The sequence below is a fragment of the Elephas maximus genome, chromosome 5 (genome assembly GCF_024166365.1).
Source record: "Elephas maximus indicus isolate mEleMax1 chromosome 5, mEleMax1 primary haplotype, whole genome shotgun sequence".
NCBI classification, from domain to species: Eukaryota; Metazoa; Chordata; class Mammalia; order Proboscidea; family Elephantidae; genus Elephas; species Elephas maximus.
The window spans coordinates 67,867,872-68,012,050 of record NC_064823.1 but is presented as its reverse complement, the minus strand read 5'-3'; the positions used below and the strand labels follow the sequence as shown (position 1 = coordinate 68,012,050).

At 39.1% G+C, this 144,179-nt stretch overlaps 2 protein-coding genes across 6 annotated transcripts in view; one reads left to right on the top strand and one right to left on the bottom strand.

Annotated features, from left to right (window-relative positions):
• NUDT9 (nudix hydrolase 9) overlaps positions 1–46,294 on the top strand; it is a 49,836-nt gene extending 3,542 nt beyond the window's left edge. The window contains exons 1-8 of one of the 4 annotated variants that reach the window (XM_049885764.1): positions 23,001–23,144; positions 28,645–28,884; positions 31,230–31,325; positions 34,529–34,615; positions 39,730–39,841; positions 41,912–42,058; positions 43,116–43,200; positions 45,790–46,294. In XM_049885764.1, the coding sequence (XP_049741721.1) occupies positions 28,688–28,884; positions 31,230–31,325; positions 34,529–34,615; positions 39,730–39,841; positions 41,912–42,058; positions 43,116–43,200; positions 45,790–45,968 (903 nt within the window). In that variant the 5' untranslated portion in view covers positions 23,001–23,144; positions 28,645–28,687 and the 3' untranslated portion in view covers positions 45,969–46,294. Of the gene's footprint in view, positions 1–22,999; positions 23,420–28,644; positions 28,885–31,229; positions 31,326–34,528; positions 34,616–39,729; positions 39,842–41,911; positions 42,059–43,115; positions 43,201–45,789 lie in introns of those variants that run through there. The other 3 variants (XM_049885762.1, XM_049885765.1, XM_049885763.1) reach the window with 3 other exon arrangements.
• Positions 46,295–64,660: 18,366 nt separating this feature from the next.
• On the bottom strand, positions 64,661–129,057 carry SPARCL1 (SPARC like 1). Of its 2 annotated transcripts, XM_049885761.1 has the most exons (12): positions 128,642–129,057; positions 109,735–109,877; positions 88,785–88,849; positions 81,930–82,106; positions 80,593–81,555; positions 79,069–79,141; positions 78,068–78,186; positions 76,162–76,282; positions 74,245–74,381; positions 71,301–71,449; positions 70,562–70,710; positions 64,661–65,123 (listed from the first exon to the last, which is right to left on the bottom strand). In XM_049885761.1, the coding sequence occupies exons 3-12, from the start codon at positions 88,836–88,838 to the stop codon at positions 65,095–65,097; spliced, it is 1,971 nt and encodes a 656-aa protein (XP_049741718.1). In that variant the 5' UTR covers positions 88,839–88,849; positions 109,735–109,877; positions 128,642–129,057; the 3' UTR covers positions 64,661–65,094. The 2 variants fall into 2 exon arrangements, with proteins under 2 accessions (XP_049741718.1, XP_049741717.1); XM_049885760.1 differs by lacking the exon at positions 109,735–109,877 and having other exon boundaries at positions 128,642–129,056.
• Between the last annotated feature and the right edge of the window lie 15,122 nt (positions 129,058–144,179).

The window sequence follows — 144,179 nt, the reverse complement described above, 5'->3', positions numbered from 1 at the left end:
GTCCTTCCACTTCACCCAAATTTAAAAAATTCAGTGTATTCCAATTTCGCTTTGTTGGCCATGACTGAGCCAGTTAGAACCTGTTTGAAGCCCTGGTTCAAACCACCAACCTTTCAGTTAGCAGCCCCGAGTGCTTAACCACTGCACCACCAGGGCTCCTAGCCAGTACATACGTATCTGCAAATGCGAAGACTCTGAGGCAGTATGTGCCTTGTACATTTGAGTGAAACACGTATAGCATTTAGAATCAGACTGACCTGCACTTGCCAGACATTAGGCCGAGGACAAAAACCAAATTACATGTCTAGGTTTTTTAAGTTTTTTTTAGACTCATGGACAATGTGATGAAAAAAAAACTTTTTTAACCTTAAGCTTTTCTTTAATATTATCAAAAATGCCTGAACAAAAATTAATTACCATTAATTAATGTCAAAATATGTTTGATAATAATATTAATAATAATTAAGCATATTGATGTTTAATATGTTTTTATTCAAATTACACTCCTGGAGTTCCTGGTTATCCCTCCTTAAGGAGGCTTCTGTTTTGCCTTCTGGTCCATTCTGACCCTCAATTAAGAATCATCCATCCAAGCTTTCTCGTGTCCTCTAAGTTTTCTCATTTGTCTATGAGCAAGGTAACTGTAATGTGTACAGTGCCTTCCCTGCCAAGGAAACTGCTTTGAAAGAAGCATGTATTTTCTAATAAGTTTGTTTAAAACCACTCCCTTTCTTTTTAAATTGTGTTAAGTATATTTATAAGGAAGGAGCCATGGTGGTGCAGTGGTTAAGTGCTCAGCTGGTAACAGAAAGGTTCGCGGTTCAAACCCACCAGTGGCTCTGTGGGAGAAAGATAGGGCAGCCTGCTTCCGTAAAGACTGCAGCCTTGGAACCCTATGGGGCAATTCTACTCTGTCCTATAGTGTAGCCTGTGAGTCAAAATCAACTCAATGGCAATGGGTGTATATATAAGGAGCCCTGATGGTGCAGTGGTTAAACCCTGGCTGCTAATCTTTTTTTTAATTCCAAAAGTAAATCTTCTTCTGACATAGATTATGAGAATCCAAAGATAGTATCGGAAAGCTAATATAATACAGGTGGTTATTGCAGTTGAGATCTAACTTTTTTTAAAGTTATTTTTTATTGTGCTTTATACATATATATAAATTTATTATATATTTACTATTATATAATAAATATATATATTTTATTGTGCTTTAAATGAAGGTTTACAGAACAAATTAGTTTCTCATTAAACGATTAATATACAATTGTTTTGTGACATTGGTTGCCAACTTCGCAACTTGCCCACACTCTCCCTTTCTCCACCTTGGGTTTCCCCATTTCCATTCATCCAGCTTTCCTGTCCCCTCCTGCTTTCTCGCAGTTGAGACTAAATGGGCTGGTGTGCCCGTTTAGTCTCATATGTGCATGGTTGAGCTACATGTATATTTGTTTGTTTTATGGGTCTGTCTAATCTTTGGCCGAAGGGTGAACTTCGGGAGCGACTTCAGGACCGAGTTAAAAGGGGATCCGGGGCCATACTCTCAGGGTTTCTCCAGTCTCTGTCAGGCCAGTAAGTCTGGTCTTCTTGTGAGTTAGAATTTTATTCTACATTTTTCTCCAGCTCTGTCCAGGACCATCTGTTGTGATCCCTGTCAGTGATGGTAGTCGAGCACCAGCTAGTTGTGCTAGACTCAGTCTGGTGGAGGCTGTGGTAGCTGTGGTCCATTAGAGCTTTGGACTAATCTTTCCCTTTTGTTTTTAGTTTTCTTCATTCTTCCTTGCTCCCCAAGGGGTGAGACCAGTGGAGTATCCTAGATGGCTATTCACAGGCTTTTAAGACCCCAGACACTACTCACCAAAGTAGAATGTAGAACATTTTCTTTATAAACTCTGTTATGCCAATTGAGCTAGATGTTCCTGTAGACCATGGTCCCCACAGCCCTCAGTTCAGTCATTTTGTCCCTCAGGGAGTTTGGATGTGTGTATGAAGCTTCTATGACTCTGCCTTGGTCAGATTGTGCTGACTTTTCCAGTATTGTGGACTGTCTTACCCTTCACCAAAGTTACTTACCACTTACCTATTGTCTAGTCAGTCTTTTTCCCTCTCCACCCCTCCCCTCCCTCTTAACCATCAAAGATGATTTCTTTCTGTGTGTAAACTTTTTCATGAGTTTTAATGATAGTGGTCTTATATAGTATTTGTCCTTTTGTGATTGACTTATTTCACTCAGCAAATGCACTCCAGATTCATCCATGTTGTGAAATGTTTCATGGATTCATCATAGTTCTGTATCATTGCATAGTATTCCATTTTGTGTATGTACCACAGTTTGTTTAGCCATTCATCTGTTGATGGGCACTTAGGTTGTTTCTATCTTTTTGCTGTCATGAACAAGGCTGCAGTGAACATGGTGTGCATATGTCTATTCACGTGATGGCTCTTATTTCTCTAGGATATATTCTTAGGAGTGGTATTGCTGGATCATATGATATTTCTATTTCTTGCTTTTTAAGGAAGCACCATATCATTTTACAAAGTGGTTGTACAATTTTATATTCCCACCACAGTGCATAAGGGTTCCAGTCTCCCCAGAACCTCTCCAACATTTGTTATTTTCTGGTTTTTTTTTTTTTTTGATTCTTGCTGGTAAGGTTGGGGTGAGACGGTATTTCATTGTAATTTTGATTTGCATTTCTAATGGCTAATGATCATGAACATTTCCTTATGTGTCTGTTAACCTCCTGAATGTCTTATTTGGTAAAGTGTCTGTTCATATTCATTTTTAAATTGGATTATTTATCTTTTTGTTGTAGAAGTGTTGGATTTTCCTATAGATTTTAGAGATTAGACTTTCGTTATATATGTCATAGCCAAAAAATTTTTCCCAGTCTGTAGGTTCTCTTTTTCCTCTTTTGGTGAAGTCTTTTGATTTGTATAAGTGTTCAATTTTTAGAAGATTGCAGTTATCTAGATTATCTTCTGGTGTTTGTGTGTTTTTGGTTATGGTTTGCATCCTATTTATGCCATGTACTAGGGCCTCTAGCGTTGACCTTATTTTTTCTTCTATGATCTTTACAGTTTTTGGTTTTATAATTATATCTTTGATCTATTTTGAATTGGCTTTTGTGTATGGTGTGAGGTATGGGTCCTGTTTCATTTTTTACAGATGGACATCCAGCTTTGCCAATACCATTTGTTAAAAAGACTGTCCTTTCCCCATTTAATGGATTTGGTCCTTTGTAGAAGATCAGGTGACTGCAGGTGGATGGGTTTACATCTCAGCTCTCAATTCTGTTCCATTTGCCAATGTGCCTAGATTCTTTTAAAGTACAGTAGATTTTCATTAACTAGAATATTAAACCTAATTCAGTGCCCTGTGTTTTAAAGGCAATATGAGACTGGTGATTCAATCAAAGAAAACAGGATCGAGGAAAAGTAGACACAAAATGTAATAATTCTGAAGAATGATTTAGCTACAGTAGTTGGATGTTTTAGAAAACTGTATCTATAAGTTCGGTGATCAGTAAGAAGACATTCTATGAGGAAATTACCTGTATTTGTGCTCTGAGAAAAGTATATCAATAAATTCATGAAAGGAATCATAAAATTGTTACACCAGAATTGGACTAGATGTATAAAGGTAAGTTCTTTTCTGGTTCGTAAACAAGACTAGAATTTGAACCTGGATATCTTATCTAAAAACTCGATGTAGAATTGCTGACACGAAACCATTTTTAATCTAGGTCTGAAAGAGATTGGCCTTTACACTCTGCACCAGAATGTTCACCTCACTTGTCTACAGATAAGTGCTATTCCGTGAATCAGGGTTCATTGGAACAGAGGTTCAGAACCTTCCCGATAATCTTCACCTATGTTTTTCCCTGCAAGGCTATTGTGGATATTCATTATAATTTGATTTATTTCATATGTAAATATTACCTTATGGGAAGACAAGGCAGTAAATAAAAGGGCATGTGGGGTATTTGTTCCTGGTTTATAACCCTAGGAGTTTGAGTGAATTTGCTTAAACCAATTCCTCTTTCATACTATTGAGCAGTTTACCTCAGCATAAGCATAAATTTTCACCATCTGTATTATCTGTAGCGTTCCTAGATACAAAGGGGTTTATCCGTTAATTTCCTCTGATGCTTTATAAAGCTGCTAGAGCCCTTTGTCTTGTGATCCCATGTGAATTATAGGTTTATCTACCACAACTTAACTGTCTGAGAACAACTTTTGAGCATTCATTGCTCTTTCATAAACCTTGGAAGCAGAAGTCAAGTCCTCTGAGAACTGCCAAATCTACTGCTATTGTGCAATGGTAAGAACAGTTATGTATTGAAGACCAACGTGCAAAGAAGAGGCTGGACTAAGGCCAAGAAATGATCTTTCTTTTACTTAGTTCTCTACCACCCACTTCTAGGGTTGTTTTGTATTCATGACCTCAATATCCCCAGTTACTGCACCACATCCAAATTTCAACATGAAACCTCTCACTCTTACTTCCTAGCCTTCCAGCTCACCCATTCTGATGCTCTTACTAGAGCAATTGCTTGACTGGTGTCCTCCAAGTCACTGAATCTTCCACTTGTAACCATCAATTACCTGCCTCATTTCCTCCCTCCTTGCATCCAGGTCCCCGGTGGCACAAATGATTTGAGGGCTGTCTTCCACAGTAACAGAAAGGTTGGCAGTTCAAACCCACCTGGCAGCACTATGGAAGAAAACACCTGGTGATCTGCTTTGGTAAAGATTACAGCCAAGAAAACCCTATAAAGCAGTCCTACTCCATAAAACATGAGGTTACCATGAGTCGGAATTTACTCAATGGCACAAGACAACAATTTCTTACTTGGTTTAGATCCCCTGGCCCCTCACTATAATCACCGTCTTGCTGTTTGGAAATCCTGGTGGCATAGTGGTTAAGTGCTACAACTGCTGAGGGAAGGGTCAGTGGTTCAAATCCACCAGGTGCTCCCTGAAAACTCTATGGAGCAGTCCTACTCTGTCCTATAGGGTCACTATGAGTCGGAATCAACTCAATGGCAACAGGTTTGGTTTGTTTGGTTTCTTGCTGTTTACATCTGTTAAAATAATCAAAAGGCAAAGGAATTGAAACTTAAGGTTTATTCTGAGAAGTTACTAGGAAGACAATTTTGATTAAAAAAAAAGCAAATGGCTGAAGTAAGCTAGTTACAATGAGGCTTATAAAGAGAAAAGGAGGGAGAAGAATAGAAGATCAACTATTGGCTAATCTTAACATGATTTATTAAACCCTGCCCTTCTGCTTTTACTAAAATCAAGTGATATCAGGTTACGAGGTGGTCTTTGGCCTGGATGCTAGAAATTTTGTTTCATGGGTAAGAAAAACCCTTAAAATCAAAGTAAGGTGTCTGTTATTAATTTTTATGTTTGACACTCCTCATTGGACTTACCCGGCAAAGATTCAGTCCTAGTTAAACCCCACTATCTTCTGCTCTGTGCCTGCACAAAGAAGCTGAGCATTCTTCAAGAAAAACACTCCACCGACTGACAGACTTTATGTTCACAAATCTCAAATGAGTGGAAATTTCCTGTAACAGTTGCTTTCTCACTTTCCAAAAGAGGCTATGTTACATGCTGTCCTCTCTCCTCAAACTTCCTATACTCTCTTTCCTACTATAAGCTGGTGGCCTTGTCTCCACTGACAAAAACAGAAGCAATCACAACCACCAAATTGATCAAATTCTTTGCACCTGATCCCAGGCTGTCTGCCTTCACTCCTGTTTCCATGGATGAAGTGTTCCTGCTACTAACTTGGGCCAGCATCTCCACTTGGTCACTGAATCTTATCCTTTCCTGTTCCTCCTGTCCTCTGAAGAACTTCACTTTTGAAAGTATTCTCTCTTCCTTCCTCCTGTTGGAGCTTATTTTTAAACAGTCCTCTCCCTGAAAGGCAAGTCCTCCTTCAGAACCCCAAGGGTTTGCTCTGTGACACTTCTTGAATCATTTTTAGCATTCTTCTGATTCATTTCATCGCCATGCAAATATACTCTATCTCCTATCTTAACAACAAACCCTGTTTTAACCACACCTCTCTCTACTTAGGAGCCCTGGTGATGGATTGGTGAAGTAGTCCACTGCTAACCAAAAGGTTCGCTGTTCAAATCAACCAGTGGCTCCTTGAAAACCCTCTGGGGAGTTCTATGACTTCAGTTCTCAGCTCCTTGTCACAGTAGCCAGCAAGGTATTTTTTAAATGAAATCAGATTAAGTCAGTCTCCTGCTTCAATTGGTCCAGGCTTTTTATTACAGGTAAAATAAAACCCAAACTCCTTGCTTTCTTTTGCAAAGTTCCATATGATTTGATCTCTGCCTGCCTCTCTGATCAGATTTAATCCCCCTTTCATCAGAACCAAGTCCCTGGATTGTACAAATGGTTAAGCACTTGACTACTAGCTGAAAGGTTGGTGGTTCAAACTCACCCAGAAGCACCTCAGAAGACAGGCCTGGCAGTCTGCTTCCAAAAGGTCACAGCCTTGAAAACCGTACCAAGCAGTTTTACCGTGCACACGTGGGGTAGCCATGAATCAGAAATGTCTTGACGGCAACTAGCAACAACACTCAACAGAACCACTATGTTTTCCATAAAAACTGAGCACAGAACCCAGTCCTTTTGAGATTTGTGAACAGTAGACATAAACAATTATCTCTTAAGACAAATGTATAAGAAGAAACTGGGCAGAAACCCAAGAAAATTTACTAATCCTATAGAAATTGGAAGACCATTTGAAAGTTGCTCCTTGAATGTATTAAATGCTATTTTAATGACATGATAGAATTAATGAAGCCTCCTTGGGTCAAATACTCACTTGATTTTCCATGGTCCAGTATTTGGTTTTTACTAGGGCCAAGTAACTTTCTAGGGGTTGATTTTCAAACAGCAAGTAGTTCTCTGCCACGGAAGGCACAGCCCTGCTCCAGAGCCCTAGAGGTCTGCTCTGTAGCTCTCTTAGGGGGACCTGCCAGAGATGCTACATAGCCTCCTTATCCACCATAGATAACTCTAGCACCAACAGATCTGTGGGGTCGTATGGGTCAAGAAGCAGGCTGGCTTGTAGCACAGCCTGATGTAGAAACCACTGTTTCTTTACTCAAAGCTGGAGTATTCTAAGTTACTAAATAAATGTGTCAGAATAGTATTCCCAAAAGTAGTACTTAGGTATGTGTTATCTCCAAAAGCCTAAGAGGCCATGATGCATTGTCCCTCTTTCTTAGTGGTGGACAGTATAAGGTGCAACAATTTGTCCTTTAAGTAGAAGGGATGTCTCAGACCATTGGACCACTAACAACTTCACAGATGTGGCAGATTCCTGAATTTTCATGGGGTTTACTTCCCACCGCTGACACTCATATGTCTTACTAGAGTTTACAGTACTCGTCACTTCCTGCCCACTGGGTCCATTTAGTGTGATGTCAACAATGCAATGGACCAGGATAATGTCCTGCAGAATATCAAGAAAATTAAGGTCTCTTTGGACTATATTGTGAAGCCCTGGTGGTGTAGTGGTTAAAAGCTCAGCTGCTGACCAAAAGGTGGGCAGGTTAGCAGTTCAAATCCACAAGCTGCTCCTTGGAAACCCTATGGGGGCAGTTCTACTCTGTCTTATAGTTTTGTTAGGAGTTGGAATCCACTCAACGGCAATTCAGTGGACTGTATTTGTAAAAAAGAGCTAAAGGGTTAATGTAGGGCTTACAATTAACTTTACCCAAAAAATTTGGTCATTTTCTTTGGTTCCTGAGAGATAACCCTAAAACCTTGGAATTCCCACAGTGACTGGAGCCTTCGTTATCTAAGAGAGTTCCAGACCTGAAGGTTTATGCTAAATTGTTCGGTGGGAGAACCACCATGTAATAACCAGCCCACAATCAGGGAAGGGAGGTAGGAGGCTGAGTTCACTCAAGTGGGCAATGATTCAATCAATCAGGCCTATATAATACGACCCCAATATAAAAGCTCTGGACACTGAATCTCCATGAACTTCCTGGTTGGTAAAAGAGATGGGTGCTTGGTACTCTTTCGAGATGGAGATGAACTGTGTTGGGGACCCTCCAAGACCTCACTCTATATGTCTCTTCATTTGTATCCTTTTTTCTATAATAAAACTGTAAGTATAATAGTTTCCAAGGAGCCCTGGTGGTACGGTGGTTAAGCTCTTGGCTGCTAACTGAAAGGTCAGCAGTTCAAACCCACTAGCTGCTCTGTGGGAGAAAGATGTGGCAGTCTACTTCCATAAAGATTGCAGCCTTGGAAACTCTATAGTTCAGTTCTACTCTGTTTTATAGGGTTGCTATTCGGACTCGATGGCACTGGGTTTTTTTGTTTTTTTAATAGTTCTTTCCTGAGTTCTGTGAGTTGTTCTAACAAATTATCTAGCCTGAGGGAGTAGTGGGAGCTAGCAGGTCAGAAGTGAGAGGGGGGACTACTGCGAACCCCTGAGGTTACAGCTGGCATCCTGAAGGGGTAGTGGGAAACCCTAAATTTGAAGCCAGCAAGCCAGAAGTGAGCGAGACCTGAGGGCTCCCAAGCTTGTGGCTGATACATGAAGTCCTGGCAGATGTGGCAGTCTGGAGAATTGTGCCCTTTAATTTGTGAGATGACTTAGCTCTGATGGTTAAGGTCAGAGGAAGAAGGATTGCTTTTGCAGTTGGTGTTAGAATAGAACAGAATTGAGTTGGATTGATTTTCCCTCAGTTAACAAAACCCTGGGGCATAACTGTGTCTGCCCTTTCTGAAAGGTACCTCCTTTTGATCCTCCTTAATGATGGAGATTGAAAACATTCCCCTGCTCAACAGTTACATATCAAGTGTCAGAGGCTGTGTTTTAGGTAAAGATAGCACATTGGTGGAAATCCAGGTGGTGTTACCGAATGCAGTGGGTTCACTGCTTGTACTCTTGTTAAGAATAACTGAGAATCAAGCAGACTGAAAGACAAGTTTATTGCAGCAAGTAAGGAGACAAGGAGATCCATCTCAAAGCACTGTCTCCTCGAACACAAGGCTGGAGAAGGTTTTTATACTATGTGGGAAAGGGGAATTCATACATATTAATTAAATTCCTGGTCAGTGGTATGTTTATTTATTGTGGGGCCGGGCTAGAAATTATCACGGGAGTAGCAGATGGACCCCTGCTTCTGAAGTCTGGTGATTTTTAGTTTCTTGTCATGAGACTCAGAGCTCGGGCTTAACTTCAGATCGCTGATTATCTCACAGCACATACACGGGGGTGTGGTTTCAGTTGGTTTGTCTGAAAGACATTGGTAAGCAGGGAGATTAGAAGGAAATAGGATGATTAGAAGGAAACAGGATGGGGGCGGGGGGAGCATCTCAATCTCACCTACAATCTGCTGTCCAAAGTTGCACTGCAAAATCCTTCAAGGGCACAGCCCCCAGCTCAGAGCCTATTTCCTAACTGGTCTCAGTTGTTAGTAGTTAAGAGCTACTGCTGCTAACAAAAAGGTTCAAACCCACGAGACACTCCTTAGAAACCCTATGGGGCAGTTCTACTCTGTCCTGTAGGGTTGCTGTGAGTCAGGATCAACTCGATGGCAATGGGTTTTTGGTTTAGCACATTGGTAGAGCCCCTAAGATTATAGCTACCACTTAATTACTTCTATGAGAATCTACCAGCATCTACCACAATCCGTCTGGTTTTTGCAGGAGTGATAGGAGTAAATTGAAGGAGACTGGTGAGGATTGGAGCCCTGGTGGTGCAGTGGTTAAGAGCTACAGCTGCTAACCAAAAGGTCGGCAGTTCAAATCCACCAGCTGCTCCTTGGAAACTCTGTGGGGGCAGTTCTGCTCTGTCCTACAGGGTCTCTATGAGTTGGAATTGACTTGACAACAACGGGTATGATGAAGACCACGACCCCTGAATTTTAAAATCTTTGGTAATTGTGCTAATCTTTACAGTTCCACCAAGGATGAGCTATTGCTTCTGATTTACTTGGCTCTTGCTTTCATAATGCCTGTCTACAGTTTACGGAACCAATGACAGCATTCTACCAGCTGCTAAGTATATCTATTCCCATTACTCATCAGGGACCAAGAAAATACAGGCAGTTCCCAGGTTACAAACATCTGACTTATGGACAACTTAAGAACGGGCTACCATAAAGACTATTGTATTAAAAATTTGAGTTAAATACACACAATGGCTTATAATGACGGATGTACATACTACTTTTATGAAGAAAATAGTGTGTAGTTTGGGAGTGTTTTGTAAGTGTTTTACATGCATAAAACCAAAAAAGCCAAACTTATTGCCTTTGAGTAGATTCTGACTCACACGGACCCTATAAGACAGAGTAGAACTGTCCCAGAGGGTTTCTAAGGAGCGGCTGGTGGATACGAACTGCTGATCTTTTGGTTAGCAGCTGTAGCTCTTAACTACCGTGCCTCCAGGGCTCCTTTATACTATGCCTAGAAAGGTAAAATACATACTATATACTAAGACAAACATTTGACTGACACTAAATAAGAACCATATGCACCTGTTATGACTTACAAATTTGACTTAAAGACAGACTTAGGAACGGATCTTGTCCATAACCTGGGGACTTCCTACAGCCACAGGGTAGATTTGGAGACCCAATGGACCCACTGTGAGTTGAACTTGGGCCAAGATTCCATTTATCACCTGGTCCTAATGAGCGTCTAACTGAGGGCCCTGATAGCCTTTCAGGTTCCCTGGTATTTGTGTCATTTCAATTACTGTCTCCAACAGCCCTCAAAAAGTCTGGGTATTACTCTTTATCTGTTGTACAATTACTCTGTTAAATGGTCTCAGGTCTCTTTGGGAAAGAATTGGAGGAACATGAATCCTGTATAGTTGGCGATGGTATTGTAGCGTGCTCCCCTTAATCAATGATCCTGGAGTCTAAGAACTAGCTCAGGAAGACAACTCCCCATGAATAGCTTTTCCTGGCACCTTAGAGGTTACATTTCCTACAAGTTCCAGAAGGTGAATTTCCAGCAAGTTCTGCCTGTGGATACCACAGTGACTTCTCTGCCATCCAGTGAACCATGGCCATACCCTCTTCAACACCTCTAGGGGTAGTAGCTTCTCCATACATCTGCTATTTCTATATTCTTTAGGGTTCTTTTTACTTCTTACTAGCCAATCATTTGTTACTCCAATCACCTGTTATAGTTAATAATTATTTATATTAAACTTTCCCTGTTCAAATTACTGCGTAGTATTCATCTCCTGATTGTAGCAGACTGACACAACTCTCAAGATTCACTCCTCACTTGTTTCCTCTGGTTCCCCCCAGACAAGGAAGCTAAAAGCAGGACTTGTAATTTTTTGGTTATGCTACTTCTTCCTGAGGAGGGACTACATTTCCCTGCCCTGCTCTTGTAATGATGCAATCTGATGATATTTATTGGTTTGGAGGCAATGAGAAGAGGTGGGGGCACTTCTTAAAGGAACAAGCATCATTTTGTGAAGCACTTGCCTCAGGTGAGGTCTTTTCAGAAGTCATAACCATCTAATGGCTTATGACATCCTCATTCACTTTTGCTATGGAAGCAGCCAGTGAAAAGAAACAATTTAAAACTGGGAAATTAGTATATTGTTTTTACTTGTACCTAAGTATACAATAACAATATTGTCTGCTTTTGATTTCTATTAAAAAAATCAAACCAAACCCGTTGCATCAATTCAATTAAAGCAGTATGAAACTTCATCAAACAGAGCTTTTACTTAATTTTCAGCACCTATGAACAGCCGATATTTGACAAAGGCCCAAAGTCCATTAAATGGGGGAAAAGATAGTTTCTTTATCAAATGGGGCTGGCATGACTGGATATCCATCTGTAAAAAAATGAAACAGGACCCATACCTCACACCATACACAAAAACTAACTTAAAATGGATCAAAGATCTAAATATAAAATCTAAAACAATAAAGATCATGGAAGAAAAAACCAGGACAATGATAGGGGCCCTAATACATGGCATAAATAGTATACAAACCATAACCAACAGTGCAAAAACACCAAAAGAGAAACTAGATAACTGGGAGCCTCTAAAAATCAAACATGCTCATTAAAAGACTTCACCGAAAGAGTAAAAAGAGAACCCATAGACTGGGAAGAAATTTTTGGTTACAACGTATCAGATAAGGATCTGATCTCTAAAATCTACAAGATACTGCAAGACCTCAACAACAAAAGGACAAATAATTCAATTAAAAAATGGGCAAACGATATGAGCAGACACTTCACCAAAGAAGACATTCAAGCTGCTAACAGACACATGAGGAAATGCTCAGGATCACTAGCTATTAGAGAAATGCAAATTAAAACCACATTGAGATACCATCTCACCTGACAATACTGGCACTAATCCAAAAACCACAAAATAACAAATGTTGGAGAGGTTCTGGGGAGATTGGAACTCTTATGCACTGCTGGTGGGAATGTAAAACAGTATAGCCAATTTGGAAAACAATACAGGGCTTCCTTAAAAAGCTAGAAATAGAAATACCACACGATCCAGCAATCCCACTCCTTGGAATATATCCTAGAGAAATAAGAGCCATCACATGAATAGACATATGCACAACCACATTCATTGCAGCTCTATTCAGAATAGCAAAAAGACGGAAACAACCAAAATACCCATCAATAGATGAATGGATAAACAAATTATGGTACATACACACAATGGAATACTATGCAACAATAAAGAACAATGAGGAATCTGTGAAACATCTCACAATATGGATGAATCTGGAGGGCATTATGCTGAGTGAAATAAGTCAGTCACTAAAGGGCAAATATTGTATGAGACCACTGTTATAAGAACTCAAGAAAAGGTTTATACACAGCAAAAAGCATTCTTTGGTTACGAGGGTGGAGGGGGAAGGGAAATTACTAGCTAAATAGATAAGTGTCAACTTCAGTGAAGGGAAGGACAACAGACAATACAGGGGAGGTCAGCACAACTGAACCAAAGGAAAACCATAGATGTTTCCTAAATACATCCAAACACTTTGAGGGACCGAGTAGCTGGAACTGGGGCCTGGGGACCATAGTCTTGGGGGACATCTAGGTCAATTGGCATAACGCAGTTTATAATGAAAATGTTCTACATTCCACTTTGGTGAGTAGCATCTGGGGTCTTCAAAACTTGCGAGTAGCCATCTAATATACATCTATTGGTCCCATCCCACCCGGAGCAAATGAGAACAAAGAAAATCAGAGACACCAGGAAAATACTAGCCCAAAGGACTAAAGGACCACATGAATCAGAGACTCCACCAGCCTGAGACCAGAAGAACTAGATGGTGCCCCCCCAAAAAACACCCAGCTACCACCAATGACCACCCTGACAGGTAATATGACAGCCCCAGACAGGGAAAGAGAAAAGCTTAGAACAGAATTCAAATTCACATAAAAAGACGAGGCTTTATGGTTTGACAGAGTCGGGAGGAACCCCCGAAACTATGATCCCCGGACACTCTGCTAACCCAGCACTGAAACCATTCCTGAAGCCCACTTTTCAGACAAAGATTAGACAGGCCTATGACACAAAAAATTATCACATATGAGGAACTTTCAATCAAATACATGAGACCAAATGGGCATTCCTATCCAAAGGCAGGACGAGAAGCCAGGAAGGGACAGCAACTAGAGGAAAGGATACAGGGAACCTGGGATGGAAAAGGGGAGAGTACTGTCACATTGTGGGTATTGCAACCAATGTCGCAAAACAATGTGTGTATAAACTTTTGAATGAGAAATTAACTTGAACTGTAAACTTTCACCTAAAGCACAATTAAAAAAAAAAAAGTTTTTGCAAGGTCTTTCAGTGAGAGGATGCTCTTCCCTATAAAGTGAAGGCTGCTTCTGCCTGTCTGGAGAATTTTGCAGAATCTAGAAATTGAAGATTCTCAGGCTCTTCTGCCCAAATAGCCCCATCCCGGCTCTCAGGGTTCTACTCATTTCCTATCAGGGCATAACTTTGACCTAGGAGACCTGCTGAGGCTGTGCAGTCAGTCTTCTTTGAAGCCCTTCTAACCCATTCAGTTAAATCCTAGGCCTGACTTTTAGCATAATCTGCCCTATGGTGGTGGGACATAATCTTCTCCTTAAATAGTGCCACGGAAGACTTCTGAATATCTATCATGCTCTCAGTAGATAATCGATACAACTTAACCTGTAGTTTTCTTCTTCAAGGCATTTTAAGCCATTAACAACAACCAGCCAACTCCATTCCTTATAATTACATGGCTACCATACTGTTCGAGAGCCTCCGCTACATACATAAGCCAATGCCTTACCTGATATCTGCACGTCATCCACCACTAGTGAGGTCTTAGAATTGTATTACTTCTGCATTCCAGGAGTTACTCAATTTAAGCCCTAGCCAAAACAAAACAAACCAAACAAACAAAAAAACCAAACCCTTTGCTGTCGAGTCAATTTCTACTCATAGCTATGAGGTCCTTATTGCCGTCCAATCGACATGATCCAATCACAGAATCCTATCCTGAATGTCTCATTCCATGGAGCGGCTGGTAGATTTGAACCGCCAACATTTTGGGGAGCAGTCATAGCTCTTACACACTGTGCCACCAGGGCCCCGAAGGATGGAAGAGAATAGCATTTTTCTAAAGGTATCGGTTCCCCATTGTTCACTGGTTGTCCCACGGAGTACTAATGCCCACGCACTTCCAGGTGGGCGGGAGTACAGCCAGAGTAGGTTCCTACAGGTGTGCATTGAAGCCTTGGTTTCAGAGAAGCCTTTGCCTTAGAGAAGGGCAAACGGTGAGGTATATAGTGCCACTGAGTTAAGGTATTTCAAATTTACACTTGGGTGAAGCCGATTATGGCAGCCACAGTTGAAGTAAAAAGATGGGTTGAGAGAAGTTGGGGCGGGCACAACAGATATGTGATACCGTGAACTAGGAGGAGGAAAGTGTTTTAAAATGGAGTTCTGGAGGTCGACAGGAGTCAGAGTATATAGAACCTTGTAAAAAAAAATTTGTAAGCTATGGTAAATCATTTGGATTTTATTCTAAGTACAAAAAACCATTGAAAAGGTTTTAAACAATGGTCTAAAGAGATCTCATTCAGATTTTTGAAAGATCACTCAATCAGCTGTGTAGAAAATGGATGGCTATGTGGTGCAGTGATTAAAGCAATCGACTGCTAACCAAAAGGTTGGTGGTTCGAAACCACCAGCGGCTCTGCGGGAGAAAGATGTGGCAGTCTGCTCACGTAGAGACTCACAGCCTATGAAGCCCTATGAGGTTGCTATGTGTCAAAATCGACCTTTCGACAGTGTGTTTTTATGGGACGGGAGAGGAAGGAAGAGACCAATTAGAAAGCTACAAATCGGCATGGGATGTGGTAGTGGATGGAGGAAAAGCATTTGAGATGGAAAGAGATTTTGAATTTAAATCAGATTTGCTGATGAAGATTAGAGAAAGGGAGGGTTCAGAGATGATTCTTGGATTGTTGACTTAAGAGATACAGTTGCATTCAACGTAGAAAATGTCATACTCAAACTGCATATGAATGAAAAGCACATATACCCTAATGGACAGAATAAATGGGATGGGAACTCCTGACTGTGGTGGTACGTCCAGATAGCTCTTGTAGTACTCTCTGCACCTCTGTTGGTACGCACAGTAGTTGCTGGTTTGATGTAAACCCTTGTTGCCTTAGTTCTCACACTGGCTGTAAATATTATGGGAAGACCCTGTGGAGACTTACAGAACTCATCAAAGGAAAAAAAAAATTACTGACTTAAAATACAGAAACTACTCTGGTGTTTTGTTTTGCAACTGTTAAACAAGCTAACGTTGTTTCTTTTACGTAACAGCACTAAAGGCATGTCAATGAAAATATTTTTAACTGCAAAAGTGCATTCCCTGAAATTTCTTTCATGCAGCACATAATAACGTTTGCAAAGACTGTCCTTGAATAACTTTCTCTTGCCTAATTAAATATCTTAGGTAGAGTCAATAAGACTTTTTTTTTTTTTTTAAATAAATGCTCTATTAGGGCATGGTTTGTTAGACTTTCTGAATGCCCTGGATCATGTCCCAGTCTCATCCCACACTGAGAAAACGCTTGGCTCTTTGCATAAACGAGAAAGTTTAATTCTTGCTTCCTGCCCTGCTGGTGCAAGCTATATTATAAATATATTAAAATTTACACTGACCTGTGAAGACAAATGTTGCAAGGTATATTGTATATATCTAGAGTGTGGTCCGTAGGTTCTTACAAAAACCTGAGCGAGGGCCCCGCTGTAGTAGTTCTACATTTCTCAGGGTAACACTGTACCTGCACTAGTAGATTCTCCATGGAAAGGAGGAGAGTGGAAAGAGGGGGCTTGATTTCCTGAGCACTTACATATGCCAGACTTCCTGCTGGCAGGACTGCATAAAGGTTTTTGCTTTTTGTCCCTTTTATGCCTAGTTTGGAGCCCTGGAGGCACGGTGGTTAAGCGTTTGGCTGCTAACCAAAAGATCAGCACTTCAAATCCACCAGCTGCTCCTTAGAAACCACAAGGGCCAGTTCTACCCTGTCCTACGGGGTCGCTACGAATTTACTCCTATTCTTCCTTCAGATATCAATCATCTCATAGTGAACCTGTAGGACCTAGTAGAACTGCCCCAGAGGGTTTCCAAGACTGTAAATCTTTATGGAAGCAGACTGCCACATCTTTCTCCCACGGAGCAGTTGGTGGGCTCAAACCACCAACCTTTCAGTTAGCAGCTGAGCATTTAACCACTGTGCCATCAGGGTTCCTAGGGTCAGCCCACTACACAGGATTAAAACTTAGATCTGTATGACCATAAACTGAAATTCTTAACCAAGCATTTGTTCAATATTTACTAAGCATCTGTTATGTGCAAGCGCTGTGCCAAATACTGTGGAGACAGTGGTGAGCAAAGCTGGTCGGCGACCTGCCCTCATGAGAAGGTGGGTTAGTTGGGGAGGTAGACATCAGTAGAATAATCACACAAAGACGTTTCAAATTGCAAGCATGATACATGCTATGAAGAGAGGTTCGTGGTGCTCTGAGAGTTTATGAGGGGAGATAGGGTCTTCAGACTGTGGCCTTTCAGAAGCAGATCACCAGGTCTCACTTCCGAGCCACCTCTGAATGGGTTTGAACCACCAAACTCTCCTTTAGACCAGCGCTTCACCGTTTTGTGCCACCCAGGGACTCCATATTGTAAATGTCTGGAAAGAATAACTGTTAGAATTTTTGTTAGACATTTAACAGAAATTATCTTCTTTAATTCTAACTCTGTGATGTTGAGTACTGTATATCCTTATTTTACAGGCGAGGAAGCAGACACAAGGAGGTTAAAAAATTTGCCCAAATTATATGGTCAAAGTAAAAAATATCATAGGGATAATATTTTTGAAATGTTTTTAGATGTGTTTTCATATTCTGAATCTCTTATTGTCCCGGGACACCTCATCCACTGAAACAATAGTTTCAGTGTTTCAGGAGGAAGGACAGATACAAATTAAAACAACGAAGCAACTGTCAAATAGGATTGTTGAGTCTCTAGCATCGGATTAATCTTGAAAACTTGGTTTTGTCAAGGGAGGAAGAGTTTTAAAAAATTCTTTCAGCATGTCCTAACTTATCAAGAAGCAGGCCTGGTGGTTGTCAAGGTTTTCCTAATAGAAAGAACACAGAAGATATGAAAATAGATCCTTGCCATAATGGAAGACGGAGGGGAAAGCAGGCAACTTCTTGCCCGTCAATTATGGGAAAGAGGAAATAGATGACAGTAATGAAAGCAAGTATTAAGAATCTACTAACCTGAGGTCAGGGGCCCCGGTGGCACAGTGGCTAAGCACTTTGCTCTCAATCAAAAGGTTGGTCGTTAGAGCCCACCGGCCACTCTGTGGGAGAAAGATGTGGCAGTCTGCTTCTGTAAAGGTTTGCGGCCTTGGAAACCCTATGGGGCAGTTCTACTCTGTCCTACAGGGTTGCTGTGAGTTGGAACCGACTTGACGTCGATGGGTGGGTAACCTGAGCTCTTGCCTCAACTCGTACCCTATCTATTTTCAGCTTTTACAAAACCTACCTCTGTGTTGTGAGGAATAACATTTGATGGAGTTTTAATGGCTTCCCACTAACTTGGGATAAAATCTTAACTCCTTATCATAGCCTATAAAGCCTTTCATGATTTTGCTCCTGTGTGTATTTTTACATAAAATAAACCCAGTCGTAGTGGCTTATTTTTTCCCATTAGTCCAAAGGCAAGCTGTCCAGGGCTGATGCAACAACTTGAGGAAATTATAAAAGACTTCTCGCACCCTACTTTGTGGGTACACAGTGTAGCCTTGGCGTCAGAGAAGCCTTTGCCATAGAGAAGGGCAAGAAGTGACGTATGCTGTACCACTGCCTTGAGGTATTTTAGGTTTACACCTGGGTGAAGGTGATTGTTGTAGCATTGGCTTCCATCAATAGTGTATGGCTTTTGTCTTACGTTGCCAGTGGCTGCTCCTTCTCTAGGGATTGTGTCCTCTTTTCAAAGAGGAATAAAGAAGGGAGAGAAATGGCAAACGGAAAATAACCATTTGCCATCAAATCAGTTTTGACTCATGACGACCCTACGTGTAAGAGTAAAACTGCTCCATAGGGCTTTCGATGGCTGAATTTTTGGAAGTAGATACCTCATCAGGCGTTACTTCTGAGGCACCTCTGGGTGGACTTCAACCTCCAAACTTTTGGTTAGCAGCCAAGTGCATTAACCATCTTCACCACTCAGAGACAGCAAAAGGTAAACGGTGCCTGCCAAATGGGTCAGTGACTTTTCACCAGGAAAACAACAATGTCCTTCCCAAAAGATCCACATGGTAGACTTCCACTTTCATCTCATTTCCCAGGAAGGGAGACATGGCCCCTTTAGCTGCAGGGAGCATAGGGTGGTAAATTTTTGAACTGTACACATTTCTTCATGTACCATGGAAAAGAAGGGAGAATGTATATTGGGAAGCAGCATCCACCATACCCACCACCTTCCAGCCTCATTGGAGATCATCCTTCCTCTGGCTTATTTACCAGGATTTAGCACATTGGCCTTTCTGTTTCTTGATTATGGCCAAGCTCTTTTCTACCTCAAGGTTTTTGCACTTACAGTCCTCTCTGTCTTGAATGTTTTCTCTAGCTTTTCCAGTGGCTGGCAGCATCATGTCCTTAGGTCTCTGCTCAAATGTCCCCTCTACACAAAAATCATTTTTGACATCTCCTTCCCCCAATCTAAAGTAGTTACTCTTACCTACTCTCTTGCACAGTAAGTTTCCATTTCCTTCATCACACTTTTCATAATCTGGAATTTCTAGTTAGTTTACTTAATTGGCTTCTCTCCTTTAGAAATTAAGCTTCATGAGAGCAGGACCTTGTCCATCTTGTTCACAACATACCCCTGGCACCTAGTACAGTGCCTGGTAAATAGTAAGTACTCGAGAAATATTTGTTGGATAATTAAATGAATGGAAAAAGAAGGAAAGTTGGGATTCTTAATTATTTTTAATGGAAACCCTGGTGACATAGTGGTTAAGTGCTATGGCTGCTAACCAAAAGGTCAGCAGTTCAAATTCACCAGGCACTCCTTGGAAATTCTATGGAGGCAGTTCTATTCTGTTCTATAAGGTCAATATGAGTCTGAATGGACTCAACAGCAAAGGGGTTGGTTTTTTGGACCTGTTCCAATAAACACTTACATCCCTTTCCCATTTAAAAATATTCATTTCTTAGTATCTTTAAAGTTAGTTACGTGCTTACTTTAAAAAAAAAAAAGCTCGCTTCTCTTAAGTTATGATGTGTCACATTCACCTAATTTGGGATGTGGGTAAATTGAGTTTAAGATCTTCCAGATAGTGTTTCAGTTCTGCCCAGGAGCTGGTTGCAGCATAGAAACTTACTACACTCTAGAGGACTTGGGAGTACACGTCCCTTGAAGGGAGGAAACTAGAGAACTGAGCCAAGCGTGATACAGTCCTGGTGCCATGGAGTTGCCAGTTTAAACTAAGTCCACTCTAGCCTCCCCTTAAGGAATGTGTAGTTAGAAGGCGAGGGCCTGAGGAGCTGCCTATGAGAGCTTCTGTTGCTCTCTTTCTTTGATCAGATGCTTTGTGACTAACTGCTTTACTTTTTTGTCTCTAATCACTGACTTGTCCTGCCTTGAGGCTCTGGTCCATCTGAATTCAACCTTGCAACAGAGCCTGCTTAATATATTTCCGGTTTAAGTAGAGATTAAGAGCTGTCAGCCACAGTGAGAGTAAAGTTTATCAAACCAGAAGAACTGAGTTCAGTTATTTATTTTTAAAAAGCAAGCAGATATGTATATATCTTTATCGTGCTTTAAGTGAAAGTTTACAACTCTAGTTTCTCATACAAACATACACACACTGTTATGTCACCCTGGTTGCTCTCTCTGTAATGTGACAGCACACTCCTCCTTTCTACCCTGGATTTCCTGAGTCCATTCAACCAGCTCCTGTCCCTTTCTGCCTTCTCATCTTGCCTCCGGATAGGAGCTGCCCATGTATCTAATTGAATTAAGAAGCATACTCTTCACGAGTATCATTTTATATCTTATAGTCCAGTCTAATTTTTGTTTGAAGAGTTGGCTTCGGGAATGGTTTTAGTTCTGGGTTAACAGAGAGTGCAGGGGCCACATCTTCCAGTGTTCCTCCAGGCTCAGTAAGAGCGTTAAGTCTGGTCTTTTTACTATACTTTGAGTTCTGCACCCCACTTTTCTCCTGGTCTGTCAGGGACTCTCTGTTGTGTTCCCTGTCAGGGTGGTCATTGGTGGTAGCTGAGCACCATCTAGTTCTTCCGGTCTCAGGCTGATGGAGTCTCTGATTTATGTGGACCTTGCTGTCTCTTGGGCTAATATTTTCCTTGAGTCTTTGGTGTTCTTCATTCTCTTTTGTTCCAGGTGGGTTCAGACCAACTGATGCATCTTAAGATGGTCACTTGCTGGCTTTTAAAACCCTAGACACTACTAACCAAAGTAGAATGCAGGACATTTTCTTAATAAACTTTGCTATGCCAATTGACCTAGATGTCCCCTGAAAACATGGTCTCTAGACCCCTGTTCCTCAAAGTCTTTGGTTGTATTCAGGAAACTTCTTAGCTTTTGGTTTAGTCCAGTTGTACTGACTTCCCCTGTATTGTGTGTTTTCCTTCCCTTAACCTAAGATAATTCTTATCCACTACCTAGTTTTTACCTAGTTAGTGAATACCCCTCTCCCTCCCTTCCCACCCCATAACCATCAAAGAATATTTTCTTCTGTGTTTAAACCTTTTCTTGAGTTCTTACAACGGTGGTCTCATACAGTATTTGTCCTTTTGCAACTGATTTCACTCAGGATAATGCCTTCCAGATTCCTCCATGTTTCTCAGAGTCATCATTGTTCTTTATTGTTGTGTAGTAGCTCATTGTGCCAAAGTACCATACTTTGTTTATCCATTCGTCCATTGATGGGCACCTGTGTTGTTTCCATCGTTTTAAAACCAAAACCAAAGCCAAACTCACTGCTGTAAAGTTGATTCCGACTCATAGCAACCCTGCCGCACAGGGTTTCCAAAGAGCGCCTGGTGGATTTAAACTGCCGATCTTTTGATTATCAGCTGTGGCTCCTAACCGCTATGCCACCAGGGTTTTGTTTTAAAAGCAAGCAGTTTATAATTCAGGGTGTGGCCCCCCATTGCAGCTTCAGGCTCTATGACTAGCTCACAGATTATTTTACTCCATGTTTTTTTTTTTAATTTTTTATTGTGATACAGGTGAAAGTTTACAGAGCAAATGAGTTTCCCATTGAACAGTTAATACACAAATCGTTCTGTGACATTGGTTGCCAACTCCAACACTCTCCCCGTCTCCCTCCCAGATTCCCTGTTTCCATTCTTCCGGTTTTCCTGTCTCTTCATGCCTTCTCATCATTGCTTTTGGGCTGGTGTGCCCACCACTCTAGTATACATGACTGAACTATGATGCATGGCCCTCATGTTGGCTGTATAGACCTATCTAATCTTTGGCTAAAGGGTGAACTGCAGGAGTGACTTCAGTACTCAGTTAAAAGGGGGTCTGTGCCATACTCTCGAGGTTTCTCCAATCTCTTTCAGACCAGCAAGCCCTGCCTTTTTTTTGTGAGTTTAAATTTTGTTCTACATTTTTCTCCAGCTCTGACTGGGAGCCTGGTGATCCCTGCCAGAGTAGTTGGTGGTGGTAACCAGGTACCATCTAGTTGTTCTGGGCTGTCTGGTGGAGGCTGTGGTAGTTGTGATCCATTAGCCCTTTGGACTAATCTTTTTCTTGTGTCTAGGGTCTTCGGCATTCTCCTTTGCTCCAGCTGGGATGGGACCAGTAATCTATCTTAGACTGCCACACACAGGTTTTTAAAACCCTAGTGGCTACTCACCACAGTGGGATGTGGAATATTTTCTTTATAAACTATATTATGACAATTGAGTTAGATGTCCCCTGAGACCTTGGTCCCCAGCCCAATACCTCAGTCTCTCAGGGAGGTTCACAGGTTTTCAATGGCCACACCCCAGGAAGTCTTGTGCTTTAGCAATTGCAGCGAACAGTTTGGTAACGCAGAGAAAGAAAAAACTCAGGTACTCCGATTACAAGTCTCTTTTCCTCGTCCCATAACCGCGATTTATTCAAGTATGACTAGGAAGCGCCTGATTCTACTACATCATCCGCCTGTATTTTTCTGTAGAAAAAAAGAAATGGCAACGAATTTCCCTCCATTCCCCTTTCTTTCTTTCTTTCTTTCTCCCTGTTTTCTGTTTGAGTTCCCGGTCTTCCATCATTTCTTCTTTTTTTTTAAGCTTTCCTGCTATCACCCTCTGCCTAGCTGCCCCCCATAGCCTGCGCAGCGGGAGAGGTCGGAGAAGGAGGGCGCGGAGGAGCCCGCTCAGCCTTTGCTTTGCGGCGCCGCCGTAAAGTGTCGTCACGCACTGGTGACATTACGGAGGCCTGGGTTCTCGCTCCGCCGGCTGCTGGTGTTGGGTCAGCCGGCGTCCGTCGGTGCCCTGGTTCCCCTTGTCGCACTGGAAGAGGAGCTGTACTGTTGTTTTGGAAGGGCTCCTGGTCTGTGTTTTTTTAATAAGCTAGACGTTACAACTCACTCTCAGGAGCGGGAGGGCGGCTGGGTCCTACTGCCCGCTGGATGCTCGGGGCTCGGGACTGTAGGGCGGGCCCAGGCTGCAGCTCACTCTAAGGGCGACGGAGCCCCGCGAAGCCGCCCGCGGGGCGGTGATGGCCGGACGCGTCCTGGGAAAAGCTTTAGTCACCGTGTCTCTCTCTGTGGCTTTGGCTTCTGTGAGTGTCAGGTCCCTGGGCTGCCGCAGCATTCCAGCTTACAGGTATTCCCCCTCCTAGCGTCGGCTCCTCCTCCGAGGTCTTGGAGTTGGGGGTGGGAACCAGCTTCCTTTTGGCCTGGTGGGTTCCTTGGATTTTGCTTGCGTCCAGATTTTTATGGCTGTACACAAATTTGTGGGAAGAGTCCCAAATGTTTTATATGCCTTTTGAGGGAAATTAGTGGCGGGGACCTTTCTCGATTTGTGATACTGAAATTTGTCCTCGACCAGCATTCTGTTTAAATAGCACCTGTTTGGGTGTGGTGTCCCGTGCCATTTTTTCTTTCTGGTTAATAGTTAAACCATTTTTATTAAAACTTATACATGAAAATAGTTAAATTTGAGCAGTATAAATGGTGTAAAATGCCTCTATTTTCCAGAGTAGTTAATATGTTTATACCTATTTTTCTCGACTTGCCACCTCTGTAAATTGAGGGATTTATAGGGTCGCTATGAGTCGAAATCGACTCGACGGCACTGCGTTTTTTTTTTTTTTTTTTTTTATGGTTTATCACACTACCTCTTACTTTCATTTTCTTTAAGTTTTTATTCTTTAAGTGCATTGTTTAGTAAAGCCAGACAATGTGCTAGGTTTTAGGAGGCTGCTTGTAAGAACCGTTTCGTTTTTACTTTTTCTTGGCCCCTCATGTTTGATTTTGGTTCACTGAATTTTCTTCTGTTTTTTCCAGTCCCCCTTTTCTGGAACTCCTGTTAGCTGTTGGACCTTCGTGTAGAGCCTCTGTTTCTCTCTTTCTCTTTTTCCATTGGTTTGTCTTTTTTTCACTATGCTCTAGAGAGTTTCCTCAACTTTATCTTCCAAGATTTCTAATTCAGACTTCAGTCCTGTGCATTCTGTTGGTCAGTCTCTTTTATTGAATTTCAAATTTTGGCAAAATTTTTTTCACTGATTCCTCTTTTTAATAGCAACTTTGCCTTATATCGTGGCTATAAAAAGCCTCTGAATCTTTACAGATAGTAGTGCAAGTAAAATTTATCTCTTCTATTTCCGGGATCATCTGTTTGTTTTGAGTCAGTGGTTCTATTACTTTTGGTCCTTCTTTTTCTTTCTGTTGCTTTTTCTCAAACATCTGGTGGTGGCTGCGTGTCCATTTAAATTCTGATTAATGTAGGCGTAGGCATTCTTTTTTTACATGGGAAGGCTGGTTATTGGTTCTGTGTAAGAGGTCTGTAGACTGAAAGTTTTCAATTGAAGGTGTGTGAGCAGGTGGTTCCAGTTTTACACTAGGGTTGAACAATTTCTCAGGTGAGCAAAGCTGCCTTAACGTTATTTCCTCAGTGTGAGTTGTAGAGTTATTAAGCCTGAATTTCTGCTATTTTCTGAACACCAATATTTCCAGTAGAGTTCCTAGCCCTTCAGTTTCTTTAAGAATAAACTTTTGGCTTTGTCCTGGGGGTAAACATAAGTATTGCCTTTTGTGTTTGAAGGGTGGGAGGAAGAAGGACAGAGTAATTTCCATGGTTATTGTCCTACTGGCCCCCACTTAATGACCTTGGGCTGACTGACTTCAAGCTTGAAATCTCTCAGTGCTTCTCTTGTGGGAATGTCATGGCGCCCTCATCCCTTTGGGTGTGTTTTCAAATACATTTTTTCCTGCTTTGGTTTGTAGGTCAACATGATTTTATCCACTTTCTATCTCCCTAAATTTGTTTAAAATATCTCATTAACTGGTGGTGTCCTATCCTCTCTTTTCTGCTGTGAATTTATTTCCTTTTGTACATCTTTATCTCTTTTCAGTGGGATATGAGGAGGGAAAGAAGAAACACATGCTTTCTGGAAGTCACTAATGCTGTTTTTGATACAGGCCACCAGAACAATATAAAACAGCTTGACAGTTATTTTTTATTTTTATAATGCTGAGACGTGTAGGTGAAGTGAGGTATATTCCAAAACCAGGGACTGTTACTGGCTTGGAAGAAAAAGCCAAAAGTTAAGTCAGCAGCTATGTGTTGAGTACCTGGTATCTTGTATTTCAAGGCCTCCTCAGAGAGACAAATGAAATATATCATAAAAAAGTTACCATTCTATAATAATATAGGCAAATCCAGAAAGTGATACTTATGCAATTTTTTTTTTGAGTAGAAAATTGCAAATGTCTTTTCTAGAAAAAATGGTAGCATGTAAATATGTAGTGAGTACTTCAAGTTTTCCAACAGGATTTTTCAGTGGCATGTGTACAACATTGTATATTTTATTGCCGTGAATATGTGTAAACATCTGAGTGAGCTTAAAATGAAGTAGAGGTAGTATAGCATGTACCAGGAGCCTGGACTTTAGCGCCAGCTTGCATGTGTTTGAATCCTCATTCTGCTGTTATGAGTTGTGTGATCTTTGTAAAAGTTATTTGCCTCTCTGGGTCTTAGGAGCCGTGGTGTTGCAGTGGTTAAGTGCTTGGCTGCTAACCAGAAGGTTAGCAGTTTGAATCCACCAGCCACTCTGTAGGAGAAAGATGTGGCAGTTTGCTTCCATAAAGAGTTACAATCTTGGACACCCTATGGGGCGGTTCTGCTCTGTTCTGTAGATTGCTATGAGTCAAAATCCACTCGATGGCAGTGGGTTTAGTGTTTGGTTTTGGACCTTAGTGTTCCCATTTCTAAAATAAGTATAGTAGCACCTAGCTTAGTACTATAACAAAAGCTACCGCTAGTGGGTGGCTTTAAAGAACAGGAATTTATTGTTTCACAGTTCAGGGGTCTAGGGGCATGAATTCAGGGTGTAGCTCTAGGGGGAGATCTTTCTTTGTCTTTTTCAGCTTTTAGTAGCCTGGCAGTCTTTGGAGTTGCTGGGTTTGTAGTCTTTGTATGGTGTCTTCACCCTTTGCATGTGTCTGTGTGTCTATTCTGCTCTTATTATAACTCAGAAGTGATTAGGTTTAGGACCTACCCTACTCTGGTATGACTTATTAACATTGCAAAAGAAAACTGTTTCCCAAAGAATCACATCCACAGGTACAGGGATGAGGACTTTAATACATATTTTGGGGGTACACAGTTCAATCCATAACTACCTAATCTCAGAGTTGTTGCAAGGCTCCGATGAGTTAATATATTAAAGCTCTTAGAACAGTGTTTTGTACATAGCAAGTACTATATACATTTAACTATTATTATGGAACCCTGGTGGTGCAGTGGTTAAAAGCTCGGCTGCTAACCAAAAAGTCGGCAGTTCGAATCCACCAGCTGCTCCTTGGAAACCCTATGGGGCAGTTCTACTCTGGCTATGGTGATTATTGTATTTTCTTTAGTTCAGAGCATTATATCAGTATTGCATTTTGCCAGTCTTTGAAACTGGCTTTTGCTTTGTAAAATGAACTTTATCAGCTATTTAATTCGCACTTATCAGGCCAAATATATTTCTCGCATCTATTACATAATAGAAAAGCCTAGGCTGTGTATATATATATGATAAATACCATCGCTTTCATTCGTCTCACGTGTAAACAGTAGACAGATGGTAACATTAGTACTTCTTGATGTGGTAAGGTGCATAGTTTTTGAATTTTTGTTTTTTTCCTTCCAAAGTTAAGTTTGTTTTGGAAAAGTAAGTAGGTAATCAGGTGTGTAAGTTTCTCTGTCAGAGTAGGTAGCAGATTTGTGGAATTCCACATGCTTATTGATGTAATTTATTGATGTATCAGGGAACAAAGAGCCTCAAGTTAGTACTTAAGAAACATTTTGGTACCTGCTTGGGATAGAGTAGAACTGGATCAGTGTTCCTGTTGGGCATCTCGCAAACCACTAAACTTTACTCTCATTTTGTAATAGAATTCAGTCTGAGACTTGGGCGCCATATATAAAATTTTCATTCTTTTGGTACAGTGTTTATCATAAATTGTTATTAAAGTTATGCTGATCATAATATATGGTGCTTTCCACCTTTTCCTATGACTGAAATAGTCTATTAAGTAATGTTGGAATTAATTGTTTTTTGAAAGTTAGGCAAAACTCAGCTGGAATTCAGCTGGTGTAACTTTTCCAAATGTTTATGTCTCTCCAAGCTTTCTATTTTGGGGGGCAATTTTGGTAACTTTGGTAATTTATTTATATTTTGTTAGATAATCATTATCTCTTAAATTTTCAAATTTGTCATAGAGTTGCATTTGTTGTCTTTTATTACTTTGTTAATTCACTTGTGACAGTTAATATAGCTTTTTTTTCTTTTTTTTTTATGACTTGTTTTTAAGCTCCGTTAAGTTGGGTCTTGAGTAGCCTTTTCTCTAGTGCTAGATTAGCCCTACTCGTAGCCTTTCGAGTGTTGAATGAGGCCTGTCCAGTCAGAAATGCAGCATCTCTTGGTACCAAGTAAGCTCCAGTAATTGTTTAGCTCTGTGGCTGGCCTGGTAGCTGTTCTTTCCTTGATAATTGTTCTTTCCCAAGTAATTGTTTTTCTGCCATGGTTAGTCTTTGCTCAGCGTCTTGGAATCTGGTGTGTGTCTGCAACTTAGTATTTGTCCAAAAGTTCAAAAATACTAGAAAACAAATTTATGCATGTTTATGGAGTCCCTTCTCTTCATGGTTTCCTTCTCTTAGGTGTGCACAAATTGCAGTTGTGTCTGTAGTCCTGACCTCTGATATCTGACTCCTCAGCTTGCCACGATCAGTAGGTCCGTCTGTGCTGCCCTTTCCTTGCTACTTTCCAGAAAGTGCTTCTAGGAAAAAAGTCAGATAATCCTGTACTCATCTCATCAGTGTCCTTTCTCTCAGGGATCACACAGTGCTGTGCTGCCTGTTGTCCAGTATCTGAAAACAATTATTTTATATATTTTGTTCAGTTTTATAGTTGTTTATGTGGAAGGACTAGTCTGGTACTAGTTAGTCTTTAATGGTCAGAAGTGGAAGCCATTGGAACTGTATTCCTGCACATAGGCTTAAACGATCTGCTTTTACATTTCTTGTTGTAGTTGAATTCCATAGTAAAGTTCCATAACAAACTTTCCTATCCCAACAGGTAACACAAAAGTAAGGGTCTGTTCCCTTTCCCAACTAAAATAAATTCAGTAAGTAGGTTCCGATGAGATTTAACTATATTTAGAACATTTTTATGTTTGAAAATAATTTCTCACAGATTTTGGAGCTTTATGCAAATATGCATCAAATTTAAATTTTCTGATTTTTGAAAGTCTTTGAAATTGAAAAGTATGCTTTTGAGTCCTTGAACTAAATAGTAGTTTTTTTGTATTTATGTAACACATTTTTCCTTTTTTTCTTCCCAGAAACTCATTTTCATCCTGTTGGTTTCATCTTAATCCCATCATCATGTCAGATTCTAATGGTGCCAAAGGAAAGTCCCACTACAAGGCTCGGACATCTCCTTACCCAGGTTCAAAAGTTGAACGAAGCCAGGTTCCTAATGAGAAGGTGGACTGGCTTGTTGAGTGGCAAGAGTATAACCCTGTGGAATACACTGCAGTCTCTGTCTTGGCTGGACCCACATGGGCAGATCCTCAGATCAGGTGAGCAAATTAGTAGGCATTAGCTGTATGTAACAGAGCTGTATGTGTCTTACAGAGATATGTACATATAGTTGTTACGTATCTTACAGAGAAGATAGTGATTGTATTTGTAAGTTATCATTTTGACAACTGAAAAATTATTTTTATTTAGTGCTTGGCTTTGTTATAATTCAGTTTCCACATTTTAGTTAAATTCTTGCCAAAGCTAGAAGCTAGGCAGCCAATGTTTATGTATTCTTTTGGGGGTTTTATGATAATCCTTTCAAACAGATAAATTTCTTTGGCTATAGAGTTTTTTGTTTTATGAAATAACAGGTAGTGGTATCTCTTTTCATTTGTTCGGTGGTGGTTATCAATAGAAAATCTTTTTGTAGTTATTTTCCAACATAGTTAGACTTGTGTTTGAAGCAGTGAAAATATTTTTCAAAACTTTTTTTCCTATTAACCAAGAATGATAGAAAATTAATGCAGTGTGAAAAGGAATAGAGAGCAAGCGGGGAAAAAGAAAAGCAAGCAAAAATGTTTTGATTAAAGTCATAGAAGTGCTATGTTGATTCACATTTTATATTTGTGTTCCTTTTAATAATAAATGTAATAATTGGGGTTTTTTGTGTGTGTACTAACAATGAGTTAGGCTGCGTATTATGTGCTTTATAAGCGTTATTTATTCTTACAACCATTCTGGAAGGTGGACACTATTGTTATTTCTACAAGGGGAAAAAAAAAGAAGGTACAGAAGTTTGTCACAGAGTTCGTCACTGGGATAGCTTGGACCTGAGTTGAGGCTGACATCAGAGTTCATGCTCTTAAGCATTCTGTTAAAGTGCCGCCCTAATTTTAGAACACTTTGACAAGTTTGATTTAATTGGCAGGTTGATTGTAAACCATAGTCCTCTGAAGGCATTATTTAGTAAGTTAAATAATAAAAAAAACTGGTGGTTGAATCGATCCAGACTTAGTCAGTAGGCTGTTGAACATCGTTAACTTACTGCTGTGCCATGATTTTGACCCAGAGTTTTTAATTCTATCCAAAGATGTGTTTGTAACTTTACTTGGATTATTAATCATGAAAATAACATTTGAAGAAATTATTTTAACTTTAAATGAGCTCCATTTCACCCTATTTATATATCTGTATACATATTTACACACACCTTAAGTTCAGTTAAAATTCATGATGTTTGCAGGACTGCTAGATAGCTTAAAGGAAGATTGAATATATTTTCTTTTTTTTCATTCAGCTTATTTTTCAAAAGTTGAAATTATATTACCATCTAAATCAAATCTTCTTACTAATATTAATGTTTCAATTACAGCGTGGTTCATGCTTTTTAAATGGTAAATTTTTAGAGTCTCAAGAGCATTGTAACTCTGATTTTATAGTTTTGTGGTCTTTTACTGTTTAATTCTTTTTTATTTATATTAGATAGGTGGCAGATTGGCTAGAAGTCTTGAGAAAAGATTATCCAAATTGGGAATTATTCTCAAAACAGACCACAAATATTTTTATGTTCACATACTGGAATTAGAGCAAGAAAAAAAAGTGAAACCCATGTCAGAAAACTTCCCAGGCCATGAACTATTTAGTGCTGCACAACTCTTTATGCACTGTCAGTGTGGTTATGTCGATGATGTCAGAGTGGTGAGGAAAGTAGCTCATTTATATTATATCCATTTACTTTTTTTTTTTTAAGTTGAGGTAATACATAAATGTGGTAAAGTGGACATTTCTTAAGCATGCAGGTATAACTTAGTAAATTTTCACTTTGATCCAACTCTGTAAGTACTCCTCACACCAAGATCTAGTCTATTTCCAATGTGTCTATATCATATTTATTATGCTGTTTGTAGGGTAAATTCACTGCTTTGATAAAATATTTTTGATAAAAATATTAATCAGTGCACATTTGAAGAAATTAAAATTACTTTGACTTGGTAGAAGCATCGAAAGGAATCTTATTTTTGGAACCACATAAGAACCAGTAGTTACCATTTTGTGCACACAGCCAATTCCTCTTTGCGAATACTAATGTAGGCTTTTTTTGTAGTGTGTAAGAGGAGCTCCGCTTTTTCCAGTACTCATTCCTAGAGGGGTATTGAGTCCAATGATAATGCACATCCTTGGAAATTTTAAGATGGAAATTGTAAAAAAAAATAAAATTTTTTTTTCTTAGATGCTGTTTTGAAGGAGTAAGACGGGTTTGTAAATAAATACTAGCCTTTATATTAATTACTATTATAGGAATATATATTCTATCATTTTAAATAGCAGATTGACTGGCATTATTATGCTATTGGCAGTATTGAATCATTATTTTTTATTTGTATTGGTATTCTCCTTACAGTGAAAGTAACTTTTCTCCCAAGTTTAATGAGAAAGATGGGCATGTTCAGAGAAAGAGCCAGAATGGCCTGTATGAGATTGAAAATGGAAGACCTAGGTAGGTACTGTGGATGGAGCATCTTACAACAATGGGTCTTAATAAAATAGAAAAGATAATCAACATTTACCGAGTGCTTGTATGTGCCAGGCATTGTACAAAATAATTTATATATGTGATCCAGTTAAATCTTGACAATAATTCTGTGAGTGGATATTTTTAGTTTCATTTTACAGGTAAAGAGAACGACTGTAATCTGTTTGTATACAACTTATAAGTGGCGGAGGATCTTTTTGTAACTTCATCTTGAAGGGAGAGATAAATTAACAAGAGAGACTTGAAAATTATATCTCCGTAGTTCATTTGTTAAATGAAATAATACCTTAAAGTACCACCACCTATCTGTCAGTTTGTTGTAGTGTTATGGTTTGTGTGTTGCTATGATGCTGGAAGCTATGCCACTGGTATTTCACATGCCAGCAGGGTTACTGATGGTGGGCAGATTTCAGTGGAACTTTCAGACTAAAACAAAGAGGAAGAGACTGGCAATCCATTTCTGAAAATTAGCCATGAATAACTTATGGATAGTAGCAGAACATTGTAAGATTGGTAGAGGGTCAGTGAAAATGAGGGAAACCCTTTACGAGATGGATTGGGACATAGCTGCAACAATGGGTTCAAACATACCAACAATCGTGAAGGTGATGCAGGACTGGGCAGCGTTTTGTCCTGTTATACATGAGGTCGCCATGTGTCAGAGCTTCTTCCCGTGGCAGCTAACAACAGTCTTAAAGTAAAAATTTATCTAAACACATAAGGATAAACCAAACCAAACCAAACAATAATTGAACATCAAAGTTCTTTCTATACTTTTAAAAATGAACTTTTGTAAAATTCCAGAATTATCCATTTTCCTTAAGAAGACATTTTAAAAGTTAGGAAGATATATAAAAGTTAAGTCTTTGCTGTCAGGTTGATTCTGAGCCATAGTGATCCTGTAGGACAGAGTAGAACTGCCCCATAGGGTAGTGGCAGACTGCCACATCTTTCTCCCTTGGAGAGGCAGGTGGGTTTGAATCGCCAGCCTTTCAGTTAGCAGCCGAGCACTTAACCACTGTGCCACCAGGACTCCTCATATAAAAGTTAGCATGCCTCAAATAAAACAAAAGAAGGACCATAAATTTGTCATCATGGTAATCATCTTATAAAAATGTTGCAGTTTATGTTCTTAGTTCCCCTAGAACATTAGAATCATAGTGCTCCTGATCCCAATCTTGTCCTCCAGTTTTGCTTAAGTCTTCCTTTGGTCACAACTTACCTTTTTATGTTCTTTGCTGTTGAGCCTTCTAAAGTCAGATTCTCCTGGCATTTGACTTATTTCTTAGGTTATTTTCTGGGTAAAAGATATTTAAAAGATACTTACACATGTAAAAGAACAGACAACAAAGCCAAGATAACATGGTGTTTTAGTTAAGAGTATTTGACTAATAGAAACCAACTCTTAAATTTGCCCGAGCAAAATATGAAAATTATTCAAGGGCTGTAGGATTGTCTAAAGGAGCCCAAAGCACCAATGCAGCTAACTTTAGAAAAGAGTGGAATTGGAAATCCATCAGGACTATCTTTCTGTCTCATCCTGCTTTTCTCTGTATTTTGGCTTCATTTCTGTCTCTGCAAACAGCCTTATTTGCTTCTCAGGCTAAAGGATAGTCAATATGTCTATTCCACAGCTTTTAGCTTAGAAGTTACAGGTTTGGTTATCTATAAATCTGACAACACTCTCTTAGTATTGGCTTTGATCATTCATTTTCAGGGGTGTGTGGTTTTATGAAATAGCATAGTTGCTGCCCCTCCTCCTGTGGATTTGAAAAATAGTATCGTCAGCTGGACAGGTGTTTTGTCTTTCTGTCTTTATTTGCAAGTCTTAATAAAACATTTCTGAATGTACTGGCAAGTAATATAAAAATTTATTCCTTCAATTTTAATAAGTCACAGGAACAGAATAAAAAGATGTTTCAGAAAGAAATTTTGACACATTTTCTTTCATATAGTGGGAGAATAAAAGATACAGTATTACTGTAAGGTTACAGTTTAGAACATTTAACTGGTATGTGATAAAAATTGAACATTTGAAGACTTAACTGGAAGAAAATTACTTAGGGATGAGTGGCGATATATTTAGCTAACAAACTTTTTAGTATTGGGTTATGACATTAAATTAAATACTAAGTTAATATTTTTATAAAATTGCTTTTTCTTAAAATTCATGTTTTAATATACTTGAACTCTATGAAATGGTAAATAATACACCTACTTGTCACTTATTAGGAAGCCCTGGTGGCATAGTGGTTAAGAGCTACAGCTGCTAACCAACAGGTCAGCAGTTCAAATCTGCCAGGCGCTCCTTGGAAACTCTATGGGGCAGTTCTACTCTGTCCTATAGGGTCACTATGAGTCGGAATCGACTCAACGGCAGCGGGCTTGGGCTCATCACTTATTGACTATCTCGTTATCTGACATTTCGCATTTACAACAATAAAAGAATTTTATTATCTGACTGTTTTGTGCATTAATAACATGTGTCTGGCAGTAATGAACACTGAGGTACAAGATGAGAGTACCACTGGCTGTGATGGTAAGGTTATGTGCCAGCTTGGCCAGACCATGATTCTCAGTGTTTGGCAGTTATGTAATAACATAGTCATCCTCCATTTTGTGATCTGATGTGGTCATCCTACATTTTTGTATAACACCAGTTTTCACTTAATGACCTGGTCTTCGAAACCTATCTATGTCAATAAGTGAGGAATGAGCATATTAATATTTTATGATATATTACTGATAATAAAAATCCAATACCCTGTGGGGAAAAATAGACTTAAAAATGTAACAGAAAGATTTTTAATGGGGAGAATTGGAGAGTAGAATAGGGAAAGACAATGAGAAAGTGAAGAGAATTGTGGGTATCCTGAAAAATAGTCACTGTTGCAGAGACAGATGATGAGGCACAAAGCATTTCATCCTCCAAATATTAAGAGTTCAGTACGGTTCTAGTTTGAATTTAGAAGTGTAGTAAAAACTGAAACAAATTCTTTTATTGTAGAAGAACTTTAGAAATGGATTTAGTGCCAGATATGTGATAGTACCACTGAATTTGTAAGGTGAGATTGGTATCCTCTTACTGTTCTTACTGCCGTCTTTTGGGACATATAAAGTTGGATTAAAAAAGATGAACACATTTAACTTTTTTTTTTTCCCCCCAGAAATCCTGCAGGACGGACAGGACTGGTTGGCCGGGGGCTTTTGGGGCGATGGGGCCCAAATCATGCTGCAGATCCCATCATAACCAGGTAAGAACCAAATGAAATATTTCAGGAGCAAAGAGCTAAGTAATCAGAAAGATACAGACTGTAGCCATACACACAGACACACACAACACACAGACACAGACACACACACACACACACACACACATCTATACTTTAGAGGGGTTTTATGCAAATAAATTATAGTGATGTAACTATAAAGGTGTAATTTTATATTGTATGAGAGTTAGGCGTCATCAAATAAAGTTAATTCACCAGATATTTATCAAGCATGTATTTGTTCGCAGCACTGAGCAGGTTCTTTGGAGGATGTAAAAACAATACAAGAATCTTAAGTTTTGGCTCTCTGTAATTGAAGAGCTATGGCTTCATTTGGAAGATGGAAAATATGAAATAAAACATGTCACATATGATCAAGTAAAATACCTTGGCAGATTGGAAGTGGAGAATGACAAACTGGAGCACCCAATGAAGGCATCATGAAGGAGGTTGACTTGAGCCAAGCATGAATCTTTGATAGGGGGACAGGAGGAGGTTTGAGCTTTGAGGGACAGTGAAAAGATCAGCTTGGTTGAAACAGAAGATTCCTGTAGGAGAGTAGCGGGTGACAAATTTAAAATTAATTCTGTGGAAAATGTTAAATGCCAAAGTTAAGGAGTGTGAACTAGAGCCATTGAAGGTTTCAGAACAGGGGAAAGGCATTCTTTCCTTACAGACTGGTAAACCAAATCATGTTCAGAAGGTCCCTAGTGAGCATAAATCAGAATAAAGAAAAGAAGGTAGGTGAATCTTAGGTTTAGATGGACTTAGCCATCTCTATCAGAATCATCTTTCTAATACATCTAGAATATTCTGTCTTTTTCTTTGTTTTGTTTGAAGATTTTTAAGATTTCTTCACTGACCAGCTCCCTTCCCACATGTAATCGTCCCTTTTGTTTTTTAGATAATGCATAAACCCTCAATATTGTTACTTTTTTTTTTAGTTTTAATAATTTAGGAGCTTTCCTTTCCTTTTTTTTTTTCTTTCCTATGAGATTTTGTTTTTCTCTATCTAATAAAACAAAACAAAACAAAATTTCATAGTTTAGGAAGTTAATACCTCTTGTTTTTAAGTTACTGGGAGAGGTACCTATATTTCACCCTGTTTTATTCTCTTCCTTGCATTATCACTTCCTCTGCCAAAATGGAGCTTTATCTCTCACTCCAAATTTTATCTTCCTTCCTTTCCTCCCTTCCTCTGTTCATTCCTTCTATCCACTTACCTTCCTACTTATCTGTCTACCTACCTGTCTGTCTAAAATTCCTGTAGAAACTTTGTGCTTTAAATGTTATGGGAAGAGTTAAAATATTGTTGTGGATGACCTTAAGTCATAAATACTAATGGCAGTATCATTTTCTTTGCAGTTTTGGTGAGGCTAACTAAAGACAGGAGGGTGTGAAATATATGAATACTAGTAAGGGGGTAAGCAGCAGAAAAGGAAAGCCAGAGACTTGAAAGTTAGCATCTAATTAGCTTATCTTTTTTTTTTTTTAATGTATGGTGGACCAAATAGTAGCTGGGAGTGTATGTGATGATTATGTGTCATATTGTTTTGAAATTGTAAACCTTAAAGAGACCTTGAGTTTGAACTCTGTCATTATACAGATGAGAAAACTAAAGGTGTAGAGATGGCCCAGGGCAATACAAAGCCCGTAACTGACAGAGTCTAGCTTTAAATTCTACTCTGCAGTTGACGTTCTTTCTACTCTCCTGTGCTATGTCAGTAATGCATATATTAATTGATGAGTTCTTCTAAGTAGATTTAAAAAAACCTCTCTGCTGCCCAGTTGATTCTGACTCATAGTGACCCCATAGGGTTTCCAAGGCTGTAAATCTCTAGGGAAGCAGACTGCTGCACCTTTCTTCCAAGGAGCTGCTGGTGGTTTCGAATCGCCGACCTTCCAGTTAGCAGTCGGTCGTTTTAACCACTGTGACACCAGGGCTCCTTTCTAAGTGGATTTGTGGCAGTGAAAATGTAAGGAAGAGAAGAATGAAGATATTGAAAGAAGAGTCAACAAGACTAAATGGACTTTTAAAAATATCTGTCTACTTGAGGCACTCTGCTAGGTGCTATTTTTTTTCATTTGATTCTCACATCTCTTCTGATTAGTTATTAACTAACTATAGATAAGAAAATGGAGACTTACTGGGGTTAAGTGACTTCTGAAATTTTGTAGATTTGAAATTTGAATCAGGGATATGTGGCTCCAGATACTGTGCTTTTTCCTTTATATTTGTATCTCACTAGTGAGTAATAAGTCACAAGAATCACCTAGGTGCTTTTTTTTTTTTTCACCTATAAACTTTTAAAGCAAAGATTCTGCCTCCTTTTCTTTGAGGTACTTTATGGTTCAAAATGGCATTATACAGTGCACAATTTTACATGCTTTCTTGTTTAGAAACTCTGGGACAAATGTTAAATTTTTAGATTCCCAGGCACCTTTCCTAGAGATTTCCCATGTACAGTTATCTGAAGTTCCTTTAAATCCTTTGAAGTCAAAATGAGATAGGAAGTGTTAATATATTGCTGTGAATTAAACTCAAGTCAAAAAATTAATATTTTTTTTCAGTTTTGCATAGACAGTAAGGTATAGCCATCAGAATTGGGAAGGGAATATCAGTAGGGCATAGGAATATCGTTGATATTTAATAAATCATAAATAATTAAAATGATGTATTACTTCTGTTATATCAAGAAATTTTGTTTTTAATTTGGTGATAATGTATTTGGTACTAATTTGATATAAGAAATTACTGTGCTTAAAGTCCTTAAATGAGCCCTTTCAGGATAAAGGTGGGAGCATGTAAACATGATGTAGAGGGTCTTCATCATTTCTCTGCTCCTGCCTTCTTTCCCTGCTGTGTCTCTCTATGAACAGCTGAAGCTTCTCTTCCCTGTGGTCTAGCCATGACTGACTGGCTGACTGACTGGATGAACAGCAAGGCTCTGTGTTAGTCTTTGTTTTCCCAGCTCCTTGCGTGTGATGTGTGTAGATGCAGTGTGTGGAGCCATCATTTGCCTTCTTACCTCTCTTTCTGTCTAATTAGAGTAAACATTCAGATTTGTTTGCTTTAAGTAAATAGTATAGTAATTAAGAGCACAGATTTTAAAACCCGATTACCTGGGTTCACATCTCAGCTATACCACTTATTAGCTATGCAATCTTGGGCAAGTTAACTTTTCTGTGTCTCGATCTCTGTATCTGTAAAATGGAGGTAATGTAACTATAGAATTGTTTTGAGGCTTAAATGGGTAAATATATTAAAATGCTTAGAACAATGTCAGATACAAAATAATACAACCTGTCCTCTCTCCATTCTCACTGTCTCTGCCTTCAGTCCTGCCCTCATCTTTCACCTGGAATATGGTAACAGCCTCCTAGCTGATCTTGCTTCCAGTCTTGCTTTCCTCCAGAGTAATCTCCATGCTTCTGTCAAAGTGAGTGAGCATTCTAAGATACAAATTAGTCATGGCTTTACCCTACTTAAAAATATTCTCTGGCCCTCTAAGCAGATGAATTTGATGAATTCTGTCATATAAGCTCTTTGCTTACTTCTCTAGCCTAATCTCATCTCTTTTTTTCTTACTGATGTCCACAGTGCCAGATTTCAGTTTCTTGAACATGTTATCTTTCTTTTTTTTGGCATAGAACTGAATTAAAAAAAGAAAAATTACCGTTGTTGAAAATATACACAGCAGCACATATACCAACTCAGCAATTTCTGCATGTACAATTCAGTGACATTGATAGTACTCTTCAAATTGTGCTACAGTCCTCACCCTCTTTTCCAGATCCTTCCTTCCCATGTTAACATAAACTCACTGCCCTCTAAGCTTCCTGTCTATCCTTTCTGAGTTACTGTTGTCAGTTTGATCCTGTGTAGATAGTTCTTTAAAAGACCACAATGCTCAAGGCAGATGTTCTTTACTAATTAAGCTAAACTATGGTTTGGGTTAAAGAAGACTTCAGGGGATATTTTTGCTGTAAGGTTTAAAGATTATTTCAGGGCAGTAGTTTCAGAGGTTCATCCAGTCATAGTGGCCCCCGAAAGTCTGGATTCCATGAAACTTTGAAATTCTGTTGAATACTATGTTGTTTTATAGCTTTGTTTCTTGCTTATGTTTTTCCTGTCTGGCATCCTTAAAAACAGATGTCGTCTTGTACTAATTATTCTTTCATTTCTGTTTACGTATTCATCAAACTGTCCCAATATCTTATAATTTATTCACTTACATATGTAGCCCCATTGCTAGATTAGGGTCTCTTTCAGGAGAGGAATTATGAATTAGATATGGTAGTCAGCCTATATAAAGAAATTTCAAAGCTCTGATATTCAAACCAGTATATTTCATTGAGTCTCATAGAGTGATGATTAGGTCATAGACTTTATTATTTGATTTAGTATTGAAAACTCAAAATTTTTATCTTTGCCTAAGAGACTATTAGAACAGTTGTTAAATTGTAGGGGAGGGGTGGATGTGGTAGTTGGGGGTGTACGTGGCGGGGGATAAGGAAGGAGAAGAGATTTATTAACACTCTGGGAAAGAGGCTGTGTTAGAAAAAGTGCATTCTAAAATTAACATTGCCTTAATACTTTTTAAAAACTGTATTGTGTAACTTAATTCAAAATATAAAATTAAATAATAGTGAGATTTTTGTTTATTAGAAGAGGGGCATAAAGATTGAGAGGTACTGCGTTTGAGGGCAGCTGAACCTGTATCATATAATCTACTTTTCTGATGATGACACAAAATGAACTGTTACAAGCATGTATTATTTGGGCTTTTTACCACCTTAAAATCTTAAAGACCTTTTTTTTTTTTTATGATCGTTCCTTTAAATTCTGTTCTGCTTAGAAAAAATTTTTTTGATGGTTCTTTAAGTAGTAAAAACTGTTTACATTCTGAATTTTCATTACAAAGATGGTTTGTAACTGGGCTAACTAGAATATTTCTAATAAAAAAGTAGTTTTTGTAAAACTGTCTGATTTGAGGTAAATTTATGTATACTCAGAAAAATAGATCTTTGTCTCAAGCTTGAGCTAGAACCTTGGTCTTTGTTCTAAATTCATTATGATCTTACATTGCTATTTACAGGTGGAAGAGGGATAGTAGTGGTAATAAAATCACCAACCCTGTTTCTGGAAAAAATATTTTACAGTTTGTTGCAATAAAAAGGAAAGACTGTGGAGAATGGGCAATCCCTGGGGTAAGCATAAAATTAAAATTAATATTTTAAGTTCTAAGTTGCTTTATTTACTATAAGCTTACTGTGTGTAGATTTTTCCTACTTCATTTATCCTCCATTCCTTCGCACTTCAGTTTAGTAATTATTTTGTCTTTCGTTGTTATAATGAGGTGTCATTGTCAATAGCAAGTTTAGGATGAATACAAAGTTTTAGAGTCTAAGTCTGTTTCTAAAACCCATGTGAAAGATCATGGATTTGGGAGTTAGACCTACGTTTTTATCCTGGCCTTCCCACTTTCAGCTGGGTGATTCTGAGCTCAGACCCTTATCTTTAAAATAAAGATAATCATGTCTATCTTATAGGATTATTAAAGATAGCATCTAAAGAACCTGGGACACAGTGTGTGGAATCCTTGGGTGGCAGAAAGGGTTACTGTCTTGACTACTAATGGAAAAGTTGGTGGTTCAGATTCATTCAGAGGCATCTTGGAAGAAAGGCCTCTGGTGATCTACTTCTGAAAGGTCTCTCAGCCGTTGAAAACCCTCTGGAGCACAGTTGTATTCTGACACACATGGGCTTATCATGAGTTGGAATCCATTATACGACAACTAGTTTTGTTTTTTTTGGTTTACATAGTAGGCAGTCAGTAACGTTGGGTCTCCTCAAAACTCACTCCCCAGTCTTAGCCCAGGGTAAGATTTTTAGCTTTTTTTGATGAATTCTGTTAACTTTATACATGATAAAAAGGATAACTTTTATTACTTACTCTTCTTTGCAGTTTTTTTTTTAATCTCTGTGACCCTGGTGGCATAGTAGTTAAGAGCTACAGTTGCTAACCAAAAAGGTTGGCAGTTCGAATCTACCAGGTGCTCCTTGGAAACCATATGGGGCAGTTTTGCTCTGTCCTGTAGGGTCACTATGAGTTGGAATTGACTCCACTGCAAAGGGGTTTGGTTTGGTTTTTTAAATGTTATTAAGAAGAATGTACTTTCTTTGGCTTGATATAGTTTGAATTCATGTCAGTGATATATTTGAAATGGCTTTTAAAAAAATGTGTATGTGTGGGTTAGAGGGTTTTATATTTTATGCCATATTGTGAAATAGAGACGGTGTGATGTGAGGGTGACTTTATAGACACGCTGCTGTCTGGAAGAACTTTTTTTCTTTGTAGGATAAAAATGGAATGGAAATAAAGATGTCAGCTGACTCTGATGAAAGCTTAGACTAATTAGTATGAGCCAAATAGTCAAACTTTACTCATGCTGAGTGCAGTATTACAATAATGATTTCATCACAGGACCTTATATTTTGATTGTCATTTGAAATTCTGACTAATCAGGGAACTGTTTTCATTGATGATATTTGAAGTCATTCACCTGACCACTATATTTTGAGTATCTGCCCTTTGTCAGCTAATATTTAAGACATCCAACAGAGCAACATAAACAAAAACCCTTGTCCTCTTGGTGCTCACATTACAGTGGGAGAAACAATAAATAAGGTAAATAAGTAAAATACATCATATGTTAGAAGATGATAAGTACTTGGCAGGATAGGTGACTACAAATAGGGTGATCAGGGATGACCTCCATGAAAAGGTGACATTTGAGTAAAGATCTGAAGGAGGCAAATGAGTGAACCGTATGGACATCTAGAGAAAAACAGCTTGGATAGAGGTAATAGCAGGTGCAGAGGCCCTAAGGTGGGAGTAAGGCGGGAGGATGTCAGTGTGGCTGGAGTGGAATGAACAGTGGGAGAGTGTCAGCTTGCTGTGTTCTTTCTTGCCTCCAGGCCTTTTTTCCTTAACTGGAGTTTGAAAAAATAACCGGAAGGAAGTGTGATTGGCTTAGCTTGCCATAGGCTAATCTTGGACCAAACACTGTGGCTAAGTGCATGAGGCCACTCACTGGCTACTTCCACTAGAAAGAAATGATTTAGAGAAGAACATTTCCTAGAAAAATAGGGATCACTATGATGGGGCAGAAGGAATAATAAATGTCCACTCCATCACTCAATAAATAATCTATTGAACGAATCAAAGCTTATTAGTTTTTTTTTTGTTTTTTTGTTTTTAAAAATGTGACCGTTAGGGCATGGTGGAACCAGGAGAGAAGATTAGTGCCACACTGAAAAGAGAATTTGGTGAGGAAGCGCTCAACTCCTTGCAGAAATCCAATGCTGAAAAGAGAAAAATAGAGGAACAATTGCACCAACTCTTTAGCCAAGAGCATCTAGTGGTAAGAAATGGCAGTTCCTAGAAGGAATTCAGTCTTGTGGGTAAATGAAAATGACTTAGTGTTTACCTGGAAATCTGCGAGATCCTTTCTCTCAAGAAAATAGAATACTTGTATATTTGAAGTACATATTTACAGAAATAATTTAAATTGTAGTGAATCTTCACTGTAAATAGATTTGTATTTAAGTTTTATAGCCCACGAAACTTTAGGTCAGTTATATTATTTGTTATAATACTTTTTTCTCTTAGTTTTTCTTCATACTAGCTCTGAGCTAATGCAATACATAAGAAGGTTTTTTTGTACATGCTGAGCACCCATCCAACAGAAAACCTATTTTTATTTGCATGAAGGTAGCTCTTTTTCAAAGGATATTTTAAATTGTGTTATACAGGGTTTCTCTGCTTAATAATCATGTCTCATATCCGTTTTGCCTACATACCCTCGGTGATTTTTTTAACCACCTTATATATGTACACAAATCATAAGGAAAGGAACAGGATTTTCTCCCCCTCCCCCCTTTTTTTTCCTTTTTTGTGCTGGCTTTTGTTTGGATTGCTTTGGTTTCTTTCCAGAATTGGAATTTCTTATTTCTCTATGTTGTTCAGTTTTTTTTGGTTACGTTTGCGTTAGATGGCTAGATTAAAATCTTTTTATGTATGAGTAGCTTAAATATTAGTTTTTATTTATAGGTCTCTTTTGTTTAAATGGAAGGCTCTACCTTCATGTTTCTGAAATGATAATCACAGGAATTATTAAAGCAAAAATTCTTAAATTACAGACTCTTTTTAAAAATTATATGGCCAAAGTCTGACTAATCTCAGATTCTGAAATTAAGGTCTGAGATGTTGAGGGTTTTACAAATTTTAAGCTGCCTCAAAAGGTTCTTGAGAATATGGTTCCTTGGGAAATTTAAAATAAGCATGTGTAATGTTGCCTTAAAGGTTTTATGATAGTTACATTTCTGATTCTAGAGAAGGTAACATGCTTTTGCTCTACCCGTTCCTGTTTCATCCTAGACTTTTTTTTTTTTTTTTTATCTACCTCCTTATAAAAATAGATATATAAAGGATATGTTGATGATCCTCGAAACACTGATAACGCATGGATGGAGACAGAAGCTGTAAACTACCATGATGAAACAGGTAATTTTACTTGTGTATATGAAACTGACTGAGATTAGAGGATCAATTTAAGCCAAGCAACCTGCTAGGGCATCATCAAAACTGGACTAGGTTAACATCCTAAGCCAATTAGCAATAGATTGTGACAATATATGCCAGCATTTTCTATAGATTGTAAGAATATATTGTTCAATATTAAACAACATACATGATCTCTGTGTGTGTACGAAATGCACACATGATCTCTGTCTGCTCCTAAGGAACTAAGTTTTGTATTTATATAAACCCAAAAATGTGCTATTAAAAGAATACAGAGAAGAGAGCCTCAAAAGTGTTATTACCAGTGACTAAATTTCTTTAATCCTTTAGCATACGAAATTAAGGTTGAATTTCTGGACTGAAATTATGTGTTTTAAAGTTGTCAAAATTAAACAACAAAAGCAACAACTGGGAATTTGTGTGGGAAGTATAGCAGTGACAAAGGAAATGGAGATTTATTTCTGTCTCATTGTTTGAAATATTTTTATAACAGGCATGCATTATTAAAAAACAAAACAAAAATCTCAAGTATTGAAATAATTTAAAATGAATCCTTTTTCTGGTCCGTGGACTAAACAAAAATTGGAGGTAAAATCTGTTATAAAAAATGAGAGGGAAATCTGTCTTAAAAATTAATGAGGTCTTTCATTTCCACATTAAATGGCTTCCCTTGCAACACAAATTTTACTGCTAAATTGGGATGATATTTTTATTTTCATCTGTAGTTTAATGAAGTGGGCAGTGTATCAGAAGAACTGAACGTTCTACTTAACGCTCCTTCGTGAGCTGTGTAGCCTTGTTAAGTCATCTGTCCTCTTGGACTTAATTTTTTCATTTTTAAAATGTGGGGTTAGAACTAGGTGATCTGTCACTTTTACAGTCTGTGCTTTTGCTCTTTGTACTTGGAGGAAACTACCAATGTATTTCCATTCCTTCCTTACAACTGTTCTCACCATAGTAATAGAAAGAGTTGATCTTTCGGGTGTCGAGAACTTAAAGAAATATTTTGAGGCAGAAATATACAAATAAAAGGTAACTTAGAAGCAAGACTGTAAGACTCGCGTGCTGATAAATTTAACTTTTTTTTAGTTAAAAACAATAACTCGTTAAAAACAATAACTGCAGAGGTTTATTACGTAGTTTATGGGTTGTTCAAATCACTGTATTCACCTTCCCCACCCCCCCAACTTTTAAAAGGTTTTTTTTATGTAATTTATTAGACAGTCAGAAGAGGGTAGGAAGAGAACTCTTCAGACATTATTAGTTCCGATAAAGAGTATGATATTAGAGGAAGTTGTTATTTAGGTAATTAGATACTTCAGTTTAACTTTTAGATTCAGGTTTACTTTTTAATTGCTGGTTCTCCTTTAATGGTTAAATTTTATCACTGTGATGAGGATACACAGAGTTATCATTTTAGCGATGGAACTTAGAAACCACCTGTGTGCTAAAATGTTAGATTCTTTTTTTTTTAAGTAGCTGTATATTTTATTATAATAAGGTAATTTTTATATTACTATAAAGGCGATACATGTCTATTGTAAATTATTTAGAAAATAGATGATGTGTAAAGGAAAAAATTTAAAAACCACTAGTTACTTTATTACCCAAAGGTAATCACTGTTAACATTTTGATTTGTCTTCTTCCAGACATCATACAGTTGTTTTTAAAATACAAACAAGCTCTTACTACAATTTTGTTTTGTTGCTTGGCGTTTTTACTTAAAAATACAATATGGTCATTTGTCCGTGTCAGTTGATGTGGATGTACTTCATTTTTAATGACCACGTGGGACCATCATTTTATCTGGCCCATCGTGTAATCATTTAATCTGTGTCTTATAGATGGAAAGTTTTTTTTTTGTTGTTGTCATAAATAATGTTACCTTAAATACTTTAGCAGACTTGTCTGTTTATTTCCTTAGGATAAATTCTTTGAAATAAATCGCTGGATTGTTTGTTGTTCTTAGTACAGTGTTTTGTATGGAGTCTGATGTAGGAGAGGCACTCCAACAATTACTGAATGAATACTAATCAGAACATTTACTTTTTAAAAGCTCTTGATGAACATTGCCCAGTTGTTCTCCAGAAATGTGCCATTTTTACAACAGTGATTGAGAGTCACTTATTTCTAAATGTTTGATAATTGAATTTATAAATATTTTGTTATGGTTTGGTGTTATGTTTAGAAAAGTCCACTCACCTCAAGACTATAAAACTAATCACCAATAATTTGTTCTGTTTCAAAAAAAATTTTTGTTTTAATCTTTATACTCTGTAGAATTTATTTTGATGTAAAGTTCCATGTTCATTTAACATAAACTCTTTTTTTTAAAGGATAATATTCTTACTTTTTAATAAGGAAAGTTTTCCTAGTTGTGCCTCTACCTGAAAACTTAGAAACTTGGTTAAAATTTGGACATTTGAGAATATTCTAGTTTTTAATTCACTTGGCCATCTAATACAGTTATGATTTAAGGTTCTTTTTAGTAAGAATATTTGAAGATATGTTTTAAAAAAATGAATAAATGAGTTACTTTTTCTTGGTGATGGTTTTTCTTTGGTGACCAGGCGAGATAATGGATAATCTTACTCTAGAAGCTGGAGATGATGCTGGAAAAGTGAAATGGGTGGACATCAGCAATAAACTCAAGCTTTATGCCAGCCACTCTCAATTCATCAAACTTGTGGCAGAGAAACGAGATGCGCACTGGAGTGAGGACTCTGACCCTGGCTGCCCTGGCTTATAGCTTGAAGTCTCCATGTAAGCTAAAGACCAACAAAGGAGCATGTACTGAAAAGAAGGAAGTGTCACAGAACTCATACTGTAAAAAGGCCAGGGTAGGGCAATTAGGAATTATTTTATTTATTTTCATTTACAAGGTTTGCATTTAGATTTTGCATCAGAATAATATTAGTAAATATGGTAAAATAGAAAATAGGATTTTCAGCTTTCCATTCAAAAGAAGAGGAGTGTAGTCATATATTTTATGTATTCTATTTGAGCATAGCTTAAACCAAGTTGACACCTAATGCTCTTTGAAGAATTGCAATCAGAATAAAGAGAAATTTCTGATCATCTGTGTAACTTCTGTTTTTCATTTAGTTCTTGTTTGTGAATTCTTTTTTTTCTCCCACTGATCTTTTGATATCTGAAGAATATTCTTGCCACATCAAGTACTTTCAAAGGAGCAACACCATTGGATATATAGTTTAATGTATAATCTGATTTATCTTCAAATTATTTGTTTTAATTTTTGCATTATATGATCTTGTTGAAGCTGCTCTCAAAAAATGGCAACTTTCTGTGTATTCTTAACTTGAAAGTCATCAGTTTAATGAAGAAATATCAAAACTCTTTCAGTCAATAAAGATCACTCACGATCAGTGAACAAGAACTTGTCTCATTTTCAAAAATTCTGAATTAAAAAACATACCTAGTAAATTAGTAATTTAAATCAATGTGCTTATCTTACTCTATTGTAACCGTATATGTTGGAAATGAATTAAAAATAGATGTTCAGAAAGGAATTGACAGGCAGAGACAGAGGGAGAGTTTTGAGAGTTAAAGTGATTTTTGTCGGGAAGAGAATGTTAAGATTGAAATAAGGTTTTGAGAGATGCTCTATCAATATTATAAATGTCAGACAAAAGGAGAGGGTTAGCTAGGGGCTCTTGGAAGCAGGGAAGAGGAAAGAAAAATAACACTGCTTTGGCGCCACCATTTACGATACTGTGTTTGGGGGCATGTGTATCACATTCTGGCTAAGAATGTCAACCAGTGATATCCACTGGGAAAGTCGCTTTGTGCTAACTCCTGTCACCCCAGAGTAGGGACTGTCATAATTCCATCTTCATTCCAGCTAGACTGCACATGGAGCATCTGGAGAAGAGGTAACTTAGGGGAGAGTGATACGATTGTTGTCTTCAGATACTTGAAAAAGGTGTTAGCTACAGGGCAGAACCAGGGCTAAGGTAAATCAAAAGTTTTTCGTTTTTGTCAGTTTGGTGTCAAAACTTCTGTGGTGGTAAAACCTGAGCTGAACTAACAGGAAGGTTTATTCCCCTTAAACTGATCATACATTTTTTTGCAGAAAGATTAAGTTGTTTGATTTTAGGACACTGCCTCAAACCCCCTGGAAGGGTAGATGTACTGTGCCAATTTTCTAAAATCCACAAAATTCTCATCTTTAGAGTATGCAGTAAGGTCTTAAAGCCTTGGACCTCCCGTTAGGTGAGAGACCTTCCTCCAGCATGGAAGAGCCTGATTTGCCTGTTGGGCAGGAAGAAATTCTTCCTGGCACTAAAATAGAATTCTAAAACTGAAACTCCTTAAAAATTCTTAAAGTCTGAGCGATTCTCTGAAAATGACATTTCCTTATTTTTAATACTTTTCATACATTTAAACTGACATTAATAAAAACATTACAAATTTTATTTGGCAATGACTAAAGCACACAGTCTATAGATAATACAGTATTTGGAGTTTTCGCTGGAATATTGACAAAGTACAAAATGATACAATTACTATAAACTGTAGATAAGATAGAAGTAGGCAATCTTCTGATAACTATATGCAGCACCATCTATAGTAGAGAAAAACTAGATTAAAATGTTAGTTTAAGACATTTCTGGGATACTGCCCACTCCTGTTATCACTAGGTAGTATTGTCTTCATATTTGCTTTTCTCATGTTTAAATATAATTTTTTTTTTTACTCTAGAGACATTTAGCAAAATAAGTAGTAATAGTAATAGTAGACACCGTTTATTGAAAATCTACATTATATCACTTAATCCTCCTAACAGTCTTGTGAAGTTTGGTGATATTATTCCCATTTATAGATGAAGAAATTAAAATCACAAATGTTGTCTGTCGTTAATTCAGTGTAGGACAGGTGCAATTTGAATTCCTATTTGCCTGGTTATAAAACCTATTCTTTGTTGTATTCACTACTAAGATTATGAATCTTCTGTGATTTGCAATTTTAAGTACAGGCATGTCTTGTTTTATTGGGCTTCGCTTTATTGTGCTGCACAGATGTGTGTTCCTTACAAAGTGAAGGTTTGCGGCAGCTCGCTTTGAGCGTTTGTTGGCGCCTTTTTTCCAACAGCATGTGCGTACTTCGTGTGTCTCACGTTTTGGTAATTCTCTCAATATTTAAAACTATTTCATTATTATTATATCTGTTATGGTGATCTGCGATCAGTGATCTTTGATGTTACAGTTGTGATTTAGGGCACCACGAACCACTCCTATATAAGAAAAAAAAAAATATAAGAGGCAAACTTAATCGATAAATGTGTGCGTTCTGACTGGCTATCCCCTATTTCCCTCTCCCTATTCCCTGAGACACGACAATATTGAAATGAGGCCCGTTAATAACTCTACATTGACCTGAAAGTGTTCAAATGAAAGGAAGAGTCGTGTGTTTCTCACTTTAAAAAAAGCTAGAAATGATTAAGCTTAGTGCGGAGAGTGTGTGGAAAGCCAAGATAGGCCGAAAACTAGGCCTCTTGTGCCAAACCGTTAGCCAAATTGTGAATGCAAATAAAAAGTTCTTGAAGGAAATTAAAAGTGTTGTTCCAGTGGACACATGAATGATAAGAAAATGAAACAGCCTTATTGCTGATACAGAGAAAGTTCAGTGATCTGGATAGAAGATCAAACCAGGCACAATATTACCTTAAGCCAAAGCCTAATCCAGAGCAAGGCCCTAACTGTCCTCAATTCTGTGAAGGCTGAGATAGGTGAGCAAGCTGCAGAAGAAAAGTCTAAAGCTAGCAGAGGTTGGAGCGTGAGATTTGAGGAAAGAAGCCGTCTCCGTAACGAAAAAGTGGAAGGTGAGGCAGCAAGGGCTGACATAGAAGCAGCGGCAGGTTACCCAGGAGATCTAGCTAAGATGGTTGACCAAGGGGGCTACACAGGAGAACAGGTTTTCAGTGTAGACAAAACAGCCTTACATTGGAAGAAGATGCTGTCTAGGACTCTTGTTACTGGAAAGGAGAAGTCAATGCCTGGCTTCAAAGCTTCAAAGGACAGGCTGACTCTCCTGCTAGGGACTAATGGAGCTGGTGACTTAAGTAGACACCAGTGCTCATTTACCATTTTGAAAATCCTAGGGGACTTATGCTATCTATCCTGCCTGTGCTCTATAAACGGAACAACAAAGCTTGGGTGAGAGGACATCTGTTTACAACATGGTTTACTGAATATTCTAAGCCCATTCTTAAGACTTATTGCTCAGAAAAAAAGGTTCCTTTCTAAGAATTACTGCTTATTCACAATGCACCTGGTCACCCAAGAGCTCTGACAGATGTACAAGGAGATTAACATTTTCATGCCTGCAAACAACATCCATACTGCAGCCCATGGATCAAGTAATAATTTCCTCTTTCAAGTCTTACTATTTAAGAAATACATTTCGTAAGAGCTGAATAGACATGCACACCCATGTTCGTTGCAGCATTGTTCACAATAGCAAAAAGACGGAAACAACCTAGATGCCCACCAACAGATGAATGGATAAACTATAGTACGTACACACAGAGTACTACACAATGATAAAAAATGATGAATCTGCGAAGTATTTCATGGATGAATCTGGAGGGCATTATGCTGAGTGAAATAAGTGAATCACAAAAGGACAAATATTGCATGAGACCACTACTATAAAAACTCATGAAAAGGTTTACACACAAAAAGAAACCTTTGATGGTTACGAGGGAGGGCGGAGTGGGAGTGGAAAAACACTAAATAGACAACAGGTAAGTGGTAACTTGAGTGAAGGGTAAAACAGTACACAATACTGGGGAAGCCAGCACAGCTTGTCTGAGGCAAGGTCATGGAAGCTCCACAGACATCCAAAACAGCCTGAGGGACTGAATCACTGGGCTGAGGGCTGTGGAGACCATGGTCTTGGGGAACATCTAGCTCAATTGGCATAACACAGTTTATAAAGAAAATGTTCTACATTCTACTTTCTGAGTAGCACCTGGGATCTTAAAAGCTTGTGAGCAGCCATCTAAGATACTCCACTGGTCTCACTCCGTGTGGAGCAAGAGAGAATGAAGCTAACCAAAGACAAGGGATAGATTAGTCCAAATAACTAATGGATAACAAGTACTGCAGCCTCCACCAGACTGAGTCCAGCACAACTATGTGGTGCCTGGCTACCACTACTGACGAGAAGGCAGGAGGGCACAGGAAAGCTGGTAATAGGGAACCCAAAGTTGAGAAGAAGAGTGTTGACATGTGTCACAAAATAATACGTGTACTAATTGTTTAATGAGAAGCTAGTCTGTTTACATCTAACATGAAAAAAAAAATTGTAAGGCTATAGCTGCCATAGATAGTGATTCCGCTCAAAGATCTGGGGAAAGCAAACTGAAAACCTTCTGGAAAGGATTCACAATTCTATATGGCATTAAGAACACTTGTGATTCATGATAGGAGGTCACAGTATCAACGTTAACAGGAGTTTGGAAGAAGTTGATTCCAGCTTTCATGGATGACTTTGAGGGGTACAAAAGACTTCAGTGGAGGAAGTAACTGCAGATATGGTGGAAATAGCAAGAGAACTAGAAGTGGAGCCTGAAGATGTAACTGAATTGCTGCGATCTCCTGATAAAACTTCAATGGATGAGGAGCTGCTTCTTATGGATGCGCAAGGAAAGTGGTTTCTTGAGAATGAATCTGCTCCTGGTGAGGATGCTGTGAACATTGTTGAAATGACAACACAGGATTTAGAATATTACATAAACTTAGTTGATAAAGCAGTGGCAGTGTTTGAGAGAAGTGACTCCAATTTTAAAGTTCTATGTGTAAAATGCTATCAAACACTATTGCATGCTACAGAGAAATCTTTCGTGAAAGGGAGAGTCAGTCAATGCAGCAAACCTCATTGTTACCTTATTTTAAAAAATTGCCACAGCTACTCCAACCTTCAGCCACCACCACCCTGATCTGTCAGCAGCCAACAATATTGAGGCAAGACCCTCCACCAGCAAAAAGATTATGACTCACTGAAGGCTCAGATGATGGTCAGCATTTTTTTTTTAGCAAAAAAGTATTGTTTAATTAAGGTATGTACATTGTTTTTTTTAGACATAATGCTATTGCACACTTAATAGACTTCCGTATAGTGTGAACACAAGTTTTATATACGGTGGTTTGGAACCGAACCTGCAATACCTCTGAGGCGTGCCTGTATGCAATTTGAAAGGATTGTATGTCACAAAAGCAGTACTCATTTTTGTTCGTAGTAATGCAGTGGTTGTCTGTGACTTGAAAGATAATGGCCAGACCTGCTTTATCTAGCATTGTTGAAATTGCTTGCATAATTTTGGTGCTAAGATATTTTATTTGATAGTATCTTAACCTAAGGGTAATTGGCTACAATCAGTACTTGTCTTGCCAGAAGGTATTCTCAAAGTTTTGAAAGCATTTCACATGCAAATAGAAGCATATGCTAAACTTGTTACAATATACCATAACTATGTTAAAAGTGGGCAGTGGTTAAGTGCTCAGCTGCTAAACCTAAAGGTTGGCGGTTCAAACTAACCCAGTGACTCCACGGGAGAAAGGACTGGTTGGTGATCTCTACTCTCCTAAAGATTAAAAAAAACCCAACTAAAGATTACAGCCTAGAAAACCTATGGGGCAGTTCTACAGTGTCACATGGAGTTGCTATGAGTCAAAACTGACTCAGTGGTACCCAACAACAACAATGATCTGAAAAGCTAAATATGTGGTAGCTGAAAAGGACATTTGAAAATTCTAACCATTTTTAGAGGCTAAATGCTATTTTTGTCTTACAGTGTAAACTTTCTTATGCTCAGGACTTCTGGTGTCAGGCATTTTTTCAGAAAGCATTTGTAATTAGTTTGGTCTTTTTTACACCTACCAGTACCATGTGCACTTGTCGACCCCATGTGTCAGAGTAGAGCTGTGCTCCATAGGGTTTTCAGTGGCTGATGTTTTGGAATTAGATCGCCACGCCAGGCCTTTCTTTGAGTCTCCAAACTTTGCATCAGCAGCCAGGCACATGAACCATTTGTATCACCCAGGGACTCCTTGTTTACTCCAGCTTACATCATATTATTAATTTACCAGTGTGGACAGAATCTGAATCTATTAAACTCTTAAAAATAGTTTAAAATTTATAACAGTGCTTGAAAGATATGAAAGTTTTACTAACCATGTATATAGTATACTTCTGAGATAGTAGTCTGAAAATTATTTCTGTCAGAAAGAGACAATACAGTTTATAGTGTTAAAAATAATCCAAATTCAAAAGAAATTGGAACATAAGGTTTATTCTGAACAATTATATATATATACATATACCATTGATTTAAAAAAGCAAATTGTTCCAACTAGGCTAGTTACAATGAGGCTAATAAAGAGGGAAGGGAGAAGAATAGAAGGTCAACCATTGGCGAATCTTAACATGATTGAACCTTGCCCTCCCCCTTTTACTACTAGATGATCTCTGGCCTGGCAGCTAAACACTTGGCCCTCTACCCTGGTGGCGTAGTGGTTAAGTGCTACAGCTGCTAACCAAAAGGTCAGCAGTTCAAATCTGCCAGGTGCTCCTTGGAAACCCCACGGGGCAATTCTACTCTGTCCTATAGGGTCACTATGAGTCGGAATAGACTCGACGGCAGTGGGTTTTTTAGTGGGTACCCACCTGCAGCCATGAGACTTTTGAAATTTAAGTAAGCCTAGATCTTTTTCATTAAATCACTAGGTAACCGCTTTGTCATTGTTGTAGAGCAGCTTCTGGTGGGGAAAAAAACCAATGCTTTTGCAGTTTAGGTCAGACTTTTTTTTTTTTAAGGTTAATTGGTTTTGTGGGTAAGAAAAACCCTTAAAATCAAAGTAAGATGTCTGTTATTAATTTTTGTCTTTGACAATAGTTACGTGGAGGTATTTTCAGCTTAATATTTTCTTTGTTTCCTTCCTTGTCTCCCAGTATTTTATGATTATTTTTTTGCTGATGGGTTACTGTTGGTGTAATCATGTGTCAGGAAGTAGAAAATAATGTGGTTCCTAAATGCTGATAAGTGGAATTCTCAAATGCCTTCTGCAACAAAGAACATAATTTCCCCGACTTGGCTTCTGATGGCCTGATAAGAGTGTTTGAAATGGTAAGAAGTGTTAATTAAGCACCAGAGCAATGAAACTTGCCAGAAGGAAAACTGATGGTGAAAATTGGAATTCGAGAATATTTTGATTTATCAGCTTCTCTTATTATATTTTATCTTGAGGTAGATTAAAATATATACATACTGTATATATTTTCAATTAACTTTTTAATTCAAATCAATAAAAGGAATATACCTTTTAGGCTTGTATAATTTTTTTTTTTAATTTTGTGTATGTTTTAAAAGCAAATTTGGGTGAGATTCAAGGTAGGAGTCTCAAGATTTGTAGTCTTTCCACCAAGCAAGCTGATGCCTTAGTGTTAAGGAGATGTGTTGTTGCCTTGTTTTGCAATCAAGCCATTTCTGGGTTTGTTAGTTACATAGCAATGTTTACTATGAATTGCCCATAGGACAAAAATAAGCCAGAGGTAAATTTTGCTCTTTGAATTTTTTTAACCTAATATTATGAAATATCATGGATGCTATGACCTTAAAGAACTGCAGAAATTCTGATCTAAAGAACTTAGAGGAAATTAAGTTTATAACTCATGAGATATACTTTGGGTAGATCAGTTGAGTATGCTTCTACCATGTGTTTGGGAGATTAATTCTTACCTTTCCTGAAATTACAAGTCCCTTGTGTTTCAATATAGTCATAGAAATAAAATCTTACCCCAAAAAAAGAAGCCCTAAAAAAAAAAAATCTGTTAAGTAGGTATGCCGAGTTTATTATAGTAGCATAAATATAAATATACACCACTGACCACTCTGACGGGATCACCATAGAGAGTCCCAGACAGAACACGAGAAAAATGTAGAATAGAATTCACATTCACAGAAAAAGACCAGACTTACTGGTCTGACAGAGGCTGGAGGAACCCCTCAGACAATGGCCCCCTGGGCACTCTGCTAACTGAGAGCTGAAACCATTCCCAAGGCCCACTTTTCAGGCAAAGATTAGGCCTATAAAACACGCGAGGAACGTGCTTCTTAGTTCAATCAAATATATGAGACCAAATAGGCAACTCCTGTGCAAAAAGCAAGACAAGAAGGCAGGAAGGGTCAGGAACCAGATGAATGAACACAGGGAACCTGGGGTGGAGAGGGGGAGTGTGCTGTCACATTGTGGGGATTGCAGCCAATGTCACAAAACAATATGTGCATAAATTTTGGAATAAGAAATCAACTTGAGCTGTAAACTTTCACCTAAAGCACAATAAAATTAAATAAATAAATAAATAAAATATTGGCACCATAAAATGAATAAATATAGACTTACCCCGAGTTGGTTCAAAATAGTAGTGATTAACTGAAAGAAGAAAGATTAGTGATTAGTGCTGTCAATGGGCTCATTTTTTAACTTATTTTTGACTCGTGGTACCTGTATAAGTTAAAACATTTTGTGTATAAAACTTTGTTTTTATTGAAAAATTAATTCTGTTTTCTTGCTTAGTGTGTTATTTGCATGATGTATATAGATTTAAAAATGACCCAGTTTCTAGATTTAAATTTCCTTAATTCACAGAAATATTTTCTTGTAACTGCCTTGTAAGGCTTTGCTTTATTTTGTTTCCAGATCAGTAAAGACAGTTATTTCCATGATGGATTCGTTCATCATATCTAGGGTGTAGAACAGATATTTTCATAGAATTTATAAACAAGGCAGAGTATATTTACCGCTATAATATCATTAGGTGTCAGGACCTAAAGAAAACAATCAAATAAGTTGTAATTCAATATTTTATCTATCTTTTCTCTGTTATACATTTTATATTAGCCTGATTAATGAAAACATGCTTTTTAGAATTACTAGCATTTCTAAAATTTTGTTTGCCATTAAGATTAATATTCACTAATATTTTAAGCACCCTCCATAACTCCCCCTTCAAGCCTATTATCTCTGAAAACACATTTTCTTTTGTGGACTCCAAACGTAGCTGGGACTTCTTGGAAAGATTATTAAAACTATGCCTGCTAGGTTAGGAGGGAAAAAAAAAAAAACAACTATATTTTGGAACCACTTTTTTATGAAAGAAAACTTTAATAATTTCATTTTCTACAGTTGCAATAGTGGCATCCTTTTAAAAAGTCTAGAATTAATGTGCTGTAATATACATGAATTTTTTGTTTGTGACTGAGTCAATCTAATCGTATGTAATCATCACTCTGAGTAAAATCCTGTCAAAAATAAAATATAAACAGTTCTTTTATATCATCACCGTAACCTTCAATTTGGTTCAAAGACTGGTAGGACATACTACATTTCAATAAGGATGTATTCCCCCCACACCCGACATTAGTGATAAATGTAAAATAACATTTTAGAGGTGAAATGGACTTTATAAGTCATCTATTTTCATTTTTTTGTATCCTAGAGAAAAGTAAGGCTCAAAGAACTGTGAGATTACTCCACGGTGATGGGGCTGTTGGGGCAGAGCTGGAGTTCGCATCCTCAGATCATTTGAATTCAAATGCTTTTCTTTCTGGTCCCATGGGTTTCCTCCACAAAAATCAAGGAAAATTTCAGTTCTTGGTTCAGTTTTAAAGGGTGTGTGAAATTTGTACATGAAATTACTTCAAATCAAAATATTAATAATTGTCCTGAAAACAATGTTAATCTTTCATTCTTGATATCAAGTTCCTCTCCAGTTAAATCTGAAGAATTTTCAAGTTCTTATTTTATATTCATTTAAATACTTTCTTAAGAGAGGCTTAAATATAATTACCTGATTTGGATTATAAGGAAAAGGAATTGGAATCTACAAAAAATAAAAATAATAGTGAACTGTGAACATTTTTTCATCTGTCTGTCCACCTGTCCACCCAAACTCCTTGCTGTTAAGTCTAGAGACCCTATAGGACAGAGTAGAACTGCCCCATAGGATTTTCAAGGCTGTAAATCTCTACGGAAGCTGATGGCCACATCTTTGCAAAATCTTTCTCCCATGGAACAGCTAGTGGGTTTGAACTATCAGACTTTCGGTTAGCAGCCGAGCTGCTTACCCACTGCACCGCCAGGGCTCTTTATCCAGCCACCCGTCCGTCCAGCATTTGTTTAGCAATTACTATGTGTCAGGTATAAACCCTGGTGGCATAGTGGTTAAGTGCTACAGCTCCTAACCAATGGGTCGGCAGTTCAAATCCGCCAGGAGTTCCCTGGAAACTCTGTCCTATAGGGTCGCTATGAGTTGGAATCGACTCGATGGCACTAGGTTTGGTTTTTTTGGTTTTCGATGTGTCAGGCATTGTTTTAGGAGCTAGAGAGAGCAGTGAACAAGACGCTACTGACAGAACTCACCTAGTTGTTGGAGCTTAGACGCTAGATTTTAGTGGATTTTAAATCATTTTTTTCTTTCAGAAGAGTGATTATTAGTCAAACCTAAAGCTCAGGAACCTGTTTTGTGTATCAACGTTGATACCTGTTGCTGTCAAGTCGATTCTGACTCCTAGCGACACTATAGGTCTGAGTAGAACTGCCTCATAAGGTTTCCAAGGAGCAGCTAGCTGGTGGATTTGAACTGGTGACCTTTTGGTTAGCAGCCTGAGCTCTTAACCACTGCGCAACCAGGGCTCCATTAATGTTGATAGTTCTTGAAAATCCACCAATTTCTCTATAATAGGATTTCATTCATTTCCTGCTTTTTAATACTATTCTGCCATCTGGTGGTGGGAAGAACTCTACTTCAAATATTAGTGATTCTTTTTATTGTATAGATTTATATAACTTTAAACATAAAATGTTAACATGATTCCTAAATTCTAATTATAAACAAAGACTCCTGAAATTTGCATCAATTTAAGACAAAACTTACCCAACTTCAGCACCTCCCCAAAAAAAAGGGAAACAATGCATCGATTCCCTACTAGAATCAGGATAATTAAAAAAAAAAAAAAAAAGGATAATTAGCAAGTATAAATTCAAGTACTTAGAAATTTAGCAGATACGATACAATAAGAACAGCATGGAAAAATATTAAAGGGAAAGAAATTAAGCAGTATAATTTCATTAAGGACTGTAGTGACAAATTTTCATTAAGGACTTCAGTGAAAAATTTCCAAAAGCCTACTTAAAGATGAGAGACTGCAGTGCAGTCTCATCGCATTAGTCATTAGTTCAAAATTGCCATGTCCTGTTCATGTCTGTGTTCATGTGCTTGCTGCCCACTTTGCCTGGAATGCTCCACCCCACCCCTCATCCATTATGACCTGGCTTGCATACCGCCATCTCTGTGACGTCGTCTTTGACTCACAGACTAACTCTACTTTGTATTTGTGTCTAGAAGCACTTATCAAATTACATTGCATTTTTACTTATGAGTATCTCTTCCTCTTCAGATTGTGAATTTGTCTCATACTTTTTACATTCTTAGCACTCAACATAGACTGTTATATAGTAGACAATCAGTAAATATTAATGAATTATCTCGCTCTACCAAGAGAAATGTTATATATAAAGGTAATCCTGTTATGTATTTAATATTGTTCTGGCTTTTATTGATGAAATACTATGAGAATCCAGATATTAGGAGAGATTGGAGAGGGTATAACATGAAGAGAAAAACAATTATATTGCTTGACCTTTGGGAAAAAAGTTTTGGAGAGCCAGGAAAAACAAGCAAACAATAAAACTCTTACAGACGAGAAAGCAGTAAGGTGATTTAAAACCAAAGGAAGGGGTATTGTAGGAAGAAGTTAATATTCTCTGCATGAACAGTAACTAGGCTCATCATATAAAAGTTATTAATTGAACAAAAACACCTTTTCTGATGGCAAGTATAGAAAGACATTGGGACAGGTCACTGATGATGTTGGAGGAAATTTGCTACCCTCTTGTCATGCTCTGGAAACCTTGGTGGTGTATTGGTTAAGAGGTATGGCTGCTAACCAAAAGGCCAGCAGCTCATTGGAAACCCTATGGGGTAGTTCAAGTCTGTTCTGTAGGTACTATGAATTGCAATTGACTTGATGGTGATGGGTTTGGTTTTCTTTTTCTTTTTTTTTTGTCATGCTCCACCACAAGCTATGCAGGGAGGGGAGCATGAATAGTTGATATCTAAAGACCTAAAGCCTCCAATGTCTGTATTAAAATTTGGAAAATTTCATAACTGTTTTATCAACCAGTTAATACATACTTTTGGCAATTTGAGATTCCCTGAACCCCTGCTTACCAGGGGCAGTTGTGGAGGTAGGGGAAATGGAATCTGAGGAAAAAATGGTGGTACTTGTAGTGGGTAAAAGTTAAGTCTCTGTAGAAAGGAAACACAATGTGCGTCATTGCAGACAATTGTAAACTTTTAAAATGGTGTGTCATTTGAAAATGCAACTAGAAGTTTACCTGTTCACTGGACCTTCCTCTAGATTGCTCGAACTTGTAAAACAATAACAGCAATAAGGTAAAACAATATATGGCAATACATTATTCATTAAAAGCTTTTACTCTAAATGAGAATAGATAAGTCACCATTGAACATTATACCCATTAGTGACATTGCTTCACCTCTGATATAAAAAGCAATTGAGCACCTAATAGGGAAGAGCTGAAGAAAGTTTGTACAATGATTTAGAACACCAAGTACTTTTTGCTTTTAAACTTTTACCGGAAAAGAGCTTTTATTTACATTTCTTAAGTTAATTATGTATTATGTGCCTTTTAATCTTTGGATAAACAGTGTTCTCAATTTAGTTCTCTTTTTTTTTTTTAATAAACCCATTGCTGTTAAGTCGATTCCAACTCACAGCAACTCTATAGGACAGAGTAGAACTGTCCCCATAGAGTTTCCAAGGAGTGCCTGGTGGATTCGAACTGCTGACCTTTTGATTAGTACCCCATGGGTCTTAACCACTATACCACCAGGGTTTCCAATTTAGTTCTGAGCATTTGTAAACTCAAAACAAAGAGAATATGGAAGTGTAAACTTAAATTTTCTATCTCCAGACACAATTTTGAAAGCTCCCTCACTTCTCTGAAAGCTCCTTTTTTACTAAATAGGCAATGGCGGTGGTTTCTTGTCTACTTGCTGCTGCCCTTCATACTTGGTCAATAATAAACACAAGTTAGACTCATAGATCTCACTTATATAGATAAGGAAGGCATGGATATAGTCAATTGATGGCAAAAGGAATATAAAGGCCAAGTTATTAGCTTTCTGGAATTACTGTATTTCATATAAGAGGCCATCATTGTAAAATGCACTGTTATATCACCAAAAAAGAACAATGTTTTCATTAATTTGACACAGTACTTTATCGCAACATGTTTATAAGACATGTCTCAATGTCAGAGATGCTAAAATATGAAATAAATATGTATTGTAGTTGTTAGGTGCTGTCGAGTCAGTTTTGACTCATAGCGACCCGATAGGACAGAGTAGAACTGCCCCAAAGAGTTTCCGAGGAGTGGCTAGTGGGTTTGAACTGCCAACCTTTTAGTTAGCAGCCGAGCTCTTAACCACTATGCCATCAGGGCTCTAAGTATATATTAGAATTCATGAAATGTGTATGCTGCAGAATAATCTAAAGAAACAGGCAATAAAAATTGTCTAGAACTTTAAACAACTAACAATACTCGTCAACTTTGGCAAAAAGTTTTGTGGTCTAAAGTAGCAAATTGAGTTTGTTATCCAGTGGCTCTATATATGAATGTAACTTCTTATCCAAATCTGGTTTTCAAAAATTGAACTTAAAAGGATATAAAATGTATCCTGGATCCAAATATAATTCAGGCCTAAGTGTTGTATTTACATTGGTAATTTAGGAACCAGTGTAGATAGTCTTAGATACTCCTTTCTGTGAAGTTAAATATGTAATGAAATGGATGCTTCTCTGGTGTCAGAGCATTTCCACAGAACAGCCTTTGGAGAAAACAGGAGATAGTTTGGAGTTAGGATATTATAAACGAAACTTGATTCAAACTGCTTAATTAAGACCGAAGTCACTGGGGAATACTTGTTCTATCTGGAGAGCTTTGTGTGTTCCAGTTAGGACATAAGTGCTTCAGGTGCATTTTATCATCCTCATGCATCTCTGAGATTTTTTACAGAAGAGAAACCAGGAGTTAGTACCTTGCTCAAGGTCATACAACTAGCAAATAGCACGTGGAGCTGGAATATGTACTGGAAAGAGTCTTCGACTGAGAAAGACCAGAGAAATCCTGCTTCCACAACTTCCCTGGACTTCACTTTCCGATTATGTGAAACGAAGCATAGGAAATGCCTTCTAGCCCAGAAATTCTATGACTCCACCACTGAAATTGAGTCCCCAGCTTAGATGGGGGTACTCACGGGGATGAGTAGAGCTGGGGGTACTCACGGGGATGAGTAGAGCTGGGGGTACTCACGGAGATGAGTAGAGCGATGGCAGTGCTCAAAACGCGGATCAAGATGAGAAGTTTCCTTCTGAAGGAAGAGCCTGGAATTGAAGGGTGAGGAGATCAGTTTTAGTTTTTTTTCTTTTCCTATCTAACTCCAATTCCCATTTTAAATAGATAGTTTAGTTAGAGGTGGTGAAATAGTGATAGGCTAAATTCTCCCTCCAGATTCAGGTTTTGTGAGACAAGAAGATTGCTTTAAAAAAACTTTCGAATGCCTTTACACTAGACACGCACTCTCCAGCTCATAACTCTGTGTACCACTTCCTACCATTCCTTATATCTTCTAGTTCAACCTGTACATGTCTGGGCCCTGAAGTTACCTGAAGATTCTTATGCACGAATCTTCAAACCCCAAGGTCTGTCACTGCTAGTTAAAATGAGAGGGGATTCTTATGTAACATACGAATAAATCCACCTTGTACCCCTATGAGACTTACTGGTTTTTCATATGTTCTGAAGGCTGTTACCGACAATTATAGTTTCTCAGTGAGGAAATGATACGAGAATAATCTCACAAGGGGTAATGGGTTGGTAGAGAACAAGCACAATATGAGTAAGTTCAGTAAAGCAAAATAGCTTGGTCTTTACTGGCCAGTTGGTTCTGAAAGCAAATCTTTTTATGTTTTTGAAGTCACATTTCCTTCAGATTAACTTACCTTGTGGATTTCAAATCAAATCACTGCACTCTGGAATTGGATTTGGGGAGAAAAACAATTTCATCTTATTCTTATTAAGGCTTGTCCCCAGAATCTGAAGTAGGTTGTGTCTCTTTATATATAAATTACTCTTCAACTATACTCACCTCGGATTTATTTTAGTGATATTTTACTTTGCCGGAATTTAGGCAATATATCCCTCTTTCCTTTTCTTTTCCATCTATCTCTTTTATATTTTTCCTTCTTCTGGTTTCAAACCCTTGAATTTCTTTCTTTGATAAGTGGATCTATTAGAAATCATAAAATTATCCAACACAAGACTATCTCACATTCCTTTACCTAGTGCAACACAATCAGTCCAAATTTTGCTGTGTTATCTCTTTAATTACCTTTGCTTCAAATGGCCCTCGGGGTAAGGAATTCAAGGGCCGGTGTGATCTCTTAGAATCTCTATTCGCATCTAGTATTTAAACCATATTCCTAATGTCTTTATGGTCATGGGGTATTATGAGTCACAAAATTCAAAGCTAAATTGAATAATCGGCTCTAGATTAGGAACCATGGAGAATTACACAGAGACAAGTTTAAAGACTGATCAATGAGAAAATAACTTCATCTCCTTAGTTGGGATTAAAGTAGTGTCTTTATCACAACCCACAATTAAAAACTGTAACCTCCAAGAATATTAAAGTGCTTCTACAATGTATCATGCAGGGCAGCTATATACATGGAAGCCTTAATTGATGGAGAAATCTAAGGCTTGAAAAGTTTCTATTATTAAATAATATTCTTAATCTTTAAAATAAAAAATATTTTCAAATAAAACACGTTTAGTAAATATTTATGAGAAGGACGTCATGCTTGGTAGTGGTCAGCGAAAAACAGGAAGGCCCTCAATGAGATGGATTGACACAGTGGCTTCAACAATGGGCTCAAGTTTAACAACGATTGTGAGCCTGGCGCAGGACAGGGCAGTGTTTCGTTCAGGGGTACATAGGGTCGCTGTGAGTCAGAACAAACCTGACAGCACCTAACAACAACAACAGTAAATATTTAGGTGGCGTCCTTAGCCTTAAAATAATTTTTGCTACTCCAAAACATTCTTTAAAAAGTTGCCTGAGGGTAGAATGTAATTTAGGCCTAACTAATACCTGCAAACTTAATTTCACTGTTACAACTTCGTTTCTAATTAGTTAAGACCTCTCTTGACTCTTCTTTGCAGCTATATGTGAAAACATTCTGAAATTTGGAATAATTTTTAAAAACTATTTACTTAGTTGGAAAACATATAAATAATAATTAGATTTTGATTAATCACATTGAACTGACTTATTTAGAAAAGACATAGTGTGATATGGTTCTGGTTAAGAACAAGTGATTGAACTAAGAAAAGAGATAGTACTTTGAAGTTAATCAGAGAACATCATTTCGATAAAAAATAAACTCATAAGTATCCTTCAGATAAAATTCTTAGGGACACATTCTCTCAGTGAATATCACAGATAATGCTGTTGACAACAGCTGTAAGAATAACAACAGCTATTTGTTCAAATAATCAAACACATTTGCATTGATACTACCTATTATTGAAGATAGCAAAATATATAAAAAATTTATTTTCTTTCAAATATTGAAAGTGGACTAAAGTGACAGATTTTTTTTTTTTTTTTTTTTTTGCCTTGCTTCAGATCCTAGAAAGTTCTATCATGATGTCTTTCATGTTTTTGCGATCTAGCTTTTGCTGTAATAGTTACCAAGGAAGAGCTCAAATAAAAACAAATTTTCTCTTGTGACACATTTGCTTTTTTTCTTTTTCTGACTCAACACTCTAACCGACTTTTCTTTTTCCATTTTCCTGAACATTATTTGATGAAAAGTTTCAAACATACAGAAAAGTTGAAATGATTTTACAGTGAACACTCATGTATTCATTACCTAAATTTTACAATGACTTTTTTTTTTTTATTTTACTAGACTTGCTTTATATCCCATATTTATCTACCTATTCACCCGTCTAGCCATCATGTCCTCTTTTTAAAAACTTTTTTTTATTGTACTTTAGATGAAGGTTTACAGAACAAACTAGTTTCTCATTAAATAATTAATACACACATTGTTTTGTGACACTGGTTGCCAACCCCACAAAGTGTCAACACTCTTCCCTTCTGGACCTTGGGTTCCCCATGACCAGCTTTCCTGTCCCCTCCTGCCTCCTCATCCTTGCCCCTGGGCTGGTGTGCCCATTTAGTCTCTTTGTTTTATGGGCCTGTCTAACCTTTGGCTGAAGGGCAACCTCAGGAGTGACTTCATTATTGAGCTGTAAGGGGGTTGGGGGCGTAATACTCTTGTGGTTTCTCCAGTCTCTGTCAGACCAGTAAGTCTGTTGGTTTTTTTTTTTTTTTTTTTTTTTTTGTGAGTTTGAGTTCTCTACATTTTTCTCCAGCACTGTCCGGGACCCTCTGTTGTGATCCCTGTCTTATGACATATTTTCTTGCTATCAAGTTATAGCAATAATATTAACCTCTGACTGTATTTGGCATTGAGAAATATCAAGACTCTCAATTATTCTGTTTTAGCCTTACAGTATTTTATTTTGAGGACGTGACAGCTGTAAAATTTTCACAGGGCCTCCCTCTCTCTTAACACACATGCATAGCTGCACAAAAGCTAAAATTTATTTTATCAAACACTGCATAATTATCCACAGTTTTAATTAAACTTGGTTAAAATCGCCTACCTTTTTTTTCCTGTTTAAACTTACGTAGTGAAAAAGGACATTCATGAGCAACTACCATTTACAAAAGAATATTTCCCACAGGAAACAAAAGATCTACCAGCTGCCGTCTCCCACAACCACATTCACACTTTTTTTTTTTTTTTTTAAGTAGAAGGATTTGAGAAGCGCAATTATAATGTGATATGAAGTAATTGAGCCCTGGATTGGTCTCCATTACTCTTAAAACCCAGTGCCATTGAGTCGATTCCGACTCATAGCAACCCTACAGGACAGGGTAGAACTGCCCCATAGAGTTTCCAAGGAGCACCTGGCAGATTCGAACTGCCGACCCTTTGGTTAGCAGCCGTAGCACTTAACCACTATGCCACCAGGGTTTCCCCATTACTCTTAAATATGGTAAATACCTTGATGGATGGCAGTGTGGAAAAATAGGGAAATTAAAACCAAATTAATTATTCAATCAGTAATTTTAGTCTTTCACATATGATTGTTTAAATAAATGACTGAAAATAAACATAGGTAAGCATTTGGATTTTTATGGACTCTTTATTAGGATATTAAGACATCAAAAATAATACACAGTAACCACAAAAGAACATTATTCTCTTCTCTCCAAGTGTGCATATCATGAGCAATATAAATGCATTAATTTTTTGATTTATAATTAGTAATTATCTCATACACTGATTCAGAGAGTAAAATCACTATGAGTAAAACTCCTGTTCACAATCAAACAGTATATAATATTTTGCATATAATGACTTTATTTAGTTTTAAAGTTTTATACCCAAAGTTAATGTTAAATGCCTTCTGTATATACTGTCATCAAGCAATTACTCTCACTGTCTTCTTAACCATGCAAATATTTGCTAAATATAAATCTACAAGTGTCATGGTTGCATATATTTCAGAAGTGGTCAGGACAGCGGAGGATGCAGGAAAGTTTGAATTCTTTCAAATCTTAATTTAAAACAGGAGATTTTCATCTATGTCTTCTGTGAAAAACAAAAACAAAACAAAACAAAAAACACTTTAGAAAGTAGCCAAGTAGTGGTATAAACAAGCAATGTTAGAGCTGGCTCATTATGGAAACCAACTAATAAGGCAGTCCCATAGTGGTTCCCAACCCTGGTAGGGCATCAGCATTACTAATGAAGGTTTTAACAATATATACTCTCAGGCCCCATTCCCAGCCTCCTGAATCAGAATCTCTAGGGGTGGGCCAATTACATCTATACTTTTAGAAGCCTCTGCAGGTAACTGGTGGCCTCTCAGGGTTGAAAATGACTGATCTCGGAAGAGCTGGTTTAGGGGAGGTCCAGCTGAGCAGTACCAGGCCTACTAATCTGTAAAGGGAGGAGAAATAGAATTTAAATAAATAGAAGTATAAACCACCCAAAACCCATTGCCGGCAAGTCCATCAAGTTTCTAACCAAGTAACTTGTAAAGAGTAATTGCTGCCAAGATAGCACCCTCTAGAAGGATATTCAAAGACCACTCTTCACCTGTATGGCCTCACTTTCACTCATTAATTGGACAAATATTTAAAACAGACCGACCTGAAACATACTAATTAATTATTCTGTCTGAGGCACCAGGTAATTTGCGTGCCTTCATCCAACCCTGAGAGTGGAAAAGATTATGGGCTTTGAATATTTCTTTTGAATGCTGGCTTCATTTGTAAAATGAGAATAATAATCTCATTACTTAAAAATTTACTGGTATCTGTACTTATACTTTTCATCTTGTCGCAGTTGTTTGGATAAGAAATGTCCCTTCTGTTGACCTTAAGGGTAATTTCTCTACCTGTGCTCAGAATCTGTTCCAACCTTCTCCAGATCCTTCCTCTGTTTTCCTCTTTTATCTTCAACCTTTCCCTTTTTTTAAATAATATTTTATTGTTTTTTTGGTGAAAGTTTACACAGCAAGTTAGGTTCCACACAAACTGTTCAGTGACATTAGTTACTTTTTTCACATTGTGTCAACATTCTCTTTAACTGTGTTCTGGTTGTTCCATTTCTAGTACTCTAGTTTCCCTGCCCCCTTATCTTCTCGTCTTTGCTAAATGTTGACTTTTGGTCTCATACAGAGTTTTGTAGTAGAATACTGTTCTTACAGGTAACGTCCTTCATTTTATGTGCCCCTCTGCTATTTTGCTAGAAGGTGATCTTGGGATAGTTTCAGTTCAAAGTTTAAAGGATATCTCAGGGCAATAGTCTCAGGGAGTCCTCCAGTCTCAACTGGTTCAGTTAGTCTGGCCTCTTTTAAGAATTTGAGTTTCATTCTACATTTTTCTCCTATTCTGTCTGGGATCATCTATTGTGACCCTGGTCAGAACAGTTAGTGGTGGTAGCTGGACACCATCTAGTTCTTCTGGTTTTAGGATAGATGAGGCTGTGGCTCATGTAGGCTATCAGCCTTGTAGGCTTTTTTCTTCTCTGAGATTTTGGTTACCTTTTTAATCTTTTCTCCTGATAAGTAGAGACAAAAACAAAAAACTAAAAACAAAAAACCATAACTGTCAAGACGATTCTAACTCATAGCGACCCTATAGTACAGAGTAGAGACTAATAGTTGTATCTTAATCCAACTTTTCCTTTTTAACTGGACCCTTCTCATTAGCATTTAAATATGCTGTATATCCAGTTTCCAGAACAGTGCCTGACACTATGTAGACCATCAGTAAAGATTTGTTGAATGAATGAATGAATGAATAGATGAGTGCCCAAGCCTCTTCTAGAAAATGTTTCCCTTAACTCCATATCCCCCTCTAGCACTTTTTGACCTTCATACATTCACTCTTTACCCTTTCTCTTCTCCTATTCTTTCTCAATCTATAAAATCTGGCTTCTATCTCTGCCATTTCACCAAAACTGCTCTTACCATGATACCCTTATTTCTGTACCCAGTGAACATTTCTCAGTCTTTTATCTCACTTGACATCTCAGCTGCATTTGGCACTGTTGGTCTCTTTTTCCTCTTTGAAACACCTCTTTTGACATGGCACTACCCTGGTGTCTTTTCATTCTCCTTAGTGGGCTTCTTCTTCCTCCTCTAGCCATCATCTAAATGTTGTTGTTCCTCAGTGTTCCACTCTAGACCTTTTTCCATGTAACTCAGCACATTTTCCCTGGGGGAATTAATTTAATTTCCTGGTGTCACTCTCTGTATGCTCACAATCACCAAACATATATTTTAACTCCAGAACTCCATCTTGAAATTCATGCCCATATATTCAGCTATCATTATCTCCCAAGTACTTCAAAATTCAACGTTTCCAAGATGGCATTGATCACTCCCCAGATACGCTTCATTCTTGTGTTTTCTGTCTAAATGGAAGATAGCCCTACTTACCCTGGCCTGGGCCAGGAACCTGGATACCACACTTCTCTTTCTCTCAATCTCTCAACTGCCTGTCCTCCTGTATCTTGAGGACGTTTCCTCAAGATAGACTGTGGGTAGACAAGGCCACTGTTCCAATTTGCCTGGATTATCTGCAACAGTCATCTTAACTTCTTTAACCACAAACCCAGTGAAATCATTCCCTTGTTTAAAACACTTTGTGACCCCTTGGAACTCTTCCGATTATGTCTTTGACCAGCTTAGTAGGACCTGCATGATCTGACTTGTTTTCTTTCTTTTTTATTTTATTTTTATTGTGGTGAAAATAGGCACGACAAAACATTTGCCAATTCAACAATTTGTATGGTGATTCAGTGTCATTGCTTACATTCTTCTGTTGTGCAACCATTATCACTATTCCTTTCCAAATTATTCCACCACCATTTTGTTTACATTTTAATTCCCACTTGGAGAATTCTTTTAAGGGTTAATGAGAATATATGTCAATACCTGATATATTGTGGCCACTAAACAAATGAAGACTCTTCCGTCCCTAATTGAACACTATCTTCATAGACAAGGACAGTGAGGCTCACTGAGCATGAATGGCATGCTCTAATTCAGATAGCTAGCTGGTGATGGAGCTGGAAGAGTCAAATCAAAGGCAGTTAAAATTCAGGAAAAAACTGACTAAAAATTGCCTTGTTCTTCTGTGGACTTCTCAGTTCTGAGGGAAGGAAGGGTATACTCACAAATGGAGATGATTTTGCTTTCTCTAGCTGCATCTGAAAGCAGTAACTTGCTTACTTGTTCTGACCAAATATTTGATATCTGCTATACTGGCTTTTTTTTTTTTTATACTGGCTTATTATGTGCTAATTCTTTCCCTTCTTCATAATAACGCAATGATGGGCCAAACGACAGTGCACAAACAAGATATCAGTAGCTTTGAGAGTCACTAGACTTTAAGCCCTTCCCGCTCCTCCCAGACAACCGCCAGAGCAGAGTCCGAGTGAGTCTACGTGCTGAAGAGTTGCCAGAACTTTTGCAGAAAGAACAGTGAACCATAGTTTCTTTCTTTAAATAAACGGTCTCTGTTCAACTTTGCCTTTTGATCAGTCCTTTAAAATCACATGTCACATGAAAGGGCATATATAAGTATGTTCTCTTCCAGCTAAGTTTTTCCCCCTTTGATGTGGATGGGGAGTGCAGAGCACAGCTGTACCTGGACACCTTTTGTCTTTTTGACATAGAAGTTGGCATTGACAATTTTAGCCATTTTTAGGGATATGCTTATATTTATAACTACTGTTTTTTTAGAATAGATGTTAGGAAGGAAATTAGCATCATTTGTATGGGTCTGAGTCTTAATAAATTGTTTATTCTATATTAGTGTTAATAGGATTTAAACAGTACGTAGTCGACAGCCTCCTAGTGGCCCCCAAGGATCCCTACCTTTTATAGATCCACCCCATATTGTGCCAAGGCTTGTCTAGGTGACCAACAGATTATGACAGAAGTAATGGTATATCACTTCTGAGACTGAGTTATAAAAGGCGTTGCAGATCCTTGCTCTCTTTTGGATCACCTGCTCTGGAGGAAACCAGCTGCCATGTCATGAGCAGCCCTAGGACTGGGCCCACATGGTGAGGAACTGAAGCCTCCTGCCAATAACCACGTGAGTGAGCCTGGAAGCAGATCTTCCAACTCCAGTCAAGCTTTCAGATAACTGCAGCCCTGCCTGTCAGCTTGACTGCAACCTAATGAGAGACCCTAAGACAGCACCATCCTGCTAAGCTGCTTCTAGATTCCTGACCCTTGGAAACCATGACAGATAATACGTTTGAAGTGGCAATAGGCAACTAATACACAGTAGTGCTTACACGTATATACATTTTTTGTTCCTTAAGTTGTGTTTCTTTCACATAAAAATATGGTAGCTGCGCTTACCTACTTATCAATAACTAAGCCCTCATGCTCTTAGCCCTTTCTTACTCATTTCAAAGCATTATAAATATGCTTGAAGAATATTTTTTTAAGTGACGTTCTCACAGGTTACCCCTTTGTGGGAAAATTTGACCTTTGATGAACTTACTTTTCCTTACTGTTTAACCGTATATTCATCCTACATGTATTTCTTAAGCATATGGATAAAACTTCTGCTTTAGAGATTTGATGTTTGCTATTGATTTATATTCTGTGAATAGTTTTGGTTGCTCATTTTTCGAATATCTTTCAAATATTGATTATTAAAAACACGCTTGCTCATAAAAATGAACTCTAACATACGAAAAGAAAAGAACATAACTTAGCAAAACACATTTCTAAATTTAAATTCCTCTAGTGCAGGAATGGAGCCACAGTGGTGTAGTGGTTAAGAGCTATGGCTGCTAACCAAAAGGTCAGCAGTTTGAATCCATCAGCCACTCCTTGGAAACCCTAAGGGGCAATTTTTCTCTGTTCTATATGGCCACTATGAGTTGGAATCAGCTCGACTACAATTGGTTTTAGTGCAGGAGTAAAGAAAGAACTTTTTTTTTTTTTCACTGAAAATGCAGTAATAGGTCAGTTTTGGATTAAAGGATTAATAGCTAATAATAAGTTGAACAACTTGTGATGTGAGATCCAATTTTTAGTGTGTTGGTAATGAATTCTAAGTCTGCCTCCAATCTCCCATGGTCAGAAGCAGGCTAGCTGTTTCACTATTCACATGTGATTTTTAAAAGTTTAGCCTAATACCTAGGCCAAGGAGGTATATGAAATTAAGGAAGGGTATAAAGACTTCTAAGATTTCGCATGACTCTCTGGATTAGTACTGTCTCCTTAGGCTTAGCTGCCTTCTCAGGCCTCAGTGCAGTTATCCCTAAATGTTGATCCTTATTACCCTTCCAAAACAGAGGGTCATAGGGAAGGAACAAAGAGCCTTGCAATGACAGCACGTGTACGGACGGAGTCCGGTGTGGATACTGCCGTTTTATTGTCTCTAGGTTTCCATGTGAACATACAGCAGGACCTTTTCTTGGAGGCCACAGGGCTTAGGGCTGGCCTGGAGAGGAAGACACCTCTCTCCCTTGGCTGATGATGAATTTACCTTCTTTAATTCCAAAGCAGTGGCCCCACTCCTTCAGGGTGATGTGCTTATCCTTGTTGGGGTCACACTCCTCAAAGAAGCGAGTTATGCAGTGTTCCATGGGCACCAGAGATGCTCGCAAAGGTGCAAGCTCTGAATGTGTCAAGATTCTGCAATGAAATAAATGGTAGCCTATTAACTGAGTAGCTTGTGTGTATGGAACATTAATTTTGAGCATCATCAGGGACATTTTTCTTCCACAAGGTTGCCGAGTATGCCAAATAAACGGCCCTCATGAAAAGCTGCAAATGAAATAAACTGTTTTTGGGTAAAGCAGACAACTTTTGGGGTGCCAATACACAATGATTCAGTCTTTACTGGGAACCGTCCTTCCTCCACCTTAAATCTACAGGAATGTACCCCAACAACCATGTTTGGGGAGCTTGGTTCTTACTCACTGGCCATACCTGGGTTAGTCGGATTACCTTGGAAATTTAGAATCAAGAATGAGAAAGAATTGAAGGAGTCTCTGTGTGAGGTTGAACCTATAACATGTTAGCTTGGTCACTGTAACAGAGCCATAGTCTGTTCTTTTTAAAGAAACTTTGTGTTAAGACTCCAAACCACATTTGTTTGGGATTTCGGTGTTCTAAAATAGAACTGGCAAACTTCCTCATCTGACTAGGTTTCTCTTTCTTAGAGAAAAGTAGACATTATAACAGGGAGATGACCCAGTAATAGGAAAATGAAGAGTTTTTACCTATCCATGGGATGTTGGTCAAGTTCACTGAATTGCCAGTGCACAGGATACACATACATGTGGTAGTTTTTCTTAAAGTCTCTTAAGAGAAGGTCAATAGGATGGTCCCCAGCCAGGAGCCTCTTTTCATCCAGGTAAATTTTCTTGACCTGGGAATAGGAAGGGAGAAGGTCACTAGAGAATAACACAAATGTAATGCACATTTACTAAACTTTAAGGCTTCTAGGTGTTGCAAATGATTTGTGCTCAGCTGCTAACCTAAAGGCTGGCAGATTGAACTCACCCAGCCGTGCTGTGGAAGATGGGCCTGTCGATCTGCTTCCATTAAGATTACTGCCAAGAAAACCCTATGGAGCAGTTCTACTCTGTAATACCTGGTTTACCACGAGGTGGAACTGACTTGATGGCACAAAACAACAGCAACAACTTGAAGAATAATAGTGACATGACTGAAGAAATCAAGCCCAGGCCATCATGTGAGACCAAATTAAATGCCTTCTATTCAACACCACAGCCTTTTTTATTTCCATATAGAATAACAGCTGAAGTTAATGGCCTGTGGTTTTCAGAAGAAATTTAAGTCCTTCTTGCTTTTTTGTTTTAACCAAGTAATGTTTGCCACATTCCTTGAAATAATGAGAAGGCTTTAATGAAGAGGGCTGAACTGTCCTAGGCAAACTGGTGGTTAGTTAGTGAAAATTCCTGCTCATTCCTCCATTGATATACTCCATTCTTAAGTGCCTGCGTACGCCCATCCAGTGCCCACTCAGTCTCGCCTTAGTCCTGGTATGTTTCCGCTCTGTTCTTCACTCGCATTGAAATTCCTCTGTTTCATGACTAATGATCTCAAAGCTCTCTGTGACAATGTATTAAAGAGAAAAAACCAAACCAAACCCGCTGTCATTGAGTTGGTTCTGATTCATAATGACCCTATAGGACAAAGTAGAACTGCTCCATAGGGTTTCCAAGGAGTGGCTGGTGGTTTCAAACTGCTGACTTTTTGGTGAGCACCTGAGCTCTTAACTGCTCTGCCACCAGGGCTCAGTATTAAAGAGGGAGGATAGAAATGATTCTTGGGCAGGACATACAACTTCTAGCTTATAACATTGCCTATTATTTCACTGGGAAAATGGAAGTGACCAGAACAAAACTTCCACCCATTCGCATCACATCTACCAACTTGCCTCCCAGTTACCATGGATGAACTTCTTGTGCTCCTGTCAAAACTCAACCCCTTACTGGTGCTCAGAAGCCCTTCCCTTGTCATCTACTCAGGAACACCTTTTTGACAGTTGGGTATCTTTTCTGTTCTTCATTAATTTTTGCTTTTTTTACCGGGCTATTTCCAAAAGCATACAAACATCCTCTATCATCTCCCATTGGTAGATGGAACTCTTGGACTCCCATTCCCCTCTAGCTACCACCCTATTTCTCTTTTTATAGAAAATCTCCTTGAATGTATCTTCTATACTTGCTACTTGCACATTCTTCCTCCTGTTCTCTCTTGAACTCTGTCTATTAAGGCTTTTTTCTTCACCACTTCACAGAAACAGCTCTGTCAAGGTCAGCTATGACTTCCACATACCAAATCAGTGGTCAACTCTCTGCCTTCATCTGACAACTTATAAACAGTATTTGGCACAGTTACTGCACACAATCCTTCATGTTTTATTTTCTTCATAACATGTTTCATCCCACCTGACATATCTTATACATACATTTGTTTATTTATATATTTACATATTTGTACACATAGATTCATATATTAGCACATATGTTTATATATTTGCACATACATAGGGGTGTATGTGTGTGTATGTATATACCTATATGTGTGTGGGTATATGTATGTATATATATACGTATACATACACATACTCACACACACATACATGTGAGAAGCACTGGTGGTGCAATGGTTAAGCACTCAATTGCTAACTGAAAAGCTGACAGTTCAAACCTACCCAGTGGCTCTGCAGAGGAAAGACCTGGTGATGTTTTCCCATAAAGACTAAGGCCTAGAAAACCCTATGGAGCAGTTCTACTGTCACATGGTGTCGCTATGGATTGAAATTGACTCGATGGCACCTAACAACAACAACAACGTATATATACATAGATACATTTTTGCTTATTTGTTTTGAGTCTGTTTCTTCTAGAATGTAAGCTCATGAAGGCAGAGATTTTGTTCTTCATTGTATCTATAGCACTTAGATCAATTCCAGTCACCTAGGATGCATTCAATGTTCCTAGGTAGTTTGTGCTTGGCTGGTAATGAAAATGTTGGCAGTTGAAATCTACCCAGTGGCACTGTGGAAGAAAAGTCCTGACTATCTGCCTCCATAAAGATTACAGCCAAGAAAACCCTATGGAGAAGTCCTACTCTGTAACACATGGGGCCACCATGATGGAACCAACTGGATGGCAAGAAACAGCAGGATGCATTCAGTAAATATCTGCTGAATGAATTCCCTGGGGAACTTCTGGATACTATCCTGCACTTTTTTTTTTTTTTAATTTTTTAAAAATTTATTACTCTCATTGTGAGTGATGGATTCCCCTCATATTAAATACCTATATCTGGCCTAAAAGGACAAAAAATGCTTAGATTTAGATGATGTGTTTGGGCCTGGTTTTATAAATGCTAAATTGATGTTCAGTTTGCTCAGCCAGAGCTTGCTCTAGGTGGCGGCTGAGCAGCTTTTGCTCAGGCCACTGCTGTTTGGGAAGGGATGGGGTGGTTTAACTGTGTCCCAAGCCTTGTGGTATAAATTGTCGCCACTGCTATTCAGTTAATCCATATGAACTGATCAGGAGCGGGGAGGCAAAGTGGGCTTCTGCAGACGTGCAGGAAGCGGCAGCCCTCACCCCCCACCTTTTTTCTCAGGCCCTATGGACAGACTCTAGGGTAGCTGCCCCATGGATAAAAAAATGGATAGCTTACTTTATTCCTCTGCTTCTCATTTAGATATCCAGCATGTTCAGGGTTATGTTCATAAAGCTGTATGAGGATATTCTTGAGCCAGTCTCTCATCCGTAGAGGAAACTGATTCACTTCAAAGTCCGTGCAAACAGGAATAGCTGTTCCAAGCAGAAAGTAAAGACACTGTAATCTTTGGCTTTATTCCTGTCATATGCCAAATCCTCGTAACAGGGTAGTTTAACAACCTCTGGCAACTTGCAGAGCACCCTCACTGTCGCCAATATCTACAATAGTGCTCCTTAACCCTGGCTGCACCACAGAATTGCCTGGGATGTTTCAGAAACATACCAAGTGCCCGTTTCTATTCCAAGAAATTTTAATTTGATTGGTCTTGGGTAGAGCTTAGGCATCAGGGTATTTTAAAAGCTCCAAATGTAATTGTGCAACCAGGGTCTAGAAGCAGTGCTCTAGAAACAACTGAAATTCAGACATGGAGAACGCAAGAGCTATTCATGAGGGAAAAAAGAGGAAAAAGTAGAGGTTAGCTTTTATTGTGGTAACAAATAATGTTAAATCTCAATGACTGAAAGAAACCAAAGTTTATTTCTTGATTACACTGAGACCATTTTGTAGACCACGATGGCTGGAATGCTGTGCTCACTATAGTACCCCGAAGCTCGTAATGATGGAGACTCCATCTTATGAGGTCGCCGTCTTAACACAAGGCTTCAAGGTTGGTAGTGCAAGGGAAGAGAGTATGGAGAATCATATACCAGTTCTTAAATGCTTTTGCCCAAAACTCACACGAATGATTTTTGCTCACATTCCATCTGACAGAGCAAGTCATCTGGCCATACGTAACTTAAGGGGGCTGAGAATTTCAATCCTCTCATGTGTCAGTAAGAAGAGGAGAACTGGAAATATTAGTGAACACTGTTCAGGTGGAGAATCATTTAATGGTGCGGGGACTCAAACACCATTGAGAGTATCCTGGGGAAGGAAGACAATTTATAAAAAACTTCAGGAAGAATATGTCGTCATAAAACTTCTTGGCAGAGGCTTAACTTCAATTGGAAAGAGAGCAAATAATTTAGCAAAATTCCTATGATTCATCTTAATTATTAAGTGGATAACATACTATCATAGCGGTTCTGAATCCTGGCTGCACATTAGGATTGTCTAGGTTATTTTACAAACAAACACAAAAACAGTGCTCTGGTCCCAACCCGATGCAATTAAATCAGAATCTCTTAAGGCTGAGATGTGGGTATTAGTCCTCTTATTTTTTTAAAGTCTCTCCAGATGATTTTCATATGCAACTTGAGTTTAGAACTACATTAGCTTTTTCCTATTTGACTATTAGTCGAGCATGCACAGATTCACCCTGTCATGGATTGAATTATGTTTCCCCCCCAAAATGTATGTATCAATTTGGGTGGGCCATGATTCCCAGTATTGTGTGGTCATCATCCATTTTGTGATTGTAATTTTATGTTAAAGTGGATTAGGGTGGGATTGTAATACACTTAACCCGGGTCATGTTCCTGATCCCATGTGGAGGGAGTTTCCCTGGGGTGTGACCTGCACCACCTTTTATCTCTCAAGAGATAAAAAGGAAAGGGAAGCAAGCAGAGAGGGGGGACTTCATACCATCAAGAAAGCAGTGCTGGGAGCAGAGCGAATCCTTTGGACCTGAGGTCCCTGCAGTGAGAAGCTCCTCCTCCGGGGGAACATTGATGAGAAGGCCAACAGAGAGAGAAAGACTTCCCCTGGAGCCCTCAACCTGAATTTGGACTTTCAGCCTACTTTACTGTGAGGAAATAAACTTCTCTCTGTTAAAGCCATCCACTTAGTATTTCTGTTATAGCAGCACTGAATGACTAAGACACACCCCAAAATTTCTCAGCAGTGGTGGTGACAGTAGTGATGGAATCTTACATTTGCAGGCTCCAAAATAATCCAGTTGCAGTTGGTGCCCCTTTTTGGTTCCTTCCAGTCTGCACTTGGTAGCAAACAGATGACAGGAGCTAGCATAGGTCTGATTGTCAGTGCCACAAACCTAGGAAAGACAAGGAGGAGAAAAACTGGTAAAGCTGAATGCTCATTGAAAAACACTCTGTTATACGCGGGTCTGGAGACCATGGTTTCAGGAGACATCTAGGTCAATTGGCATAACAAAATGTATTAAGCAAATGTTCTGTATCCCACTTTGGTGAGAAGTGTCTGGGGTCTCACATCCAAGCAAGTGGCCATCTAAGATGCATCAACTGGTCTCAACCCACCTGGAGCAAAGGAGAATGAAGAACACCAGAGACATATGGTAAAGATGAGCCCAAGAGACAGAAAGGGCCACATAAACAGAGACTCCATCAGCCTGAGACTAGAAGAACTAGATGGTGTCTGACTACCACCGATCACTGCCCTGACAGGGAACACAACAGAGAATCCCTGATGGAACAGGAGAATAGTAGGATGTAGATCTCAAATTCTAGTAAGAAGACCAGGCTTAATTGTCTGACTGAGACTAGAGGGACCCTGGACCCTTTGTTAGACCAAGATTGGAACCACTCCTGAAGCCAACTCTCCAGATAGGGATTGGACTGGACTATAAGATAGATGATACTGGTGAAGAGTGAGCTTCTTGGCTCAAGCAGACACATTGAGACTATGTGGGCAACTCCTTTCTGGAGGCGAGATAAAAAGGAAGAGGGGTCAGGAACTGGCTGAATGGACACAGGGAACACAGGGTGGAGAGGAGGAGTGTGCTGTGTCATTAGGAGGAAAGCAGCTAGGAGTATATAGCAAGGTGTGTATAACTTTTGTAGGAAAGACTGACTAGATTTGTAAACTTTCACTTAAAGCACAATAAATAAATAAAAAAGAAAGAAAAACACTCTGCTCCCTAAAACTCATAGCCTGTCTGATAAATCGTACTGTGCCAAAGATGTGATCAGGTAGGTGAGGTTATTCAAATCATAATTCTCTCCATTAGCCTGGTATTCTTGTTATTTCATATAAATGAGATCATGCAATATTTGTCCTTTTGCGACCGACTTAGTCCACTCAGTGTAATGTTTTCAAGGTTCATCCACGTTGTAGCATCTATCGGGGCTTCATTTCTGGTATGGTGATGGGAGACTTGGCAATGACTGTGGGTGATGATTGCACAACATGATTAATAAAACTGATATTACTAAGTTGCACACCTAAAAATGTTGAATTGACAAATGTTGCTTTACATGTATTTTACAGTAATAAAAAAAGAAAAAATCATAATTCTCCCATTTGGCACATATACACACAAAATCAACCAAACTACACCAATGATGATGACAGTATAGCTCCAGGTAAGCTCAGTAGAATAAAAACTTCAGATGTTCCAAGAATAGAATGAGTTTTAAAGCTCATTACACAGATCACACAGATCAGCTACCATTATTACTTTCTTAGGGCACAGTGAAGAGTCACTGGGTGGTGTAAATGGTTAAGCGCTCAACCACTAGTTGAAAGGTTGGTGGTTCAAACCCACTCAGGGGCACCTTGGAAGGCAGGCCTGGTGATCTTCTGAAAGGTCACGGCCTTGAAAACCCTATGGAGCAGTTCTACTCTACACACATGGGGTCACCATGAGTTGGAATTGACACGACAGAAACTAACAACGACAACAACTGGGCACAGTGATAATTCTTTGACTTTGCCAGCATTTGTTACTATGCTTCAAATACTAGACCATATCCTGGGCATCTGCTTTTTTGTTTTTTACAAGAATTTTCAGTTGCAAACTCTTTTCATTCAAATCACTAACCTTTGGTACCTCTTAGGGACCATTTTGTAAAATACTTACTTGGTCAAGCAGTTTTGTAGGAGGACAAGTCACTGGATCTTGGCAAACACAGTGGGGTTTTCCCTGTAGGTCAGCCTTACAAACGTGTCCTCTTTTACACTGGAAACCCATGCAAGAATCTATTAGAAAAAATTGAACAACCAGAATGGAGTTACATTGTGAAAAATGTAAAAAAAAAAAAAAAGAAAAGAATCTACCAGAGAAGATTGAGCAGGAAAGATGGACAAAGTTAAACTGAGTATGTATGTAAGCCTCAAATCCACCCTGGTTAGCTTCGTTTTAGCTAATAAGGGAGAAAAATTGGGAAAACAATAGAAACCATTTTAATTGTTGAGTTAATCCCTGGGAGGGACCTTCTGGCATCAGACTGTTTTAAGTGACCTTCTAGATTTTCAGTGCAGCAATTTGGACTGCATGTTTAAAAAGCACAAACTGCTCTTCCTGGCCTGACAGAGATGGTCATAGTCTGAAGTTAATAGTACAACATTGTGCAAGTGGTCAGAAGTTAAATGAACTTTTACTGGGGGATTTTATTGTGTCGAAATTGAAAATGTCTGTGATTGGGGTATGTGTTAGACCCATGTGTTAGACCCTTAACTGATTATGGGATTTAGTGAGTTATGGAGCGCCTGGCGGATTCGACTTGACGGCACTGGGTTTTTAGTGAGTTATGGATTTGAGAATAAATAAGGTAGAATTAAGTCTTTTTTTCTCAGAAGCAAAAGAATTTAGGGAGAAAGAGTTCTAGTTTTTGCACTAATACTGCAACAGGACATTTTCCGTCTGTAAACACACTTACCATAGCTGTATATCTTATCTGCATGAGAAAATATCAACAAATTATGAGAGCATTTCCTTGGGGGAGGATTGGGAAGAGGAAAAATTCTGTGCAGTATTCACAAAGGAAAGGAGAGAGAAGCCCAGTGAGGCAGATTCTATCTCTTCCATGATATAGTCACAGATTTGGATATAGTTACCGTCACAGGCCTTGAAATACTCACCAACACTCTCCACCCTCACGTTATCTTCACTTGAACTCTCATCGTCATTAGGTGAGCTCTCCGCTTTCTTGGCCTTTATAACAGCAAGAGCAGAAGTTAAAATCAGTTAAAGAGGGAAGTCATTACTTAGTTTAAATTTTCACTGTGCATACCTTCACAGAGATTTTTGACACCCAGTCATTTCAGATCTCAAAAAGAAGCCAGATAGAACTGCCAGGTGGACAATAACCCTTTGAAAACAGTAGCTATTCTAACTTCATCAACTGGTTACAGAGCTGCGTCTTTGGGGATTACTCAATAAAAGTTGGAATTTCCATTTTGGATTTGGGAAAACACTAGAAATGTAGTACTAGCCTTCTATTTGATAGTTAAGACACGGTGACATAGTAATCTCTGTGAAATTGTTGGTAAAGTTTTCTTAGTAGGTTTCCAAAGTATAAGAAAACTCCCACACTAGAATGGTAGCAGAGTTCTCAATAATGGGAGTTACTATTGAACTTGCTTATTCAAAACCCCCCCAAAACTAAACCCACTGCCGTCAAGTCGATTCTGACTCATAGCGACCCTATAGGAGAGTAGATTGCCACATAGGGTTTCCAAGGAGTGCCTGGCGGATTTGAACTGTCGACCTCTTGGTTAGCAGCCATAGCACTTAACCACTATGCCACCAGGGCTTCCTGCTCATCAAAAGCTGTGCCAAATCCCCCTGATAAGTGGCTGTTAGAGTTTTGCATGAAATCTCTGTATGATTAAACAGCCAAACAGCAATAGCTTTCCCCAGTGAAGTTTCCAGGTTATCATTTTGGTATGCGTTTGCTTAATAGCGCTGTAGCTGAAGTCTTTGTTCTTAATCTTTATAGCTAATTCAACAAACACGGCAGGATCTCTTATTGTGTTAGAGACACTTTGGAGACCCTGGTGATTCAGTTTAAACACGTGGTACCTGCTCTCAAGGCATCATAGCAGCAGCTGTCTTCCATCCCTCACATCCATCAGAATTTATCATTCCAGCTAGGTTAGGGACTTTCAACTACCAGCATCTGCATTTCTGTGCCTGGAAAACCATGAAAATGCATTCTGCCTACTAAAAGGATGGGCTGGAAGTGACAGGGGAATTAACACACCCCTTGTCTCCATGAGCAATCTCAGCCAATATAGGAACTCCACCTCCGTAACTCCCCAGGTAGGATAATTCTGAGTAATGTTCTTTACGTGGTTTGAATAACATAACTTTTATTAGTTTCCTTCCCTGTATCACTTCTCCACCCCTCTATCTTTGTTCCCTGCACTTCTCAAATAAACTGTACTCGAATCCAGGGTCTGCTTCTAGAGGAACCCAAATAAAACAGACACTTCAAGTCTAATGAGGAAGATGGATATAAAAATAAATAACTGAAATATATCGTAGCGATGAACTTACAGAGTTTATGCATAGGAGATTGTGAGAGAACAGGGAAAGGCCATGGCTTTTTATTGACAAAACTAATTGCTTTCTTAGACAAGCATCATTGTAAGTAATCTCACCCCCTGGGATTCTCCAGGTCCACTCCTATCGACACTCTCATTCTCATGTGCTTCTTTTGGCTCTTCGTTGTTGATGTGATAGTAATTGGATTGAGCTCTTTCACTCTCCAGGAAGGCCTGGCTTGGGATGAAGTAGTCATCACCAGGGTTGTGCCTGGGGCCATCACCACCATCCTCAGCTTCATGATTTCTGGGCATGGTGTTACCATCATCAGTAGGCTCCACGACCAAAGTTTCAGGAACAGTCTTTTTATCCATCTCCTTGTGGGTGCTGATAATTTCAAGGCCAGCTTTTCCCTCTTGGCTCTGCCATTCAGTATCTTGAATATGCTTACTGATTTTTGATGTGTTTTCCTCTTCCATTTCTGCTTTGGAATTATCCTCTTCCTGTTCTTGGTTACCCTGCTCAAATTCTTCCTTCTGCATCTTGCTAACTTGAGTTGGTTGACTGGGCTGTTCTAAAATATCATCAGGCTGGGTGCTGTCTTCTTCCTGATCGCTGTTAGAATGTTCCTTGGGAAATTCTTCCTCCGTTTCTTGGTTATCGTTGTGAGTATCAACTTCACTTGGCTCTTCTGCCTCTTCCCCTTTGAAAATATTTGGATTCTGCTCTTGATTTCCTTGGTCACTTAGGTCTTGGCTATGTTTGCTGCTCCTGTTCAACTGATGATCTTGATTTTGCTCTTTCTCTGTGATACTTTCTTGTTGGCTATAATCCCCAGTGGAACTAATATCAGGAGCAAGGAAGTCAGTGTTCTCTGGGAGATTTTTCTTTTGAGGAACAGTCATATTTTCTTTTAGGTCCAGTGTTCCTTCAGTTGGTTTGTGTTCCAAATTCACACCTAAGCTACCATCACTGTCCTCTTCATCTTTCAGTCCCAGCTCTTCACTGTAATTCTGATCCTGATCTTCTGATTGTTCATGGTTTTCCTCTTTTGAGTTTAGTATTGAAGATTTTTCAGCCTTAAAAGAAAAAAGTTTATTGAAACAAGTGGTAATATATCTACATCATACTTGGAATTCCTAGGTCAGTATTTGATATTCATTATTCCTTTTCTTCAGACATTATCATGTAAACTTATGATGTTCTTCACTTTCTATAGCCACAAGTTTTAACCTGAAATTGAATTTTATGAAATGAAACAACTGTATAGCATCTCAACTCAAGGAGTAAAACTCATTAATCCATGAAGCTCTTTTAGTGACTGAAGGCAATTGATATGATCATAATCTTAAAAAAAATTAAACGTGAATAAGGTAATCTCTTTGATCATGCTTTGGAATTGAGATTTTTTGGAGAAGTTAAAAATTAAATTAAAATAACCATGTTATTTTACCTCATAGTTGGGACGGTCTTCTATAGACACTGCAGTTTCTTTTTTATTTTCCGAATCTTCAGTCCCTACAACAGGAATTGCAGTGTTGTCAGGTGTTACTGAAGCTTCAGCCTGCTGGATGGAACTCAAAGAACCGGCAGTTGGTTTGGAATGATCAGAGAAGAACCTTGCATTTGTCTGAAAAAATTAAAAATTGGTTTGTGTTATTCATGTGTAGATGCCAGTTTTAAAAATTGCTAGTTACTCTTTTATTATCATCACTATTAGTAGCAATATGCTTTATTCATAAGTTAAAAGATGTTCTCTAGGATTTTTAAGAATACAGGGTAAGTGTCCAGAATATTAAGTTAAGTGAAAACAGAATCTTAATCATCTTTAAGAAAAAGTTACATATGCAGAGCCTGGGTGAAAATACAGCAAAAAAGATTTCAACAGTGGTGATCTTCAAGTTTTTGGAATTATTTTTTGTGTTTTTCAAACTTTTATGAACCATTAGTATTTTCTAATTTTGAAAAGTGTTTTGTAGCAGAAAATTGAAGCCAAATTAAATTGACCATAGATATAACATTGTGCTTTCCATCTTCTTTTGATGCTTCCTGTGTTGTTCAATATTTTGCCCACAGAATCTTTCCATGTTGCAACTTGAGTCTTGAAATTTTTATTCAGTTCTTCCAGCTTGAGAAATGCCAAGTGTGTTCTTCTCTTTTGGTTTCCAAGCTCCAGGTCTTTGCACATTTCATTATAATTAAAGGATGAAGGAAGCATCAAAAGAAGATGGAAGCAATACACAGAGTCACTGTACCAAAAATAATTGGTTGATGTTCAGCCATTTCAGGAGGTAGCATATGATCAAGAACCAATGATACCAAAGGAAAAAATCCAAGCTGCTTTGAAGGCATTGGCGAAAAACAAGGCTCCAGTAATTGATGGAATACCAAATGAGATGTGTCAACAAACGGATGCAGCACTGGAGGTGCTCACTCATCTATGGCAAGATTTTGGAAAACAGCTGCCTGACCAAAAGACTGGAAGAGATCCATTTACATGCCCATTCCAAAGAAAGGTGATCCAATGGAATGCAAAAATTATTGAATGATAAAATTAGTGTCACACTCAAGCAAAATTTTGCTGAAGATAATTCAAAAGCTTTATTGCAGCAGTGCAATGGCAGGGAACTGCCAGAAATTCAGGCTGAATTCAGAAGAGGACATGGAACTAGGGATGTCGTTGATGATGTCATGATGTTAGATAGATGTTGACTGAAAGCAGAGAATATCAGAAAGACGTATACCTGTATTTTATTGACTATGCAAAGGCATTTGACTGTGTGAGTCATAAATTATGGATAACAGTGCAAAGAATGGGAATTCCAGAACACCTAATTGTGCCCATGGAGAGTCTGTATATGGATGAGAAGGCAGTTGTTCAAACAGAAAAAGGGGATATTTCGTGCTTTAAAATGAGGAAAGATGTGTGTCAGGGTTGTATCCTTTCACTGTACTTATCAATCTGTATACTAAGCAAATAATCTGAGAAGCTGGGCTATATGAAGAAGAACATGGCATCAGGATTGGGGGAAGACTCATCAACACCTTGTGATATGCAAATGACACAACATCGCTTGCTGAAAGAGGACTTGAAGCACTTACTGATGAAGATCAAAGAACATAGCCTTCAGTATGAATTACACTTCAACATAAAGAAAACAAAAATCCTCACAACTGGACCAATAAGCAACATCATGATAAATGGAGAAAAAATTGAAGTTGTCAAGGATTTCATTTTACTTGGATCCACAGTCAACATCCGTGGAAGTAGCAGTCAAGAAATCAAACAATGTGTTGCATTGGGCAAATCTGCTGCAAGAGACCTCTTTAAAATGTTAAAAAGCAAAGGTGTCACCTTGAGAACTAAGGTGTGCCTGACCCAAGCCATGGCATTTTCTATTATCTCGTATGCATGTAAAAGCTGGACAACAAATAATGAAGACTGAAGAAAAACTTATGCCTTTGAATTATGGTGTTGGTGAAGAATATTGAATGGACTGCCAGAAGAACTTGGAAGTACAGGCAGAATGCTCCTTAGAAGTTAGGATGGTGAAACTTTGTCTCACGTGCTTTGGACTTGTTATTAAGAGGGACCAATCCCTGGAGACAGACATCATGCATGGTAGAGGGTCAGTGAAAGAGAGGAAGACCTTCAATGAGATGAACTGACACAGTGGCTGCAATGATGGGCTCAAGCAGAGCAATGATTATGAGGTGGTGCTGGGCCGGTCAGTGTTTCATTCTGTTATATGGAGGGTCACTATGAGTTGGAATGGACTTGATAGGTGGCACCTAACAACAACAACATCATCGTTTTCCCCACCTGCTTGAATTCTCCAAAATATGTGGATTCTGTTTGGTTAAGAAATGCCAAACAGATTTCCAGTGGGCATGTTATTATAAATATAGATGTGCACCTATTGATAAAACAGAATTTCAATTTCAGAGTATTTCTGAAGGAAGATAAGATGCCATTTTATTGTTGTTTATTACTCCCTGCTGGCGGGGGAGGAGTGGAGAAAAGGTAGCAGAGACGGGGAGCAGCTCTACACTGTCAACTCTAAAACCTCCCGCAGCCATTGCCTTCCCTAATGCCTCCAGCAACTTGCCAAACTGGCCACAATTCTTTCTTCTTTTTCCTCTTAAAAACTGCTTCTTTCAAATGTTCTTCAAATGATATTATTACTCCTCTTAGTTGAAAAGTAGATAAGAAGCAAGAGAGCAAATCAAATTTAAAATACATCCTGTGCTCTATGACTTTCCTTATATTACACAATCTGCTAACAGAGTCAGGATGAGTCAATCCAAACAGACTCTGTTTTATATCTGGATCTCTCTGACTTGTTGGTATCCACCACATTTCTATAATAAATATCCATGGTGAATACCTGCCTCAGATATCAGACAGTTGGTATTATTACCGCTTTAATTATATTATTATTAGCAACAGTAATTATTCATTTGGGTAGCTCCTTAAAATTTACAAAATATTTTACATACATAATCTTATCTTGGTATTTCTTTTCACTTCAATTTGTGAGATTGTACCGTAGAGATTAATGACTTGTCAAACCACAGATAGATGGTAAGTAGCAGAGTTAAGACTCGAAGAGGCGCCTCCTATCTCCAACTACAGTTGTTCGACTTCCCCATCATTCACCTGCCAACTCTTCATCTATGTCTCTAGTCCTTGCTAGAAATAGAGGCATCCTTCCAGTTGAAGAAGCCCTGGTGGCGCAGTGGTTAAGAGCTTGGCTGCTAGCCAAAAGGTCAGCAGGTCGAAACCCGCAACCACTCCTTGGAAACCCTATGGGGCAGTTTGCTCTGTCCTACAGGGTCAATAAGAGTCGGAATCAAGTAGACAGAATGAGTTCCAGTTGAAAAAGTACTTCATAGCTGTTCTTCCCTACTAAGTGCAGTGTTCTGTTTCACACAATCCTTGAATTAATTCTAAATTAAAAATATTTTATTAAAAAGTTTTAGATTTAAAAATCTCCTGATAGAGTAAGTTCACATAAGTAAACAAATATTAAATAAAAGTTTTATAACATTTCCTGCTAGTTATCAGTGAGTACTTAAAAGTTAAACTAAAAAAAGGTACAATGTTATTGTTGTTGTTAGGTGCTGCCATGTTCAAAAACACAGTGAAACACTGCCTGGTCCTGCACCACCCTTTAATCATCGCTATACTTGACCCCATCATTGCAGCCACTGTGTCAATCCATCTTGCTGAAGGTCTTCCTTTCTTTCACTGACCCTCTACTTTTCCAAGCATGATATCCTTCTTCAGGGACTGATGTCTTCTGATAACCTGTCTAAAGTATGTGAGATGAAGTCTCACCATCCTCTCTTCTAAGGAGCATTCTGGCTGTACTTCTTCCAAGACAGATTTGTTCATTCTCCTGGCAGTCCACGGTATATTCGATATTCTTCACCAATACCATAATTCAGAGGCATCAATTCTTCTTCAGTCTTCCTTATTCATTGTCCAGCTTTTGTATGCATATGAGGCAATTGAGAATACTATGGCTTGGGTCAGGTGTAACTTAGTCCTCAAAGTGTCGTCTTTGTTTTTCAACACTTTAAAGAGGTCTTTTGCAGCAGACTTGTCCAATGCAACACGTCATTTGATTTCTTGACTGCTGCTTCCATGGGCATTGATTGTGGATCCAAGTAAAATGAAATCCTTGACAACTTCAATCTTTTTTCCACTTATCATGATGTTGTTTATTGGTCTAGTTGTGAGGATTTTTGTTTTCTTTATGTTGAAGTGTAATTCATACTGAAGGCTATATTCTTTGATCTTCATCAGTAAGTGCTTCAAGTCCTTTTCCGTTTCAGCAAGCAAGATTGTGTCATCTGCATATTGCAGGTTGTTGGGTCTTCCTCTAATCCCAATGCAATGTTCTTCTTCATATAGTCCAGCTTTTTGGATTATTTTCTCAATATACAGATTGAAAAAGAATAGGGAATGAATACAACCCTGACACACATCTTTCCTGATTTTGAACTACTCAGTATCCCCTTGTTCTGTTTGAATGACTGCCTCTTGATCTATGTCCAGGTTCCTTATGAGTACAATTAAGTGTTCTGGGATTCCATTCTTTGCAATGTTATCTATAATTTGTTATGATCCACACAGTCAAATCCCTTTGCATAGTCAGTAAAACACAGGTAAACATCTTTCTGGTATTCTCTGCTTTCAGTCAAGATCCAGCTGACATCATCAATGCTATCCCTAGTTCCACGTCCTCTTCTGAATCCGGTTTGAGTTTCTGGCAGTTCCCTGTTGTTGTATTGCTGCAACTGTTTTTGAATTATCGTCAGCAAAATTTAACTTGCATGAGACATTAATGATATTGTTTAATAATTTTTTGCATTCTTTGGATCACCTTTCTTTGCAACGGGCAAGTATATGGATCTTCTCCAGTTGGTTGGACAGGTAGCCATCTTCCCAATTTCTTGGCATAGATAAGTGAGCACTTCCAGTGTTGCATTTATTTGTTGAAACATCTCAGTTGGAGTTCCATCAATTCCTGAAGCCTTGTTTTTCGCCAATACCTTCAGTGCAGCATGAATCTCTTCCTTTAGTACCACCGGTTCTTGAGCATATGCTACCTCCTAAAATGGTTGAATGAGGATTAGTTCTTTTTGGTACAGTGACTCTGTGTATTCCTTAACATCTTCTTTTCACACTTCCTTTGTCATTTAATACTCTCCCTGTAGAATCCTTCAATATTACAACTCTAGACTTGAATTTTTTCTTTAGTTCTTTCACTTGAGAAATGCCAGGCTTGTTCTTCCCTTTTGGTTTCCTAAGTCCCTTTTGCTTTTCTGGGTCTTTGTAGATGTCATTGTAATACTTTACTTTGTCTTCTCAAGCTACCCTTTGAAATGTTCTGTTCTGCTCTTTTACTTCATTATACCCTTCTGGTATTTGTAATACTGGCATAGCTTCCAGCATCACAGTGACGTGCAAGCCAGCACAGTGTGACAAATTGATGGACGAGTGGTGGAAAGAAAACGACACAAAACTTTTAATAGGCAAATCATATAAGAAGCCTTTTGGTTTTCCAGCGTTTGGCTGGGCCTGCATAACAACAAATTCTGCTATAGAAAACACATCTGGGATGTGTCTATATGCAGGCTTGTCACTCAAACACGTGGTTCCAAGACTGTTTTAATGTCTGTTTACACAGCAGTAACAGCTGTAAGGGCAAGACACATTTCTACAATAAAAAGGATGGGTCTATGGAAGCTTGTTTCTGTGCTGAACATTAGTTTGTCTGCTTTTTGTACATTGTATACTTTCAGTTGAAGTAGCTCCATGCTGCTTAAGCATGATTCTTAGTAGTGGTCATACATAAATTCTGTTTTCCAAGTACTGCTTGGTCTGAGTGGCATGGAGTTTGTCTTCGTTGACATATCTGTCAACCTGAGACAGTCACTGGTATCCAAACAGCAAGGACAGAATCTTAGACTTATAGGGAAGGAAGGCTGATTCCTTCATTTGGTGAAAAAGAAAAAAAAAAAAACGCATAAATCATTTGGTTGAATTAAGGATGGTATGGATAATTTAGGAGGCATCAACCAAGCCATGGTTTCATTTTTTTTTTTTTTTTTTGGACTTTCAGGTTGTTTTGAGGCTATTGACATGGTCTCAAATGATCTGATTTGTGTATAGCTACTTTACTATTGTGTGAATGGTACGGCAAGTATATCTGGGTCACTAGGGGACAATATAAACATGAAAAAGATAATATTCTAGTCTTGTCTGCTTTCAGCATGTTTCCTTGGACAACCTCCCAAGAGGAAATTAGGAGCCAATCAATGGTTAGTACATCGGTTACTGCCCCTAAGCCATTGCTTCCTGGTTTTATTACAGACTTTTACAGAATTGCTCAGTCATTATGTATTTGATCTTGAAGACAAAGCTGCTGGAAAATGTGATATGCACTCTCAGATTTCTCATACTAATGTGATGAGCTTCCGTGGGATAATCTATTCCTTCCTGTTCTTCTTGGTATTCAGGCATATTCTGTGGCTAATAAGCCGCTAACCAACAATTTCAGCTGCACATTTTATTGAATCTGTTAGAATCTGATAGCTCTGAAAGAAATAATTTAAAAAAAAGGAACTTATTTCGATTTTCTTACTCATGCATTCCCTGCTTGGGCAATAAAGAATATAATTAAAATAAAAAAGAGAACTTCAAACCATAATACGTATATATATATATTTTTAATATTGAATTTCTAAACTAAATGTCAGGAGGGAGAGATATAATAACAGAAAAAAGGGAACTGACCGGGATTGCAGCCACAGCGCCCAAGATGTATAGGAAAACTATCACAGTCTTCATGTTTTCTAGCCCTGTGAACCAACAAGATAATTAACAGCAGTGAGTAAAACGTTCCTTATGAAAGACTGACAGTTCATCATCTTCGCAAACACCGAGCTTGGTATTGAAATGACTGTAATGCTGTCCTTTGTATTTAAAGGTGATTGTTACCTTTGTGGGGGAATAGACATTGCTTACACAATTGTGTCCCTATGAAAATTACTCTTTGATTGTTTTCATCCCAGCTGCGTTCAGCAGAAACTATCTCTGTTTATGGCTATGCTTCCTTGAATAAAGGTTCTACACAGATCTTAGCTGTTAAGATTTGTGAGTATTCATAGTGAAGATAAAAGTCACAAGATGAAGTTGGCATGTCAGATTTGGATAAACTGCATCTTTGGTGGTGAAGAAACCATGTTATTGTTAGGTGCTGTAGAGTGGATTTTCGACTCATAGCGATCCTGTGTGACAGAGTAGAACTGTCTCTAATTGTTAGAGATGCACATTGCCAGGTCTTTCTCCCGGAGCCACTGGGTAGGTTCAAACCACCAGCCTTTCAGTTAGAGGCCTAGTGCTTAATGGTTACCCTACTGGGGCAACAGTTGGAGAAAGAAACTTTCAATGAGAATTTTTAGTAATGAGACACTGTAAAACCACGGAGTCATAGGCCTAATCTAGAAGATTCACAATGGCAATCTGTGAGTTGGATATGGCCTGCAGATAGGTTCAGTTTGGCAGGCTTTGTGCATTTTAAATCAACATTTTTTAAATCTGGAGGTTTCACAAGAAAATTTAGATTTCTGGTTTCTCTTGAATCACTGGCCTTCCTAGCAACAACATACTTTCATGACAACAGCTGGCTGGATCTGAGAAGAGGTTACCCTCTCTAAGAAGTGTTGGCATTTGGGAGCCCTGGTGGCACAGTGAATCCCTGGTGGTGCAGTGGTTAAGAGCTCAGGCTGTTAACCAAGAGGTGCAGTTCCAATATACCAGCCGCTTGTAGGCAACCCTATGAGGCAGTTCTACTCTGTCCTATAGAGTTGCTAAGAGTCAGAGTCTACTCAATGGCAAAATGTTAGTTTGTTTTGGGTGGCCTAGTGGTTAACCATTCAGCTGCTAACCAAAAGGTCATGAGTTTGAATCCATCAGCTGCTCCTTGGAAGCCCTATTTGGCAGTTCTGCTCTGTCCTATAGGGTCACTATGAGTTGGAATCAACTCAATGGCAACAGTTTTGGTCTCACTCTTATTATGTACCTTGCATTAGAGTTTAGTTGGTTCTAAACTAACTCCTTCCGTTTAGAAATGAGACAAGTGTGATTCAAGGAAACTAAGTGAACTGTTCTTCAAATGAATTCCCGGTTCAAGGCATTTTCCACCACACCGTTTATACTAATAAGGTTCTTAAAAATTGTGGGCTACCTACAGGTATTTGCCGGGTGCTCTTAGGCCTGGTAGTCTGAGCTCTGTGTGAGAATAGGGATATAGTTTTTAGTCTTTATAGAGATTTTTATCTCCCAGAAATAGTGGATGACTCCTTTTGAGTATTTTTTTGCAACCACGGTTTTATACATAAATGCATAAAATAATACTTTCAGGTTTCTAATGAAAGTGGTCAGTTTCTTCTGTTTACTTACCTCAATATTTATAAATAATATGCTTAAATGGATATTCACAAAATATATTAATGTTAAACATTATCCTACTGATTTAATACTGTAACCACTATCACTTCACACACATGTACACACACACTTCTCTTCCTAAAATAACTTTGTCATAATCCTTGCCTAAATCATTATTCCACATTTACATTACTATGACTAGGTTATACATTCCTCACAGCTGAGCCAAGTAGTAATTTCCTCTGTTGAATCATAATTAAATTTCCTTACTTGAACTATATATATATATATATTTTCTGGACTGACAAATTGCCTCTCTTTTTTAGTTTTTTACTTCCTTTTCCATGTACCCATTGCTTATTCTTCCAAATTCTCCAACAAAATTTAAAAACTTCTCTTAATATGGTAAAAACAAAACAAAACAAAAAGCCCCATAAAGGCTAATTTTTTTTTCCTTTTTGGAAACATTCCTCACGGAGTCTCAATTCTCTGGCTCTGACTAGACTGATGCGCCCTGGGCTATGTGCTGATGCTCCCTCCTGGGGCCTCTGTTTACTCCGTGCTGGGAACTCCTTTGTCGTTTGCTTGAGTTTGATGTCTTCTATCCTGAACCTCATATGTTTTTCCTTCTTTTCTCCTTCATTTCAATGGAGCCCACTATCCAGAAGTTTCCAGAGAAACAGTATATGGGAGACAGAATTTTCGAGACTTTATATATTGGAAATAATATCGTATTTCACTCTCCACTTGATATGTACTTTGGGTGGATAAAGAAGTCTACATCAGAAAATTTTTTTTCCTCAGGATTTTGAAGCATCGTTCCACTTACTTCCAGTTTCCAGTATTGCTAATAAAAATTCCAAAGTCAGTTTTCCGCTAAACCTTTTTTATGAGAACTGTTATTTCTTGATTTTTTTCTTTCCTTTCTTTCTGGGAGCTTTTAAGTTTTTATATTTATCTGCAGTGTTCTGAAACATTATGATCTCTGCCTTGGTGTGGATATTTTTTAATTGATTTTAGGCATTCACAGGACTCTTTGAAATTGGAAACTCATATATTTCAGTTAGTTCCTTGATAATTTTTGCCCTTACATGTCCTTTGTCTTTTCTTTCTGGAACTCATATTACTTAGATGTCGGAATTCTTGGATTGATTATCTTAATTTACTTATTTTCTCCTCTTTTCCACCTTGCTTTTATTATTCTGGGAAATGTGTTTAATTTTACCTTCCATACTTTCTATTGATTTTTAAAACATTTTACTCACATACTTTTAATTGCCAAGAGCTCTTTCTTAGTTTCTGATGTTCCCCACTTTTTTAATGTTAACCTCTTATTTTTTCATGAGTGTGATTTATTCTTTTATCTCTCTGAGGATATGAATCAAATACACTGAAAATCTCTTCTGCAGCCTGCATTTTGTTTCTTCTTTTAAGTGTTTTGTTGTTGTTGTTTATTTATTTATTTTTCATGTGGGCTCTTCTTAAATGTCTGGTGACATTGGCTCTCCATTAATATTTAGTCATGAGCCAGTAAAAAAAAAACCAATTCAAAGTTTCATGTGTAGTGGCAGGGTTTATTGCCCTGGAGGGCTTCCACGGAGGAACTGAGGTAGGATCGAATAGTTCTGATGGGGCACCCTAATTATCAATGTCAGTAGATCTTTTATCTAGCAGATTTTTCTCTAGTGAAGGCCTTCATACCATCTGTCTTGGGGAGGGGAATATCAGTCTGGTTGCTAGCATTCTATGAGATCAGTGAGCGAAGGGACTGACAATTTTTCAGTACATACACCGACTTTCCCTTAGACCCCCAGGTTTCTGTATGGTGCCACACCCACCCTCCGCATGCTCACCCCAAGTCTAACCAGCAGCCAGTTGCTGAAGGGTCAGTTCTGATTCAGGGCAACCCTGGTGTGTCAGAGTATGAAAACCTGGGTCTTCAGTGACTGATTTTTCAGAAGTAGATTGCCAAGACTTTCTTTGGAGGCAATCTCTGGGAGAACTTGAACCACCAACCTGTTTAGCAACCCAGCACATTAACCATTTGCACCCCTCAGAGACTCCACCTCTAGTCTAGGGCCAGGGGATAACCTTCTTTTTCCTATTTAAGTAAAAATGGAGAAGTCCCCTGACTATGCAGGCATGAAGGAGGATTCCTACTTCTTTATCTGGTAAGGCTTGAAGAATGTCTATTTCTTTATCTGTTAAGTTTTTAACCAATCTTCTTGACTTCAGCCTTTACTCTTATCATGCCTCCCAAATTCCTGAAGTGCTTCCATTTCTTGAAAATCTTCTGGGTTCTGCAGTGTGTATTGGCTCGTTCGCCTACGCAGCTGCTGTCTGCAAACCCTCAGGTTCAACCTCTCCCTGCTGTACCACGTCAATCATCCGACCACTTTCCATCTTCTAAACACTTACTGATACTTTTTATCTTCTTAGTCTTCTTTATCTTTGTGAGTTTATATCTTATTATCCCTTTCCTCTTATGCTAGAAATTTGGCAGGAAGTGGTAATATATGCACCTGTTTCACCTACCCCATTTAACCAATAGATAATTTCCTTTTTAAAATCTATTTATAGTCCCCTTATTTGTCATTATTATTATTATTAATTTTTTTACTTTCAGTGTGACACATAGGAATTACTATGGGCCTTTTGTTCTAACCCAGCAAATAAAGTTTTTATTGAGAAAAAACACAGGCTTCCTCATCGTGTTAGAAACAAGACACATTTCACCTTTATCCTGCTATTCAAACCCTATAGGGTGGACCATCTGGACCAAGGAATAGTGGGTTGAAAGGATGGAGAGTTAAGCTGCCCCTAGAATGAGATTTGGGATTGTGGGTAGGGAAATTAAAAAAAAAAAAAAAACTCAAATAATTTATAACCCTAAATAAACTAATCTGGACTAATCAATTCCAAGTCTTAATTAAAATAACATCTGTTCCGCTTGAAGCTCAAGTATAACCCCTCTAAGGAATCCTTCTGAAAATGTCCATACATTAACTTAAGTAGAAATTCCTAGCACTAAGATCGGAAGGTGTGTTTATATCATTTAAATCTTTGAAATAAGCATTATTTGGAATTGGCAATGATGCATAAAAGATACTTGAAGTCTACGTTGTCATGATACTTCAGGTTTACGAAACAAATTTACAAATGGAATATCATCTCATTTGATCTTTGTAACAGTTACATGATGTGAGCAGATGAAGAAATAGGCCCAGAAAGATTGGTGACATGCTTGAGGTCACAGTGCTACTCAGGAGGGGAGCTGGGCTTGAACCCAGATTTTCTGACTTTTGGTCCAGCACATTCCCAGTTGTCTTACAAATAAAGATCTCCATTTTACTTCTTACACAAAGATGTAGGGAAGGAGAAAACAAACAAACAACCCCTCCCCCCCCCAAAAAAACCAGCATTTGGGACAAATTCAGAATTCGCTTTGAGTTTGAGTTTTTAAACAGATTTGCAAACATTTTAAGGTTTAAGATTTTGCATACTTGGCCAAATGTAGTTCCCTGGGCTGAAAAAGTAAAGGCTTATCAAAGAATGTTGGTTGGCTGGTATTGAAAGGCTCTTTCAATAGTGCTTTTCAGAAGTCTTAACAAGGGAAAAGGATAGGGTTCTACTTCTCTTGGATAAAGAATGTGTTTAAATAAAAACACATGGAAAAGTAAATTCCCAATACTGTAGTTACATTGAAAAGACACTTTATAATGAAAAAAGCAGCAAACCATTAGAAGAGCTAGATTCTGGCTGCAGTACTTGCCCCTAACTGGCCAAGAGACCCTCGGCAAGCACCTCCCTTTTCTTGGATACATTTTCTCAAGTGATAAAAAATGAAAGGGGTGGCCTGGATGACCCTCTAGCCCTAACATTTTATGATTCTAAAATTGAAAATAATTCTGTGAATTTCATGAACCCCAAACTGCTACTATTTTCCCTAAACTACTAAAACCACTAAATATATATTCTATGATTTTATTGTATCAAAAAATAAAATATTTTATACACAATATTTAATGCTTAGCATAAATAGGATCTATTTCCTATCTCTATTATTAATGATGATTAAAAATATATAATTCTCTTAGTGAATACTAATTGTAAAAAGCCATTGAAAAATGCAGTCTCCATCTATATTCTAGGATTCAACATTCATTTATCCTTTCATTTCACAGGTATTTACGAGATTTATTGAACTATAGTCACATATATTGTAGGTCACTGGGCAGTGCAAACAGTTTGCCCTCGGCGACTAACCTAATGGTCGGCGGTTCAGACCTACCCAGTGATGCTGAGGAAGAAAGACTTGGTGATTTGCTTCCATAAAGATTACAGCCAAGAAAACCTTAGGGAGCACTTCTGCCCTGTAACCTATGGGGCTGCCATGCGTCTGATCTGACAGCAACAGCTTAGTTTTTAGTCACATATTTTAGAAACGCATATTATGAGTACTCTACTGTTTTTGAAAACTGTAGAAATACAAGATAGTTTAGTACAGGGTTTCTTAACCTTGGCACTATTAATGTTTAAGATCAGATAATTCTTTATTATGGGGTACTGTTCTGTGCACTGTAGCATGTTTAGCAACACCCCCGGCCTCTACCCACTAGATTTCAGGAGGAAACACGCTCCACTCTGCCCTAACCCACCTCCCTGCCAATTGTTACAACCGAAAATGTCTCCAGACATTGCCAAGTTCCCTGAAGGGCAAAATCACTCTGATTGAGAATCGCTGCTTTAGTGGAAGGAGTGGTGCTTTAGGGTTAGACAGACATGCACTTGAACCCTGAACCCACACCATCTATGTGATCTTTGGCAAATTACTTAACCCTTTGAACCTCTGAGTCTCATCTAAAAATGGGTATAATATTTAATTCAGTTTTGTGAAGACTGAAAGAAATAATATTTGTAAAACTTCTGATACGTAGGAGGTGCTCAATAAATTTTAATTCTTTCTTCCATCATGTTTCATAGAAGTTGTGATTCCTGAGTAAACTTAGAGTGTCAGAATAAAAAGTATTTTAAGTTTTTGCTGTGAGGTCAGAATAATTTGCAGGTGGAACATTTAAAGTCCATTTTGGCCACGCATTTGCCAAAGCTCCCTTTACTTCCGGGAATCTTTCCCACATTCATCACAAATAACCGTAGGACTATGCTAAGAGAAAGTCTGCACTTTCTTACAAATGGTAAAGAGGAAACAAGAATCACTGAGAGTGCCATAGGTTGCAAGACTGATTATTTTTTGGCTTGTGTAGTAATGTGCAGGCTGTTGTTGTTAGGTTCTGACCCATAACCAGCCTACGTACAACAGAAAGAGATTCTGCCCGGTCCTGCTCCATCCTCACTATTGTTGCAATGTTCGAGCCCACTGTTGCAGCCACTGTGCCAATCCATCTTGTTGAGGGTCTTCTTCTTTTTCACTGACCCTCTACTTTACCAAGCATGATGTCCTTCTCCAGGGACTGGTCCCTCTTGATAACATGTCCAAAGTATCTGAGACATCGTCCCCCCTTCCTTGCTTCTAAGGAGCATCCTGGCTGTACTTCTTCCAAGACAGATTTGTTCATTCTTCTGGCAGTTCCTGGTATATTCAATATTCTTCACCAACACCACAATTCAAAGACGTCAGTTCTTCTTTAGTCCTCCTTATTCATTGTCAGGCTTTTGCATGCATATGAGGCAATGGGAAATACTGTGGCTTGAGTCAGGCACACTTTTGTGCTCAAAGTGACATCTTTGCTTTTTAACACTTTAAAGATGTCTGTGCAGCACATTTGCCCAATGCAAATATGTTGTTTGATTTCCTGACTGCTGCTTCCATGGGTGTTGATTCTGGATTCAAGTAAAATGAAATCCTTGACAACTTCAACCTTTTCTCCATTTGTCATGATGTTGCTTATTGATCCAGTTGTGAGAATTTTTGTTTTCTTTATGTTCACGTGCAATCCATACTGAAGGCTGTGGTCTTTGATTTTCATCAGTAAGTGCTTCAAGTCCTCTGTGCTTTCAGCAAACAATGTTGTGCCATCTGCATATCACAGGTTGTTAATGAATCTTCCTCTAATCCTGATACCACGGTCTTCTTCCTGTAGTCCAGTTTCTTGGATTATTTGCTCAGCATACAAATTGAATAAGTATGGTGAATGGATACAAGTGACACACATCTTTCCTGATTTTAAACCATTCAGTATCCTCTTGTTCCATTCGAAGACTGCCTCTTCATCTATGCACAGGTTCCACATGAACACAATTAAGTGTTCTAAAATTCCCATTCTCCACGATGTTATCCATAATTTGTTATGATCCACACAGTCAAATGCCTTTGCATAGTCAGTAAAACACAGGTAAACATCTTCCTGGTATTCTCTGCTTTCAGCCAAGATCCTTCTGATGTCAGTGATGGTAACCTTCATTGAACATCCTCTTCTGAATCTGACTTGAATTTCTGGTACTTCCCTATCGACGTACTGCTGCAACTGTTTTTGAATTATTTTCATTAAAATTTTACTTGTGTGGAATATTAATGATATTGTTTGATAATTCTGCATTCTGCTGGATCACTTTTCTTTTGAATTGGCAAGTATACGGATCTCTTCCAGTTGATTGGCCGGGTAGCTATCTTCCAAATTTCTTGGCATAGCAAGTGAGCACTTCCAGCACTGCATATGTTTGTTGACACATCTCACTTGGTATTCTGTCAATTCTTGGAGCCTTGCTTTTCATTAAAGCTTTCAGTGCAACTTGCAGTAATATGCATAGCTAATTAAATTTGTTTTGCTAAATATCATTCAAAAGCAGTTGCAGTAGTACGTCACAGAGAACTTCAAGAAATTCAAGCTGGATTCAGAAGAGGATGTGGAATAAGGGATATCATTGCTGATGTCATATGGATCTTGGTTGAAAGCAGAGAATTCCAACAGAACAAGAGAATACTGTGTGGTTTAAAGTCAAGACAGGTGTGTGTCAGGGTTGTATCCTTTTCACCATACTTATTCAATTTGTTTTCTGAGCAAATAATCTGAGAAGCTAGACTATACGAAGAAAACGTGGTATCAGGATTGGAGGAAGACTCATTAACAACCTGCGATATGTAGATGACACAACCTTGCTTGTTGAAAGTGAAGAGGACTTGAGGCACTTACTGAGGAAGATCAAAGACTACAGCCTTCAATATGGATAGCACCTCAACATAAAGAAAACAAAAATCCTCACAACTGGACCAATAAGCAACATCATGATTAAAAAAAAAAAAGCAGAGGAATAATTGAAATTGTCAAGAATTTCATTTTACTTGAATTCACAGTCAATGCCCATGGAAGCAGCAGTCAAGAAATCAAATGACATATTGCATTGGGCAAATCTGCTTCAAAGATTTAACATGTTAAAATGTTTAAAGAGCAAAGATGTCACTTTAGGGACTAAGGTATGCCTGACCCAAGTCATAGTATTTTCTATTACCTTAGACTCACAACAGATGGTCAGCAAAAGAGAGGAAGACCTTTAACAAGAAGGATTGACACAGTGGCTGCAACAATGGGCTCAAGCATAACAAACGATTGTGAGGATGGAGCAGGTCTGGGTTGTGCTTCGTTCTGTTGGACATATGTTCCCTATGAATTAGAACTGACTTGATGGCACCTAGCAACAAAAATGCCTTCCATTAAGTGTGATATAAAGAAATGAAATTTTAATGTTCCATTACTTTATCTGCCAGGATTCTCTTCTGTCCTTCCATCACATTCTTCTCCTTAACGTCCCCTCCCCACCCCTATGGATTTCAAGCCGAATGGAACCTTAACTTCGAGAACTTTTTTCCATTTAATTCACACATTAAATACAAGCTCACTTGTACTATATTTCATACATTTAAATCCTAGTTTTCTGAATGTGTCTAATTCATACTTAGGAGATTAAGAATATTCCTGTATTAGTGTCTTTCTATTCTCATGTGATTGTTAAGACTGCATCAACTTAGCTGGGCCATGATTCTCAGTGTTTATATGTGATTACCCCCATGATGGGATTTGCTGTGTGTAGCCAAGCAGTTGAAAGGGAGTTTCCTTGGGCGTGTGGCCTACATCCACATATAAGGGGACATACTGACCTTTGCCTGCACTTCATCCTGCAGATGGCTCCTGTTTGTCTGACCTCCGGTTTTTGGCACTTCCGCTAGCAGTTTACCTGCTGATCTTCAGATTTGTTGATCTTCACAACCTATGAGCAAGAGCCGTGCTCTCCGACCTACTGATTTTGGGTGTGCTAGCCCCTGCAGCTACGTGAATCAGGAGAAGCCTGCGGATCTTGGAATTCATTGATCTTCACAGCCTGTGGGCAAGAGCCTGCTATCTGACCTGTAGATCTTAGATCTGCCAGCCCCTGCAGATATGTGAATTAGGAGAAGCCTCTATCTTATTTTTTTTTAATGTACTTTAGATGAAAGTTTACAGAGCAAACTAATTTCTCATTAAACAGTTAGTTCACACGTTCTTTTATGACATTGGTTAACAACCCCATGACATGTCAACGATCTCCCTTCTCAATCTTGGGTTCCCTATTACCAGCTTTCCTGTCCACCCCTACCTTCTAGTCCTTACCTCTGGGCTGGTGTACCCCTTTAGTCTTGTTTTGTTTTATGGGCCTGTCGAATCTTTGACTGAGGGGTGAACCTCAGAAGTGATTTCATTACTAATCTGACACGGTGTCCAGAGGCCATACCCTCAGGGTTTCTCCAGTCTCTGTCAGGCCAGGAAGTCTAGTCTTTGAGTTATAATTTTGTTCTACATTTCTCTCCAGCTCTGACCAGGACCCTCTATTGTGATCCCTGTCAGAACAGTCAGTGGTGGTAGCTGGGCACCATATAGTTGTACTGGACTCAATCTGGTGCAGGTTGTGGTAGATGTGGTCCATTAGTCCTTTGGACTAATCTTTCCCTTGTGTCTTTAGTTTTTTTCATTATTCCTTGCTCCTGAAGGGGTGAGACCAGTGGAATACCCTAGATGGCCACTCATAGGCTTTTAAGTCTCCAGATGCTACTCGCCAAAGTAGAATGTAGACTATTTTCTTTATAAACTATGTTATGTCAATTGAGCTAGATGTTCTCCAAGACCATGGTCCCCACAGCCCTCAGCCCAAGCAATTCAGTCCCTCGGGAGTTGGGATCTGTCTATGGAGCTTTAATGACCTTACCTTGTACAAGTTGTGCTAGAGAAGCCTCTATCTTGATCCACAGACTTGGGTCCTTCCAGCCTCTACATTTGTGTGGGCCATTTCCTTGATAGAAATCTCTCTATATACACATATTTATACACTTTACTTGTTTTGCTTCTGTAGCGAACCCAGCCAAAAACATCTCAGGTAAGAGGTATTTTCACACTAGCCTTGAGCCAAAGAAGCTAATGAAATGGTAAGAATCTTGACAGTGTAGGGAAGACATTTTAAGGCATAGAATAAGTATAGGATTTATTATATCACCTTAGATGGCAAGCTGTGCAGGGTTTTTGAGGGTCAACCATTTCTTGCATGGTCCCTGATTGTTTACTGTGTCCCAGGATAAAACTAATTTTAGGAATCTCATGTTTATTTCCATACCAAAACTGAAATCCAAGTTTAAAGAAACAGCAAGACCATGTCATTTAGAATGATCCAAGCAGGAGATAACCTCGAGTTTTCTATTATAAAGTAGGTTCCTGTGCTGTATTTTTAAGATGGGGACCTTTTGGAACAATCTAATATCTAGAACTTAGAAGGCCTTGAGTTCTGTCATGTTCTTCAGATCAGTCACTGAGCATTTTTTTCTTACTGAGCTAATTGTATTTGCCACACATTGATCAAAATAATTTCATGGCCTTTAGATTCTTATTTTAAGAACTGGACAAATGTGCAATTTGTATAGATAAGACAGTGGGGAATTTTCCTGGGAAATAGGAGATGTTTTGAAAGCAACTGTCATACTGAGGACTATACAGAAAAAAAAAAAAAAAAGAACCCAAACCCACTGCCACAGAGTCAATTCCAACTCATAGTGACCCTATAGGACAGAGTGGAACTTCCCCATAGGGTTTCTAAGGCTATAAATCTTATGGAAGCAGAGTGCCACATCTTTCTCCTGCAGAGTGGCTGATGGGTTCCAACCACTGACCTTTGGTTAGCAACTGAGTGTTTAACCACTGCACCACCAGGGCTCCCTCTGATGACTATAAAAACAAAACAAAAAACCAAACCCCTTGCCATCAAATCGATTCTAACTCGCAGCAAACCTATGGGACAGGGTAGAACTGTTCCATAGTGTTTCTAAGGAGCAGATGGTGGACTTGAACTGCCAACCCTTTGGTTGGCAGCTGAGTTCTTGACCACTGCACCACCAGGGTTATGAGGCGGCTTAATTAGCTGATGCTTGCAAAGTACTTTGAAAATGAAACCCATGATGTCCTTGCTAAGCTTGATGAATACCATTTATTCTTGGATAAATAAAAAGTCATTTAGTTGGAGACATTTAAGTTTGATATGCACTCTCTACAGAATGCAGAATGTTGTTTTTACAGAAAGAGCAAAGAAAACTCTAGACAAAAAACAGAAATGAGACAAACTTTTGAATGCATGAAGTTATTATTCTTGAAGTTACTATTCTTGAATATGCAGTGTTGATATGAAACTAGCTAAATGTTATTTTGCCCCGATGTATGTACTTAATCAAAGGCAGCAATAGTTGAAGGAACAATTGGTATGAAATAGGAAGATCTCAGTTCCAGAACTGAATTGCCTCTTACCAGCCAAGAAACTCAGTCATGTCAGTGGTTTCTTCATCTTCACAACAGGAAAAATAATAGTACCTATCCCACTTGGAGCCCTGGTTGCACAGTGGTTAAGAGCTATGGCATGGTATGACTGCTAAATTCCCAATCAAAAAAAAATTCCCAATACTTCAGTTATATTGAAAAGACACCTTATAATGAAAAAAGCACCAAACTCTTAGAAGAGCTAGATTCTGGCTCCAGTACTTGGCACTAACTGGCCAAGAGACCCTGGACAAGCACTTCCCTTTTCTTGGATACATTTCATATCACCACTGCATATTCAAGAACAGTAACTTCAAGAATAATAACTTCATGCATTCAAAAAGTTTGTCTCATTTCTGTTTTTCGTCTAGAGTTTTCTTTGCTCTTTCTGTAAAAATAACATTCTGCATTCTGTAGAGAGTGCATACCAAAAGGTTGGCAGTTGGACTCTGTCAGTCATTCCTTGGAAACCCTATGGAGCCATTCTACTCTGTCCTATAGGGTCGGTATGAGTTGGAATGGACTCTACTGCAAGAGATTTCAACAGGTTATCTCATTTATCTTTTAGGATTGTTTTGAGACTCAAATGTAATTGTAGAGTCATTTGGTAATTTTACCAAATATAAGAATGAAAAGAAAAGTGTTATCACTATTTTGAAGCACCCATAAGGCAGAAAATGTTTTAATAACTCTAATTCACAGAGAGTTTACTCCATCCCCTTATTTAGCTTCCTTAAGTTATTTCTTTTTTTCTTTTGTACTACTGTTTGTTTTCATGGATCTAGAGAGGTTAAAGATAAGGGATGTTGGGAAACTTCAAGGAGAGCCTTTTCCTTCTCTTAGGAACAGGATGTCTCTAATATTAAATTTGAAGAACACTTCATCTAAAATTTTAAAAGATGGCACCTAGAGTGAATTTTATAAGTGTGACCTTTCTGAGGAAGCACAGGATTTTGAATTTCAAAAGTCTAGAGATCTTCTGAAGTCCCTGGGTGGTCTAAATGGTTAATATACTTGGCTGCTAGTTGAAAGATTGGTGGTTTAAATCCACCCAGAGGCACCTTGATAAAAACAGTCTGGCAATCTACTTTTGAAAAACCAGCCACCAGAAGCCTTCTGAGGCACAGTTCTACTCTCACACACATGGAGTCACCATGAGTCAGAATCAACTCTACGGCAATTGACTTGGCTTGACTAGAGATCTTCTATTAGCTCATCCAAGTACCTTTCAAACAAATATCCACGTGAAACATTTGGCAAGGTAGAATTAGTTTCCCGTTGGGAACCAAACACCCACAAATGCCAACTGTACTCTAGCTTATATGAGTGAGTTGCCTTGAGAAAATTTCTTACTTTTTTTAATATGTATAAACATTGTGGGAAAGTGTTAAAAAAAAAAAAAGCCACCTGTTGTGGTTGAGTTGATGTCAACTCATAACAACTTTATAAGACAGAGAACTGTCCCATAGGGTTCTCAAGACTGTAATCTTTACAGAAGCAGACTGCCACATCTTTCTCCCACAGAGCAGCTGCTGCGTTCAAAATGCCAAACTTTTGGTTAGCAGCTGAGTTGCTTAACCACTGGGCTACCAGGGCTCCTTTGGGAGAGTAAAGATGGCTATAAATTCTTTATTACTCTCCCCGTTGAGAGGTGAAGTATAATTTTCTACCCCTTAAATCTGGACTGGGCTTAGTGACTTACTTGAGCAAATGTTTGAGGCAGAAGTGATGCTCTAGGATCTCTGAGGTTAGATCATAAGAAACCTTACATCTTTCACTTGGGTCTCCTGGAAAATTCATTTTTGAAGCCCTGAGCTGCTTTGTAAGCCACTGTCATGCCACATAAGACACTCAATTCATCAATCCCTGCCAACCTCAGCTTTCCAACAGTCCTTGCCAAGGCATTGAACGTGTAAGTGGAGCCATCTTGGATTCTCCAGACCAGCTTATCTGCCAATTGAATACCCTGAGTGACTTGCCCAAATTCCTGACCCAAAAATCTTGAGATATTATAAAATGGTTGCTGTTTTAACTCACTGAGTTGGTAAGCAGCAGTAGATAATTGGAATAAACATTGGATAATTAGAGTAAAATATTACTAAATATCACTTATTTTCATCAAAGTATTATTTTATTGAAAAAGTAAATTTGTGTCATTGACTATTTAATAAAACCAAAAAAACCAAGCCAGTTGCTGTCAACATAGCGACCTTATAGGACAGAGTAGAACTGCCCCATAGGGTTTCCAAAGCTGTAGTCTTTAAGGAAGGAGACTGCCACATCTTTCTACTGTAGAGTGGCTGATGGGTTCAAAATGCCAACCTTAGCAGCCAAGTGCTTAACCAATGACCAACCAGGGCTCCTTGACTGTTTAAGAGTAGCTAATATAATAAAAAAAAAAAAAAAAAATTTTTTTTTTTATTATATAGCTTATATTTTTTGAGATATTACTGTATGCCAGGTATTATGTTAAGCACTTCACCTATGTACAATTCATTCATTTCTACCTGTAACCTCACCTTCATTTCATAGAGGTTGCCATCCTACGAGAAAAGCAAAAAAACAAAAAAAAACAAAAAAAAAAACTTGTTGCCGTCAAGTCGATTCCAACTGACAGCAACCCTATAGTGCAGAGTAGAACTGCCCCATAGGGTTTCCAAGGAGTGGCTGGCGGATTCGAACTGCCAACATTTTGGATAGCAGCTGCGCTCTTAACCACTGCACCACCAGGGCTCCCATCCAACAAGAACTTCCTTAATATCCCTGTTTGTCGCCCTGCCCAGCTGTGAATAAGTAGGATGGAAACAAAGGATGTGAGAACTTCAAAAGGAAGGGAGAGTCCTCAGTATCACTGCTGTTTAGAGGTCAAGGGAAATGATGGCTACATGATTCCCAAGAATTTTGTGTGTGTGTTTGAGAGGAAAAAGATCATATTAAAAAAGATTCCAAAGGCTGAATGGATTAAGAGCAACGGCAAGGGGGGCAGAGTTTTGTCTGGTTGTTTTTTGTGTTTTAGAATTTTGATGGTAAAAATATAAAAGAGATAGAGCAATAACTTGAGGGCCCAGGGTGAACATTTTTAAACATGGGGGAAATACCTCAACTTGATTGCAAATACTTTTTCCAACATTTATTGGGCATCTATAATGCCTGGGCCATACTTACATCAATTCAGCAGTTCAAAATGGATTGTATTTTAAACTGTAGCCAAAGACAGATTAATAAGAGATAACAAGCACTGCTTGCTTACTAGGTAAAAGCAGTGTTTTAGGTGCTTTATGTGTGTTGACTCAAATAATCCTCACCACAACCCTATCATCACTAAAAGTTATCAAGAGACACTTCCATGGTGCAGATGGATTAACTGAAGTACAGAGAAATTAGGTAACTTGCCCAAGCTCATAGAACCTGTTAATGCAGAGCCAGGATTTGCACTTAGGCTCCAGAGTCTAGCTGTTTAACCACCCTACCACATGATTGTTGCTGTTGGTTGCCTTCGAGTTGGCTCTGACTCATGGTGACCTTATGTACAACAGAATGAAATGTTGCCCTGTCCTGTGCCATCTTCATGATCATTGATATATTTGAGTCCATTGTTTCTGCTGTTGTATGGTACCTTTCAGCCTAGGGGGCTCATCTTATAGCACTATATCTGACGAAACTCTGTTGTGATCCCTATGGTTTTCATTGGCTAATTTTCATGCAATCGTTAAGCACTTGGCTGCTAACCAAAAGGTAGGCAGCTATTCTGTGGGAGAAAAGACCTAGCAATCTGCTTTCATTAAGATTATATATAGCCTAGGAAACCCTATAGGGCAGTTCTGCTCTGTCCTATAGGGTCACTGTGAATGGGAATCAACTGTACAGCACACAGCAACAATAACAATAATTGTTCGAAGTAGATCACCAGGCCTTTCTTCCTAGCACCACTGAAACCTGTTCACCTTTGGTAACCTTGCTATTATTTGAAATACCAGAGGCATAGCTTCTAGCATCATAGCAACATGGAAGCCATCACAGTGCAACAAATTGACAGACAGGTGATAGCACCACATTAAGGACCTCCCAGTATTTCTCCTTAAACTTCAGTTACCTAGTCATCTAATCCTTTCAGAAAACACTCTGTGGAGCTCTCTCACCTTCCTGCCACCACCAGGCCTGCAGACTAACCTACTTTCCTGCATATTCTTTTCCTCCTTCCTCAATTACAATGGAAGAGATATTCCTTTTCTTCCCTAATTTCTTCACCTGTGCTTTGAATCTCATCTCTCCTTAAGGACCACCATGTATTTATTTCCTTCTCTCCCCCCATATATTCAGTCTCTCATTCTGTTGGCTTCCTTTCAATAGCATTTAAATATTCTCATTTCATTCTTATCTTCAAAAATCCCTTCCTTGACCCCACAGTTTTTCCAGCCGCTCTTATCTCTCTTCTTTCCTTCATGGCCAACCTGCTTGAAAGAGTTGCCTACATTTGTTATCTCTACTTTCTCATCTCTCACTGAGTCCTCAGCCCATATTACCTGTGTCAGCCCATATCATTCCTAAATGGCTCTCCCAGGGTTAGTAACGAGCTCCTGACACTAGATCAAATGAATATTTCTTGGTTCTTTGTTCCTTAATTTTCCAGCATATCTGACTCTGATGACTACCCCTTCCTTGAAATACTTGTTTTCCTTGGCTCCCATGACACCACAATGTCTCAGTTTTCTCCCACTTTTCTGACTACTCCTTTTTAGTATCCTTTGCAGCTTCCTCTTCCTCTGCCTCTTCTTTGAAGATTCATGTTCTTATTTTGATCAAAGGTTTTATAGACAAATCCTGATCAAAAGGGGGAAAATGTAGAACAAAATTTTAAATATTCTCATGGACTCTAGACTTTCTGGAGCCATGAAAGCTGGATGAACCCCTCAAATTATTGCTCTGAGATAATTTTTAAACCTTAAACCAAAAATATCCCCTGAAGTCTTTTTAAAAATCAAACAATAGGTAGCTTAACTAGTAAAAAATGTCTGCCTTGAGAATTATGCTGTTTTAAAAACTATCTATATAGGATTAAAGTGACAACAACTAGAAAGATAAGAATGCTAGGGGGCGGCGAGTTTATGTTAGTGGAGGAGGAATAACTCAGAAAAGGAGAATGAGAATGGTTGCACAACTTGAAGAATATAATCAGTGTCACTGAACTATACATGTAGAAACTGTTGAATTGGTATGTTTTGCTATGTATGTTCTCAAGACCAACAAAAAATTAATAAAATCTCAAAAAAAGGTTGATGTTCTTAAGGGCTCTGGTCCTAACTCTTGTTCTCGTCTCACTTTACACATGACATATGAGAGATCTTTCCATGATTTGGACATCACGTATATACAGATGACTCCCAAATCTCTTCTCCAAGCTTACATCTCAGCATATATACATATGCTGAAATGTATTCTGGATTTTGCCTCTTGGTTGTCTCCCAGCACTTGGCTGTCTCCCAGCACTTCAAACTCAACATATCCTAAATTAAGCTCCCTTTTGCCCAGTAACCACCTCCCCACAAACTGAATCAAACCAACCAATAAAAAGAAAAAAACCAACCAACAGACTAACAAAAGTACTCCTTCTCTTGAATTTCTACCCATCCTCTAGGACAAGAATCTAGGAGTCATGCTCGAAGCCTCCCTCTCCTTCACTCCCAGTCAAGTTCTTTCAATTATATCTTGAAATATTTCTGAAATCCATTGACTTTTTTCCCCTCCAGTGACACTTGCCTAGTCCAGGCTATCATCATCATCTCTGATCTGGATTGCTGCAATATATCACTGTGTAGTTTCCCTGTCTCCAGCCTCACCACCTTCTAATCTACACTACAGAGTTAAGCCAAAACAATCTTTCTAAAATGAATTTTGACTTAGTCACTTCGTCAATCTCCATTATTTTAAGGGATGATGTACAAACAAGTTAAAGACTTACAAAGATCCTCAAGATTTGGCCCCTGCTCTGGTGGCATAGTGGTTAAGAGCTTGGCTGCTAACCTAAAGATCAGCACTTTGAATTCACCAGCTGCTCCTTGGAAACTCTGTGGGGCAGTTCTACTCTGTCCTACAGGGATGCTATGAGTTGGAATTGACTCCACCTCAATAGGTAACAGGTAGGTGTCTTTGGGTAGTTCAAATGGTTAAGTGGTTGACTGCTAACCCAAAGTTGGGTTGCTTGAACCCACTCAGAGGCACCTTGAACAAAAAGCATGACAATCTGCTTCTGAAAGGTCACAGCCATGAAAACCCTATGGAGCACAGTTCTGTTCTGTAAAACATGGAGTCTCCATGATTCAGAACTGATTCGATGGCAGCCTGTTGGTTGGCTGGTACTTCTTCAGCAACATATGTTGCGATCCCACTTCCCAATTCTATACTCTTGACATATTTAACGCTTTTCAATTTTTAAACATTTATAAAACCTATTACCTCTGGGCCTTTGCACATGTTCTTACTTCTGATTGCGATATTATTTCTCTTTGCTACTTTCCCTCATTTAATCTGGCAAATTTCTGTTTATCTTTCAAGCTTCAATTTAGCTGTCGTTCACTCTGAGAGAGCTCTCTGACTCCTGCCCCCACTCAAACAAATCCTGGGTTAGCTGTTACTGATATATGCATCAGTTAGAGTTTCTCTATATTTCCCCTTCACAGAACCTTCTAGAATATAGCATAACAATTTGCTTAATGACAATATCTCCTTGATAGTGGACTAGTTACCATATTTTACATGTCCATAGTACTTAGCACAGTGCCTGGCTCTTAGCAGAAAAATCAACAAATATTTGTTTGAAGTATGAATGAGTTAATGAATATGATTCTAACACCAATCCACCATGATTCATTGAAAGCTGATTACTACATTAAAAAAAAAAAAAATCCTGTATTCTCCAGGAAAAACAATCCTTGGTTCTTTAATATTTCCTCATTATACTTATTTCACAGTCTTTTACTCATCTTTGTGGCACTTCAGGTATATTCTCAAGGATCTACCTCTTTCTCTAGCTTGGGAAAAATTAGACTCTCCCCTTTCTATAACATATAATTGAAGGGTTACTTTAATTATGTTTAAGGATCTCTACAGGCTTATTTTAGGCAAGATTCCTTTCAGAGTTCCTCATCTTACCGTACCACTCACTAATCTCATTGTCTCCCATTTTAGAACTCCATCCGGGATGGATCCATGGAGGTAATTCTCAATTCTTTTCATAAGCAATTTGCCAGCCCTTCAGAAAGTCCCTACCCAGTTCTCCATGAAGTAGTGGGTGAAATTATTTTGGCCAGCTGAATCGTTCTTTGTCCCTCTTGCTCTATGAATGCCAAGCATTTCTTGTTTATTTACATTTATTTATTTTCCTATTTCTGCATATCCCTTGGAGCAAAGACATTTGAGTATGACCAGACATGGATGTACCAAGAAGCTAAGAAGCTTAAGCTTCAAGAGCCCCTTGCTTACATAGCCTAAGCTCTGTGCTTAATTTTGATTTTTTACTTTAAAAAGGAAGGCCCCACACTTTGTATAAATTTCTGGCTTCACAAATCCTGAATCCACTCCTGAAAATGGCTTGCCTGAAGGCCTGTGGCATTTGTGATGTTGCAGGACTTAATAATTTCTGAATGATTTGCTTCATGTTGTTAATAGCACTATAATTCAATTTATGAATCCTAGCTCCTGAGATGATCAGATTGATTAATCGTATTCTTTTTTGGCCTTTAGTTCTTCTCTGTATCCCCTACTTTATCTTATTCTCTAACTCCCTGGAATCTCTTTTCCCTGAATGCCAGGCTCTTTAGATTTCTCCCCTGACTGCTCTCATTTGAATTTCCCTCATTCGTTAAATTCTACCAGCAGAATATAAAATCTCTGTGGATTCAATGGGAACTGTTTCTCTTATTTTGTTAATGGAGTAAGTTGGTTGTTAAATTCTGTTAGTTGGGAAAGAAATTTCAAGTGCTTTCGGTTTCGTGGATGAACCAAGAATTATTCATTGGGGGTAGTTCTTTCCCAGGATTAAGAAAAACAGCAAATAATACCTAAAAACAGTTCCAAGTAGCCTAATTCTCACGGTGTTGGGACCCACTGGGAACAAAGGTGTCCTTTGATGAGTATTTAGTTCTTGTGTGAACCACTATTGAAAACACTCCAAGCAGCAGTCCCTCCAGGATTCAGAACATGTTTGAGGTTTCTCATGTACTTTGGCAAAAGCCAACATATTGAATAGGGAGAATGATGGCTGATCCCAATGGTGCAATGTTACTCATTATCTATCTTCTCTGAAACAAGCAGATACAACAAATCCTAATGGATTTTGTGGTTGAGTTTTGAGGAGTTCCTTAAACAAAAAAGGGTGAAAAGCCTAAGCTTCTTTATGCCTTAGAGGTGAAACTCTAGGAAGGTTCATTAAAGCAGGGAGAGGATATAGCTGGTCTACAGCTGGTCCACAGCTGTTAATTCTTCCTTTCCCACTTTGTGTAGGGATTTATTACCCTGGATATCTAGATGTCTTCCATTTGCTCCTCCAGATCCAGTCCAGGTTCACTCTCCACTGTTCTCCACTCTGAGCTGTATGAATCACATCAACATGTACTCTTGCCAAATGGTTTCTGTTGGCTTCAGCCAGTGGGGACCACTGACAGGAGGGATGCGAAAGAAGGCGAAATGTAAGGTTGATGTATATTTTCTCAGCTCCCTCCCTATGACTGTCTCTCTCTCCCACATCATAGCCCTCTTAGTGACCCTTGCCACATATTATTTTCTGTCTGGATTCAGAAAATGTTCCCTCCGCTTGCATACACAGGCTTAGCTCTTACTAGTTTGTTCCTGGAGTCTTGGGTGGTGCAAAGATTAATGTGATCAGCTGCTAATTGGAAGGCTGGAGGTTTGAGTCTACCCAGAGGCACCTTGGAAGAAAGGTCTGGCAATTTACTTCTGAAAAATCAGTCATTGGAACACCCTGTGGAGCACAGGTCTACTCTGACACAAATGGGGTTGCCAAATGTCAGAATCAATTCAATGGCAAAGGGTTTGGCTAGCTTGTTCCTACTATCTTTTGTGGTTTCCCCATACCCTGACCACACCTTAGTAAATGTGCCCTTGATTATACTCTTCTGAAATTCCCAAATTTGAGTTTCCTGCCTGGATCCGTCATTTCCTTACTGAGACCCTTGATTGATATAAGCCTTGATTAAAAATTCAGAATTCATGGATTTGAATATTTTCAGATCCTCTGCCAACTTAAGTGCCTCCTGCTTCCCAGGGCTGCCCTGTCTCTACAGTTTCCTTGGCTGGTGCAAACTTTTCTTTTTAAATCGTGCATAGCAGTCCTCATCTTCTGAGAGAATCAGAAGCTACAAGGTATTCAAATGTGATTAACATCCAATAAAGACAATTTCATTGATGTAATCACAAGATTTGAAGATACTATGGAATGGGAGAGTAATAGAAAGAAATATGGCAACTAGCCCTGAAAGCATTTTGTGTTGGAAAATGGCAGATACATTTTCACTGTACGGTACTCTCCTACTTATCTTTTTATGCAATCTCTACAATTTTATGACACCAAGGTTAATCTGGGACCTTGGGAAGTAAATTAGTCCTTCTGCCCTTTTCTCTTTCATCCCAGCCCTTTCTCACACCAAAGGAAACTTTAGCTCAGTCTGATTAAACATTTTAAATATTGTTCAGAAAACACTGTTTTTGGGTTTTTAGTTCCAAAATATAAAAATTTGCCTAGTCAAGTGTAGTCTAATTAACTGAATTGAAACACAGTTGTATTTTGGATAAATGATACCATATAAGTGAATCTGATGTTAGTTCTTTTTGGACAATGGATATTTTTGGTTGCATGATGCTAAAATGTTCATAGCACATTCGAGAACTAGGTTCTGAATCCTTAAGGATATTAGTCGTGTTATCAAGATGCTGGGAAGCAATAAGATGAGTCAGTCACCTCCATCCATGACCACAAGCTCAGGCTTTAATGTGATCACCATCCAAACATAGGATTTGAAAAAAATATAACAACAAAGGACCAAACGTAGAGTAAGTATGGGCTGGACTTTTGCGTGTCACCTTTTGGGAAAGAAAATAAGTTAATCATATCCAGACCAAAGGCTATCATAACCTCCTACATTTCTATCCAGCATAGTTTTCAATTTATAAGAAATCTCATGCTTTTGAAGTGGATTACTTTTGGATCACAAGAAGACATCAACTGGCTGTTTTAATCAATGAGCTCATGCTGATACTCCCTTATGCCTTCCCCTCTGCCTGTCTACGTTAGTTATCTAGTGCTGCTGTAACAGAAATTTATTTTCTTGTGGCAAAATTCCTCTTTATTTGTGAATCTGTAAAACCTAGGTTACAATGATGGAACAGGCACGAGGCAGATGTTTCCATTACAAATGCAACAGATAGGAAGGAAAGAAGGGATGATGGGCACCAAGCAACTGAAAACCCAGTAGAACAATTTACTTTAGCTCTCAAGGCTTGAAAATAATACTATGTTCTTTGGGACCATCTAGGCAATAGCCCTGCCCTCCAGACTCTGAGTGTTGGCCACACCCTCTGGATTCTGGGTAGAGGCACCTTAGTCCTGGGCTTCAGCTCCTCCTTCCAGGCCCAATGGGATGGTGTCTTAGGCTTGGTTCTCTAGAGAAGCAAAAGCAGTAAAGCATATAAATACACATAGAGAAATTTATATTAAGGAAATGGCTCACATGGTTGTAGAGGCTGGAACATTCCAAGCCCATGGGTCTGCTGGAGGCTTCTCCTGATTCATGTAGCTGCAGAGGCTGGTGAACCCAAGATCAGCAAGTCAGGCAGCAGGGCTCTGGCTCACAGGCTGCAAAGACTGATGAATTCCAAGACTGGCAGGCAAGACAGCAGGTAAGCTGCTAGTTTGAGTCCCAAGAACTGGTGGTTAGACGAATAGGGGCCAGCTGCAGGATCCCAAATGAGCAAAAGACTATGAGCCTTGCCAGAAAGTCCACTTATATTGGATGTAGGCCACACCCTGGAGGAAACTCTCTTTCAACTGACTGGCTTCTCATAGCAGATTCCATCATGTAGGTGATCACATCATATCAAAGCTCATCATGGAGGTGATCACATCATTATATGACTGCCAAACTACATCAAAACTGCCAAACCACTGAGAATAATAGCCCAAACAAGTTGACACACAATCTTAACCACCACAGATTGCAACTCTGCTCCCTTGGCTTTGGGCTGTCCCAATTTCCTAGTCCATCTGAGTGACGACCTACCTCTTTGGCCCTGGCAGGCCCCATTCTCCTGCCCCTTAGGCATGGAAGACCTGCCCCTCAGCTTTGAGTGATGGCTCCATCTCCCAGCACACCTTAATGGCAGTCCTACTCTCCGGATCAGACTTTGTGAAGATCTAACTATTTGAAAACTAGGAGGCTGCGGCCCCACCCTTTGAGATCCAGGAGACCACGGCCCCATTCTTTGAAACTGAGAAGGCCCACTGTCCATGCTCTTTCCAAAAGTTCTGTTGATTTCCAAGCTGCTCCAGGGATGATCCTTTTCTTTTCTTGCAGTACAACTAACTGATGTAGCTCCTTTGGTCTATTTCCTGCCTGTAGAATTCCAAGAGGCAGACAGCATTCTTTCATTCTTCCTCCGTCCTTTTCAGTTTAAGCTGATGCGTTTTCTGCTATGGTAGTTGGCTCGATCCATCAGTGACAGGCTTAATCTTTTTAACAAAAGATTGTGTAGCCACGACTTTGGTGAAAATTCTAGGACATGTGTCCTTAGTTTGTACAACAGAATTTTGCAAATCTTTAAGTTTTGTTTTCATTTTTGCATAGTTCATTTTTAAGTCCATCTCCTTCCTCTCACATTTTGCTACAAGCAGCAAGGAGAAACTGTGCTGCCCCTTTAAGATCTTGTTTAGAAATCTCTTTGGCCAGATATCCATGTTCATCACTTACAAGTTCTATCTTCCACCAAACATTTAAACATAATTCAGACAAGTTCTTTCCACTGCATAAAAAGCACCTCCCTTCTTCCACTGTCCAATCACATGCTCATATTTTCTTTTGAAGCTTCACCTGAAGCACATTTAATGTCCACATTTATTTTATTTTATTGTGCTTTAGGTGAAAGTTTACAGCTCAAGGTAGTTTCTTATTGAACAATTTTTTTATACACAGTTTCGCGATGTTGGTTTCAATCCCCACAATGTGGCAGCACTCTCCCCCTTTCCACCTCAGGCTCCCCGTGTCCATTCATCCAGTTTTCCTGTCCTTTCCTGCCTTCTCTCATATTGCTTTTGGGCAGGAGTTGCCCATTTAGTCTTGCGTAACTGAACTAAGAAGCACGTTCCTCATGTGTATTATTGCTTGTTTTATACGCCTGTCTAATCTTTGTCTGAAAAGTGGGCTTTGGGGAGGAGCTGGTGGAACAGTGGTTAAGAGCTTGGCTACTAACCAAAAGGTCAGTGGTTTGAATCTACCAGTTGCTTTTTGGAAACCCTGTGGGGCAGTTGTACTCTGTCCTATAGGGTTGCTATGAGTCGGAATTGACTCAATGGCAATGGGTTTGTTTTTTCACTCCTGAGTTAGCAGAGTGTTCAGGGCCATAGTCTTGGGGGTTCCTCCAATCTCTGATCTTTTTTTGTGAATTTGAATTTTGTTCTACATTTTTCTTCCACTCTCTCCAGACCCTCTATTGTGATCTCCATCAGAGCAGTCAGTGGTGGTAGCCAGGCACCATCTAGTTCTTCTGGGATCAGGCTGGTGGAGGCTGTGGATCATGTGGTCGTCTAGTCCTTTGGGCTAATATTTTCCTTGTATCTTTGGTTTTCTTCATTGTCCTTTGCTCCAGATTGGATGGAACCAGTAGATGTATCTCTAGACGCTACTTACAAAAGTGGGACGTAGAACATTTTCTCTATGAACTGTGTTATGCCAATTAACCTAGATATCCCCCAAGACTATAGTCCCTAGCCCTCAGCCCCAGCAATTTTTTCTCTCAAGGAGTTTGGATGTATCTAAGTAACTTCTATGATTTTGCCTTGGTCAGGTTGTACTGAATCCCCCTGTCTTGTGTGTGGTCTCTCCCTTCACTGAAGTTGGCATTGTTTGTACTATCTAGTTAGCGATTTCCCCTCCCCAGTCCCCCTACTCCCGACACCATCAAAGAATATTTTTTCTGTGTGTAAACCTTTTCTTGAAATTTTATAATAGTGGTCTCATACAATATTTGTTCTTTTGTGATTGACTTATTTCGCTCAGCATAATGCCCTCCAGATTCATCCATGTTGTGAAATGTTTCACGGGTTTACCATTGTTCTTTATCACTGAATAGCATTCCACTATGTGAATGCACAATAGTTTGTTTATCCATTCATCTGTCGATGGGCACTTAGGTAGTTTCCATCTTTTTCTATTGTGAATAGTGCTAATGAACATGGGTGTGCATATGTTTATTTGTGTGACTTCTCTTATTTCTCTAGGTAACCTTCACATTTCTAGCAACATTCTGTTGCTCATGCCACATGTACTCTTTAAGATGATAGAGACTTTCTATATAGCTCTCTTTACTTCCCTCTGAGCCCTCTGCAGAATTGCCTTTGACATTCATATTTCTACCAGCAGTCTCTTCAAGGCAATCTAGGCTTTTACTATTAGGCTCCTTAAAACTCTTCCAGCCTCCACCCACTACCCAATTCCAAAACCACTTCCACTTTGTAGGTATTTGTTACAGCAGCACTCCACTCCCTGTGCTAAATTCTGTCTTAGTTATTTAGTGCTGCTATAACAGAAATTTATTTTCTTACAGTTTGGGAGGCTGGAAGTTCAAATTCAGGGTGCAAGCTCTACGGGAAAGCTTTCTGTCTCCGTTGGCCCTGGATGAAGGTCCTTGTCTCTTCAGCTTCTGGTTCCTGGGTGATCTTCATGTGACTTGGCATGTGTCTTGCTTCATTTTTGCTCCCCTTGCTTGCTTGTTTAATCTCTTTTATGTCTCAAAAGAGATTGATTTAAGACACGCCCTACACCAATTCTGTCTCTTTAACATGGCAAAGACAATCCATTCCCAAATGAGATTATGGCCACAGGCATAGAGGTTAGGATTTACAATACACAGTTTTGGGGGACACAATTCAATTCATAACACTATCTAAAAATGTTGCTGAATGTAAGATCACTGTGAGTACCAAACGTTTTCCTAGTTTAACCAAAAATTTTCTTGTGGTTTCTTCTTTCCATAGTTTAGGAAATTGCCAAAGATTTTCCTAGAAAGGGATTAATCTGCCTCCTAATATGAGGTCCTCAAAGCCCACTGTTATATGCTGGATTTGAGGATCAGGGAAGAAAGAGAAGACACTTAGGGTTCAGCATTTGCGCTGTTTCTTCTGAATTCTAACACAATACTATATTGATTTAGAGGGAGTTATCTCAGAGCTGTTTGGTCCCCAGTAAAAGACTGAGGAATTCACTGAACAAATAGTTTGAAAGCTAAAAATGTTTCCAGTATGCTAAGATGGAAGCAGAAAGCATGCACTTCTGACCAAACGCAGTGTCTTCGTAACCATTTACAGGTTCTTATTGACCTATAAGTTAAGATAAATTCTTTTGATTCTTCTAGATCTTAAGGGACTTTTCCACTTGGTCCCTATCATATCATATAGATGATTAGGTAACTCATGACAACTCAAGTTGAATCAAGGGTAGGAAAAACAATTGTTTTCAGAGCTTTCTGAATGGTAGGTTCTTATCTTTTCTTTATTTACTTTCATTAGCTCCAGGGGCATAGCAGAGGGCAGTGGTCGTTCCGTGGTAAAATTCTTGCCTTTCCTGTGGGATACTCAGTTTGAACTCCTGGCCAACGCACCTCAAGTGCAGCCACCACCTGTTATGTGTTGCAATGATGCTGAACAGGTTTCGGCAGAATTTCTAGACGAAGACGGGCTAGGGAGAAAGGTCTAATGATCTACTTCTGAAAAACCAGCCCTTAAAAACCCTAAGGAGCACAGTTCTACTCTGATATACATGGGGTTGCCGTGAGTGGAACTGATTCAACAGCAACCAGCAACAGTTGACTGGATGCTCCTTCCAAAAGTTTTGCCCATTTTTTGGGAATAAGTGGCATATCTAGATTTTATGCCTATTCAGTGGGTTACAGTGATTATGTAGTAGTGATAGAAATCTGACTAGAACGTAGTTAGTAATTTTATTAACAATTATAGATTTATGCCAGGTACTTGTAAAATATGGATTACCATAAATGAATATTTTGAAAGCTGTCTCCATTTATCTAACCTAAATTAAGTTTTAGAAATTTGGGTTGGCCCTTCTCCAAGCAGTACTGCCGTTTTTCACTACCTTTAAGCAAATGGGTTGGCTGAAAGCATGGCATGTGTCAGGAACAGATTATGGGGGAATATCGGCCTAAATTACTCACTATTTTTCTTCTTGTTTAACACGATATTTCAAATTCAATAAGAAAAATCATCTTGCTGAGTTGAAAGTGTGTGTGTGTGTGTGTGTGTGTGTGTGTGCACACGCTTGCATGTGTGGGCGGGGGAGCAGGTGGTAACTCAGAATTTACTTTACCTAACAAAAGGATCCTTGAAAAAATCCCCAGAAACTCCTGGTATTGGGTATGAAATCATTTTTCCTTTTTTAGGGACTGAAGGCGGTAATAGGCTATGACTATTGTTACTAAGCAAAACAGGCCAAGGTCATTGCAACCTTTCCTTAAGGCGCCTGCATAGTTGTCTAAGAGAGAAGGCAGAGCACAGGCACCCCCACTCCCCCGCCACTTAAGGTCCCTCTGCTTAGCTTCTTTTTGAATCAAAAGAACTGGCTTTCACCATGGAAGAGGTTGTAATTGAGTTTCGCCATGGAAGGACGTTATAGTTAGATTTCCCAGCAAGCCTACAAAATCTGTCCCTGGAAAAGCAACCAAAATGTCCTGCATATCCCTTCTTTGAAGTGTAAAGAGCCCAGCCAAACCTGCAGAGATTGGTGTGAAGGGCATGGATGGAATGAATGGGCCATGCCTCCGTCGCCACCCCTAAACTCTGATGCAGCAATGCCAGCTCTGGCCTCCAAGACCAAGTGCACTGTCCTTCAGGTAGAGGGTAGAAAGTAATGTGTGTAATTGCTAAATATTGCTTGGGCATTGAATTTGGTAGAGAACATATAACATTTCTCTGAATGAAAACTGCTGACTGATCTCTGTCCCGGTATCCTGCAGTCCTGACGTCCTGAGCAGGTCTAAAGTTTGGCACAATCTGCAACACCATGTTCCGTCTAGATTCAAGAGTGAACTTACACAAACAACCATCATTTATTTTGGATACTGTGTTCATTTTGGGTTCTTACTGGTAATTGATTGCTTTTCAGTTTCTGTTGCATTTTCTAGAAATTAAGATTAGAGTATGGTTAGCTTGTGAATCTTTGAGTGGTGCAAATGGTTAACCATGCTCGGCTGCTAACCAAAGGGTTGGAGGTTTAAGTACACCCAAAGGTACCTTGGAAGAAAAGCCTGGTGATCTACTTCCAAAAAATCAACCGTTGAAAGCTCTACAGAGTAAAGTTCTACTCTGACATTCATGGGATTGCCAGGAGTCAGACTTGATTCGCCTGCAAATGGTTTTAACTGGTAAGGTTAGATGAGAGTAGATTTTTATGTTTGACTTCTTTTCAATTCCTATAGTTTTCTAGAATGTTGATTTAGAGTTAAGATAAATTTTATTTTTGAAGGTCTGCATATTGTCTTGCTACTCACGTCTACTCAAACTATCTAGCTGCTTGCTCTACCTCTTGTTTGTTTTTATGCCCCTTCTCTTTTCTTTTCTCCTAAGCATTATCTGATCTCTGAACTAGAGTGTAAACACAACCACCCATAGCTCTGAAAGAGAAACAGGTTTGGGGTCTATTCTTTTGCATCTCTTACATTATCTACATCAATGACACCTTGGGAATTTTAGCAGGGATAGTTATTGCTTGGAGTCCTGGTGGCACAGTGATTAAGCATTCAGATATTAACCAAAAGGTTGGCAGTTCGAATCAACTATCCGCTCCTTGGAAACTCTATGGGACAGTTTTACTCTGTCCTACAGGGCTACTATGAGTTGAAATCAACTTGACAGCAATAGGTTTTTTTTTGGTTAGTTATCACTTAAGGAGCCCTGGTGGCACAAATGGTTAAGCCCTCAGCTGCTAACCAAAAGGTTGGCAGTTCGAACCCACCCTATGAGGTAATTCTACTCTGTCACATGGGGTCACTATGAGTCCTATGAGTGGAAATGGCCTCTACTGCATCTAACAACAACAGTTACTGCTTAAAGCCTTTCTAAATGAATTTTCCACTTGTTGCTTTGAGTTCCCCCAAGAGCTGAAACACCCAGCTCGTTGGTTCATTTGCTGACAGTCTTAGCCAAATTTCCAAGTCCTCCTCCTTCCCTTCTAGGTAAAGGAAACTTGCTTGAATGCTTTTGGCTTTCAAAGGAGGATGATAATTACTTGATCTGTTCATCTCCTCTTGCCTAAAGTCACACAAACTGAGAAAGACATACCATATATCTTGGTAAAAAGGAGAGGCTTGCATCAACTGTTTTCCTTGTCATTTTATTTGATTTTTTATTACTATTGATGTGCCATTTCCTGGAGTATGTACATCCACACTTCCAAATAAGGCCAGGTATCTTCTGTTGACTTTGCTTATACTAGAGGAGCCTGGAGGCTGCTATTTTTGGTAGTTATTATTATTATAGAGAAATTTCCTTTTTGGGAAATGTAGTAAACAAAATGATTACTGCAGGTACTTCCCAGTCAGGCTCAAGCTGTGCACTGTCTTTTACCCTGTCTTTACATGATAGTCAAAGAGCTCGTTATCAGAGGACAAATCTCTTATTCACATTTTGGCTAACATACACATGTTGTTACCTGACTCAGAGTTAACACTGATGCTTTGGGGCTTTTAAAACGTTGATGAGTCTATGGAGAGAGCTCTATAGCTTGGCATTAAAGTCATCTGAAGGATTAATAGGATGCTGTTCTATTTTGAGCTCTCTGCTGATTCACCATCTGACGCCAAGGTGCCCCAGCCCTGTGAATGCATATGATACACTCAGACTTGATGATGCAGGCTCCTCTGGCCTTCAGCTTCCCTCATCCTTACCAATGGCTCCTGCGACCCTGTGGGTCCCAGCTACGGGTAGACACGGTTCATGCCTGTCAGGCTTCAAATCTAAACAGAATTCCCTGGAGAAATTAAAGATATGCATTATACATTAACCAAGCAAAGGGTAAATACATTTAGTGGTCAGGGAAGAGGACATTATAGAGAGTTGTTTTAAGATTTACATCTCAAACTGCTCTGCCCTTTGCTCTCAGAGGAGGGGTATTTGCTCTCTTCTTGAAATAAACAGGCCAGGCTCCCTCCTGCTCCAAGGTCTTTGCACAAGTTGTTAGCGCTCTCAGAATTCTTTTGCCAGCTCCCAGCTTCTACCAACCACCGCCATCCAACACACACACTCCCACACACATACACACGCACAACACATATACACACACCACACACATTACACCCACATTCTCAACACACATACATACAGTACACACCACACACCAGGTACACCACACTCAGAAACCCCACACCCAGACACTCATGTACTACACACACACTACACATATCCACGCACCACACATGTCACACTCACAACACACACATACCATGCACTACACATACCCACTCACCACACACACACACCACTCATACCCACACACCCGCTGCATATGCACACACCATCACATATGCCGCACCCACGCTCATAACGCACACACAGTGCACCACACACACACACCAGAATAAAACCCCTTTCAACTTTTGGAACAAAGAAAATCTTTAGCTGACCTTAAGTGGAGGTCAGGCTTATAGTTTCTTTCAACAAAGGCTCTTTGCCTCATAAAGCTTAGTTCAGCATTTAATTATACACCATGTATGCTAATACAATGTGGATTTTTCACTTCCCAAAATTATTCTGTAAAAAGGAGGGATTTGCTTTATATTTGAGTGCTTTGGAAGTCTCTCACATTAAAGGTCACTGTCTCAATTACTTCCTCTTGAGCAATGAGGTGCCATTTCAGGAAGACAACCTGAAATGATCTCAGGTAATGCTTATTTTTGCTCTTAGGAAGGTCACTTTCGCAGAATATATAAAAAGGTGATAAAGATATTTAAAACAGATTTAGTAAGTATTCTTGAGGGTGTGACTTCATTGTTGCAAGTGTTAGAATTGCACAGTCTTACAATACCACATCTTACAGATTCGAGTGGTTTTAAATAAGCTCTTTAAAGAGCACTGAAAAAAGCAATGTAGCAATTAATGAATATGTGGAGATTATCACCATAAAAAGAGTACTTGTGCCTCAGAATCAAATTTGCAGCATCAGCTAATTTCTAAAAAGTGTGTCATAAACAACTTGCAGAAGAATCGATGGTGCACTCTGATTTAGATCACCGTATTAGATAACGAGGAGTCCCTGGGTGGTGCAAAAAGTTAAGCAACTTGACCACTAACCAAAAGGTTGGAGTTCTAATCCACCCAGAGGCATCTGGGAAGAAAGTCCTGGCAATCTGCTTCCGAAAGGTCACAGGCTTGAAAATTCTTTGGAGTGCAGTTCTACTCTGCACATATGGGGTCACCATGAGTCAGAATCAGCTCAGTGGCAACTAGTTTGGTTTTTCTGGTTCTATTAGCTAACCACAGAGTAGATCCAGGGAAGACAGGCAGTGATGTTGAAAATACGCATGAAGAGTTTTAACAAAATTGCTTTCTGAAAGATGAGACTATAAAAAGTAATATTTATAAGTATAAAATATTTAAAATGATGTGAGATTTTAAATACGTATGTATAATAATAGATTAAATATCCTCAATATACATTATAATATATTATCTATTTGTCCATCTAGGTTGGCCAGAAATTTTGGTTGAGCACCTTTTCATGAGAAAAATCAAGGTGGCATTGCATTCAAGGTCACTTTTTGTATGAGCATATGTGGTTTTCTATTGGGATGTGGTTTTCATTAACGTGATGATTTGATTAATGACCGTTTCTCTACTTTACCCTAAGCACCACAAGAGCACAGCCCCTGTCCGTTTTTGCTTTGCATTGGCATTTAGCACGATATAGAACAATGAATACATTAGTTGTTTGAGATATGAGATAAGATACCGCTTATTTGCATAATTACATGACAGAAAACAGAAACTTTAATAAAAAACATTTTAATGAAAGATGAGATATTTCAATACCTTTTTGCCCTAGTCTTAATCAAGATACAAGCAGTCTGTCTGACTCTTTATAAATATAAAAACTTAATTATTTTTTCCTCTTTATAAGTTCAATGATTCAAGTTTATGCTGTATACATTAAAATTTACTCACTGGGTGAGTCTAAGTTCACAAAGGCCAATTCCTGTCAGAGTTAGACCTTTTAAAACACACATGATTAGTTCTGCAAAAATGAAAAATATGATAATAATACCAGTTGGCATCAAGTCAATTCTGACTCATGACGATCCCACGTGTGTCAGAGTAGAACTGTGTTCCTGTAATCTAGCAACAGAACACGTCTAACTTCAACAGGAGGGATGAGAATCACAAAAGCCAGCACAGAGCTGGCTCCTATGAGGTGGAGGTCAGTTATACCTCCACTCTCCAACTTTGTCACCATGTTGGACACCAGCTGTCCCCCCAATGGCACTCTCTTCTTCTAGCTGAGTTTGGTAATTCATTGCAATGGCCACACAGAACTCACAGATCATATTCACAGTTATGTGGTTTGTTAGGGAAGTAACAGGCTACAACTTGCAATCAGGATCAACTTCATCAATGAGGACAGCTTTCAACCAACAGCACTCAGCTTCTTCTTTGCTGTGCTCACAGCCAGGCCCTTCTCTCAGCTGTGCCAGACAGTAGCCCTTTTCTCAACCACTGGGCCTCACTGGGCCTTGCCCTTGCTGCTGGGCCCTCCCAGGCCTCTGCCCTGCTCAGGCAAGTGTTGCAGCTTTGTTAGCTCCACCACCAGGTGTCCAGAGACACCCTACTCTGCCAGCAAGCCTCCTGCCCGAATGCACTCAGCTCTCTCTCTTTCTGTAGGCTGGCAAGCCCACTGTAGCCATCTGCCAGTCCTGTGGTTCCCGCCGCTCGTACTGCTGCCAGCGTCTCCCGCCGTCTTGTACTGTTTTACACTGTGTTCGGTGTTATAGCTCTTGACCCATATTGCAGGTTTTTTAGGAGGCTATGTCTCTCATTGCCCCTCTTTCAACTGCTGTTGGGTTGGTTGCTTATAAAAGCAAGCTCCTTATCAATTTCAAATTGACCAATCCCCTCAAGATCATTTAAACATTATTGAGTTGTTTTATTTACCCTACTTGTACAGTAAACTGACCAGTCCCTGCAAGTTGCATAAAATAGACCAATCACAGGGCAGGTGTGGCCTAACCAATCATTTTTTGCAGAATTATAAAGCCAAAGCCAGAAAGGCCATATGTAAAGAGAAACCCATTGCTCTGTAGTTGCATAGGGTTTTCAATGACTGTGACCTTTTGGAAGTAGATCATCAGGCCTTTCTTCTGAGGTGCCTTTGGGTGGATTTGAACCACCAGCCTTTCTGTTAGTAGCCAAGCATTTAACCATTTGCACCAGCCAAGAAATCCATAATAATAATAATAAACCCATTATCATCGAGTCGATTCTGACTCATAGCAACCCTATAGAACACAGTGAAACTGCCCTATAGGATTTCCAAGGCTGTAAATCTTTATGGAAGCAAACTGCCACATCTTCCTCCCTCAGAGTGGCTTGTGGGTTCAAACTGCCGACCTTTTGGTTAGCAGCCGAGCGCTAACCACTGTACACCAAAACAAAAATTTTAAAAAACCAAACGCATTGCCGTCAAGTCAATTCCGACTCACAGTGACCCTATAGGACAGAGTGGAACTGCCCCATAGGGTTTCCAAGGAGTGACTGGTGAATTTGAACTGCTGACCTTTTAGTTAGCAGCTGAGCTCTTAACAACTATGCCCCCAGGGCTCCACTGCACTACCAGGGGTGCTTAATAACAATACTACTGCTTAGTGAGCATTTATTGCATGCTAGTTTTTAGAAGTTGCACATGTTCTGTACTTCATATCCACTATTTCAGTTGATCCTCACAACAGCCTTATGAGTTAGCTGTCATGTTCATTTAACAAGTGGTGAAACTGAGGTTCAGTGAACTTAATGGCCACATTTGACTACTGGGTTAGACACTGTAATAGGCACCTAACTCACATTATTTCATTCAATTGCCACAACAATCCTATGACTATTATTATCTCTGTTTTATAGGTGAGAAGACAGAGGCACAGAATGGATAAAATAAAAAAGCTACAGAGCCTGAGTGCCAAGATTTGAGTCCAGGCAGCCTGCCTCAGAATCCTCCTGGATAACCAGGGTACTGTATGTAACACATCGTGGAGACGGGAGAAAGGGTGGGAATGTGGAAAATGGATTTATTGCAGGGTGTGCAGTATGTGTTATCAGTGAGGGTGTTTATATGTCCCTTTCTTTGCTCTCCTGATTGTTTTTCCCCTTAAGTCCACAGTAAACTTGTCACCACTTTAATGGCTTTCTTGTTCATATTCTTAACACCTATTCACTGAATCGTTAAAGGAAACATTTAACTGCTGCAGTTGGTGTACATAAGGTTGCGTAATAGGAAGGAAACAAGCCAGGACTGGAGACTTCATTTCTAAAGAAGGATTTTTAAAGCAGACCAAGAGTTATTTCACAGAGTGGATCATGAAACTCAAGTCTCTCTATACCCTTTCATTGCTATGACGACAGGGAGCTCCAGCTACTTGCGGCCAGAAAAAGCAGCTGACATTTCAACGCTAGGAACATAGAGAGAGGCTTAAAAACAACAAATCAAACCAAACAAAAAAAATGCTTTTGCTTGAATTTCAATTAGCAAAAAAAAACACCCCCCAGAGAAGTCAAAACCACTGTTCTTGCCTTTAGAAACTAGAAGAAAAGGAAAATGTTGGGGGCCTTCTCCCCTTTCCAAGTAGGCCAATAAAACAGAATTGACTGCAAAGCGGCATTTCTTCTCCCTCTGCTTAATGAAAACCTGAAACAGAAAAGCCTCTTTGGTTTCATTTGAGTTGGCCACTAAGGAGCTATTAAATGATGAAGAAGTAAAGACTCGTAGTAATAAACACCCCTTGTTGAAGACCCCGAGGGGAGTACAGTAGTGCCAGATTTATTTTTGCATTTCTTTGCATTAAAAAAAAAAAAGACAATTCAAAGAATATTCCCTTCTTTTACTAGCAGAAAAATTATTCCAAGTGCATAACAGACACCCTTTCTCACTGGTATATGAGATTTCTATCAACAAGGAATAAAATTTCCTCTGCCAGTACTGGGGAACTCAGTAGAGCTTGACCAAGGCAAGGGCATGGAAACTCCACAGATACAGCTGAACTCCCTGAGGACCGAATTACTGGCCTGAGGTTTGGGGGACCACGGTCTCAGGGACATCTAGCTCAATTGGCATAACAGTTTATAAAGAAAATGTTCTACATAAGTAGCGCCTGGGGTCTTAAAAGTTTGTGAGTGGCCATCTAAGATAGTTCACTGATCCCACTCCATTTGGAGCAAGGAAGAATGAAGAAAACCAAAGACACTAGGGAAAGATTAGTCCAAAGGACTAATGGACCACAACTACCACAGCCTACACCAGACTGAGTCCAGCACAACTAGATGGTGCCCGGCTACCACCACTGAATGCTCTGACAGAAATCACAACAGAGGGTCCCAGATAGAGCTGGAGAAAAATGTAGAACAAAATTCTAACTCACAAAAAAAGACCAGACTTACTGGTCTGACAGAGACTGAAGAACCCTGAACGTATGGCCCCTGACACCCTTTTAACTCAGTACTGAAGTCACTTCCGAGCTTCACACTTTAGCCAAAGATCAGACAAGCCTATAAAACAAAACGAGACTAAAGGGGCACACCAGCCCAGGGGCAAGGACGAGAGGGCAGGAGGGGACAGGAAAGCAGGTAATGGGGAGCCCATGGTCGAAAAGGGGAGAGTGTTGACATGTCATGAGGTTGGCCACCAATGTCACAAAACAATGTGTATTAATTATTTAATGAGAAATTATTTGCTCTGTAAGCCATCATCTAAAGCACAATAAAAAAATTTTTCCTCTGCCACTTATGGCGTGTCTATTACTGTGCCAGGTGCTGTACATGGCATTTAATAAACATCTCATTTAATTCTTACAACAACGGTATTTGTGGGTATTGTTATTGCTCCTTTGCTTAATAGAGCCCTGGAGATGTGAAGTGACGGCCCAAGAGTATGAGCAGGGGTGGATTAGCCAGTAAGCAACGTAAGCATGGGCTGACTTGTGTTTACTAATTTGGTGAAACCCGTGTGAAATTGGTCACTACAGATTAGTAAGTAAGCACAAGTAAGCCTGTGCTTACCTTGCTTACTGGGTGATCTGTCCCTGTCAGGGCTTATAAATTTGAAAAGAGACTTTGATTCTGTAGGAAGGTCGTTCGGAGTTGGGAGAGAACAGATGCCAGCCATTCCTAGAAGGGGATTTTTCTTTGATGTGGTGAAAAAATGTGAATCTGTTTACTACAGACTACCTGGTAAGCAAGATAAGCACCGTGCTTACCTTGCCTATTGGATAATGCATACGAGGCAGAGCCAGGATTGAAACCCAGGTGTGACTGACTTGGAAGCCCGTGCTTTGTCCACTCTACTGTGCTAACTCTGAGGAACAGATCTGCCCCTGGTATTTTATTATGTAGCAAAATGGGTAAGTCCAAGGAGAAACCTTGGCGGGAAGGAGGGACTTAGAGGAAATGCCCTTTCTATAGACTTCCAATAGGGAAATACAGATAGGCCATTACTTTCACATTAGCTATGATTGAGTTGGAATTGCCTCACCAGCAACTAACGGCAACGTGATTGAGGGCTTACTATGTATCAGACTTAGCTGCTTTCTTCTTTTAATTCTCACAACATCTCTCTGATTCTACAAACGAGAGGACTGAGATGCAAATTGGTTTAGTAATTTTCCAAAGTTCACAGAGTAATTTAGTGATGAAGCCTGGATATACCCTCTCTTGAAAAAAAAAAAAACAAAACAATAAACCAGTTGCTGGAAAGTCTATTCAAACTCATGGCAACCCCATGTGTTTCAGAGTATAACTGTGAATAGGGTTTTCAATGGCTGTGACCTTTCAGAAGCAGATCTCCAGGCCTTTCTTCTGTGGCATGTCTGTACAGATTGGAACTGACAACCTTTCAGTTCGTAGCCAATTGTTTAACAGTTTGTGCCAGCCATCCTGGAACTCCTGGCTGTACACCGGGTCTCCAGGATTCCAGAGCCCATAGTCTTATATACTCTATTAAATATTCTCCCTGCCTTTGGGTGCAATTAGTCAAGGCCACACCCTCTCTCTTTCAGCATCGTCTCCATCTTTTCGTTTTCAAGACAAAAGTCAGGTTAGCCCCAGGTGGTATTACCCTTGCAAGCTCAGCCTTTGGTGGAAGATGCACTGTGATCCCTGGAAGAACTGGGCCCCAGCCTAGCTGAGCATCTCTCAGCAGCCAGGCCTACCTGGGAAATTGTCCTGGTTTTATGGGGGTCCCCTTCTCCTCCAGAGTGAAATGTATGTGTCAAATCTTTTAACAGCAGTTGTTTCTGTTGTTCTTGGTGGAAAAAGTTTCCCAACATGTTCTGGAAATTTTGACAAATTTAGCTAAAATAGCAAGTTCATGCACTGTTACAAGTCAACTGAATAAAAAAATAGTAAATAGCCCAGAGGAAATGAAATGAATAATGTCTTGGAGTTTTGCAGATACTATCATGTTCATTTCATTCCTGTCATCACTATTGATTATTTCTACTTAGTTGATACGTGAAACTGTGCTGTAAGAGAAGCTGTTGAGGATTAAATCCCAAAGGACCTTGAAAGGAAACCCTAGTACTCTAATTGCTACAAAATGTCCTGAAAGAAAAAGGCAAGATTCATTACTAACATGTATGTATCATTTTCCGAAATGTGGGAAGCAGCATTAGGTGACTGGATGGTACATAGATGAAATAGACTGCTCTACTTTACTTTGGTAGATCTCGTTGGGCAAACAGAAATACAAACTTGTATCTTTCCTCAGAGATGATGTCCTCTTTTAAACGTTTAATAGTAACCATAACCATCAAGTTTTAACTAAATAAACTGTTAGATAAAAAACAGGTATCCAAGAGAAGGGGAGAATTTTTTTTTTTTTAAGATTTCTGCTGAGCTGGACTGAGTGAACATTTCTCTTCAGTGTCCCTCGGCCCTGGGCCAGAGTAGAACTCAGATACAATGCCAAGGTGACATATTTAACCTCTTTGGCAGAATAAAAAGAGTGCAAAAGAGATACTCTTTCTGCAGTACTTCTTGGTGTACAGTTTTAACAGTATTGGTCTGCATTTGAAAGCATGGTTTTCTCCTGCTGGGCAAGCTTTAATACCTACGAGGAATGAGTGAGCAAGACTTGCATTATTATCTATTTTAGAAGAGAGAGTCAGATGTGATAAAATAGCACCTTATAATATAATTGTTACCATAGTCTCTTTAGCTGTTCAGTTCCCCTACCCACTTTTTTTTTTTGCCTCTTTCAATAGGACATCATTAGCAATTAGAGAACTTTTGTGTATGTGTGTGTGTGTGCACCTTAAAGAATGATAGAATGAGACAAGAAACAGCTATAAATTTGCATAAAACTATAAAGGACAATATTTGCAAACACTTAAAAATAATCAAACAAGAGTATAGTATTAAAGGGATTTTCCTATTTTTGGGGGGGGAAATGTTTAATTTTACAGTACTATTATATACAGATCGGAACGATGGTGGTAATTGACTAACTTTAGATAAGTTGGAAATGGAAAACTTACAGAGGACTCTGATCTGAAAGAAGAGAATAATCCCATTTTCCTTATTTCATATATTGAATAAAATATTGCTATGAAATATATTTTAGGATTCAGGCTCCCCCATGAGCTGAATGCTATCCTGGCTAACATCATTTCTGCATTTGTATCCTTGATCTATACTGACGCCATCGTCATGTATTAGTGCTTGCTGTTTTAATCATGGAGGAGAAAAGGAAACACAAACACAAATATTAAAAGCTCCCAGTTCAGTAGGTTTTCAGCAGATTGTGCATATGCGTTGTTCTAAAAAAAAACGATTCTGCATTATTTAGGCAAAAATATTAGACAGCTTTATCACGTCATTCAAATCAGTTTAACAATGCAATTAGACAATGCAGTAAATATATTAAAATTTACCTTCAGTTAGGTGGCTGGACCCAAAGCCTTAGTAGAAAATTGAGGTTGGTTGCCTTCTGTGCCCACAGCCAGGAAATACAAGTTTGACAACTACCCAAGGGAAACTCTAAATCCCTGCTCTCTTTAGCTCTAGCTCTGCTGCTTTGCCCAGAAGCACTTTCAAATCTGTTGGAGTTGAAATTTTGCTGTTCTGTCAGCTACCTAGGGGCTGAAGTGACAGACGAGAATTGGGAGCTTGGCACCAGGGAGGATTTCAGACTGTCATTGTTTTTGCTGCAGATTTCTGCATTCCCCCAGCAGGCTGGCCTCTCTCTCTGAGGACGAGGACGCTCTGTGCTTTCCAGGCTGTGCGAACCAAAAGAGAAAGAGCTAATTCTGCTAGGGCCGATGGGGTTAACTGTCTTCCCCTCAGAGGCTCATAACTTGGCCAGAATATAAGCATTTGGCTCTTCATGCATTTTTTTTTTTTTTTCCCTTCCTTTTCCAACAACTCTAAAAGCTTGTACAAGCAGGATCCCTTTTGGGGGAATTTTATTTTAAGACTCTGAAAAGAAACTCCAAGCTGCTGTTTCTTCCTAAATGAAATTGGGGGCGGGGCAGAGTAAAGAAGGGGAGAATGATTACAGCAGATGCTTTTTTATGGTTTTCAGTCAGAAATTGTTCCCATGGATACAGTCCAGATTTTAACAATAGCAGGTTACTTCAGATACTTTAACTTTTCTTTGAATGAGCTTTGGAAATCTGCACGTATATGAAGCATCACCGCTTTATATTATAAATCACTTCTGCACTAATTTAGAAACTGTGCAGTTCGGGTTTTGCTCTTCCCCAAACAGCTCCCTACTATAACCTGACGTATAATGGTTGCTCTTTAAGGAGTTTTCCTGTGAAATAGACTGGAGGTATGCATTTATTTTCGTCTCGGCATTCTGGTTACTTATAGATATACTTAGTCTCTTCTACTGCTACTTTTACATTTACCACACACTTACTATGTATCAGACACTGTGACAACACCTTTTTATGCATTGTTTCCATTGATCCTCACAAGCCTACATGAGGGAAGATCTACTGTGTACCTGTCTGAGAGGTAGTATGTGTAGTGGTTAGGTCTAGCAGGCTTTGGGGCCAGGCAGCTCGGCTTTGCATCCTGGCTTCACCACTTTCTAACCAGATGACCTTACACAGAGTCCTTATCTATAAGACGGGGATACAAATATGGGGACAATAACAGCATCTCTCTCAGATAGTAGCTCTGAGCTTTAAAATGTTCTGAGTTTTAAATAAGCTGATACATGTAAATCACACAGAAAACAAAAATATTAGCTGTTACGATTGGCACATGAGGAAACCAAAGCTTGGCAAGGCTGAGAAATTTATCCAGGGTCTTGGGGCTCACACGTGGTAGGGTGGGACTCAAATCCAAGTACCCTGGCTCATTGCCAAGCTTGTGTTACTCGACCCCTAGACTGTAAGAAGCATGCCATGAGCCCTTTAAGGGTAGGGAATGTGCCCGGTCCCCCTCTGTATTTTTTTTCTAGCACAACGCTTTGTATGCTGTAAATGCTCCATTAACATTAGGGGAACGGTTGTCATAGATTTTCTAAATTTATGGCCAAATCAGGACAAAAGCCAAATAAAAGACTTAAAGCAAAAACAAACAAAAACCACATCTATATTTCCAGGCAAATATGCGCTTAGACAATTCTCTCGAAGCACATTAGAAACATCAGCCTATTTATTTTCACAACACCCAGAGAGAAGGGTAACAAGAATTCTCTTTGTTTTGCAGGTGGGGAAATTTGGGTGCAGAGGAAACTGGGCAACTTGCCTAGGATCTGAAAAGTCGGCGGCGCAGCTGGGAACCACCTCACATCTCTAGAATCAGAATTACTTGCTCCAATCCGCCTTTCCAAGGACAGGATGAAAGGACGTGACATCCTTTTGCTTCAGACAATGGGGTATTTTTCCTTAGTCAAGGTCTAGGGTGTGAGCAGTCTTCTCAGAGAAAGGATAAAAGGCGTGGGCTGTGTTTGACTTTGCTTCTCCCTTGCCCCTGTGCATATCTGGGTCTTAGAACTGTGGAAGACACAGTCACCATTTCCTCAACAGGCCCTGAAAGGCACGGGAGTGGGGGGCAATTGCAGGGTATGTGGGAAAAATGTTTTGAAAAATTTTGGCTCTGTTGGTTAAGGGACATTTCCTCAAGGACCCAAAATAATGACTTCTTATCCTAATAATCATTCTCATCTATTTGAGATAGCTTTATAAGATTGATTTCAGGTAATTATATCAGCGCAGAGAAAGTTTTATCTAGAGGGCTGTGGAAGAAAGACTGGAGAGACTAAAATATTTTTTCTAATACAGTGATATTTTATGTTTCTATGAAATGATCAAAATAAAATTAATTATATAAATATGTGCTACCTTAAAACATAATTTGGCTAAAGCAAATTTGATTCATCCCTTTAATGTAAATATGTACCTACAGAGTTCATTTGTAAGAGGTAAAGCTTGGGAATTTTGACTCTGAGTTTTATGGGATGTCTTCCCCTAGGTCTTATTAATCTAGAATGATTAAAAAGATGATTGTATTGCTTATAACTAAATACAAGAGAAACATGATTTGTTTCAAAGGACCTTGAATTAACAGTGTTTTTAAATAAGGCTTTATTTTGAGAATGCTCATTGGCAGATATCCAAACTCTTACCGTTTCTGAAGCTGGCATTTCTAAAATAGTTTACAGCACATAAAGCTGAGAACATTAAACCTACACCAATATCCACCAAATAGCTGGCTTTGTAGATCAGATTTAGAAAGCTTATACAACATCTAAACGTGATAGGAAAACTCTGAAAGATAAAGTGATTATTACATTACTGTACATGAACTGACCTAAGTAACATCAACACTGTCAGAAGGGTCCAACAAATGTCAGCAACTGAGCTGAAGCACGTAATTTTTAACCCTTTAGTGTTAGGATTCCCTTTGAGAATCTGAAGAAAGCTGTGGGCAAGCTCCTGAAGTCCATCTAGACTTCAGGATTAGCTTAGAGCAATACCAATTGTGAGAGAGTCCCCCACTCAGGCACTCCATGAGGTGACAGACCCCTGGTTCAGGTGAAAGTTTCCTGAGTAGCACAGATGGTTTGCACTTGACTAGTAACCTAAAAGGAGTCCCTGGGTGGCAAAAATGATTGAGCACTGGACTACCAACTGAAAGGTTGGTGGTTCAAACCAACCCAGAGTTGCCTTGGAAGTAAGGCATGGTGGTCTGCTTCCGAAAGGTCACATCCTTAAAAAGCCCATGGAGCACAGTTCTACTCTGCATATATGGGATTGCCATGATTTGGAATTTACTCAATGGAAACTAACAATGACAACAACTAACTGAAATGTTGGCAGTTTGAACCCACCAGCAGCTCTGCAGAAGAAAGATCTGATCATCTGCTTCCTATGGAGCTGTTCTACTCCGTAACGCATGGGGTCACCATGAGTCGGAATTGACTCAATGGTGGTGGTTTTTTTTTTTGGTTTTGGTTCAGGTGAGGGACTGGAGAACTCATTAGTCCATCATCAAGAATGTAGTGAGGCTCTTGTTCTGCATAGCACAAGCCTGTGGGGAATATGACAGAAATCTCTTAGTCCCTGCCTGTTAGGAGTTTAAGAGCTAAGACATACACTCATTGTCAGAAGGAGGAACAATTTCCTTGGGTAGGGGAGAGCCTCAGGTAGAACGTGGGTATGGATAAAGGAAAGCTGCAGTGAAAACAGGGTGCCTATAATTATCTTGTCGAGGACCTGGCCTGTAGGACCCTCCTCCTTGCTTACCCATTGTATCTTTTAGACCTTGATATTTAGTCCTGACTCTGTGGGTCTCACTTTTGGAATCCACATTCAGTTCTCAGTTCTGGCTTAGTTACTAATATCAGCCTGTGCAATCTCCCCCATTCCCACCTCTACCATCATATCCTGGCACTGAACCATCTCAGGTTGGTTATGATGGCTCAGCTGTATCTTAACATCTGGTCACTTTCTGGGTCAATTTCTAACAACTGATTCTTGCAGAATTTTATTCTAGACATCTTCCTCAGTTCAGCCCTTCTGATGAAAGCTGTGGGCAAGCTTAGCCATACTCTAGATCAGATCCTAAGCAGAAGCTTGACACACAGGAAACAATTACAAATAGGAGAATAGCAAAATGTGCAAAATATTTTTGCTAAACATAGCATGGCTAATATAGTGAACTGGTATTTTTCTAGTAATAACTTTCAAAGCAATAGAAATGGAAATAAAAGGGGAAAGGTAGGTTAGGACTAGGTGAACTTTGGATGCTCAGCAGTTTGGCCTTTATTAATTAGGTAAAAGGAAGCTCTGGAAAATTTCCTGTTGAGGGTTAGAAAGAGTAGGTACGGAAAGAAGATACAATGTTATATCAATCAGGATAGGCTAAGTTATGCTTCAGTAACAAACAGCCCCCAAATACCAGAATCTTACGATAACAAAGGTTTATTTTTCATTCATGCTACATGTTCACTGCAGGTCTCCTGCAATTCTGCTCCATGCTGTCTTTACTCTGGGATCTTGGCTGACTGAGATATTCCTTTAGAGAAGAAAAAGAGATGTAGCAAACTGAGCTTGGTTCTTAAAAGCTTCTGCCTGGGTGTAATGCACATCCCTTCTGTCCACATTTTATTACTGAATTTCATTGTCACATGGCCACACCTGAGTTCAACAAGGTGAGAAAGTATAATCTTCCCACAGAGGGAAGGAATCATTCACTGGTAAGTAAACCAGAAAATAGATTTTAATCAGGAATGGAAGGATAGGACAGCCTGTTGAAAAAAAAAATCAGGAAGAAAGAAGAGAAGATAGAAAGGACATAAAGTTAAAAAAAGGGAGGGGGAATAAAAGGAACAAGGGGGCAAGAGAGAGGAAAGTAGGATAAAAATGAGACACAGCTCTACAGAAGATAAAAAATTTTTTTTAAGAGAACTGGGACAACAGAAACTTGGAGTTAGATTAGCTTAGAGCAATACCAATCATATGGTTCTCTACAGTTGTGAGATGTGGGTTGCACATTTAACTCTAAACTTCTGCTTGGCCAAAAGGAAGAAGAGAATATGATTATGGTGATTTTATAATGTCCCATAATGTAAATTTGGATTTCATAAAAAGCAAATAAGACACTATGTGAAGCACCCCCTACAGCATCCTTGCAATATCAATTTTTTATGGCTGTTTCTTACAACATCCCTCAATGGTTAGGTGATGGAATAAGAACAAAGCCAAATTTATTAAAATAATTTTGTGAGCTGCTATCAAACGATCTTTTATTCTTCAACCAGATGTTGATATTAGCAAACTTTCAAACAATGTAACTCCTGTTTGTAATTACCCGCTGATCTCTTTTGAGCCTGGCTTTATGAACTACTACATAAATACGGACATGTCCAACGGATGAGTGGGATAGGTCCTTCAGGATGAGCCAAGGACTTCTTGGGAAACACTCATTCTAAGGGAACAGGAAGTCTGGCAGACAAAATTAACTCAGTCATGTAGCCGTTGGAGTAGCGGAACGGTTTATTTCCCTCAGATTTGACCAAATCCAACTGTATTCTAGAGTTTAAATGGAATGAGACATTTCAATTAAATCTGTTGCAAACACCGGATCATAAACTGGCCTACTTTATACCCATGTGATTCAGTGTGACGGAAAGCACAGCAGGCTTCAGCGTATGGATGACTTCAAGCACACAGCTGTGTTGGCCTTTCAGTGGCTTTAGCCAGGGCAAGAGTGCACAGTGGAGGCTCTCAGGGAGATGACCAGCAGTGACAAGGTGAAACAGAGGCACAGTGCCTGGTGGTGTCTGGTGGTAGCAGTGGTTCCCAGTGGAGATGGTGGTGCCTGGCAAACATGGTAGAGCTCAGTGGGAGGAAGCAACCCTCTGTTGAGAGGTGACCCAATTGTGGGCCTCAGAACAGGGCACCTCATATAGCTTCCCAGGTGTGCATATCCGCAAAGGAGCCAGGGCAAAAGGTCATGAAATGGCAGACATCATATGGCACTTGGAATATGGGGACAGACACATGAGAAATCTCTGAGGACGTCTAGAAAATAATGATTGACTGTAACTTTGAGGTGGAGGGCTGAGTTACAAAGTGAGAGTCAAAGAAGTAAAGCTGCAGAGGCCTGAGGAAAGAAACAGGAGATCTCAATGCACATTTTTTCTTCTGGAATTGCTTAAAATCATTCCTAGTTTTACCAAAATCCATAGCTGCTCTCAAGTGGCCCAGTTCATGAGGCTATTTTGCACCTGTGCGTGAGTAGATTTTCGTTTAACAGTGAAGAGTTCTGTCTGCTTTTTTGTATTCCTGAAACCCTTCATCACAATAGCAAGAAATCTTGTTCTTTTTTGTCCTTTGAGAAGTTTCAATCACCATTAAAAGATCCCAAAAGAACCTATATGCATCCAGTGCTTTGATTAGGAATTGGTAAATTCTAAATTGAAGAACATTTGAAGTTCGGTGCCCGTAGTTTTCTTGTTTCTCCAATCCTTTGTGCCTACCTCCCTACTAGATGTATCAGATTATCAAAGGACATCAAAAGGGCCTGATGGGACTTCCCTGTTTACTGATGTCATTGAGCACTACTAGACATAAATTCTACTACTTGGTGAACCAGATATACCATCCAAGCCCACTGAGGATTGAGGGTCTGTTCCAAATCCTTGTTCTGTCTGGGGGAAGAACAGCAAGAGAATTGAACAGTCAGGCTGACCTGAATTCAATTCCCATGTCTTTTGCTTTCCAGCTGTGTGACCTTGGGTAAGCTACTTAATCGCTCTATGTCTTGATGTCCTCATCTGTCAAATGAGGATGATAATAGGGTAATTGTGAGGAAAAGAGGTGATGCTTACAAAGTGCTTAGCTTAACGCATGGTTTACCTGGGTTCAATAAATCACAGTAATAACGGTGATAATGATGATGATGGTTAACGCTACCAGTAAGGAGTCCAAATACTGCTGGAGATTCTGGCACGCAGCCTTCTGTGATGGGATATAGAATGCCTCCTCTTTTTCGCATGAACTGTTAATATACTTTGGAAGGGATGATGACTTTCGGGCAGGAGGATGAAACACATCTTTTTAGTCAAGCTTTGCAAATACAGCAGCTGCTTACATAAATCCCTGGAGTCCCATGTAGTTGTCTTTTTTCAGACAGAATGCTCATTGAGTTTGAGGGAATCTGGGCCAGCTGTGCACGAGCAACATTGAGCTCCATAGCTGCTCTCTCATTCTGACCTCACCTTGGGGCAGACACAGGGTCCAACTTATCAAACTGCCTGATTTTTGGATCTCCTGTCCAAGTGAGGTGCAGCTGGAATTCTTCATATTTCTGTTCATTTGACTTGCAGGATGTGTCTTGTTCACCAAGACAGAAGTTTATACTCGGGCCTTCTCATGGGTGAGGTCATTTTGCTGTTATTAGCCAAAAGCCGCCCTCCTCCAAATCTGTCTGATGTTTTTTTGGCTGTAGTGTTGAGTTCCCAGAGCAAGATGTCTGAGACTAAGAACTACTGCTTGTGTAACGAAGCAATCCTATTCTGGAGATTTGTCCCTGTGGTCATGTTTTCTTCTTGGTTTTGAGGGAGGGTTATTTCTCGTGAATATTTCAGTTGTGAAAGAGTATTGGGTTAGTTATAGAGATTTTGTGTGATTTGATTGTACACATCAGAACTGGTGATACTGCAGCTGAGGCCTGGACTCTAGCAATTGTTAGGAGAGCCAGTTTAGGATTGTTTAGGGCCTGTGTTGGCATTAACTGGCTGGCAACAGGAAAGGAGCCAAAGCGAATGATTTGCACAAATTCCTATCCTCTCAAGGCTAGAGTTTTTCAACTTTTTCTATTTTCCATTTTTGCCCCTCCAAGGAGTGTTTTGAACACCCTTTTCCTAATGGCCCTCCCTGCTGTGAAATTGTAATACCATTAATACACTGTATATATATTTATTATTATATGTATTTATGTGTTTTAACATAAAAATAATAAGATTTTTTCACCTCCCCAAGGACCTGTTTTTGACCCCTTGGTAATGAACCTCATCCAATTGACAGAAGCATGTCTCATGCTGAAAAATAAACAATTTACTATAGTGTAATAAAAAAAAAAAATTTTTTTTTTAATCAAATGGTAGTTATGAGTTATGGGTGGAGAGACTGAGTTATGCATGTTTTCCTATAGAACTCAATATTTAATGAACTGCATTCATTACTGTACAAGATTTTATAAAAGAATAAGCAGAAATAACTTTTTGAAGACATTGTAGTTGCTTTTCAGAGAGAATGAGGTCAAAATTTTTATAAAGTCATTTTTTTTCTGTCTTGTTAACACATCTCTTCACATGTTGTATGTTAATGGTTGAAATTTGGCAAAAAAGAGAACGACAGATATCTCTTGCAGTTGCCCCTCTTTATTCCTATGACCACATCTCTGACGAACTCCTCAGTCACTTCACATTTACCTGTTTTCCCTGTTTCTGGACTCACATCACAGTCACTATTGACCCTGGGGGGCAGGCAGGCAACAGGAATTAATAAAGAAGTTCAACAACAACAACAAATTTTTTTTTTTTTTTTTATGGGTGTAAGAAAACAGAACACACAAGGGCAATGATGGCTGGCAGCTGAGCCTGGGCCTTTATGTTGGGAAGACAAAAGCGAGTACTTAGGAGTAGAGGAACTGGAAGATATATGTTCCATGTAAAGGTGGCAGCTGCTATGCTACTCTAGTGGCCTTATTGTCATGGGGAAAAGATGGTCCAGTGTTGTCAGATTATTCTGTTATTTATCATTTTATTGTGCCACCACTCATCTGTCAGTTTGTCATACTGTGGTGGCTTGTGTGTTGCTGTGATGTTAGGAAGCTATGCCATTGGTATTTCAAACACCAGCAGGATCATTCATGGTGGACAGATTTTAGTGGAGCTTCAAAACTAAGGCAGACTACAAAGAACGAACTGGTAGCCTACTTATGAAAAAACTGGCCAGTGAAAACCTTATGAAAAGCAGCAGAACATTGATATAGTACTGGAAAATGATACCCTCAGGTTGGAAAGCACTCCAAAAATGACTGGGGAGAGCTGCCCCCTCAAAGTAGAGTCAATCTTAATGACGTGGATGGAGTCAAGCTTTTAGGACCTTCATTTGCTGATGTGGTGTGACTCAAAATGCGAAGAAACAGCTGCAAACATCCATTAATAATCAGAACATGGAATGTGTGAAGTATGGATCTAGGAAAAATCGGAAGTCATCAAAAATGAAATGGACTACATAGAAATTGATATCCTAGGCATTAGTGAGCGCAAATGGACTGGTATTGGCCATTTTGAATTGGATAATCATATGGTCTACTATGCTAGGAATGATAAATTGAAGAGGAAAGGCGTTGCATTCACCATCAAAAAGAACATTTCAAGATCTATCCTGAACTAAACACTTCATGGGATGAAGTTCCCAGGCTCAGAGGCAAAGGACCATAGACTTGGGAGACATCTATATCAATTGACACAATGTAGTTCTTAAAGATAAGATTCCACATTCTACTTTGGTGAGTAGTGTCTGGGGTCTTAAAAGCTTGTGAGTGGCCATCTAAGATATAACTATCGGTCTTTTTTAGTCTGGAGCAAAGGAGAGGGAAAAATACTAAAGGCCTAAGGGAGCAATTAGTACAAAGGACTAATAGACCACATGAATCACAGCCTACACAACCCTGAGACCAGAACAAGATGGTGCCTGGCTACCACTAATGACTGCTCTGACTGGGATTATAATAAAGGGTCCCAGATAGAGTGGGAGAAAAATGTAGAACAAATTATCAAATTCACAAGAAGACCAGACTTACTGGTCTGACAGAGACTGGAGGAACCCTTGAGACTGTGACCCCTGGACACCTTCGATCTCAGACTTGAAGCCACTCCTGAAGTTCATCTTTTGACCAAAAATTTGGCAGGCCTATAAGACAAACAATAATACTCTTGAGGAATGTGCTTCTTAGATCAATCAAATATATGAGATCAAATGGGCTACACTTCCTCAGGAACAAGAAGGTGGGAGTGGACAGGAAAACTGGAAGAATGGACATGGTAAACCCAGGTTGGAAAGGAAAAGGAGGAGAGGGCTGATACAATGCAGGATTATAGCCAGTGCCATGAAACAATTTGTGTATAAATTTTTGAATGAAAACCTAACTTGCTCTGTAAACTTTCACCTAAATCACACACACACACACACACACACACACACACACACACACACACACACAGATTTACCCTGAAGTACAGTGCTGTGAGTGAATGGATAATATCCATATGCTTATAAGGAGCACCAGTTAACGTGATTATTATTCAAATTTATGCACCAACCACTAATGCCAAAGATGAAGAAATTGAAATTTTTTTACCAACTTCTGCAGTCTGAAATCGATCAAACATGCAATCAAGATGCGTTGATAATTACTGGTGATTGGAATGCAAAAGTTAGAAGCAAAGAAAGACCAGTAGTTGGAAAATATAGTCTTGGCAACAGAAACAATGCCGGAGATCACATTATAGAATTTTACAAGATGAACGACTTATTCATTGCAAATACCATTATTCAATAACATAAATGGCGACTATTTTTTTTTTTTTATACATGTGGACCTCACTGGATGGAATACACAAGAATCAAACAGGCTACATCTGCAGAAACAGATGATGGAGAAGCTCAATATCCTTAACCAGAACAAGGCCAGGGGCCTACTGCAGAATAGACCATCAATTGCTCATATGCAAGTTCAAGTTGAAGCCGAAGAAAATTAAGACAAATCCACAAGAGCCAAAATAGGATCTTGAGTATGTTATTGTTGTTGTTAGGTGCTGTTGAGGCTGTTCCAACTCATAGCTACCCTATGTACAACAGAACAAAACACCACCCAGTCCTGCGCCATGCTCACAATCGTTGTTATGCTTGAGCCCATTGTTGTAGCCACTGTGTCAACCCATTTCGTTGAGGGTCTTTTTCTTTTCCGCTGACCTTGTACTTTACCAAGCATGGTGTCTCTCTTAGTCATCTAGGACTGCTATAACAGAAATACCACAAGTGGATAGCTTTAACAAAGAGAAATTTATTCCTCACGTAAAGTAGGCTAAAAGTCCAAATACGAGGTGTCAGCTCCAGGGGAAGTCTTGCTCTATCTGTTGGCTGTGGAAGAAGGTCTTTGTCCCATGGTCAAGGAGCTTCTCAGGCAAAGGAGACACTCTGCTCCTGGTGTTGCTTTCTTGGTGGTATGAGGTCCCCAACGCCCTGCTTGCTTCTCTTTCCTTTTATATCTTAAGAGTAACCCCCTTTACTTTGGATCAGGGATGTGACCTGGTAAGGGTGTTGTGATCCCACCCTAATCCTTTTAACATAAAATTACAATCACAAAATGGAGGACCACCACAGAATACTGGGAATCATGGCCTAACCAAGACGATACACATTTTTGGGGGTTCATAATTCAATCCATGACAATGTCCTTCTCTAGGGACTGATCCCTCCTGACAACATGTCCAAAGTATGTAAGATTCAATCTCGCCATCCTGGCTTCTGAGGAGCTTTCTTGTTGTACTTCTTCCAAGACAGGTTTGTTCGTTCTTTTGGCAGTCTGTGGTATATTCAGTATTCTTTGCCAACACTGCAATGAAAGGCAACAATTCTTCATCAGTCTCCCTCATTCATTGTCCAGCTTTTACATGCATATGATGCGATTGAAAATGCCATGGATTGAGTCAGGCACACCTTAGTCTTCAAGGCGACATCCATGCTTTTCAACACTTTAAATAGGTCCTTTGCAGCAGATTTACCCAATGGAATGTGTCTTTTGTTTTGACTGCTGCTTCCATGGGTGTTGATTGTGAATCTAAGCAAAATGAAATTCTTGACAACTTCAACCTTTTCTCTGTTTATTACGATGTTGAGTATTGGTCCACTTGTGAGGATTTTTGTTTTATGTTGTTGTGTAATCCATACTGAAGGCTGTGGTCTTTAATCTTCATCAGCAAGTGCTTCAAGTCCTCTTCATTTTCAGCAAGGAAGGTTGTGTCACCTGCATAATGCAGGTTGTTAATGAGTCTTCCTCCAATCTGATGCCCCATTCTTCTTCATGTAGTCCAGCTTCTCCAATTATTTCCTCTGCATACAGATTGAATAGGTATGGTGAAAGGATATAACCCTGATGCACATCTTTCCTGACTTTAAACCATGCAATATCCCCTTGCTGTGTCTGAACAACTGCCTCTTGATCTATGTAGAAATTCCTCATGAGCACAATTAAGTGCTCTGGAATTCCCATTCTTTGCAATGTTATCCATAATTTGGTATGATCCACACAGTCGAATGCCTTTGCATAGTCAATATCTGACCTGAGTTTAGAGATCATCTCAAGAATAAATTTGATGCATTGAACTCTAATGACTGAAGACTAAAGGAGTTTTAGGATGACATCAAGGACATCATTCATGAAGAAAGCTAAAGGTCATTAAAAACACAGGAGAGAAAGAAAAGACCAAAATGGATGTCAGAAGAGAGTCTGAAACTTGCTCTTGAGTGTCGAGTAGCTAAAGCAAATGGAAGAAATGATGCAGTAAAAGAAATGAAGAGAAGATTTCAAAGGGTGGCTTGAGAAGACTTAGAAAAATATAATGAAATGTGCAAAGAACCTGGAGTTAGAAAATCAAAAGAGAAGAACACACTTGGCATTTCACAAGCTGAAAGAACTGAAGAAAAAATCCAAGCCACGAGTTGCAACACTGAAGGATTGTATGGGCAAAATATTGAGTGATGCAGGAAGCATCAAAAGAAGATGGAAGGAATACACAAAGAATTGGCTGAATTCAACCACTTCAGGAGGTAGCATATGTTCAAGAACCAATGGTACTGAGGGAAGAAGTCCAAGTTGCACTGTAGGAATCGGCAAAAAACAAATCTCCAGGAATTGATGGAATACCAATTGAGATGTTCCAACAAACAGATGCAAGGCTGGACGTGCTCACTTGTCTATACCAAGCAGTTTGGAAGATAGCTACATGGCCAACTGACTGGAAGAGATCCATATTTGTGCCCAGTCCAAGAAAGGTGATCCAACAGAATGTGGAAATTATCAACTATTATCATTAATATCACACACAAGTAAAATTTTGCTGAAGATTATTCAGAAGTGGTTGTAGCAGTACATCAACAGGGAACTGCCAAAATTTCAAGCTGGATTCAGAAGACGACATGGAACAAGGGTTATCATTGCTGATGTCAGATGGATCTTGGATGAAATCAGAGAATACCAGAAAGATGTTCACCTGTGTTCTATTGGCTAAGCAAAGGCACTCGACTCTGTGGATCATAACAAATTATGGATACCACTGTGAAGAATGGGAATTCCAGAACAGTTAATTGTGTCCATGTGTAACGTATACATAGACCATGAGACAGTCATTCGAACAGAACAAGGGGTTTAAAATTAGGAAAGTTGTGCATCAGAGTTGTGTCTCTTCACCATACTTATTCAATCTGTATACTGAGAAAATCTGAGAAGCTGGACTCTATGAAGAAGAACACAGCAGCATCAGGATTGGAGGAAGACTCATTATCAACCCATGATATGCAGATGACACAACTTTGTTTGTGGAAAGCAAAGAGGACTTGAAGCACTTATTGATGAAGATCAAAAATTATGCCTTCAGTATGGATTCCGTCTCAACATAAGGAAAACAAAAATCCTCACAGTTGGAGCAGTGAGCAATATCATGATAAATGGAGAAAATACTGAAGTTGTCAAGGATTTCATTTACTTGGATCCACAATCAACACCCATGGGTGCAGCAGTCAAGAAATCAAAGGATGCATTGCATAGGGCAATCTGTTGCAAAAATAAAAATGTCACTATGATGGTTAAATTTGTGTCTTAGGCTGGGCTCCTCTAGAGAAGCAAAATCATTAAAGTGTATGAATGAATGAATGAATAAATATATCAAGGAAATAGCTCACATGGTTATAGAGACTGTAACATCCCAAGTCCATAGGTCAGGAAAGAGGCTTCTCCTGATTCACATAGCCGCAGGGGCTGGTGAACCTAAGGTTGGCAGGTGGGAGAGCAGGGCTATTGCTAACAGGCTGTGAAGACTGAAGAATCCCCAGATCAGCAGGCAAGACTGCAGGTTAGCTGCTAGCTCAAGTCCCAAGAACTGGAGGTCAGATGAACAGGAGCCAGGTGCAGGGTCCAGAACTAGTAAAAGCCATCAAGCCCTGCCTGAATGTCTGCCCATGCTCAATGCAGGCCACACATCCAAGGAAACTGCCCTTCAACTGATTGGCTACTCACAGCACATCCCATCATGAGGTTGATCAAGTATCAAATCTCAATAGGGAAGTGATCACATTATACAACATGCAAAACCCTGAAAATCATGGCCCAGCCCAGTAGACACACAATCTTAACCAGCACAGTCCACCCCTTGTCAACTTGGCTCCTGTATACATCTCCTTAAACCATACGTAATCTCTGAATAAAGACCATTATAAAGTCATACTTGGGCGTAACATGATACAACAAACACACATACAACCAAAAATGCAGTAGCCCTGTTTACATCTTATATTTTGTAAGTTAAAAAAAAATATTTGTTGCACACATACAAAGCAGAAATACTCATTACAATTACAGCCCTTGTTTTTACAACTGGTCATGTGGCTATAACTTGTATTTCAAATGACCTTCTTCTACCACCCCTTCCCTATTCCCTTTGCCCTCAGCAAGCAACTCAGCTGATTGTGGTTCTTTGCCTGATAGGGTGACCGAAACCTTTGTTCCTGAAGGGTCTCAGCCATTAGTCATCATGTTGGAATTGGTCGCTGTAGCTTTCCATTGACTTTAATCACAAAGCATGGAAGCATTAAGAGACGCCATAAGGCCTGGTAATAAGACAAAAGCTGTTTCTCAAAAGAAGGGTAGTTATCTGTAGAGGATGGCAGGGCTTTGCTCCAAAATTCTGAGAGTCTATGGTTCACCAATAGAGGCCTACCAAAGACTTCAAACAGCATTTCTATCTACCATGGATACTTCAAGCACCATTGGATTAGCTGCTTTTTGAGTCACTTGATAAATAAGCTGGAGTAGGACACCCAAAAGAGGAATATGCTGCCTCCAAAACCCAAAGGGGCCCACTAGGCACTGTGCCTTCTTTTTAGTTGTGGGAGGGGCCAGATGCAATAACTTTTCCTTCACTTTAGAAGAAATATCTCAACATGCCCCACACTACTGGATCCCTAGAAATTTCAGTGAGGTGGAAGGTGCCTGAATTTTTGTGGGATTAATGTCCCACCCTCTAGCATGCAAATGTTTTACCAATAAGTCCAAAGTCATTGACACTTCTTCCTTAGTAGATCCAATCAGCACAATGTCATCAATGTAATGGACCAGTGTGACGTCTTGTGGAAGGGAATGGCGATCAAGGTCTCTGCG

Coding starts and splice junctions, on each gene's coding strand:
- SPARCL1 (XM_049885761.1), bottom strand. CDS start 88,838: ATGAAGACTGTGATAGTTTTCCTATACATCTTGGGCGCTGTGGCTGCA. Junction 76,283..78,067: donor CTACAAAACTGCTTGACCAA/GTAAGTATTTTA, acceptor TGTCTTTCCTAG/GTTTGTGGCACTGACAATCA. Junction 74,382..76,161: donor TTATTTTGGAGCCTGCAAAT/GTAAGATTCCAT, acceptor TGCTTGGAACAG/CTATTCCTGTTTGCACGGAC.